The following is a 111,762-nucleotide window of genomic DNA, read 5'->3' as shown; positions in this document are numbered from 1 at the left end:
ATTTTATGTGTCAAGTTGGTTAGGCTGTGATGCCCAGTTGTGTGGTCAAAACCAGTCTAGGTGTCACTGTGAAAGTGCTTTATAGATATGATTAACATTTAAACCAGTAGATTTTTAATAAAAGAGATCACTCTCCATAATGGGGATGAGCCTCATTCAATGAGTTGTAGGCCTAAGAGAAAAGACTGAGCTCCCCAGAATAAAATTTTCTCTCTCTCTCTGGGAATACACATATACACATACATACCCCACTGGTTCTGTCTCTCTGGAGGACTCTTACTAATATATTCATTCTTTCATTCACATGGCAAACAGTTATTGGGTATCTACTGTGGGTTTTGTTAGAGCAAATAAGACAGGGTCGCTGCCCTCAAGTAGGGAGCAGACTAGTGACTTCCCAAGTACAGTTTAGTGTGATCATTACTGTGATTTGGGCGTGCTTTGGGAGCTTTGGGACCACAGTGAAAGAATGCTCAAATGGGTAACCAAGACCTGTGAGGCAGGAGATGCTTCCTGAATGATGCTTGAGTGAGTTTTGAAGGATGAATATGAGTTAGCAAAGAGAGGGACCAGGCATGTCGGGCTCTATAGAGTGTGGAAAAGAGTGACAGCATTTCCACGTGTGAGTCCCTTAGGAGTTCTGGGCGGCTGGAGCAATGGGAGTTGGAGAGAGTTCAGTGATGAAGCCAGAGCAGTGAGCAGGAACCATTTAGGGGAAAGCCTTGATCCTGAAAATCATAGGGAGCCATGCAGGGATTAAAGTAGAGTGACAGGGCTTCTCTGGTGGCGCAGTGGTTGAGAGTCCGCCTGCCGATGCAGGGGACACGGGTTCGTGCCCCGGTCCGGGAAGATCCCACATGCCGCGGAGCGGCTGGGCCCATGAGCCATGGCCGCTAAGCCTGCGCGTCCGGAGCCTGTGCTCCGCAACAGGAGAGGCCACAGCAGTGAGAGGCCCGCGTACCGCAAAAAAAAAAAAAGTAGGGTGACAGAGGTCTGTGTTTTAGAAAGATACCTCTGGCTACTAGGTGGAAGCTGACCAGGAGGGGAAGTTCAGTGAGTAGCCGAGGGAGACCTAAGGCAAGGCGTAGGGATGCAGCCGTGAGATGTGATCATTCACTCAATACATACTTGTTGAGCATCTGTTCCGAGCCAGGTACTTTGTTTGGCGATGGGGATCCATAATGGACACAGACTCTGCTGCTGTGGAGCTTGGTGTGGAACTGAAAGGGTTTGGTACTGACTTACAGGAGAGGAGGGGTCAAAGAGGACTTCAAGGTTTCTAGCCTGAAGTAAGTAACCACTGAGATGGGAGCATTGGAGCAGGAAGAAGTTCACGGGTCAGATGAGTTCAGTTTTGGAGCTTGTAGAGCTTGAGGTGGTATAGCCAGATGAAACTGTCCAGGAGACTACTGATCTGTTATTCTGCAGGGCAAGAGAGCTTTGGGCCTGGGAGAAAGATTGGGAAGAAGCTGGGGGTGGGAATGAAGTCACACAGGAAGAACAGACGTCAGGTTAAGAACCTGGAATTGTATGCAAAAATGCTGTGTGTTTGGATCATGTGGGCTTCCCCGCTCCCTGTGCAGTACATCCATAGCCGTCATCACAGTCTCAAAGGGGAGAAGACGTGTGCTTCCCCCTCACCCTCCCGCCAATTATGAACCACTGAGATAATGCATTTTAATTAAGCAACACATCCCCACCCCTCCCAAGAATCTGATGTGGCAGATCCCAGGACTGTCTTTGAGAAACTGAATGAAGGTGTGGAATGAGGGTAACAAGGATCCTCCAGGTGAAGTGCTCTGTAATTTCAGTGTGCTTTGCAGATGAGAAACTAGTCTCAGAGGTATTGGGGCTTGCTGGGAAAGTCAAAGTGTAATCTCAGATTGACTCTCAGGTTCAGTATTTCCCCACGGTGTTGAGCAGGCTAAATGGAGTTTTGCAGGCCTTAATCTCATTCACTTCCACATTCCCATCTGAAGAGAATAGAATCTGCAGTGAGATACCACTTAACACCACTTGAGTCATTGCCTAAGTCTCCCAACCTTTAAAATGAAATAATGATGGTTGGACTCTGTCTTCTCAGTGAAGGACGTAGAACAAATCTGGACACTCTGGGAAAGTGTCTCCCTCTGCCTTGCTCAAAGGATTCAGAAAGCAGCCACAATGCAGTAATGGGACCAGCTTTGCCTTTCTGCCTGGAACAACCGTAAAACCAGGCAGAATATATGAAGCGTCAGTTTAAAAACACTGGACACCAGGCAATAAAGGACAGTCATCCCCAAGAGACAGGAAACAAAGTGAGCCCTACGACTGCTTCAGCTTACTGCCTAGAGAGAGTTCCCAGGCTGCACCACAAAGACAGGGAGTCCAGGCAGAACCTAACAGAATCCATGCATTGAGGAGTTGGAACTTAGAGTTCAGGGAACGCAAGGCAGCTAGAGTTCACAGGACAGAGTAGTAGAGAGGAGAAAGCTGCAGACACAGAGAACTCTGGAGATATGCAGAGAGCGCCCCTCCAGTATTCAGTAGAGTACTGATCAGCACATGCATGTAAGGAAACTACCTCAGGTCAGGGAAAGAACCACCCAGAGGGATTAGAGAAAACAGTGCTTGATGGCCACACAGGGCTGGGAATACTGGAGAGCCTCATTATCCATGGGTATTGAATTCAGAGAAGTCTTACCTCAGTAGTGGAGAATAATTAGTCATAAATAGTAATTAGCCTAGACTAAACAGCTCTAGTCCTGCCCAGTAAGTCTTAAAAGCAAGACCTTAAAGGATCAAGTGTTACAAGTAACTTAACTGCATCCAAGAGCAGTATCAAGAATATTTATAGGAAATCAAAAATATCTAACAAACACCCAACAAATTAAAATTCACAATGTCTAGTATCTAATAAAAAGTTACCATATATAGTCTAGAAATAAATCCTCAATTTACAGTTGATTTTTGACAAGGGTGCCAAAATAATCCAATGGGGAAAGAATAGTCTTTTCTACCAATGATGTCAGGCACCTGGATAGCCCCAAGCAAAAGAAGAAAGTTAGATCTTTCCTCATACCATATACAAAATTTAACGAAAAATGGATCATAGACCTTAATGTGAGGGCTAAGACTGTAAAACTCTTGGATGAGAATATAGGCATAAATCTTCATGACCTTGGGTTGGGCAAAGTCTTCTTAGGTATGACACCAAAAGCACAGCCGACCAAAAGTAAAAGATAAAGAAGACAGGTTAGACTACATCAAAGCTAAAATCTTTTATGCTTCAATGGGCAGCAGTGAAAAGACAACCTACAGAATGGGAGAAAATATTTGCAAAGCATGTATTTGATAAGGATCTAGTATCCAGAATATATAAAGAATTCTTACAACTCAGCAATAAAAAGTTAAATTACTAAAACAAATGGACAAAATATCTGAATAGGCGTTTCTCCAAGCAAGATATACAGATGGCCAATAAGCACATAAAAAGATGCTCAACATCATTATCAGGGAAATGCAAATCAAAATCACAATCCACAATGAGATACCACTTCACATCCACTAGGATGGTTATAATCAGAAAGAAACAATAGCAAGTGTTGGTGAGGATGTGGAGAAATTGGAACCCTTGTATATACTCTACTGGTGGGAATGTAATATGATGCAGCCACTGTAGAAAACCATCTGGCACTTCCTCAGAAGGTTAAACATAGTTACCATATGACCTAGCAGTCCCACTCCTAGAGAAATTAAAATGTTCATCCATACAAAATCATACATGAATGTTCATAGCAGCATTACTCACAGTAGCCCAAAAGTAGCAACAACCCAAACGTCCAACTGAGGAGCTGATAAACAAAATGTGATATATCCATACAATAGAATATTACTCAACAATAAAAAGGAATAGAGTACTGATACATACTACAACATAGATGAACCTCAAAAATAATTAAGTGAAAGAAATCAGCCACAAAAAGCACATATTGTATGATTTCATTTATACAGGATGCCCCAAACAGGCAAATCTATAGAGACAAAGTAGATTAGTGGTTGCCTAGGGATGGGGGGTCGGGGAGAAATGGGGACTGACTGCTAATGGGTGTGGGGTTTCTTTTTCAGTTGATGAAAATGTTTTTAAGGTGATTATAGTGGTGGTTGCATGATTCTATAAATATACTAAAGACTATTGTACACTTTGAAGGAGTGAATTGAATGGTATATAAATTATACTACAGTATAGCTGTTACAGTATATGAAAATAAAATTACCAGGCATGAAAAGAAGAAAGAAAATATAATCCATAGCGAGGAGAAAAAATCTATCTAAATTTACCCAGAACTGACACAGATATTAGAATCATCAGACAGGGACATTAAAAGTCATAATTGTGTTCCATGTATTGAAAGAGTTAAGTAGAGACATGGAGAATACAGAAAAAACCCAAGTCCAGCTCCCAGGGATGAAAATAACATTGTATAAGATGAAAAACGCATTGTCGGCATTAATGGCAGTTTAAAATTGCAGAAGAAAATATCAGTGAATTTGATGACATAAAAATAGAAACTATCCAAAACAAAATATACATAGGGAAAAATAACTTCAAAAAGATGAGCAAAGCAGCTTCAAGCAGCCAATATGTGTGTAATTGGAAATCCAGAAGAAAAAGAGAAAAGGGGACAGAAAAAATGTTTAAGGAAATAATGGTAAAAATTTTTGCAGATTTGATGAAAGGAGAGCCAAGAAGTCCAATGTCCCGTAAGCACTAGAAACGTGAAGAAAACCACACCAAGCACCGTATCATAATCAAATTGTTCAAAAGTAATGATAAAATCTTGAAGCAGTCAGAGGAAAAAAAGTGCCTCATATACAGAAGAGCAAAAATAAAGATGACAGTAGGTTTCTCATGGGAAACAATGCAAACAGTGGAATGACCTTTTTAAAGTACTGAAAGAGTTTATCACCAGCAGACCTAAAGTACATGAAATGTTGAAGGAAGTCCTTCAAGCAGAAGGAAAATAATGAGGTGGAAATATGAATCTACACACACACACAAATAAGGAGCACATGGAAATAACTACATGCTAAATACATAATGGCTCTTTCTTACTATTTAAATCTCTTTAAAGGCAATTGGCTATTTAAATGAGAATAACAGCAATGTATTATAAAATGTATGACAATAATTGCACACAGAGGTCAGGTGAGGAGAAATGGAATTATACTGTTGGTACAATTAGGTTCTTAAAAGTGAACTGGTGGGCTTCCCTGGTGGCGCAGTGGATGAGAATCTGCCTGCCAATGCAGGGGACACGGGTTCAAGCCCTGGTCTGGGAAGACCCCACATGCCGCAGAGCAACTAGGCCCGTGAGCCACAACTAGTGAGCCTGCGCGTCTGGAGCCTGTGCCCTGCGACAAGAGAGGCCTCGACAGTGAAAGGCCCACGCACTGCGATGAAGAGTGGCCCCTGCTCGCAGCAACTAGAGAAAGCCCTCACACAGAAACAAAGACCCAACACAGCCAAAAAAGAAAAAAAACTATAAAAAAGAAAAAGTGAATTGGTTTAAAATCACTTAAAGGTAGACTGTGCTAAATTAAAGATGTATACTACATACTCTAAAGGAACCACTAATATAACAAAACAGTTTTGTTTATAAACCAACAAAGTAGATAAAATGGAATCATAAAAAGTATTTAATCCAAAAGAAATCAGAAAAAAAGGAAAAAGGGGAGAAAGAACAAATGGGGCAAACAGAAAACAAATAGCAATATAATTTCAACCATATCAATAGTCACAATAAATGTAATGTAAATGGTCTAAATATCCCAATTAAAAGGCAGAGGAGACTGTGAGACTGAATAAAAAAGCAAGACTCAACTATATGTTGACTAAAGGAAACACATTTATATTTAATATTTAATTTAGATATAAATACACTAATAGGCTAAAAGTAAAAGAATGGGAAAATGTACCTTACTGACATTAATTAAAATCAAAACTGGTCAAGAGGGAAGAGATATGGGAACATATGTATATGTATAACTGATTCACTTTGTTATAAAACAGAAACTAACACACCATTGTAAAGCAATTATACCCCAATAAAGATGTAAAAAAAAAGAAAAAGAAAAAGAAAAAAACCAAAACAAAACAAAACTTGTGTGGCTAAATTAATATTAGACAAATAGATTTCAGAGCAAAGAATATACCAGAGATAAAGAAGATCAGTTCATAGTGATAAATAGGTCAGTTCATCAAGAGGATATAACAATCCTAAATGTTTATACACCTGATAACAGAACTTCAACATGCATGAGGCAAGAGCTAATAAACCTGCAAGGAAAATAGACAAACCCACAATTCTGGTTGGCTATTTCATTACCCCTCTCTCAATAAATGGTAGAACAAGTAGACAGAAAATCAGCAAGTTTATAGTAGACTTGAACAACGCTATCCACTGTCGACTGAAAAAAAGAAGCAGAACTTGAGAGTTGTGAGTTAAGTCTTATTGACATTTGGGGCAAAATAAGGACGGCAGCCTAGGAGACAGCGTTACTGATAGCTCTGAGAAACTGCTCCAAAGAGGTGGGGGCGGGGGGAAGTCAGTATATGTGATTTTGGAGAAGGGAATGCAATCAAGCACATATTTTTTTGCAGAAGGTTTCTGCTAGTCTTGTACAGGTTACTGCTAGTCACAAGGAGCAGACGTCACCATGAAGGATTTTAGTGCTTTTCTAGATACGAGGAGATGCAAGAATCGGGCTTATAAAATACTCTCCTAAATATAACTATCTGAAGACCTGTTCTGCCAGTTTTTCCCAGAGCACAGAGTGCCTCATTCCTGATCTCCACCCTAAGCTCCTTTCAGGGGGTGTTGAAGGTCAGCAGCTTCAGCGGCTCATAATTTGATCCTTGTAGAGGTAGATGGCAAGTGCCAATTTGTAAGTGATACCACCAACCTGATTTACAGAATCCCACAGCAGCAGAATACACATTCTTCTCAAGTGCACACAGAATGGTATATTTCCACCAAGATCAACAAAAAAAGAGAGAGAGAAGACATCAGTAAAAGTGATAAGCCTCTAGCCAAACCGATCAGGAAAAAAAGAGTGGAGACACAAATTACAATATCAAGAATGAGAGAGGCAGCATTACTACAGATTGTACAGCTATTAAAAGGATAATAAGGGAGTATTACAACCAACTTTATGCCAATAAATTCAGCAACTTTGAAGAAATAGATAAATTGCTTGAAAGACATTACCAAAGTTCACTCAAAAAGAAATAGCTAATCTGAATATTCCTGTATCTATTAAAGAAGTTGAATTTGTAGTTCAAAACCTCCCCACAAAGAAAATTCCAAGCCCATATGGCTCCACTAATGGATTTTCTCAAACATTTAAGAAAGAAATAATACCAATGCCACACAAACTATTCCAGAACACTGGAGAGGAGGGAACACTCCCTACCTATTCTATGAGGCTAGTGTTACTCTGAAAAAGACATTACAAAAAAAGAAAAATGCAGGCCAATATCCCTCATGAACACAGATGCAAAAATTCTTTTTTAAAAAAATTTTATTTATTTTTTATTGAAGTATAGTTGATTTACAATGTTGTGTTAGTTTCAGGTATATAGCACAATGATTCAGTTATATATATATATATGTATATATATATATATATATAGTTATATATGTATATAACTGAATCTTTTCAGATTCTTTTGCCTTAGAGGTTATTATGAAATATTGAGTATAGTTCCCTCTGCTGTACAGTAGATCCTTGTTGATTATCTACTTTATGTATAAGTAGTATGTATATGTTAATCTCAAACTTCCAATTTATCCCTTCCCGCCCTGCAAAAATTCTTAATAAAATTTTAACAAATTGAATCCAACAATATATATAAAAAGCTTAATACATTGCAACCAAGTGGGGTTTATCCCACAAAAGCAGGATTAATTTAACATTTAAAAATCAATTTATGTAATTCACCACATTAACAAACAAATAAAACATAGGTCATCTCAACTGACACAGAAAGAGCATTTGACAAAATATGACATCAATCCTGGTAGAAACTTTCAGCAAAGTAGGAAAAGAAGGAAAATTTCTTACCTTGATAAAGGTCATTTATGAAAACCTACAGCTAACTTATCCTTAATGGTGAAAGACTGAATGCAAGTCATCCAGATTGGAAAGAAGAAAGAAAACCGTCTTCACTCATAGATGATATGATTATATATACAGAAAATCTGATGAAATCTACAAAAAAGAAAATCTACTAGAATGTAAATCTACTAGAATGTACAAAATTTAGCTGTATTTTTATATACTAGCAATGAAATATGGGAAGTTAAAATTTAAAAATATGACTTGCTGTCAAAAAATATGAAATAGGAATAAATCAGACAAAAGACATACAAAACTGTACACTATAAAACTATAAACATTATAGTTTTGAGAAAACTTATAGTTATGAGAAAAATTAAAGGTGAACTAATAAAGGGAGATATGTAATCACAGGTGAGAAGACTCAACAATGTTAAGATGTCAGTTCTCCCCAAACTTGATCTGTAATTTCAATGCAATCTCAATCAACATTCGAGCAGAACTTTTCTATAGGAATTGGCAAACTGATTCTAAAATTCATATGGAAATGCAAAGGAGCTAGAATAGTCAAAACAGCTTTGTGGGGGTAGGGAAATGGTAGGAGGACTAACACTACCTGATTTCAAGGCTTATTGTAAATCAACGGGAATCATGACAATGTGATATCGGCAACAAGACTGACAAGTCAACGGAACAAATAGACCACAAATATATGAATTACCATTTTTTTCTTAACGTAGATGCAAGAAAAATTCAATAAAGGATCGTCTGGGCTTCCCTGGTGGCACAGTGGTTGAGAGTCCGCCTGCCGATGCAGGGGACACGGGTTCGTGCCCCGGTCCGGGAAGATTCCACATGCCGTGGAGCGGCTGGGCCCGTGAGCCATGGTCGCTGAGCCTGCGCGCCCGGAGCCTGTGCTCCGCAAGGGGAGAGGCCACAACAGTGAGAGGCCCACGTACCACAAAAAAAAAAGGATCGTCTTTTCAACAAATAGTGCTGGAACAATTGGATTCCATGTGCGAAAAGAAAAACAAAAAGAATTTTGATTCATTATTTGCACCACATAAAAAATGAACTCAAAGTTGATCACAGACCTAATTTAAAAACCTAAAACACCAAGGTTGTCTCATAACTGCAGAGAGGTCAGGACAGATGTTCAGCTCTGTGAAAAGACTCTGAAAGCACTCATGGACTTCCCAGAAGCCTCTTCTTCCAGATGTGATATGTATTGGATAGCCATTCCAAATAGGAAATACTGATACTTTAAGCAGTTTGTTTAGGCTATACTTACAGTTCTATCTAGGTCACAGCAGAATACCCTTATTGCAACTACACACCGAGTATCTGATTCCAAAACAGAGTAATTCAACATGGAGGATGAGGCATTGGAAACTTCTGGATTCTTTTTCTAGGCTTTAAAAATGGTTTACTGAACAAGTCTAATTACTCTATTTCTTTGCCAGAATTTCACCACTGGTTAAATGAATTCAGTAGCATTCACTTCAAAGTAATATTTTGAAGTTTAATTAATGAATGTCTTATTTATAAATCCTTACAAAGAATTGTTTGACTTCGAACCTTCAGGATGAAACCAAATTGAACTTGAATATTTTTTTGCCAGTTGCTTTTCAGATAAATGGTCTCTTTTTTCTCCCTGTGGAGAAATCAGCATAAACACTATTGGAATTTATCTAAACAAAAGAATGGAGCATTGTTAACATTCCATGATAAAATGGAATTTTTATTGGAAAGGGAAAAAAAAACCACTAAAACTATAAACCTTCTAGACGAACATATAAAATAAAATCTTTGTGACCTTGGGTTAGGCAATTATTTCTTAAATACAACACCAAAAGCATGATCCATAAAAGAAAAAATTTGATAAATGGGACTTCGTCAAAATGAAAAACTTTTGCTTTTTGAAAGACACTGTCAAAAGAATGAAAAGACAAGCCATAGACTGGAAGAAGTATTTGCAAATCATTATATGATAAAGGGTGTGTGTATTCCGAGTAGATAAAGAGCTCTCAAAACCCAACAATCAAAAAACAAGCAATCTAATAAAATTTTAAAATATTTACACAAACCTTTCACCAAGGAAGATAAGCACATGAAAAGATGCCCAACATCATTAGTCATTGGGGAAATGCAAAGTAAAGTCACAATGAGATGCTACCACACACCTATTAGAATAGCTAAAATTAAAAATACTGATTATACCAAGTGTTGACAAGGATATAGGGCAGCTCAACTCTCCTACTCCAACGATGGGAATGTAAAGTGATACAACCACGTTAGAAAACAAGTCGTTTCATAAAAAGTTAAACATACACCTACCACATCCAGCCATTTACTTCCCAAGATAAATGAAAGCCTATGTCTGTTGCAGGAAGGGAGACCCCTTTCAGGGCCCGAGAGTGGGCTCGAATACTCAGAAATGAATCGTCCAAGGAGACACACATGCTAACAAAGCAAGAGACTTTATTGGGAAGGGGCACCCAGGTGGAGAGCAGGGGGGTTAGGGAACCCAGGAGGACTGCTTTGCCACGTGGCTCACAGTCTCGGGTTTTATAGTGATGAGATTAGTTTCCAGGTTGCCTCTGGCCAATCATTCTGACTCAGGGACCTTCCTGGTGGCACACGCATCGCTCAGCCAAGATGGATTCCAGTGAGGAGGATCTGAGAGGTTGGTAGGACATATGGACTGGCTTCTCCTTTCTCCTTTTGACCTTTTCCGGATTCTTCCGATTGGTGGTGGCTTATTAGTTCCGCATTTCTTACCAGGACCTCCTGTCGCAAGATAACTCAAACGGTTGCTGTGGTGCCTGGCCAGGGTGGGCGAATTCAGTCAGTGGTTCCCCTAACATGACCATGTAAAGACTTGTGTATAAATGTTCAGAGAAGCTTCACTTGTAATAGCCCAAACTTGGAATAACCTAAAATCTATTAACAAATGAATGGATAAGTGAAGAATGCATTTCTTCAGCCTGGAATTCAAAAATCATGGTACATGCACACGATGGAATACTACTCAGCGATGAAAAGGAATGACTATGGGCATGCTACGACATGGATAAATCTTTATATGTTTTTTTTTTGGCTGCATCTCTCAACACGTGGGATCTTAGTTCCCCAACCAGGGATCGAACCCATGCCCCCTGCAGTGGAAGCTCAGAGTCCTAACCACTGGACTGCCAGGGAAGTCCTTGGATAAATCTCATAATAGTTATTCTGAATGAAAGAAGTCAGAGAGGCCAAAAAATAAGAGTATATGCTGTATGATTTCACTTATATAACATTCTAGAAAAGTGAAAACTAATCTATACTGACAGAAAATCAGTGGTTGTCTAAGTATGGGAGTGAGGATCAGGGCGGGGTGAGAGTGAAGGATTACCAAGGGACACAAGAACTCTTGAGGGTGACGCACATGTTCACTATAGACATGAAACTATGTGATAGTTTCATGGGTATTTATCAATACATGTGTCAAAACTTATGAAAGTGTACATTTTAAATATGTGTAGCTTATTGTTTGTCAATTATACTTCAATGAAGCTGTTTTAAAAAAGCTCACTGAACTATATACACTTAAGATCTGTGTATTTCACTAATGTAAATTACAACTCAATAAATGTTTTTTTTAAAAAATGGAATCAAAGAAATCGCTTCTACCTGACCTGGAGTTGCTGGGTTACCCTCAGAATCCCAGTGACAGCTACCAGGCAGTATCAGTTTGGGCTGGTCCCTTCCCTCTCTGCCTCTCTGAGAAGCAATGTCCTCCTATCAAAAGTCTGGCTGGGCTCTGAGCTCCTCGCCAGTTCTCTGATGTCTGTGGTTTCATTAGTCTAAGGATGAATGGAGAGTCCCGGGAAACGGTGATGGCAGAAGGTTAAACCAGACCAGATTTCCAGTCCAAACCCTGCGGTGAAGCCTGAGTCACTTTAAATTCCATTCATCTGTACCTGCATGTTTGCACAGCAAAGAACCTGTTGTACTTAAGGTACTGATCTTGGAGCAAAGACCAGGGAGGCTGGGAGATGGCAAATATTGACGCTCTATACCTAAGTTCTGTCTGCAGGCTGTGGCATTAAATCCCCTGCTTTGCTGATGTGAACCAAGGGAGGGGCCTGGCTGGCTGCCCTGGGCTCTGTGTCTTCCTGGACCTAGCTTATGGAATGCTGTTTGGGAGGTTGCTAGAGCACCTGCTTCTTTGTGAAAGGAAGAACCAATAAAGCAGAAAAGAACAAACACCGTTCTTCTGCCAGCATAAGCCACCTCCTGTTTACAGGCTGCCTCCCCCCGGCCTGGACTCCAGCTTCCTCTTCTAGGGAGTCCTGGCTAAGAAAGAGCGAGCCATCAAGGAGTGGGGATGGTGGGCTCTGGGTTTGATCCTATCAAGCTTTGATCCTGACTCCACCCTTTAAAAACCGTGTGATCTTCGTCAAGCAACTTCATCTCTCTTAGCCCCTGTGAGGTACAAATAACCAAACCAGGTTCCTGGAATGGTTGTGAGGATAAGTGAAAATGGGATACAAGAGCTAAGACATGTACCAAATGCTCACTAAATATTGCCTGATGATATTTGTGAACAGGGACTGTTGCCTGCCAGTGCAGTAAAAAAAGAATGTTGCCCACCATCCCAATCCTATAAAGATCAAGCCATTAGGTACGGCAACCTCCCACCAGTGGTGTACCCTGAGGGGAATTCAGGATGGAGAAAACCAGGAAGCATTCTGTGCTTTGAATTAAGATACATATGTAAAGAATAATTTCAATGAACGCAGATCCTTTCATTTTTCCATACATAGAAAAGTGCCAAAATCTTTCATTTTTGATGTCTGCTCTTTGTGATTAGCAGTAATCTTTTGGTGTTAGACTACATGTTTTTGTTTTTTCAGCAAAAACCTCCTATATATCCTGGTTCCTCCCTTCCCTCTTCAGAGCAGTTCCTAGAACTGTCTGAGAGGCTGTCTCCTAGGCTATAGTCCTCAGTAAGGTCCCTGGATAAAACTTAACTTGCAACTTTTAGTTGTGCATTTTTCTTCTGTTGCCATATTCATTAAAGGCCCTCTCCTTTCTTCTGCTTGAAACTTTACTGTTTCCCAGCGGCATTCACCTTTTGGACATCACTTTTCCCCCTAATGCCTGCAAAGTAGTTTGATCATGACATCCTTATTCCTGCTGTACAGAGGAGAGCCTTCTTTGCAGCCTCTCCTCAGACGGAGGAATCATATGTGTTTCTCCTGCTGAATACCTTGGCCAGAACCCGGAATCCAAGACTCTTCCTCACACTCCAGCCATGGGGGACAACTTCACGTGCCCTTAGGTGCCCCTCTTCCACTGGCCCCTGTGGCTCTTCAGCCTGGTCTGCCCTGTCCCTGGCTCCTTCATCACCCTGCTCAGACATCACCGCCACTGGAAGCTTCCCAGACCTCCTGAGACATAGCATGAAATAGCCAACTGCCGTGGCTAAGTGCCCAGACTCCTGGTGTTCTCAAACCCAAGTCCATGTGCCTGAGGCACAGTGAGGCCAGACAAATGGAAACAGAGTTTGGAGCAGAGAAAGGTTTATTTCAGGGCCAAGCAAGGAGAACAGGCAGCTCACGCTCCAGACCCAAACTCCCCAATGGCTTTCAGGGGAGCATTTTTTTTTTTTTTTTTTTTGCGGTATGTGGGCCTCTCACTGTTTTGGCCTCTCCTGTTGCGGAGCACAGGCTCTGGACGCGCAGGCTCAGCGGCCATGGCTCACGGGCCCAGCCGCTCCGTGGCATGTGGGATCTTCCTGGACCGGGGCACGAACCCATGTCCCCTGCATCGGCAGGCAGACTCCCAACCACTGCGCCACCAGGGAAGCCCCAGGGGAGCATTTTTAAAGGCAACATTTGGGGGTGAAGGCTGCAGGATTCATGACTTTCTTCTCATTGATATGTTGTGAAGTAGCAGTGTGGTGTTTTAGGAATCCTAATCATCAACTTTCTGGCTCCGAACAGTCTGGGGTCTAGTGCTTGTGCTCAGCAGGTAGTCGCCATCCTCCAGCTGAGTGCTCGGGGGCTCTCAGTTCCTGCAGAACAACTTAAAGATACGCAGCAGATTGTTACGTATATTCCTTGAGGAGGAACTAGGACTCTGTTTTCACTAAACTATTATCATTACTTTTCCTGTTTAACTGCTTTTCCTTTGTTTCTATATTCCCACACATCCCTAGTTAGTAACTGCTGGAGTCTGCTCTTTGGAACTCAGGGAAGGCCTAGGAGACTAAGCAAGAAATGAGGGAGCGGGGCATGGAAAGTGTCCCCCCTCCCCTTCCTGGGAGGCCCTGCAGGGTTCTTCTCAGTTTCCCTGGCTCTCCCCTTACCAGCCATACACACTTCCACAAGCTGCCGGGCCTCTCTAAGCCTCATAGAAACACAGTACGACCCTCAGAGCCTTGTTGGAGGATGAGAGGTAAAGCTCCTACGTAGCATAGTGCCCGGCTCACAGTAAGAGCTCAGCAAGTGCCAACCGTGTGCACCTAGAAAGCTGGCTTCTGGTCTTCCCCCTGCTATTGACACGCTGAATGGACTCGGGGAAAGTTGGTCTCAGTTTTTGTTTCTCCATCCTGTAAAACGAAGAATCTTAACCCCATGGGCCTGTTAGGGAACCGTTGACTGAAACCGCCTGCCTTGGCCAGACACGGTGATAACTACTCATGGGTTGTCTCACAACAAGAGGTCCCACCAGGAAGGACCCTGAGTCAGACCAAATATGGGCCAAAAAAGTTGACTGGCCAGAGACAATCCTGAAATTAACCCTATTACCATAAAACCTGAGACCGTGAGCCACGTGGCAGAGCTGTTCTCCTGGGTTCCCTTACTTTCCTGCTCTCCGCCCAGGCGCCCCTTCCCAATAAAGTGTTTTGCTTTGTCAGTATGAAACCGTGCACCTCAGACTGGGACGTGAACCCATGTGCCGGGACTCGAACCCTGCCAAAACCCAGATTGGGACTTGAACCCACACTGCCGGGACTCAAACCCAGCCAAAACCCATAGTATTCCAACTGAGATCACACACCTGGTTTCAGGACTTAATGAAGCTCAGCTTCTTGATGTCTCATCGCAGAAAGAATTCAGTGAGAGACAAAGGAATAGGTAAGAAGTGGATTTATTTAGAGAGAAACACACTCCACAGACAGAGTGTGGGCCATCTCAGAAGGTGAGAAAGGCACCAGGGTATGGGGTTGTCAGCTTTTATAGGGCTGGGCAATTTCATAGGCTAATGAGTGGGAAGAGTATTCCAGCTATTTTGGGAAGGGGCGGGGATTTCCAGGAATTGGGCCACCGCCCACTTTTTGATCCTTATGGTCGGCCTTGGAACTGTCATGGTGCCTGTGGGTGTGTCATTTAGCTTGCTGATGCGTTACAGTGAGCGTACACTAAGGCTCAAGGTCTAGTGGAAGTTGACTGGTCCTCCATCTTGGACCCATTTGGTTCTAATCAGTTTATGTCATGTCCTTGGGCTATGTCGTTCTTTGAAAGGTTGTGCCCTAACCCCTTCCCTCCTATTCCAAGTACACATGTCTCCTCAGACAATTCATTTCCAAGTGTTAGACAAGAGGCCCACCCTCAGGCCCTGGAAGGGGTCCCCTTCCTGCAACAGGCCCATAGATGGGCTTGGTAGGGAGGGGAGGGCAGAATTATGTGCAACCCGTGGTGCCAGTGCCTCTGGGCATTTTTCTGAGAAAGCCACAGCCCAGTGAAGAAGCCCAGGAATGGATGACCACTGAGGTCTCCCTGTCTCTCTTGCGGGGACCAACTGCAGCACCACTAGCCCCTGGCAGGAACTGGGCCTCTCCTACACCTGAACCACTGAGGCTGACTGATCTTGAAACAGCAGGGAAGTGGGCAGGGCACAACCTATAATAGAATGACATAGCCCTTGAGGATACAACAAACACTGGTTAGAACCGTTAGGTCCAAGATGGTGGAAGATTCAACTTCCAGTGGACCTTAAGCCTCATTATACACTCATCGTAATATATTAGCAAATGTTAAATGACACACCCACAGGCGCCATGACAGTTCCAAGGCTAACCATAAAATGTCAAAAAGTGGGCGGTGGCCCAATACCAATCTCTGCCCGTTTCCCAAAATAGTTGGAACAATCCTCTCATTCGTTAGCCTATGAATTTATCCAGCCCATAAAAACTAACCACCCCATATTTCGGGGCCTCTCGCCTTCTGAGATGGCCCACACTCGTCTGTGGAGTGTGCTTCTCCCAGGGCCATTCTCAACTTTTGAGATGGACCACATTCTGTCTATGGAATATGTATCTCTCTAAATAAATCCACTTGTTACCTATCACTTTGTCTCTTACTGAATTCTTTCTGCCAAGAGACATAAAAGAACCTGAGTTTTGTTAAGTCCTGAGACCAGGTATGCGATCCCAATGGAAAGACAGCGGGCTCAAATCCCCATGAGAGTTGTGCAGTTTCAGCATGAGCAAACATAGGCTCCCTCTTCCTTGGCCTCTCCCCAGTGACCTTGTTTTCAACAACTGATGCTCAGGGTGTCAGGAACATGTTGGTATTTGAATGCTGGAATGCGTTTCTGAAACTTTTCTTGTTCCTCAGGGGTCAGTCAGCTCAACTCTCTTGTCCTCTCTCAGGCTTCGGGGCCCCTGCTGTCCTCATTCTCCCTACTTCCCTCCCCACCCCCCCCACACATGTTCCACCAGTAAATAGCCCTTGACCCTCCTCTCTTCTCTGCCCACTTGGTCATGCCCTGGCATGTTCTTCTTGGACTTTTGTAATTAAAGGTCACTAGCTCCAGGTGACTTCCTTGCTTACCATGTTTTGATGACACCCACTGCCCTTAGGACGAAGTGTGACGCACTATGCCCTCCAGGACCATGTCCTTGCCCACCTCCTCACCTCCTACTGTTCTATTGCTTTGGCCATGTGGCCTGCTGGGCATTCCCACGCCTTTCTTCCTGAGGCCCCTCAGCCGGAAATGCCTTCTCCTCCACCTGTACCACCGGAAATTCTCCTGCCCTCCAGAGCCAGCCCAAATGCCCCTCCTCTGGGTAGGATCGGCTGCTCTGGATCAGTCTTCAGAACCAAGGATGCCCTGAGTGTGCCCGTAGTACCTCACTTGTGCTGCACTTGGAGAGAAACTCAGCCGAAGATGCCAGAGCCCATTGCTGAGCCTCCCCCAGGCAGGATCGCTGAGGCATCCCGTTCCGGGAACTGATCTTCAGGTCATCAGAGCCCCAAACGCGATTGTGTCCTGGCTCCCGAAGGCCCCTCCTTGGCGCCTTCAGCCCAGCATTTTCTGCTGTCCCACCCCGCCTCCCAGTGTGAGGTGCCTCCTCCATGGGACCCTGTGCTCCTCCAGTGTTGGACCCAGGCCTGCTCACTCCTGGGTGCCTGGTGCCCGGCTTGGCACAGAGCAGGCGTACAGAGACTGTTTAGTGTGTGAGTGAATGAATTAACGTGGCAGTGAATGAACTAGAGCTCACCCGTCTCTCTTGGTCCCCATATTTATTTCAAAACTCACGTGAGACTGATACACAGAACTGATTTTATTAATTTCCAGTGGGGATATGTCCGTCTCCCTCAACGGGAGTCCCTTATTGGCCAGATTCCAAGTCCATCTTTAAGAATAAGGGTGGGACGCTTTCTGACCCTCAAGCTACCTTTTTATTTGTTTTTTGTTTTATATTGCGGTACGCGGGCCTCTCACTGTTGTGGCCTCTCCCCTTGCGGAGCACAGGCTCCGGACGCGCAGGCTCAGCAGCCATGGCTCATGGGCTCAGCCGCTCCGCGGCATGTGGGATCTTCCCGGACCGGGGCACGAACCCGCGTCCCCTGCATCGGCAGGCAGACTCTCTACTACTGCGCCACCAGGGAAGCCCCAAGCTACCTTTTTAAATACACGACAGAGACTCTGCCTCCACCCTGGCCAAGATAGAGTCACACTGGTAGATGGAAAGACTTTGGGGTTGGGACACCATGGATGGTATTTGAGTCCCAGTTCCAGCCCTTACTCTGCTGTATGATCCTGGTTATTTCTCCCTCTGGGCCACAGTTTCCTCATCTGTTTAATGGGGATATCCATCCTTGCCTGCCTGGGTGCTGTGAAGCTGGAAATGTATGCCGAGAAACAACTCCTTCACTCAGGCTCCAAAACCAAAATACAATCCCTACTTGAAGGAACCTGGGCTGTTTTGTTGGGCAGCTGGTCACGGGGTGAGGGTGGGAGTGGTTGGGAAGAGAAGGGATGGACGGGGGTGGGGGAGGGGCTCCTCAAGCTGTTCTTCCTACAGCTCGGAGCTTCCTGGGGTGGCTTCCTAGGGGCAGGATGACAAGTACCCCGTCTCATGTGCATCTCATGTGATCCATCAGTGGGACCTGCTAGGATTACTGAGCTGAGAAAACACTGAGGCTGCATCCAAGCCCAGGAATATCTGCCTTAGGTACTAAAAGGGCAGGAAGTGGCATATACTTCATATATGTGCCATCCATAAGGGCTAAATTCTCAGCTTGGTGTTTAAGCCCAAGACTTATCTTTTCTCCAAGGGGTGACAAGGTCAGTATCTGCAAGCCTGTCTTGGAGTGGAGGAGCAGATTTCCTCTGTGCGGCACCAGAGGCAGGCCTCCGATCATGGAAGCGTATTCCCTTCGTCTTTGTTAGGAGTTGCCTAACATGGTAGTGAGCTCCCCGTCACTGGAAGAATTCAAGCAGAGGCTGAAAAACTAGAAAGCAGGAGAGGCAATTCCTATTCAGAGACAACTGTGTGTAGATCCCACTACATGATCTCGAAGGCTCCTTCCTGTCCTTGTGTACTTGGATTCATAGCACATGTGACAGGTTATCAGTGCCATTCCAAACCAGCCTCCCACTCTGGCCTGGGTGATCCATTCAGGGTCCAGGACAGGAGTACTCATCAGACCAGTCAGAGCAGTGCTGCACGTGATCACGGCAGAGGCTCCTGGGGATACAGCTGCAATATTTGAAGACGGTCGAGGGACAGTGCCACCAGCCAGGGCCGCAGGGCGGGCACACAGTCACTGGGAAGACAGAAGAGCAGCTGCTCTGTCCTGGAATGCCCCATGCACCAGGGCACTCTTTAGCTCTGAAACCTACCATTGCCTCCACAGCCCTGCCGCACCTGACACGGGTTGACTATATCCCTTATTTCCCTGGAGAAGAGAGAATCTAGACTCCCCAACTCATAGGCTGTGCGACCTCAAGCAAGTCTCTCTGTCTGAACCTCAGTTTCCTCATGTGCTAAAGGTTGTTATCAAGGAAGATAGGCAAAGTGCCAGGCCCACAGTCAGTGTTCAGTTACTAGTGGGCGCATATAGTCTCCCATCCTTCTCTCTCACCTTGATTCGGTCCCACCAGCCCATTTATGATTCCCTGAGGGCACCTCGCAGACCTCCCTCCTTTGCCCTGGACCCTGGGCCTCCAGCATTCTTCCCTGCACACCCAGCCTCTGCCTGTTGAAACCCTGTCCATTTTTTAAGGCCTGGTTGAATACTGCGTCTTCTGAGAAGTCTCCCTTGATGATTACTTCTCCTATCCACCCCCTCCACAAAAAACCTCTCCAGGACCCCAGACTTCCTTTTGGCATCATCATGATGTGAGTCCTGGGGGTGGGACATATGTTTGACTCCTGACTGTGCCCCAGCAGAACCTGGCACCAGGCCAGCCCCCAACAGTGCTCAGAACATGTTTGTGGGTTGAACACAGGGGAAGAAATTGAAAGGAAACTCTGGAGCAGTGAAAGAACTCGTCTTAGAGTCAGGAAACCTGGATTTACACCCAAGCCCCCTTCCCATCACTCATCATATTAAGTCACTTCTCCTCTCTGGTCTCAGTTTACCTACATATAAACTGGGGCCAGCGATTCCTGCCTTCCTTTCCTCACAGGGTTGTTGGGTGGTGCAGAGAAGATGAAGGAAGCCCAGGTTCAAACCCTGGCTGGGCCATGTACATACTCCTTACATGACTGCCCTCTGGGTCCCAGTTTCCTCATCTGCGACCCTGAAAGCAAGTTTCCCACCACAGAAGAATAACTCTCCAGAAGGAGCCCCTTGGAGTGGTAGTGAGCACCCTACCACTTGAGGCATTCAAGGAGGAGTGGAAAACTTCTTCCTAGGATGCAAGAAGGGGATGCAGGGGGAACTTTGGAGATTCTCTCTGTTTAACTTCTGCCCTCTGGCCACTGCCTGGCCACCTGCCCCAGCCAAGCTTGTGCCCAGACCCCTACCTGGGCTCAGTTCATCTGAGCAGTCCCCACAGTTGTTGATCCCATCACACTTTTGGTCTGAGTAGATCCAGGAACCGGGGTCTCCGCAGTGAGCCACGAGGAAGCCCGGGAAGCTCTGGGGCGTGTCTCCTACAGAGGGAGAGATGAGGCAGGAGGAAGTCCACATCTGGCTGCAGCTGCCTCAGGACTATCTGGAGGTGGATCGTCCTGGCCACCCTGGCAGCTGTCAAACTCGGGGTCACCGCCCATCTATCCCGGAAGGGCAAAAGGAGGCTTCTTGGGGAGGAGGTCGTCAAGGAGAGAGGAGGGTTCTTTCCCTGTTCGCCCAATAGAATGCCCAGAGCCACTTCTCCCTTCTCAGCTCTTGCGCCTTCCCACTCCACACCATTGCTTGCTTTATTCCTCCCTCCAGAAAAGTCCTCCTTGACACTTGTCCAAAACCATTCCACCTGCAAGTCCAGGCTCAAGTTCCTTCACCTCCAGGAAGCCTCCTCCGACTGGAACATAACAAGAATAAAGATGAAGCCTTGCACTTGGGTCCCAGAACTCAGGGAATGTGGGATCACATGTTTGTGAAAGAGAGTCAGAGTATCTTTCTTGAAAGTGGGTTCTGTGTTAGACAGCAGTGTGACAGGTATACCAAAAATTAACACAAACTCAGGCCACATCATTAGAGGTATAACCCAGACTTGGGCGGGGAAAAGCCTTTGTTCCTTGGACTCACCAGAGCCAGCCAGAAGTGTCATGGATGCTTCTGGGGCCAGTCCAGGGAGAGGGACATGGGCATTTGGTATGTGTTCTGTAGAGTGCTGGTGGAGTGGGGAAGACCAATCATAAGGGGGTGACTGGGAGTTCAGAGGGTGGCCCGGGTAAGAGGACACTCATGGGGGACAAGAAAACAATCTCCAAATCCATGCAGTGGCATCATCATGGGAGACAGATTGAAATGTGATTCTTGGGGGGCAGGGGTTAATGAGAGGGCAGAGTTGGAACCAACCAAGGATGCTACTGGGAAGCAGCTCTAAACTCCGTACAAGGGAGACGTTCCCATGGAAAAACCAGGCAATGACGGGAGCAGCTGCCTCAAACTGTAGTGAGCTTCCCATCCTGGGAGTGTGCAAGGAGAGGCAGAGGGGATTTGGGCATGAGCTGGGACATGGACTAGATGACCTTTAAGATCTCTTCTGGTCTTGAGGGTCCATGATGCAATGACCCTACCCCCGTAAGCTACCCCATCCCACCACTCCGACTCACCAGGCTCTCTCCCTCCTCTGTGGCAAGTGCCACGCTCCTCTCTTGAGAACTGTCAGGTCTCTAAGGTCTGGGACTAGACCTTCCCATTCATTCACTCATTTCATCATTTATTCAGCAAATCATTCTCGATACCTCTCTGTGCAGTGCCCTGCACCAGGCACTGGGCCCCAATATCAAGCAGATTAGGTTTGCCCCATAGGAGTTCACAGTCTGATGGGGGTGGCAAACATGCCAACTGAGAGTGACAACCAGTGTGACTAGGGCTGGGGTGCAGGGAAGCACAGGAGTTGTGAGAGCCCAAACGAGGGAATGTAATTTAGTTTGGGTGTCAGGGAAGGCTTCCTGGAGGAGGTAGCACTTGAAATCTGCCTTGAGGGTTGTACACAGGTTCTCTGGACACGGAGATGCACAGAGTGGAGGCATCTCCTAGTGTGGGTACATGTGTGTGCGTGTGAGTGGGACAGGGCGGGGGAAGATGTTCCTGGCTGAGGGCAGCATATAAGCAAAGGCCTGAGGATATCAGGGTACCTGGTATGTTCAGGGGTGGTCGAGCTTCAGTATGACTGCAGGGAGAGCTGGAGTTGGGGGAGGCAACTCCCAAGGGCCCCTGGAGTAACTACTCACGGCACAAGGCCTCCTCCTCGTCCTCGCCGTGGGCACAGGTGTGGACGCCATCACAGACCCTTCTGGCTGGGATGCAACTCCTCCGGTCGTGGCATAGGAAGCCCGTCCTGTTCATCTGTGTCACACAGGGCTGGGCCCCTGAGTGGGCAGGGCGAGCCCCGGAAGGGTCAAGGGTGGTGTTTACAAGGGCATCACCAAGTTCTCCCCACTGAGCCCCACCTGAGCTGGGGTGAGAGGCTGGGGCAGTGGGGAGGACACTGGGCTCAGCGTCAGAGATGGGGTCCAAGCCCCAGCTCAACCACTTGCCAGCTGTGTGACCATGGGCAAATGACCCAACCTCTCTGTGCCTCAGGTTCCTTTCTGCAAGATAGGGATCATAGCACACACCCCACAGGACAGTTGGGGAGATTACATAAAAGCCTCTGTGTGTGGGCTTCCCTGGTGGCGCAGTGGTTGAGAGACCGCCTGCCGATGCAGGGGACACGGGTTCGTGCCCCGGTCTGGGAAGATCCCACATGCCACGGAACGGCTGGGCCCGTGAGCCATGGCCGCTGAGCCTGCGTGTCCGGAGCCTGTTGCTCCGCAACGGGAGAGGTCATAACAGTTATAGGCCCGTGTACCGGCCTCTGTTTGAATAACCCTAGAGAGAATGCAGAGAAAGTCATGGTTTATTGAATGACTGTCTCTTGGGAAGTTCCTGAGGACAGTGCTCAAGTCAGTGAAGTGGCTTTCACAGTGGGGCTCCTGGTGCAGGTGAAGGTGTCAGAGGCAACGTCCTGGGGCTGGCTGGGGACCGTTATGCCACAATCCCTTACATCTGGGACAACTTTACGGGCTGCAAAGTGCCTTCACAGTTTTATTCTATTGTTTCCCCAAAAACCTCTGTGAGGTGTCATCATTAGCCCCATTTCCTAGATGAGGAAAGTAAGACTCAGAGAGGTGCGACATGCCCGGCCACACGGCTAATAACCCAGGCTGCTGCCTCTGCTCTTTCCTGAGGCCGGGTCGCCTCCCCAGCGTCCAGGAATGGTGGGGACCATCTGAGTGTCCATCCTTCTGAGAGTCTGCCCTTCCATCCCACTGCGGGGAACACCCAACCCTGGGGCTTCCCCCAAAGAATTAGGGGAGAGAAACCGACAGACGGACTGGGAGGTCCGGCTCCGCAGGCTGTGCATGTGTACACGCATGAGTGCAGGTTGGACGTGGGAGCGGGTTTGTGCCTGTGTGTTTGTGCACATGTGAACCACGGCTCATCTCCTGGAACTGCCTCAGCTAGTGTGAGGGGGCCGACCCTCAGAGACAGTTACATTGTCACACACACACAGCTGCTCACACAGACATACATCAATACACTCGCACATATACAGACGTGTACACACACGGGCACACACACACAGATATGTACCTGCATACACAGACATGTGCATAGATACCTGCACACACACGTACACCACACATAAACACACAGACACACAGGTACATACATGCAGGCAGCTCCTTGCGTGCTCTTATCTATCCCCAGTGCCCACGCTCAGCATGTGGGGTACTGTGGATTTTACCCCCTACTCCACCTGTCCCCTTAGCACCTCCTGCTAGGTGACAGAGCCATCTCTCAGAAAGGTAGGTCTGTTGACACCCTGCCCCCAGCTTAATCCCCGCCCGTGGCTCTCTGGATGGTGACCTCCCTCCCCAGTGCAGCCTTTGAGGCCCTGGACCTCGGCCCCACCCACTGCTCTGTCCTTCGTGTCCACTGACCTTCTCCTCACATTTCCTCCCATCCCAGGGACTCTGCACAGGGTGTTCCCTGTGGTTTTCCTGCCACCCCTTCCACTAACCAATTCCACTTTCCCTTCATGCCTCAGCCCCCTTTCACTGCTCAAGGAGCCCTTCCTGACTCCTGAACTGGGTCAGAGGCCTGCTCCAGACTCTCAGAGCCCCCACTAACCCTGCCTTACTGTACTTATTGGATTAATATCTGCCTCACTCTCCAAACTGTTAGCTGCGTGATGGCAGGGTTGGTGTTGGGGTTCACCACTGAAGTCGGGCCTCAGGGATATGTTGGACAGGTCCCTGTCCTCTGTGGCAAAGGCAGACATGCAGATGGATGGCACCACCCAGGGTGAGCAGACTCGGGGAAGAGGAAGTGTGAGAGTTATGGGAGCTGAGACAAGGCTCCTAAACCAGGCAGGCAGGGAGGTCTTCCTGGAGGAGGTGGCATCAGAGCTGGGTCTTCTCAATAGCTCATGCTTATAGATGTGCAAATGGAAGCTCAGAGATGTGTATATGTCAGTGTCTGTGTGTGTCTGCACATGCACCCTAAGGAACTGTCCAAAAGTCATTTCATGGAGAAGCCAGGCAGGGTCAGTTTTCCCCCATCTCTCTGTGCCCCCCTCCCCTCCCAACAAGTCTGACCCACCCTCTCTTGCCCACCCTGACCTGGCATGCGAGGTGGGGGTCCAAGGATGGCGACCAGGGCAATCAGGGCTGCAAGAGTTGCCAGCAGGAGCATCAGGAAGGCTGAGAGGCAGGCCCCTCGGCACGAGCAGCAGAAAGAGCTCCGGTCTGCTGTGTGGGGTGGGAAACCAGTGATGGAGCAGCCAGTGCTGGGGCCCAGAGATTCCCTGCCCTGACCACTACTAGTGGTCCCTACCCACTGGGGTCCTGGAGGCAGGACAGGCTTCCCTGGAGGAGAGGGCTCCCAAGCCCACCATTATGTTCTCGGCTCTGCCTGTGGGCCACCCCCACCAAACACCTGTCTCTGGCCCAGGTCCAGTTGCTGGTAAGTGGCAGTCAGGATGAGGGTCCCAGGTCTCTGCTCCACCCCCCTCACCCTCCTGTCCTTCCATGAGGCTGTCTCCTCAGGAGGAAGAGAGAGACGTACACCTGCGTATCAAGCCCCTACCATGGGGCAGAGACCAAAGCAGGCCCTTCATAGCCATTATTTGTATTTTTCAAGACAACATTTATTTTATAAATGAGGAGACTGAGGCTCAGAGAAGAAAAGGTTCAGGTCACCTTGTGTGGAGCTGGGATGTGAATCCATACCTATTTGCTGCCCGAACGGGTGCCCTTTCCACATGCCAACTGATTGCTCATTCTGGAGCCCGTCAGGATGCTGATTGGAATCCCAGCTACACCACTTTCCAGTTGGGCCACACTGAAAAGCCACTTTACTTCTCTGTGTCTGTTTCCTCAAGTGGAAAATGGGGGTCATAATGCCTACCTTAGAGTTGTTGAGCGGATTAAACTAGGTATTGTATCAGAACAGTACTTGGGACATAGTAAGTGCTGTAAAGGTTTTAGCTACTATTCATGTTTACTGAGCATCTACTATGTGCCATTCTGTATCTGAAGTACTGTGGAAATAGGTGATGTCCTCCTGCTTTAACTGATTTCGATCCTTTAATATTTGCTTGCTTGTGAAATAATGAAACAAAGTCTTCTTGGGATCCTACTAGATGCCCTGCTCTGTAGAGGACACAAAAGCAGTCACAGCTCTGATCCCCTTGCCCTCCAAAAGCTTGTAGTTGCACTTAGAAGACAAGATGTAGACAGGTAAAAAGAAGAGTGTGGGCACTCCTGCTGTCCTCTGGGGCACAATTATCTCAGAGAGGGGGAAGGAGCAGGTCTGATGCATCTACGTCCCCAGGATCCAGCCTGGGGACATAGTGGGCAGGCACACAGTAGCTGCTTTCTGAATACTCTGATCTAGAGATCCAGGAAACAAGGGAAGGGCCCAATTCAGGTCAGTTCAGGTCATTTCCATATAATCCATTCACATTTCCAGAGCTGCCTACTCTGTACTCAGACTATACCCGTACACCTGCTCACAGAGCCAGGTGGCAAGTGTGGTTAAGAAAGCGTGAACAAAGTGTCATGGTGCTTGAAGGAGGGTGGGATTTCCACAGGCAGGCGAGGGGAAGGTGCGAGGAGAGGGCACTCCAGGCAGAGAGCGCCTGGATGGCATATGGGGGACAGCAAGTGGCCCTGTGTGTCCGGAGCCTGGAGTGGGCATGCATTGGGAAGGGAGACGATAGCCGATCTATGCTGTAGGAGATGCAGCATAAATCTAAAACCCATATTCCCTGCAGCCTTAGTCCGCGGCTCCCTTGTAAACTCAGGTAACCAGGGAGACAGCGGGAAGGCTGGCAAGGAGCAGCATCCTGGTTGGCCAAGCAGCCACTCCTCAAACATTTGTGCAGCACAGGCCGGGTGGGTGGGGTCACGGGAGAGCCTCGGGGCCCACGGGCAGATGAAGGCTGCACTTCAAAGCCTGAAAGCCCTTAGGTGCCGACGCCCCAGGGGACAGATGGGAAAGGAGGCCATTTTCCCACGTCATGCCCGCCGTGAGCCAGGCTTGGAATAAACAAGCGCCAGCGTGGGGCAGCAAAGGCGCCGGGGCTCTGCAACCAGAGGGACCCTGATTCGAATTGGACCTGCCTCCCTCCTCCCATCCGTGTGGGGCCCCAGCTTGGCCGAGCTACCTTCTCCTCCCTTCACCTCAGCTGCCTCATCTGTTATTGCCCCCTAAGAGGAGCCCCTCTCAGAGCTGTCCTGAGGGTTGAAACAGGCCCTGCGATGCCGGGCACATAACAGGGCCTTGATCCTCAATCCTTGATCGTTATTAGTAGTAGCTACCTCTCTGGGGCTGTTTCCTTAAACGATCAAATGAAGGCCAAGATTGGAAACACGTAGCAGGTGCTTACTAAATGTGTTCCTTCCTTCCTTTATTCCACAGAGGTAAAGCAAACTGTCCTGGTCGCAAGGTGAGCCAGTGGCCAAGAGCAGGTGCTAAGTAAGTGCGTAATCCTGCCTATTTTATCCCTCAGAGGTAAAGAGAATCACCAGGCCACCCTCTGAGCCAGGGACTCGACTCCAGAGCTCTTTCCTCTATAGGTTACCGGGGGGTGCGGTATGTGGCTCTGTGCCTGTGAGGTGGGCAGCACACAGTAGGAGCTCCACACATGCTTGTGCGTGGAGAGAATGAACCACCCTGTTAAACAAATGGCTGTCATCATGGTTGGCCAGGATGCTGGGAGCAAGGGGACATCAGCAAGGGGACAGAGGTCTGAGAGAGCGGGAGCCTTAGGGAGCCCCCTTTGTGTCTCTGTAGCAACGGTCCAGCTTCAAGGGAGCCCCACGTTGGGGAGGGACTGGCCCCAGGCCCTCCGTCCTTTACCTTGCCTTCTGGGGAGGGCTTTGCTTCCAGCGGCAGCAGCATTGCCATCCCCCTGCCCAAGAGAACAGAGTGAGGGGTGGGCTGAGGTGAGGCGAGGTCCAGCCTCAGGGAGCCAGACTGAAAAGTCTTTCAGATGTGTCACCAAGAGCCTCGGGGGAAGCCACGGGCCCTCCCACTCCAGCATGCTGAATGCCCCAAACTCATCACGTCCACTTCACGTTCCCACACCCATGCCTGTACTGTGCCCTGGAATGCCTTTTCCTCCATTGTCCACTTGGCAAACATTCATCCTTCAAACCAGCTCAGACGGCTCCCCTTGGAGAGGATCCCCTGATGTCCCCTCCCATAATGTCGATCGTTCTCTCCCTTGGCCTCTTCTCCCCTCCCAGCACTTATCACCTGAACCGTGTACCTGGTTCACCTGTTGGGTCCCCGTAGAGAGTCTCCAGGGTGGTGGAGGACCGGAGTCACCTCAGTGTCTCCCCTCTTTACTGCCCACCCTTAGCCTGAGGTTGGCTCCCCCTGGTCAGGAGCTGTCTCAGGGCAGCTCTTACCTGGGGGAAGATCTTGTTCATGTCACCGGCTCCCGGCTCCAGTCTCCGGGCCCTGGGTGGGTGCAGAGAACTCAGCGCAGGTTCCCTGCCTGTCACCAGGGGCAGCCTGGAGGAGGGATGACAGCAGGCCTCACCTGGCCGCACCCTCCCTGTGGGCAGGCCCCTCCCAGGCTGCCTCCCAGGCTGCGGAAAGGGCAGCAGGGCCCTGCTCCTGCCTGGCCCTTCCCCACTCTGCAGTCTGACAGCGACACTCCAAGGTTGGAGTTCTCATCCCCATGTTACAGGTGGAGAGTCTGAGGTTCATAGAGGGAGAAACTGCCCTCAAGTCACACAGTGTGGGTTTGGTGGGGGCATTAACCCAGGAATTTTTCAGGGTGTGATTTTTCCTCCACATCAATTATGAGACTGGAGGATGTCAGGCCCCGCAACTGCATGAAGATCCAGGCAGAAATACCCAGGATTAACGTTCCAGTGGCTAAAAAGCAGGGGTCATCTTTTTTCATTGATGTTTGTTCAATTAAATATGTAACCTAGGTGGAAAGAATATGCATTTCCCACTAAAATTATAAAGCAAATATAATTTTAAATTATTTTCTTTAAAAAAGTGGCCATGTACTTTACATTTTTCCGGAGATGATGCCTGTGATGGGGGAGGGGTGGGGGCAGGTTGCTTCCCTGAATAATGCCTTCTACCAATTCAGCTCATCCCTCTGCTGAGAAGACCAACAACCTGGGAGCTTAAGGGTCTGGTTGGAAGCCCTGGACTAAGGGAGGAGTGGTGTCCACCTCCAGAAGTGAGCTTGGGGGCTCCAGGGAGGGTCCCTCTGTACGTAGGCTGCCTCTGATGCCCATGGGTTGCCTAACCTGTAACCAGCCTTTTCTTTTTTGTTGGGATATAAACTACCAAGTCCACGGGGATGGGGGTGGAATGGACAGACTCAGCGGCAGCCCTCAGAAGGCGGCAGCGCTGGGAAGGGCTAAGCTATAGGTCAGGGGAACACGATTCTCACGCGGGCCCTGCCACTGGCTCTGCCGTGGGCAAGTCATTTCCTTTCTCTGAGTCTCAGTTCCCTTGTCCAGAAAAAGAAGGAATTGAACTGGATGAAGAGGATGTCTTAGTTTGGGGATCCCCATAATCAGACCTAAGACCAGTTTTGAAGGCAAGCAGATTTAAGAGGGAGCAATCCCAGGAAGCACCGGGGGAGTGAGGGAAGTGAGGCTCCAGTAACAGGAGTGTTATCACACTCATCCCACTGTGGGCAAGAGGAACTTTCTCTTCCTAAGGATTTCGGGAGAAGATGCACATCAGAGTCACCCCACCCGAGGGTAAGGGAACTGAGGTATGCATTTGCCAGTTCTTGCCAGTCACTGGCTGAGAACTGCTGGAGGGTATTTATTCCTGGCACCCCTTGGCCCGCTTTAGGCAAAGAGATGCCAGTGTTGGCAGCTGCAAGCTAGGCTGATGTGCCCTGAAATGGAAAGGGCTGAGGGGTACGGGCAGGACCCTCATGGCATGTGCTGAAGATGCATCGACATTTCACCTTGCCTGCCAACTCCAACTGATTGTTGAGAGTGTCTGGAACATGAGGTTCAGAAGGATTATGAGGTCAGGACTCAGGATTTTGTGATTGCATAGTGATGTCTGCCATGGGTAAAGAATGGAGAGTGGTATCATGCATGATGACCATTTTGCCATTCTGGGACCAACACATGTCCTTCAACTCTGGCTTTCCTTTTTTTTTGATAAATTTATTTTATTTTTATTTATTTCTGGCTGCATTGGGTCTTTTTTGCTGCTTGCGGGCTTTCTCTAGTTGTAACGAGTGGGGGCTACCCTTCGTTGCGGTGCACAGGCTTCTTATTGCAGTGGCTTCTCTTGTAGTGGAGCACGGGCTCTAGGGCACGCGGGCTTCAGTAGTTGTGGCACACGGGCTCAGTAGTTGTGGCTTGCAGGATATACAGCACAGGCTCAGTAGTTGCGGCGCACGGGCTTAGCTGCTGCTCCTCAGCACGTGGGATCTTCCCGGACCAAGTCTCGAACCCGTGTCCCCTGCATTGGCAGGCAGATTCTTAACTACTGTGCCACCAGGGAAGCCCTGGCCTTTCTTGACTGTGATTCTTTAGTGTTCTTTTATGAAAAGACTCTTCAGGGATATGAAATTTCCCTTCCTCTGGACTCCTGCTCCAGTCCAGGTACAGCCACACCTGGCTGTGCTGGCAGCATTGTATCTCTCCAGGGCTCAGGCTGTCACCAAGATCCCTTGAGTGAAGGGCAACAGGGGGTCCTGGAAAGATGGAGGAGAGGCCCTGGTGCCTCAATCCCTGAACTTCCTGGTGTCACAGCCAGGTTATATTGAGGAGAAAAAGGACTTGGGCTGCATTGTACAACTTCCACCTCTACCCTGCTGGGCTCCCTTCCCTGCTTGGGCCATGGCACACCTGGGTAAACTTCTAGCAAGAGTGGGAACTTTGGAGCTGATGGTCCAAATGGTCCCACCACTAGCTGTGTGACCTCTGATACGTCACTTAACCTCTCTGAGCTTCAGCTCTCCCATCTACCTCTCTAAACTTCTTTTCCACTCATTCCTGAAGAAAGGTGGTGCCCCAGTAGATGGACCTCTTCGTCCTCCCCACTCAATACCCAACACTGCACCAGGCCCCCTTGGCCCACCTGCTCCAAACTCTCCCTTCTTCCCCCCTCCCTTTCCCTGGGAAAAAAGTTTCAAAAACTTAATACAGAAAACTTGGAAGAATAATGTATCCACCATCCAGAGATAAAAAACGTTAAAATTTTTGTCATTTTTGCTTCAGACTTCTTTTTCCATCAAGTATAGCAAAAATTGAAGGTCTCTTATTTCCCCAGTTGTATTATTCCTTCCCTCCCTCCCCAGAGTCAACCAGTTTCCTGAATATGCCTTGCATGATTCCAATGGCTGGTTTTTACACACTCTCCAGACACACACATACACATACATCTCGAATCACAGTGCAGGGGCCCCTCAGCTTTACCAGATGTGGCCAAACTGCTCTTCCAGGTGGCTGTACCAGTTTGCGCTCCCATTAGCAGCATGTGAGAGTTTCTGTCTCCCCAGTCTTGAAAGTGTCAGACTTTCCAACATCCATCTCGGTGTTTTTTTTTTTTTTTTTTTGGCTGTGTTGGGTCTTCGTTGCTGTGTGCAGGCTTTCTCTAGTTGCAGCTAGTGGGGGCTACTCTTCACTGCAGTGCGCGGGCTTCTCATTGTCATGGCTTCTCTTGTTGCAGAGTACAGGCTCTAGGCGCGCAGGCTTCAGTAGTTGTGGCATGTGGGCTCAGTAGTTGTGATTTGTGGGCTCTAGAGCTTAGGCTTAGTAGTTGTGGCGCATGGGCTTAGATGCTCTGTGGCATGTGAGATCCTCCTGGGCCAGGGCTCGAACCCAAGTCCCCTGCATTGGCAGGCAGACTCCCAACCACTGTGCCACCAGGGAAGCCCTCGGTGTGGTTTAATTTGCGTTTCTCTAGTAATTCCTATGGCCACCACCAATTGCTAACATTTATTGAACACCTATTTTGCCACATGCTGTACTACATGTGTTATGTATATTAACTCATTCAGTCCTCCCAACCACAGATGATGGGAACTATTATTATCTCCATTTTACAGATGAGGAAATTGAGGCACAGAAACAATAAGTTACTCGCCCAAGGTTCACAGTTGAAAGGAAGCATAGCTGGGATGCAGACTTGGGTGGCTGAAAAGTTCACACTCTACTCCTACCTATCCCCTCACTTCTCAAAAGTGTGGTCTTCGGACCAGCAGCATCCTCATCATCTGTGAGAGATGGGGTCTCACCCCAGAACTACCAAGCCAGAACCTGCATTTTAACAATGTTTTTCCATGTTATGGAAAAAGCCAAACGAACTTTTTGGCCAACCCAGTATATTGGTTATATGGATTTCTTCCCTGGTGAATGGCTTTCTCCTATCTGTTGCCCATTTTTCTATGGGTGGTTTATCTTTTTCTTATTGATTTATGGATTTCTTTATGTTGGATTTGAATCATTTGTTGCATGGCTCATACATCTCTCTCCCAGTCTGCAGCTTGTCACTTGCTTAGAGTGATTTTTGCTGGCTCCCTCCACCTTTCTAAATCCATCTTTCTTGCCCAGAACCAGGCAATAATCTCACTTCATGAAGCCTTCTTCGACTCTCCCCCTTACCCTGGATTTACCTTTCCCTATATTCCTTATGGTCAAGGGCCCCATCTTACCCTGGCTGTGGCTAGCGGAGACCCTCTGCACATGAGATCAGTAAACCTCACCTTGAGTCAGGCAAACCTGAGTTTTTATCCCGATTCTGCCAAATTAATACCTACCTGATTTAAGATGGCAAGTCACAGCCTCTCTGTTTCCTCATCTGAAGAATGGGGATAAGAATACTTACCTCAAAGAGTTGTGGTTAGAACGAAGCGAGTGCACATATGTGAAAGGGTTCTGCACCCTGGGAGGGTGCACTATTGTTTCTGGATGACTTGGTTTGTTTATAATTACAAAGAGATCTGCTTGGGGTCTGGGACTGCTTCATAGTCCAGTGCCCGGCTCTGGGTTGGACAATGCTAAGTGGGCACCACAACTAGATTGAGCCAGGGACCTGAGAGATCAGCTTCCATACCTGCCTAGAGGTGAGGCCAAGTCCCTGCCTCAATATTTACCACTCCTCCCCTGTGCCTTCCATAACTCTGAGAGCCCTGGCTGGCCACCTCTCCTCTCTGGGACTGTTTCCTCAATTCTAAAATGGAGATGTTAAACCCCATCCTGCTTTCCTAGAGGGATGCTGTAAGGACCCATTTAAAATGATAGAGTGCTATAAAGGGCTTTGCAAAAGTTATGGGGAATCAATAGATAAACTTCATCATGAAATATCTAAGTAGACACTTTTACAAGACAGCTTATAATATTGCTTAGTGCAGATGATTCAAATTTTATTGATGCTTACAGACTTAAGTGTTATGAAATAATCAGATGTGGGGCTCCAATAATGACTGCATGATGGTATATCCTGAGGTAACATTATCAAGAGCTTTGGTTGAAACCTCTCATTTCTAATCAGTTGTTGATTTCTTTCCATCCAAGCCTTCAATTATTGCTGCAATGTTGCAAAATAATTCAGGTATGAAAAACATACAAGAAACAGTAAAATGAACCCAAATAATTTAGAACTGAAGAGGCAAACAAAAATATTTTACTCTTAAAACGACAAAGTAAAATTAGACAACCTCTAAACCAGGGGTTCAGTGAACTTGGATGAGAAAAAAATTAAATATTTTCACTAACTTCTAACTGAAATATAGCATTTCCTTCAATTATGAACATAGGCAATAAATGACAGGACTGTTAGCAGTACTGTGACTTTATCATTAATAGAAATCAGATTTAGATATCACAGATGTTGCAGAGATTTCAAACAGTAGTTTGAAATTACTTTGAAATTCCAATAGATTTAGAACCACCAGTAGGCCTTATTTTATGTGCTAATAAAGAAGTACATATATACATAATTGCAAAATTTTGAAAATACCTTAATAACTGTATTTTAATATAGTTTACTTTGCAATCCTGCATACTTAGTTTTATGCATGTGAAAACATTATTCTGAGGAACAGTCCATAGGCTTCACCAGATTATCAAACGGGTTCATGGCATGAAAAAGGGTTAAGAACACCTGCTCTAAACAGATAAGTCATTAACATCACAGGAAGAGAATACTTAATAGTGAAATATGTAAAGCTGGCTTCAACAATTACACATTTCAGAAAAGGTATATAAACTGTACTTCAGAACTTACAGTATTGCAAGGAGTCAGAAAATCCACACTAATTGTACAATCTAGCTTTCCACAGAAGGCTGCATTTCCCACTATCTCAATCTTTTATCTCTGTCACTGTACATACCTCCACCCCCAGACTCTAGTCTAGAACAAGTAGTCAAAGAAAGAAAGATAAAAAAGGTAGCTCATACTGATGATACTCATATGCAAACATAACCTGCTCAGCAACTGGAAATGTGGTGGGAGGGGTTCAGGAGCACCTGGGTTAGTTGAGGCTGGGCCGGCAAACCTAGAATTTGAGGACGGTGATAAGTTGACCAAGTATTGTGGTTTAAAAATTTAGCCCAATGTGAAATCTGGTAAGAAGCTTAGGAATGCATGGGACAGCCTTCCCAGTTTGATTGGCAATACTCAGATTGTGACTGTGACCCAAAGACTAGGCTTACCATCCAAACAATAAGGTGGAGGAACAGACAGCCTTATACATAAAAGCTCAAAAATATACGTGAAACACACTGCAATAGGATTACTGGGCGTTCAAAAACAAAAACAAAACCCTGGGAAGGGAAGGGAATTTCCCATTTCTCTGTGGCTGGATAAGCACAAAATTTAATAGACCCTGGTGGTTACCGTAGAGCTAAGACATTGCTGGCCTCTGGACTTGCCCCTCTGGTCTATCGTGCACGCTGTTGCCACGTGCCTCGTTCTAAAGCACTGCAACTCTTGCTTAAAACCTTTCTATGCTTTCCACCTTGCTCAGGACCAAGTCCAGGTTTAATGAGGTCCTTTATTATGTGATCTGCCAAGCCCTATCTATAGCTATACTTTTGTATGCTCTGTGTCTGCCTGCTAAACAATTATTGTTCCCCACCCTCTTGCCTCTAGGTCTTTGAGCATACTGTCCCCACTGCCTGGAACACTGCTCCTTATATTTTGTTTGGCTTCCCTTTTCCCTCTAGGTTTAAGCTTGGTTATCACTTCCTCCCAGAAGTTAGGGGTCCCCTCACAGTATTCCATGCTTATCTGGTCACAGCACTTACCACATTAATAATAGTCTGTCTCCCTCTTTAAAATCTGAGCGACCAGAGTTGGGCACTGGGTCTTGTTTGTTGTTGCGGTCCCATCTCGCAGCATGGGGCTTGGCACTCAGGCTCTCAAGTGGTTGTTGAATGGTTAAACTGTGGATCTCTAATATGGTATCTCGGCAAAAATCACTACCGTGGTGTGGGGACTCAGCTGAGAATGTTATATAGACTGCACCAAAGGTTGGGGGGCCTGATTTAGCTTTATCGAAAAAGGTCTAGAACCCTCTGATTCTCCACATGTAGTCCTAAGATACTTAAGAGCCCACAAAAATTATATTTAAATATATTTAAATATATTTAAATGTATTTAATATATTTTAAAAATCATAATGGAAATGGCACATTTACCTAAGATAAAGCCACACAGACTAATAATAAGGGATAAAGTTTTTGCTTTTGGCTCAGAGTGAAAGTACCAGGTTTCACACGCTAATGAGCAGCTCAAATTCGCTGATAATACATCATATGAATTTCTGAGATGAGATTGAGACCAGATAATCTGGTAATTTCTGACTTACAAAAAATATATCATATGTAAAAGGTATTCATGAAGTTTTGTGAAAAGATTGGGAATCTTGGGCCTAAATCACTCATTATGGTGATTTCTACTGTGTTTGTAATTGCCTGAATCAGTGTATCTCTTACACCAGGGACCTGAACCAAGCAAGAAGGACCTTAGGAGTCTGGGAGGTTTGAACCAGAGACTCAAGGGTCTTGATAATTTGCCTAGAACCAAGGCAAGCTTCCCAAGAAGATGCTGTGTGGTAGGAAAGAAGGTGATACCTGTCTAATGGAAACAAGTAAAGTTGGGTCCACCCAAAGGGCTGAACTGTTACTTTAGAAGGGGCCAGTTTCTTTGCTTTTGTTGCAATTTTCAAGTCACATATTTTTATGCTGTATACCTTTGGGGGGTGGTGGTGGTAGTCATTTTTCTTTTCTTTTTTTTAAAAGTAAAACTGGGGCTTCCCTGGTGGCACAGTGGTTGAGAGTCCGCCTGCCAATGCAGGGGGCATGGGTTCGTGCCCCGGTCCGGGAAGATCCCACATGCCGCGGAGCGGCTGGGCCCGTGAGCCAAGGCCGCTGAGCCTGCGTGTTCGGAGCCTGTGCTCTGCAGTGGGAGAGGCCACAACAGTGAGAGGCCCGCGTACTGCAAAAAATAAATAAATAAATAAATAAAAATAAAAGTAAAACGTCAGTCTGGTTTAATCATGTGAAAATAAAAAGGCAGGACACAAATATTTGAGTGCCTGATAAATAACAGGAAAGATTGGGTATTTCCTCACACAAGGAATTGTCTCTTACAAACAAGAGGGGAAAGTTTGTCTAAACTTGGATCAATGCTTTCAAGAGGATTGAGGGTATCTCAGGGGTATCTCATTCGGGAAGCAAAGAGAAACAAAACCAAGGGAAGGTGGAAGAGCATAGGACAATTATACAGTTGCTCTTTCTTATCGAGATATTCTTTCGTATTGTTTTGTTTTTATAAGGGAGGCTTTCCTAATAGTGGGCTCTCTGACTCCTATAAATCTGCAGCATTTTGAATATATTCCCCTCAGTTGGCCTCAATGGGTGCATTGCAATTAAATGTGCGTCTGATTAATGAACGTAAGTGTATACCATGGGTGGTAAATAAGACAACTGGGCTTATTTTTTTTAAGGTAAGTCCAATCCATTTCTCATGTTTTATAACTGTTTTCTCACAAAAAACCAGAAAGAGACTGCCTGACATACTTTCTAACCCTCTATCTTCCAAATCTAGACAACCTACTATTTAAAAAAGCAAAACCTATATTTTGTGACCAAAGCCTTACTTGATTAGTTAATTGTATTTTCTTTTGACTCAGAGAAAGCTAATGACTAGGCTGAAGGCAAGTGTGTGACTCACTCTTTATTCAAACAGCACTACTGCAGTTGCCAGTAATGCCCATGTGAGGAAAGTATTGGTTAACAAAGTCATTTAACATTTCACGTCTAATGACACTGAATCACATTAAGACTGTGGTGTACTATGTTACTTGATGTCACTCTTATTTTTGTATCTGTATTATTGACAATAATAATAAAGGAATGATAATAACAGTTTTTGCAAAGTGAATTCTATACTTAATTGTGCAACATGAGAGTCTAATTCTTACTATCAAAATGAAAAGCTTGGGGCTTCCCTGGTGGCGCAGTGGTTGAGAGTCCGCCTGCCGATGCAGGGGACACGGGTTTGTGCCCCGGTCCGGGAAGATCCCACATGCCGCGGAGCGGCTGGGCCCATGAGCCATGGCCGCTGAGCCTGTGCGACTGGAGCCTGTGCTCCGCAGCAGGAGAGGCCACAACAGTGAGAGGCCTGCGTACTGCAAAAAAAAAAAAGAAAAGCTTTCTCTGATAATATCTTTAACTTATACTTGATATGCTTTCTAACAGAGAAAAATAGTTCTTTGGAAAGATCCATCCAACAAAAAAATCTATAGCCTGTGCAAAATAACATAAAATGCATTTGTGAATCATTTTTGCTTTAATTTGCTCTCTGATCATCATATAGCAATAAACAGACATAGAACATTTCCTCATTATTTTCTGGGTTGGGTAGGGGTGAAAGGGAAGATCTGGAAAATTAGTATATTAACTCAAATTTCAGCACATAATTATTCAAATAAAATTTTAATGATTTCAGTTCAATACAACTGAAAATGTAGTGTATTAAAGGGCATTTTCTACTAAATTTCAAATTACAGATTGTGGGCCATTGCTGAGCAGGAGTGTCATATCCTACTGAGTATTCAACTTATTAACTAAGGTGACTGACATGGTAGGAGGTGGGGAAAAACAATGATCAGCTCACAGAATTTGGCTAAGAAAGGAAACAAACAAAAACAATGCAAATAATAATTAAAACAGCACAGATATTAGTAAAATAAAAATACAACCCCAAATATCCATCTCTTAAATTACTAGAAAAAAATTACAGGTAATATTACAGCAAATACAGTCGTCGCAGATTTCGGTAACTTTATTTGCATTTAATAGTGATTTTTAAGTCCTATAGCCAATGAAACCATTTTAAAAAGCACTATGAGGAATGGAAATTTAGATGTCTATACACTTTTCTTAAAAAAAAAAAGCTTATATTTCTGAATGAGCAAGATTCACTTTTGCAGGTAGAGGCCCTGCTTCTTCATGATCTTCACCTTTAGATCTAACAACCACAAGAGAAGAAGCTGGATATCTGTTTAGCTTTTGTTCATTCACGAATTCCAAGTCACCATAGATACTCAGCTTCTGCAAAAAACAATCAATGAACATTAGCAATTTGGATAATTAGGAACCTCTCCAAAAATAGCAATTTAATCTGTGGGTATCTGGTAAAAAAAAAATTTCTATAAACGTCCTCAAGAATGCTTTTACTCAAAGTGTTACAGATATGTGATTCAGTTCCCAGTGGATGGCCAAAGAAAACTTTTCCACATGTACTGACTTAAAATACTTAGAAGTTAACAACTGAGCATCAAGAAAAATTGCTCAGGTTTAAATGGAGTGAGTGTGGTCATACAAGAGCATGGATTCTGGATGTTTGATGCCTTAAGTGATCAATTCCTTTAAGATCTTAGCTCTCCAACCAAGTGGTCAAATGATTTGGGGTTAAGTTTCTCTGCTACTAAATGTTCTAAATTAACATATATGGAAAATGGTATGTACTATTTTAAAAGGCTGTGAGTAGAACAAAGAATGTACATGAAATACTTTAACACTGATAGAAAGGTCTTCATAAACATATAAAAGCTCAAATTATTACTAACATATCCAAGAAGATAGATACTAAAACGAAAGAATGAAAGCACAACACAGAATCAGTGCAAATGTCATAAAATTCACTGAAGTGTAATGGAAATGTCTAATATCTTTTGAGAGTAGGTCTATTTAGATATAGGCCTATCTCCTAAAGGAAAAAATAGAAAAGGAAAAGTTTTTACTAACAAATGGGATAGATTTTGTTGTTAATGCATATGGCAATAAATCTCTGATTCTGTGAAGTGCTGACATTATTGACAGGGCAACTGACTATATTAAAAAGACAGACCGACACAGAAGTACCTGATGTTGGAAAGGTGCTTTTAGAAGATGCTGAATAAAGAGCACCTTCAAAAGTTTAAGTATCTACAATACCAATACATGCTACAACATGGATGAACCTTGAAAACATTATGCTAAGTGAAAGAGGCCAGTCACAAGAGACCACACATATTGGTCGTCTATGGCTGGTGAAGATGCTTGGGAGGAAATGGGGAGTAACTACTAGTATGAGTTTCCTTTTTGGGGTGATAAAAAAGTTCTAAAAGTGATTGTCATGATGGCTGCTTACTTGAACACATTTCAGATGTGGTCTGCTGTCTACTGTTTCAAGGCAGTAACTATCCTGCACCAAGGAGGTGGCCCAGTACCTGACACTTTTCCAGTAAGAGAATATTTTCAAGACAAATTCAGTGGTTGATGGATTGGACATGGATCTGATACACTAAGGCCTCCTTAAAACCCAAATTAACATGTGATAATTTGCTCTGGGGCACAATGAAAGAAAAACTTTCACAACTCTGTTTAACATTTAAAAACCTTGAAACAGTGACCAGGAACTGTTTAAATTATTTCAAACATCTATATGGAAGAAGCTATCTAGAAGATCAGGGAGAAAGAGCAAAATTCGTGCAGGGAAATGGATGGGAGCATATGGATAACCTCTAACCAGTATGTTTAGTGATTCTGTGGCTACTCTGTATTCTCAGATTACTAACCAAATACAAGGGTACAACAGAGGTATTTTCAAAAGTGTTACCTTGGGAAGTTTATTGCTCAAGTATCCTTTATGAAAAAAATTACTTAATGAGGTCCAGCAAAAGTAAAGAGGAAATCAAGAAAGAAAATAACATACAAGAAACAGTAGCAACTGAGATGACTTAGAAAATGGGAAGAAAGCCAGAACAAAACAAAACTGGGTTCCATTAAGCAGAGATATATGGAAGATCCTCCTGGGAACACTTTTAAGTAATTCAGGTTTATATTTGCCAGTGTTTTAATAGAACCAGTGTTCTACTTTGAATATTTATATAATCATAATATTGTAAATGCTGCCTAGTGGATTTTAATTTTTCAGATCAACCTATTAAAGTATATATACAGAAGAATGAGTATATTTTATTGTCAACAATCATAATAATTAATGAAAATTGAGACAGTATAAAAAGGGAGAAGGAAAGGCAGTAATGAGGAATCAACAGAAATTTGTAAAGCACTCACTAAATGTATACAAAATAATAATATACATTATAAAAACCAGCAACTGGGGGCTTCCCTCGTGGCTCAGTGGTTAAGAATCTGCCTGCCAATGCAGAGGACACAGGTTCTGGTCCTCTGGTCCTCTGGTCCAGGAAGATCCCACATGCTGCAGAGCAACTAAGCCCATGCGCCACAACTACTGAGCCTGTGCTCTAGAGCCCGTGAGCCACAACTACTGAGCCCATGTGCCACAACTACTGAAGCCCGTGTGCCTAGAGCCTGTGCTCTGCAACGAGAAGCCACCCCAATGAGAAGCCCGCACACCGCAACGAAGAGTAGCCCCTGCTCACCTCAATGAGAGAAAGTCCGCGCATAGCAATGAAGACCCAACGCAGCCAAAAAATAAATAAATAAAAGAAATAAATTTATATATATATATTAAAAAAAAACCCAAAACCCAGCAACTGAAGAGATGGAAGTGAGACAGTATAAGGGAACTAAACTCATCCTTTAGTAGGAGGACATCAGATAATGTCTAAAATTGATAAAACAAGAAATAAAAGATAAAATTTTTAAATGGCAACTGCTTGGAAAAATTTTTAAAAACTATTGACTGGTTTATCTGAGAAGTGAGGAAGAGGAAGTCAATTTTATGTCACACGTATTACTTCTAAAAGTTAAAAATAAACTCAATTAGTATGTATTTGGGCTTTAGGCCTGCCTTTGCCACTAACCAGTTATGCAATCTTAGATGTACATAAATCTTTTCTAAAAGTCATTTTCTTAACAGAATTTAGATTAAAAAGCTATGGCATTTACATCGTTTTCTGATTGTCTCTCTTGAGACTTAAAGCTTCTAAACAACAAGATTCTTGGTCTTTTTTTTTTTAGACAAATAATGTTTATTATAGTTTAAGACATGTTTCACCTACTATTTAAAAAAATTAACCTAATTTATTTTTGGTTGCATTGGGTCTTCGTTGCTGCACGTGGACTTTAACTAGTTGCGGTGAGCGGGAGCTACTCTTCGTTTCAGTGCACAGGCTTCTCATTGTCATGGCTTCTCTTGTGCAGCACGGACTCTAGGCACGTGAGCTTCAGTAGCTGTGGCTCATGGGCTTTAGAGCGCAGGCTCAGTAGTTGTGGCGCTTGGGCTTAGCTGCTCCACAGCATGTGGGATCTTCCCTGACCAGGGATCGAACCTGTGTCCCCTGCATTGGCAGGCAGATTCTAACTGCTGTGCCATGAGGGAAGCCCCCACCCTACTTCTTGAGTCATTGCAGCCTTTAACATTCAACTTTGTTCCACCTTCATGTTATTCTTCATTGTACCTCTAATCTCTTGAACAGGGCCTAGCACATCATATGTTATCCATAAGTGTCTGTGATTTACTAACATGAATGTTATTTGAAGTCTTCTAAAACCTTTCTTAACTAACCATTTGAAATCAGATGATCATGGTCTTGACAAATAAGAAAAAGGATGCAAACAGATAATGAGATAACACTGAGGCAGCATTTGTATTATTATTTGTGGCTTTGGCAATTTTCTGAGGCTGCCTGGTCTCTAGAAAGGAATATCCAATATTGCTGAACCCTGTTTTTATAAGTCAGGTTTGACCTGCCTGACAAGGACCACTATGAATGACAACTCTTTATTATCTTAAATAGACAGCTCAACAAGAGAAAAGCATTATTTCATGAAGTTTCAAAAAAACATCATAAATGTGAAAGAACAGGGAAAAACAGTGGAGAAAAAAGGATCAAAATCTTTGTAAGTCACTCAAAATGATACTGCTTTAAGATCAACAAATGCCAACTCTTTCTGGCATTACTATCAAATGGTATATGATGAGTACCTACTATATACAAAACAGGCTAAGGATAAATTATTTCAGAACTTTCCTAAATAAAAAAAATAAAGCTGCTCATAAGTTTCCAAGACCACATTCCTGGCCCTTATTAGCACCATTTTAAGCTTTATTTGTAGTGAATGAAAAGGAAGCTTTTTATATTTCATGTTTGAGCTCAAGATACCAGGTCCATACTGAAGAGAAACATTCTCTCAGCAGGTCTATGATTTCCTATAAACACATAGGATTATATATGTAAATAATATAACAAAATATAAATAACATTGCTCATTGCTTGTATTACTTAACATGGAGTCTCATGTTACTATGGAGAGGGGTCAGAAGTAACTTATGTTCCAATAATAAAATCAATGAAGAGGTTTTATGAAAGTAAAGTTTAAAATAGGTGGCTTTTGATTAAGAAAATCTGAATAATTTCCTAATGCTAAATTCTCAGCTACTTTTACAATAAATAAAGGAGAAAATACCAGGGAAGGAGTATTTACACTGCTATATTTTACAATAAGAAACAAAACATTAATACTGAAATAGTTTATACAGCTTGTTTTTTCTCCTTTTTGTTTTGGCTGCGCTGTGAGGCATGCAGGATCTTAGTTCCTCTACGAGGGACTGACCCCACACCCCTGCAATGGAAGCATGGACTCTTAACCACTGGATGGCCAGGGAAGTCCCAGTTAATACAACTTTTTTTTAAAAATATATTTAATTAATTAATTTATTTATTTTTGGCTGTGTTGGGTCTTTCTTGCTGTGCACAGGCTTTCTCTGGTTGCGGCGAGCGGGGGCTACTCTTCATTGTGGTGCACGGGCTTCTCACTGTGGTGGCTTCTCTTGTTGCGGAGCGTGGGCTCTAGGCACGCAGGCTCAGTAGTTGTGGCTCATGGGCTCAGCAGTTGTGGCTCGCGGGCTCTAGAGTGCAGACTCAGCAGTTGTGGCACATGGGCTTAGTTGATCCATAGCCTGTGGGATCTTCCCGAACCAGGGCTTGAACCCATGTTCCCCGCATTGGCAGGCGGATTCTTAACCACTGCGCCGCCAGGCAAGTCCTATATAGTTTTCAATTGTGAAAAGAAATCCACTAAAATGGCAATATGAAATAGTTCTGGATGAGTGATTTTTTTCCTGCTTCTTTATATATAACTTTATAAATTCTACACCAAGTATGTAGAATTTTTATAATTAAAAATACAGTTGAGTGCTTCCCTGGTGGTGCAGTGGTTGAGAGTCTGCCTGTCGATGAAGGGGACACTGGTTCGTGTCCCGGTCTGGGAAGATCCCACATGCCACGGAGCGGCTGGGCCCGTGAGCCATGGCCGCTGAGCCTGCGTGTCCGGAGCCTGTGCTCCACAGCGGGAGAGGCCATAACAGTGAGAGGCCCACATACGGCAAAAAAAAAAAAAAAAAAAAAAAATACAGTTGAAAAAACATTATTACTTAGCTAAAGTGTGGTTTCAGATACAAAGTAAAGCCTAAAAGCAGTGAATTCAAATAAGTGTTTTCGATATATTTTTCTAGAAGATGTATCTTAGGAAAGCATAGGCTCTTTGAGGGTGTCACCATACTTTTGATTGTTAAGGACAGGAAGAAGAGTTCTAGAGAGGGGAAAGAAAGTGACACCCATATGCAGACATCAGGAGGGAATGTAATAGCTGCCAACAGGACTCCACGTGTGGTTCTGATGCTTTAGGCTTTATGATCCAGGGGCCTGGGCATATGTGGGAACAACGAGGTGTTCTACAAACAACTTGGAAATAAGGGGAAAGAACTTCTCACAGAATTAATGCTATACAATCAAGACAAAATTTATCACAGCAGAGACAACATCTAAAAGGAAGAAAAAGACCAAGAGTATTCTGAAAGGGAGGGACAGGTCCCCAGGTCTGTAAGATGTAACCAAAACCACAATGTGAAGCACTGTTATGTCTAAACAACACCAGAAGAGGAGATCAATTCCATAAGTCAAGTAAGGAGATAAGAGAGGAAAAACCATGAAATGTCCATCTAAGAACTGTTTCAGTAAGAGAGTGTGAGCATCCTGACTCAAAAACATGAAACATGTGGTCCCAGGGGTGTTCAACTTCCTAGTGTCAAAAGAGGTTACACAGAAGATGAGCTCCTGATACAAGTAACATAATCAACTTCCCTAGTGATGACTCCAGGTTAACTAAAAAACTTAAGGGTACTGGCTTTGGAGTCAGATGACCTGGGTTTAAATTCTGGTTCTACCACTTACTAGTTATGTGACACTGGGGCAATAATACATTCTCTCTTTCAGTTTTCATATCTGGAAAAGAGGATAATAATAGTAGCCATCTCACAGAGTTACTGAAAGGACTAAATGAGCTAATTCATATAAAATGCTTAGAACGGTGTCCAGCAGAAAATGCTCAACATTAGTCAGTAGTCCTGGGAACCAGAAGCCAGGTAGTGGTGATTTTATCAAGGTAAATTCCACCTGAGGCCAGTAATTCAATCTTTCCAGGAAATAACCACACCAATGTCTACGCGTATCTTTCTTTTACAAGGGGCATCCTAGAAGTAAAGAGAAGGAATTGTGCTAATGGAAGGAATAAAGTACCACAGTGTCAATAAAGATTTACTACTCTGCGTTTGTAGCTTTGTTGTCATGAGGATTTAGAGTGCATGGGGCAGTTCAAAAGCAAGTAATAGGCAAAGGCAATCCTATGTAAGATGTGTAATTTCAACTTTATCAGGGACAATAAAATGATTAAAATATGGATATCAGAACTAAACAAGAACACAAATAGGTAATTAGCAAAAGGATGTTCAGATCATATCATAAACAGATGAGTTCTACAGAAATTTACCCATTGTCTAACACTTCCACAATTCAACGTTCTTCCCAATCCTGTCTAACTTTATTCATTTGGTTTAATTTCCTAATTTAAGTTCTTTTAATCAAGTCAGCTGCTTACAGTCCTTCCCTAATAGTAGCTTATTCTTGTCTGTACCTGGGAATATTGTCCACCCTCCTGTCTCTGCCAATCCATACCATTCTTCAAATTTCCCTCCTTTCTTCTTTTCTCTCTTTTTCTATTGCATTCTGGAGGCATATGAGAACTAAAGTTTATTTCAGTTGGATCTGATGTCAATAGAATTTATTATCTTATGTTTAGTTATATAATTAATTTTCCTTCCTTGAAAGCTAAGTTGAATCAACAAATTAGACTTTTTTTTTTAAGAGCTCAAAAGTCATTGTTTTTATTTATTTCTATTTATTTATTTAAACATCTTTATTGGAGTATAACTGCTTTACAATGGTCTGTTGGTTTCTGCTTTATAACAAAGTGAATCAGCTATACACATACATATATCCCCATAACGCCTCCCTCTTGTGTCTCCCTCCCACCCTCCCTATCCCACCTCTCTAGGTGGTCACAAACCACTGAGCTGATCTCCCCTGTGCCATGCAGCTGCTTCCCACTAGCTATCTATTTTACATTTGGTAGTTTATATATGTCCATGCCACTCTCTCACTTTGTCCCAGCTTACCCTTCCCCCTGCCCGCGTCCTCAAGTCCATTCTCTACATCTGCGTCTTTATTCCTGTCCTGTCCCCAGGTTCTTCATAACCATTTTGTTTTTTTAGATTCCACATACATGTGTTCACATACGGTATTTGTTTTTCTCTTTCTGACTTACTTCACTCTGTATGACAGACTCTAGGTACGTCCACCTCACTACAAATAACTCAATTTCGTTTCTTTTTATGGCTGAGTAATATTCCATTGTATATATGTGCCACATCTTCTTTATCCGTTCATCTGTCGGTGGACACTTAGGTTGCTTCCATTTCCTGGCTATTGTAAATAGAGCTGCAATGAACATTGTGGTACATGACTCTTTTTGAATTATGGTTTTCTCAGTAGTGGGATTGCTGGGTCATATGGTAGTTCTATTTTTAGTTTTTTAAGGAACCTCCATACTGTTCTCCATAGTGGCTGTATCAATTTACATTCCCACCAACAGTGCAGGAGGGTTCCCTTTTCTCCACACCCTCTCCAGAACTTATTGTTTGTAGATTTTTTGATGCTGGCCATTCTGACTGGTGTGAGGTGACCTCATTGTAGTTTTGATCTGCATTTCTCTAATGATTAGTGATGTTGAGCATGCTTTCATGTGTTTGTTGGCAATCTGGATATCTTCTTTGGAGAAATGTCTATTTAGGTCTTCTGCCCATTTTTGGATTGGGTTGTTTGTTGTTTTGATATTGAGCTGCATGAGATGCTTGTAAATTTTGGAGATTAATCCTTTGTCAGTCACTTCATTTGCGAATATTTTCTCCCATTCTGAGGGTTGTCTTTTCGTCTTGTTTATGGTTTCCTTTGCTGTGCAAAAGCTTTTAAGTTTCATTAAGTTCCATTTGTTTATTTTTGTTTTTATTTCCATTTCTCTAGGAGGTGGGTCAAAAAGGATCTTGCTGTGATTTATGTCATAGAGTGTTCTATGTTTTCCTCTAATCCATTTTCTTTAATCCATTTTGAATTTATTTTTGTGTATGTGTTAGGGAGTGTTCTAATTTCATTCTTTTACATGTAGCTATCCAGTTTTCCCAGTACCACTTATTGAAGAGGCTGTCTTTTCTCCATTGTATATTCTTGCCTCCTTTATCAAAAATAAGGTGATCATATGTGCGTGGGTTTATCTCTGGGCTTTCTATACTGTTCCACTGATCTATATTTCTGTTTTTGTGCCATTACCATACTGAAATTAGACCTTTTTTCTGAAACAAAAATCCTTTACCTTAACAGTATGTTTCTTGAGCCAGTTAAATTTTAATTACCAAGAAAGTCAAGACAGTTTTCCATCTCTCTCAGGGTATACCAGAACACATTACTCAAAATCAAAAGCTCTAGCCTTGCTGCTTCTAAAGCAGCAATTATTCCTTAACATTTGTGGCAATGTTAAATTTAAAACTTTAAGTAGTTCTACAAGTTTTCTTTCTTATATATCACCTTAGAAACTGATGTCACTGGGTTTTTTTCAGTCTCAAAGGTCTAAGGAGAAGAGAGACACTGTACTCAAACCAGGCGGCATACACTGGTCATTATGGTAGTTAGCACCACAGAAAATTGGAAAGTGATTCTTGTGCTGAGAACCTGTAATTCTCATGTGTGCCAATCTCGGTGTGTGATTAAAACCACCAAATCTTCTCTCATTCTATTAATAGAAAGGCTTTGCGTTTCTAGCTAAACCAATAAGGCATTAAAAAAAGTAAATCATATGGCTCAGTCTTCAAAAGGCCTAAGAGTTAGAATTAAATTTACCTCAGAGGGAACATACTGCTCCACAGCTGTAGCAACGGTTGCACAACAAATCCAGAGCAATACCATCACGGAGAGGACAAGAGTCATGGTTAAAATCCACCCGGAGTTACTGGGGGGGAAAAAAAATCAACAATTAGTTATGTTAAAATTGCATAATATAAAAAATAGGAGGCTCTTAACAATTACAGGCAATCAGTCTTTTGTACTTATTTAATAATATAATTAAAACTTTATATGTACTACCTTTAAAATTATTTTAAAAAACATACTTAGAGAAGAAAATATTATAATAGCTATTATATTAGGGTGATATGATGTCCTTTCCTCCATTACTCAAGTTTCTATAACATGGGTATGTTACTTTTATAAATTAAAAAATCAGACATACTGGCTTTCTGCTAAATATATGAAATTAAAGCAAATTACTGTTAAGGGTATTTTTAAATTACTAAATGAGATAAGGCAAATCAAAGTGTCCTATAAACTGTACAGTGCTACACAAATGTCATATATTATTTTGCAAGGTATTAAGATAATACTTGCTTTAAGAAAACCCAATATTCCAAAGAATTAAGGTACAGAATAGGTAAATTATGAAATGATCATTTGTTTTATAAATGGATTCACAACAGGCTTCCAGAAGTTAGCTTCTCTACTACATTTCAAATATTTAACTTAGCACAATTTACTAGAATTTCAACTTACAAGAGCATATCTATTATGAAGCATTCTGTATCCATTAGCACATATCTTAAAAAGAGATAGTTATATTTTTCTTATGATTAAAATATCTTAGGGTAGAAGGCCGGTTACAAGAATCAGCAACTGGAGTTTTTTCCATAAGTGCCCTATTGTTTACTAAACTATAGATTAAGATTTAAAGAACAAGTGAAGCTATTTTTAAAATGTTAGATTTAAAAGAATAACATAAAACATGACAAAATGTTAAAAGGCAATAAGGCATCAATAAGATGCCAGGTAATGCAGTATTAAGGATAAACTGTAGGGAATTCCCTGGCAGTCCAGTGTTTAGGACCCAGTGCTCTCACTGCCGGGTCCCCAGGTTCAATCCCTGGTTGGGGAACTAAGATCTGGCAAGCCGCGTGTCATGGCCAAAAAAAAAAAAGAATAAACTGTAACTTAAGATTAGATAATTATTTAGGTTCCATAAAACTTATCAAACTGCAACAAAAATCCAAAATACTGAGAGAGAGAAAAATTGCCTTTTTTTCTGTACAAGGTCAAAAGCAAGTTTAGCAATGAAAGGAAGGGAAAATTTTAATTCTCATTTTCTTACCCAGTCTTTAAAGAGTTTATTCAGTAAAAAGTATTAATTTTTAGGTTCTAATAGAACCCTACTGATATCTGATAAAACCTCTCAAGAAACTATTTCTACTCTAAGAAATTACAGGAAGCATGTAGCGTGGGCTACTGAAGTGTTACACTTGAGACAGAATAGTCCACTAGAGTATATACACACTTGTTCACCTCTCTACTCAAGTGCTTGGTCTGGTATCTGACACAGAGTAGATAATTATCACCAAGTGCTATGGCCTACCGTCTCTTTCTCTCTCTCTTTTTTTTTTGGCTAGGGCTGGGGGGTGGTTGCAGGGAGAAGGCTCTTATCACAACTCCTTGGAGGAGTAGAAGCATGCATACTTTGATAAAACCCTCCTCATCCTCAGAAGGCCTGATATTCCTTCCCAGGAGGGCACAAGGTAACAATTACCCTCGCCTGCCCACTTTCCCTTGCCACCCTTAAGAATCCTTGGCATGGGTACTTCCCTGGTGGTCAAGTGGTTAAGAATCCGCGTTCCAATGCAGGGGACGCGGGGTCAATCCCTGCTCAGGGAACTAAGATCCCACATGCTGAGGGGCAACTAAGCCTGCGTGCTCTAGAGCCCGTGCGCCACAACTAGAGAGAAGCCCACGCCGCAACTAGACCCAACACAGTCAAATAAATAATTAAATTAAAAAAAAAAAAAAAGAATCCTTGGCATGGAGATGACACTCAGTATAGAACACAAAGCCCTCCTTTATCTGTAGCCCTTATCTACCTCCCCTAGCCTCCTGTGTGGCCATATAGATAAAACAAAAATCTAACCCCCAAACCATTTAGACACACAGTCATCCCTTGGTATCCCCAGGGCACTGGTCCCAGGACTGCTGCCCCCTCCCATACCAAAATCTGAGGGTGCTCAATTCCCTTATATAAAGTGGTGTAGTACTTGCGTATAACCTATGCATATCTTCCTGTATACTTTAAATCATCTCTAGATTGCTTATAATATCTAATAAAATGTAAATGCTATGTAAATACCGTTGACCCTTGAACAACACAGATTTGAACTGTGTGGGTCTACTCATATGTGAATTTTTTTCAATAAATATTAAATTAAAGCTTAACTGAGATGCCTGAAGAAGCACATATCGTAACATAAATCAAAGACTCCCAATAAGAACAAGGATGCTTTTGTGCTGTGAAAAAAACTACCCGCTTGGGTTTGATTAAAGTAGTATGAGAATTACCTTTTAAACAAACTAATAAAATATCCAAAAGTACAACTTTGGATTTGGTAGGGAAAAGGTAAAAGGTAAAAAAAAGTTTTCTACTCTTGAGCAGCTAATATAACTTTAAAATAATAAAAAGGACTGCATCTCTCTGATACAAGCCAGATTTTATCTCCTATATGCATAAGTGAAGATGAATACATACAGAGAGAGACATCTTAAAAAACCATCGCGTTCTCCATCTTCAAGATAGTTCCTATGTGCATGTGAACTTCTCATATGAAGATCTGCTGAAATAATAAGGTACAAGTTTATGATATCCTATATTCCAAAAGCTAGTCTCAAATGACTGCTTGTAGATATATACACTGTACAGATATCCAGCTGCTTTTGTAAATGTAATCTGACATATTTTATAATGAATGCAAGTTCCTCTGGCACATTAAAAATCAACTGGATATTATACAACATTATGAATTTCCTATTTTACTTTCAAATTTTTATTGACATTCATGCTTTCTGTTTAATTACATTTCTGAATGTAATAATAGAATTTGGTTTGTTCAAATCTAAAGATGGCCTTGTGTTATGTTCTGTCATTATCCACCCACCAAAATAATTAAAAAGTTAATAAAATCAGTATCTAGGGGCTTCCCTGGTGGCGCAGTGGTTGAGAGTCTGCCTGCCAATGCAGGGGACACGGGTTCGTGCCCCAGTCCGGGAGGATCCCACATGCCGCGGAGCGGCTGGGCCCGTGAGCCATGGCTGCTGAGCCTGCGCGTCCGGAGCCTGTGCTCTGCAGCGGGAGAGGCCACAGCAGTGAGAGGCCCCGCGTATCGCAAAAAAAAAAAAAAAAAAAAAAAAATCAGTATCTAAAATAAGGTATGAGCTAGCACATTTTAAAAGGTAAGCAGTTTTAGCCTGATGTTTTCTATTCCTATAAGTTTAAATTCACTTCTAGCATAGAAATAAAAATAGAATAAAAACATATTTTCAAGGTAGTTTCACTATTTGGTTAGTTTGTTGGGAGATACCAGAATCTCTCATTAGTTCATACTCAAAACATCCTTCAAAGCAAACTAAATGTTTTTAGAATAGTGATTCTAAAGTGTGGTCCCCAGACCAGCTGCAACAGAATCCAGGAATTTGTGAGAAACACAAATTCTCATGTCCTATCCCGGATTTAGTAAATTGGAAACTTTGGAGGTGGGGCTCAGAAATTGCTTTAACAAACTCTACAGATCTTAATGCATATTAAAGTTTGAGAACCACAGTTTTAAAAATTATTTATTCACCTTCCATTAGCGTAAAAACAATCATACAACCAATTCTAACACCACCAGATTTGACTGTTTTTAATCCCAAGCTACTTAAAATAAAACTTACAGGACATTTTGCTTAGTGACGGTTCTTTCAAATTTGTAGGCTCCTGCTCCAACTGTGGTGCATACTGGACCTCTGGCTTAGACTAAAATGATAGTGAAAGCAATTAAGTCATTTGTACTTCTTCTTAAGCTTTTCTCAGTAGGAAGTTCGATAACATATCATCTCTACAAAGATTCAAATTGAGAAAAAGTAACAGAAGTATGGTATAAAAAATAAAACATGTTAACCACAATATATTTTAATTGCACTTGCTAAACATTAGATCCAGTGCCTTGCAAAGAAGCAGACTTATAGCATCATCAAGAATTTAGTCAGTTTAATTGCCTGACAACATAAAATAAATAAATAAATAAAAAAAGAGGGACAAATTACAACATAGTACATTAAGTATCATACCACGCAAAACTGAGTTCTAATTCTGGTTGATCAGGAATAATTTAGCAGACTGCCAAAATTTCTGGTTAAACACATATTATCTCTATTCTTTCTCATCTGAAACATTCCATTCTTCCCTAAGTATGAGTAATTCATAAATTATAGCTCAGTGCTCCATACTTTACATCTCCTATGTAGCACTGATTCTCTGGAGTGGCGTTTTCTCCATCATAGTCACACTTAAGTTGACATAAAGAGAGGAACAGAGCTAATCTCACATCTAGTCAGGAATGAAGGAGGACTCCACTCTGAGAGTCAACTTAAGCTTTAACTTAAGTAGCTTTCAGACACAGAACTTCTTCATGAACTTGAAGAGAGAAAACTCCTTCTGTGTTTTACATATTACCAAATTAAGTACAGGGTACCCAAGACTCAGGACAATGCTAAAAATCACAGACTAGCCTTATAATAAGCCACTCAATTGGCAATAATAATTAAAGGGTTTACTTTAATTATTACCTGAGAGAAAGCATCACAACATAATTTGTTGGCTGGTAAGTTTGAGGAATTTAACAACCAAATTAAAAGGAAGACAGCATGGTAGGGTGGTATATGAGCCTTGGAGCTAAAGTAACCCAGGTTTGAAGCCTAATTCTGTTATACTGGCAGCGTGACCTTAAATAAGTTAGACTCACAGTTTCTTCATCAATAAAATAGTGATAATACAACCTCATGAAGTTGTTTGAAGATTTGAGATAATATATGTAAATGCCTAGTACACATGAACCTTCAAAGACAGCAGCTATTATTATCATATCACATGGTAAATAATGAGGTAGGAGAAAAGTTACCTCTCTAGAAGGCAATATGCTTCTTCAACAAGCTCTCTTATAAGAGTTATGAGAAAAAGCACTATTAACAACTAAAAATTATGTTCTATTGCTTTTCCCTAATATCCATATATGATATAAACACACACCATTATTTATATTCAAACTACATTAATTTTTCTTATGTTTCATATCTAGAGGTTTCATTTTTATCAATTTAACCACTCTAAAATTTAGCAGATTCAGAGTTCTTATAAGATAAGGAACAACAGGCTTTAAATAGGTTTCCAATGGGCAGAGGGAGGGGTAAGTCAAATTGGGTCCTGATGCCCAATGTTTTAATGTAGGTTAGTAAGTAATTATTATTTGATGATAAATATTTGTAAGGGACTAAGTACATGGCCCTATACTAAGACATTCATTTAAGACATATATATTACTACTGTTGGTATTTAAATGAATCTATGAAGCACAGTCATCACCTGGAATATAACTATTTTTCCATCATCAGCTTGAAGATAAAAAGTCCACGAAGAGGTTATGAAGCTCTGTGCAGAGTCCATCATATCACTCCAGAATGACCTTACCAGAGTTAGAGGGAAGAGTAGATGCATTTTTGGCATCAGGGACATGAGCTTAAAAAAAAAATTAAACCATGAGAAATATATTATTTTTTTATATATGTATATTCAAGAGAGCAACATAATCAAATCCTTACTGGGACAGAATATAAACCATTAAGGATTCTACCACAGTCATCAACATTAGAGTAAACTCTTCATTACCTATGCAAATTAACTATGAGAAGCTTAAAATCACAGGATCTTTTAATTTGCGACCAAACACACTTTAAGCTACCTGTCACCTCTATCAAAATAACAGGCTTTTGAATTAGGTCCAAAAATGTGGAGAATCTTAAGATTTGATTAAATAAGGATTAGCAAGTCCTCAAGAGGTAGAAGGGGAAGGGACAAATCATACTATTCTCATCTTTAATGCTTTCATGTAAAATAATCCATGCTATAATGAACACCAATGGAAAAAAAAAGAATATATGCATAAAATGTAAGGTACCTGATAACAGGGCAGAGTGAGGGAAGTATTTATGGGCTGACTATATACAGTAAGCTACTGATGACATTTTTACATTAATTGGTATCACCTCCCCTCCAATTCTGACTTCTTGACTTATTTAGCAGCAGTGGGCCCCTCTAGAGCACAAGTGTGGGATACAACTTGCTGAACTCTAGGGATAGCTTTGGTTCTGCTATATTCCAAAAGAGAGGCAGTATGGGGTATTAAGAGAGAAGAGTTTTTAGAATCAGAAGATCTGTATTCACGATCCAATTTTCCCACTTAATAGCTGTGAAATCATTCATTGATTAGTTCACTAAACAAGCATTCGTTAAGATTATAAATTTTAAGATGTTTAAACCATGTGTGTTTATTTATCACTGTATATCTCTGTTTAATCTGTATAGGACAGAGGTGAAACACAGGGTGAAACATGTGTATGGGGAAAGGCACATAACCCAAACTGGGGTCAGAGGTGGTTAAGAAGGCTTCGAAAAGGACATGACACCTGCCCTGAATCAAGAGGATTCACTGAGCAGATGGGGAGTAGAAGGGACAGAGGCAAGAAATAATGTCATATTACAAACATTAAGGACTGTTCAGTATGTACATAATTAAGAGAAAAGGAAATAAATATGGGTCTTAAAAATTATTTTTAAAGTTACTCATAAGAAAAACACAAATTAAAACTGTAATAAAAGTTGTACATTGCCAAGGACTGGGAGGAGGAGGAAAGGAGAGTGACTGCTAATGGGTATGAGATTTCTTTTTTTGATGATGAAAATGTTCTGGAATTAGGTAGTAATGATGGTTGCACAGTTTGTGAATATACTAAAAACTACTGCACCGAATACTTTAGAAGGGTGAATTTTATAGAATGAATTATATGTCAATTTTAAAATCTGATACAAATTCCATGGAGGGCAATTTTGCTCTATTTCTCAAAATTAAAAATGCATATACCTCTTAACTCAGCAATTCTACTCCTGTGATTTTATTATAGATATAAATGTGAAAAATATGCAACATCATTTATAAATTTAAAAAATTAGAAACAACCTACATGTCCACAAATAAGGGACTGCTTAAATGATACATCCATACAATGAAACATGTATGCAGTGAAAAAAAAGTGAGTAGACATTCTTTATTACTTATATTTTAGAAAAGAAAGAATACATGTATTCTTGTATATATATAAATTACCTCTGCATTGGTAACCCTGGCTACATTAATGGAGCAAAATGGAGTGGCTAAGAGATACAGGAGTAGGAGACTTTTCACTATACAGCTGATCCTGGAACAATGCAGGGGTTGGGGTGCCGAAATCTGTGTATACACACAAATTATTGTTGGCTCCCCATATCCGCGATTCTGCATCTGAGAATTCAACCAACTGCAGATCATGTAGTGCAGTAGTAATATGGGTCAACTTTTTTTTTTTAACCTTTTGAGTTTTGTGCCATGTGGCTGTACTTCTTATGCCAGAGTTAATAAAATTAAAAAACTTTTCCCAGTATGTTTGGAGAGAGTATGAGGGGTGGGGAATTATAAGAGATGATATAGAAGAGGTAATCAGGAGCCAGGCTGTGATAAGTGGTTTGGACTTAAACCTGTATGTCACGGGGAGCTACTGAAGTATATAAGATAGGAGAATGACATGATGAGATTCCCATTTAGAAAATAAATATCTGGACACAGAAAATAAATATCTGGACACAGACTAAAGGATGGACTAGAGGGGGCTGAAGTGGGAAAATAGATCGGAAGTTAATTTAGTAATACAGATGAGAAATAATGATGATTTGAGTTAAGGCAATAGCAGATGGGATGAAAAAAAGGAACTCTCAATTTTTCTGAGCCTCAGTTTTTTCATATGCAAAATGGGGATAATACCGTCACTGGACCTAGAAAAAAACCAAAATGAGATTATAGGTGTGAACATACATCTTAACAGTAAAGCATTATACAAAAGTAATTAATCAATTGACTTTTCTATTTGCAAACATATAATTTGTTTGCTGAAGACTAATTATAAAATATAACACTAAAATAGGATCATGTGGGCAATATACATTTCAATACAAAGTGCGATCTAAGCAGGCATTTCTGAAAGGCAGAATTGTTTCGTACTTGTTCTTGTCTCAATTCAGCAAATGGCAGCTGATTCTGGCAACCAAGGTGACAAGCATATTGCTCATCAGATTGGGAATATGCTTCTGTGCATGCTGGAAGAGAAAAACAGTCAAATTACAAGAAAAAAAAGAGAAGGAGAGAAAAAAAGGGAGAGAACATTGGCATCTTATAAAGAAATTTTATAAAGAAATTTATTATACTTAAAAAGTATTTCATCAATATGAATTTCCATATTTGGTAACGGTAGCAAATGTATTCTTTTAATAAAACCCCATATCTTCTGCCTCCCACAAGTCAGATCTTCCAGGTATAAATCTATTAATTACATACTCAGGCTCTGGCTACATGATGACATTCATATGAGGTGATCCTCACAGCTAAGGTTTGCATAGTGGAAAAAACACTGAACTGGCATCCTGAAATTCTGGCTTCACCACTTGTTGGCAGTGTATGTGACTTAGGTGGAGCTATTTAACCTCTCTATTGATTTCTATAGGTCTAAAACTGAACTACCACCACCTATTTCATGGGGTTGAACAAAATAATATACTTTAGTAATTTACACAAATATATGATATTACTGTTAGGAACTGAATCACTTAGTTGAGAAGCAAGGGTATTCACATGGCAAGGAAAAATAAAACAAAGCAATCAGTCTAACATCCTAAATTCTGAGAAAACTGAACTTAGAAAATGTTCTACAGCAGGATTCTAAAGTTGGAATGAGTCTCTACCATATATACTCTTCATTTAGTTCACTAGAGCCATTTCTTTCTTGTGATATAACACTTTACCACTATAACAATTTTATTTTTCTTTCCACCCAGTCATGCATTTGTAATATACTTCCCAAAGGTGCTAGATAATAAACTGAACCGCATTATGCACATATAAAGATGGCCATTTAGGAGACTGAGCCATAAAAAAAGTTTATGATATCACAGAGGCTAAATGTGAGTACTGGCATAGTGATAGGGAGAAAGGTACCTCCTGCTACACTGAATAAACAGTGTAAGGTAATGAATGGAGAAAATTCCATTACAGTTCTTTAAAAAGCTAAATGTCATTTTTGTCCTGATTACAGGTTTATTTTATTAAACACATCACTTTTGGCAAAAGGTAAGAATAGTGGTTTAAGAGACGACAAAACTCTGGTTACTTCTTCTATTGGCATGACCCACAAAGAATACACTATTAAATACTGAGTCAAAGGCCTGATTCAGTAAAAAACTTGGAGCTAAGTCAGCTAGCCTATGAATGAAATGCTTAGGAAAATTATACCATCCATTGAAAAGGTAGTGATGAATTATAAGAAGGGTAATTACTATTGCAATTGTCTAAACCAAATGCTTACTTAAACAAAGGTGTCCTATCCACAGCATAAAATAAACATTGTCTCAATAAACAGATGAAATTTAAAGCCCATGAAATTTCTAGCAGTATCTACTAGAAGTTTAACTTCATAATAATTAAAGTATGCTGGATGAATAAACAGTATGCCTGTCATTTTCTGAGGAAAACACATAAAAAGCATAACACAACTCAAAGAAAACACCAATGTTATATACTGCTGATGTCATTAGCATAGCATCTTACCAGATTCACATTCCAATTTGGTCCGATTTAAATCAATTCCATCATCCACAAATTGACAAATTGAAAACAGCCTGCAACCTCTCTGACATGCGTACAACTCCTCTTCCTAGGGAGTTCAAGAACAGGGAGGATTACCAAAAACTAGCATTTTTCCTTTGGGGGGAAAATAGGTCAAAAAGAAAGCAAAGTTAATAGGGTTTATTATAATTGTCCAACAAAAGATTTATGACTGAAAGAAAAATGATAGGAGCCAGGTAATACCAAGACCTTTGCCATACAAAGAAGTTTTAGTTCCTTATTTTTTTTATTTTTTTATTTTTTGCGGTATGTAGGCCTCTCACTGTTGTGGCCTCTCCCGTTGCAGGGCACAGGCTCCGGATGCACAGGCTCAGCGTCCATGGCTCACAGGCCCAGCTGCTCTGCGGCATGTGGGATCTTCCCGGACCAGGGCACGAACCCGCGTCCCCTGCACCGGCAGGCAGACTCTCAACCACTGAACCACCAGGGAAGCCCTTAGTTCCTTATTTTAACAGTGACATCCAAAATAAATAAATAAACTAACAAATAAATAATAAAAGTGATATCCAAGAAACAAACCTAGTGGGTTAAAAACATCACCCTTTTCCCATATTCCATAGTCATATTTTGGGGGGAAAAGTTGAAAATAACAGTGACATAATCAGAACTATAATAGAGGTATAAATGAGTAAACAAGTACTTTAGGGACCAATGGTGTACTTCTGCCACATAAATATTTATACGAATCATCAGGCTTATCAGGAAAAGTATCACGACTAGCTTCACATGGCAAATAGTGCCATAAAGGCCCCCATAAAGTGAGGTATACATCTAAAAAAATGCTTAAGTGAAAGGATTTTTTTAAACTTGGTTTACCTGAACTGAGAACACAAACAAGGCCAACATGTGACATATGGGAAAGGCCACTGGAATCAGCCAGACTTGGAATAAAACCTTTTAGGTCAGTGTGTACAAGTTATTTTACCTATCTAAATCTCAAAAAGGAAATAAAAACTATAAATTATCTCCAAACCCCTCAATAATGCCAGAAGACAGCTATTCCTAGTGCAGTGCCTGGGACATTGAAGGTGCTCAATAAATGGTAGTAGTGTCAATCATAATAACTGGTTTTAAAAATAGAAAACAACAGTTATAAGCATCATTGTATATGTGTGAGAGCTCAAGATAGGAAAGACTCATCGCTGGAAAATGTGAACTGCTTAATAAGACTAATGACAACGTCTTCAACAGGCTTTTCTTTGGTTAAATGTATAGTATTTGAAACAAACCAGTACATGTGGGGGAGCCCCCTCACTACTTCCTGGCTATGTGAACTACACTTACTGTGTAGTTCACTGTGTACAAACTGGCAGGCACCTAATAAGGAAGGAAACAGCATGTGCATATACCAGTTAGCAACCAACGGAATACAAAGGTATGCATTTCTTTCCAGCAGGATTAGTAAAATTTATGTAGCAGCAACAATCCATTAAGAGGAGATGGCTGCAGTCTAATATTAAACAAGTTTTATTACACAACTTTGAAGGTAGTGCATTCTTGGACTTCAGTTCTAGCTGCATTTATTGTTACAGTGAAATTGAAAGAGTTAGCAATTAAAATAAATTTCATACCTGAGTAGCTTTTGCAGGCTTTGTAAAACAGTGGAAGAATTCTCTTACGTCTTTGGAGCACCACATATTTCCTTATATTGCACAGGGGAAGCATGAGCTCATTAGTATGAGCTATACTGCATACCATTTCATTTTCAGATATGTTTTCATGTGTTAAACCAATCCAATAAGCCCTCCAGAGCCATTTTCAGAAGAGACTGTAGCATGGTGAAAGAGCCTAGGTTCAGGAATTAGGCCTGGTTAGAAGCTCAGCCTCACCACTTATTCTGTACAACCTTGGGCAAGGGACTTAATCTCTCTCAGCCTCAACTCCTTAGTTGTAAAACAGTGACCAACACTCATATGCCAATCTTGAAATATGATGATTTTATTTTATACTTTATTATTTTATTTATATATCTTATATCTACAACACCATTAATATTATGCTATACTAACTAATAAGTAGACATAACATTAATAATATATTTCATGAGCACCCATAATGTGCCAGGCATGGTGCTAACACTTAATGTATCATAGGATACCTGGCACAGAGCAGGCACTCAATTGGTAGCTATTAAAAAGCATAACCTTATTCCAAGTAAGTGTTTCATGTTCTAGATAATATTTCATGCCCTATGTATCCAAAGTGACTGGCAAGCTTATATAAAATAGACCTTCCCTAATTTAGAGCACAAGGAAATGGTGCTCCCCACCAAACTGAATACCAGCTAAATAATTAGAAGGAAACTTAATGAATCCTCCTTAAAGAAGGAACCCTACTATCTATAGATTTTACATGCATATTCTTATCCTGAGCTAAGTCAGGCTAACTATTCTCCCTCTTATTCAGCATTACTAATATACTGTATGTACCAAATTGGTTTTATGACATTGGGCAAAGGAAATAACTATCTATTGCCATGTGTTAGGCACTGTGCTAAGAGTGCCATGTATACTATCTTTAATCCTCACACTTGCTCTGCAAGGTGTGAGGTGGTTTTTTTGTTTGTTTTTTTTTTTTATAGTTGACAAAATAAAGTCATGGTAAGTTAAGTAATCAGCAAGGACACACAGATAGTAAAAGTGAAGCTGGGGGTCTTCCCTAGTGGCGCAGTGGTTGGGAGTCCACCTGCTAATGCAGGGGACACGGGTTCGAGCCCTGGTCCGGGAAGATCCCACATGCCACGGAGCAACTAAGCCCATGTGCCACAACTACGGAAGCCTGCACGCCTAGACCCCGTGCTCCGCAACAAGAGAAGCCACCGCAATGAGAAGCCCGCGCACCACAGGGAAGTGTGGCCCCTGCTAACTGCAACTGGAGAAGGCCCACGTGCAGCAACAAAGACCCAACTCAGTCAAAAATCAATCAATCAATTTATTTTAAAAAAAGTGAAGCTGGGAATGGAACCCAGGTTTGTATGGTTCCAGAGCCCACACACTGTTAAAAAATGACCAGGCTAGCTCTCCAATTATCTTTGTTATTAACATGACTTATGTCTCCTGCATTTGGACCCAGACAAGTTAAGCAATTATACTTTTGAAGAAAGTTAAAGGGTAAAATATAATAATTTTAAGTATCTACTTACAAACAAGTAAAGTATCCTACTTTCTTGCAACAAATAATTAATTCTGAAAAAGTCATTAAAATGAGAGTTCTATCTGCCAGTCACAAATACCAGACCAAGAGAGGCTACAGGACCTTGTAAATTCATCTAATTTCTTATAACACACACTGCTTTTTCCTGAACTGTAAAGCACAATAATTTGAAGGAGGACTGACAGACATCAGTGAAATAAGTAAATTAAATATTTGTAATAATATAACTTCATTAATAGAAGGCAGCATAATATAGCCAGTTTTAGGACTGAATTCCTATTACTCCACTACTTCCTGGCTATGTGACCTTGGGCAAGTCACTGAACCTTTCAGAGTCTCGATTCCCTCAATTGTAAAACCCAACTTTGCAGGGTGAGAATTGGAGATAATGGAGGTAAATCTCCCATCACACTGGCTAACAGAGAGTAGACAGTTAATCAATTTTAAGGCCAGGACACACAGGGAGCCAGATGATTTAGAGTTCCTGGGGAGAAGAGCTTTACTGAATAAATAAAAAACACTTAGATATCACATCAATTGTTAGAAAGTAGTGGATATTATAAAAATACCTAGAGGTTCCAGAAATGTTTATCCTTTTGAATTGTTTATTCTCGCAGCATATGTATTCAAATAACTACAAATTTGCTAGGAAAATCTCAGAAAAAACAGAACAAAACAACCAACACATCCAAACACTAGAAAGATACAAAATAAGTCTCTGCCCAATTCCAGGACAAATCAATATTAGTTTCCTCATACAATCCTCTTACTTATGAGAGGTTTATAAGAAGAGAAAAAAATAATGTATCCAGGAGCAGTACACATGGATTTGAAAGTCTGGAAGTCAGAATTCCTCATTTCTCTCTCTTGACTGCTATATTTGTCTCTGACTGAAAATTTGATAATCCCCTCTCTCACACTTTTTCTTGAAAACTGATAATTCTCAAGCAATGTAAAATCCAGCAGTAAACAAACATACAGACAGTGACAGCATTTAGAACTTCAGAATTTCAAAAGCCTGAAAGCACTTGCCAATAAGGAATATCCTAAACCTGTCACTTTGTAGTTTGAGAGAGCAAAGAGGGCTAGCCACACGGTTAAGCATACAGCATAGGGAAGATGAAGGAAAAGCAAGGGCAAAAAGACTAGCAAAAGCTCTCATAAAGAAAGGCGGGGGAGGGAGGATGATATACCCAAATTATATATTTGGAAGGGTGGGGGAGTCACCACGCAATTTAGGATGTTGAGTCAACAGTTCTTTAGAAGCTGCAAAACAACTCGATTAGTGGAATGGAATTAAAGGAAAGGCAGCACTTGAGGGTGGACAAGGAGGGGAGGAAGGGTCACTCTGTCCATAAGTTGTGATCCCCCTACTAAGGGCAGTCTCATTTCTTTCCCACTCCACTTATTCCCTCTGTCTTCTGCTGTACTGAATGGTAAGTTCTCTGAATGCAGCAACCTAACTGCTTTTTCTCTAAGCCATTCCAGTCCCAGTGTGAGCGCCTTGTACAGTTACTCAACACAGGCGGAAAGCCCTCCCTAAGCGTCTCCCAACTCCTTGATGTATTTCATACTATGGTGGAATTGTCTACTTGTTTGACTCCAGGAACAGACTGCAGGGTCCCAGCCCAGAGAGGCGCTCAGGGAACAGAGGTTAAGAGTTAACATTTTGTGGGCTGGCGTATCTGCAACTGCCCCCCTCCCCCCGCCGTCCCTGGAAGGTGAGGACCCCGCATTAATCATCTGGATACTCCTCCCCCTCCGAGTGTTCGTCTCCCCTGCTGCCCCGCAAGACCCCAGAGGAAAGGGGTCGTGTCTTGCTTATTTTTGTGTCCCCAGCCTATTACAGGGTAGGTGCGGCACAAACTTCCAGTAATTACAGCAGAAGCGCGGTGCGGGTAAGATTAGGGGAAGAAAACAGGAGTTACACAGATGGGAGACAGCGGTTGAAGGGTGGATTCAACAGTCAGGCTTCCAGAGCCGACAGAGGTACGGGAGAGCGGAGAGATGGGAGGCCACGGAAGGGTTGTAGCCCGGTTTGGACGGGCCCTACCTTGGGGTAGGTGTGCAAGGGGTAGGTCAACTGACAGGCCCGGTGACAAGACGCCGTATCACCCAAGACCGAGTCAAAAGCTTCAGCCGAAGCGGTCCCCGAGCCTCCGGTCAGGGCCATAGTCAGCAGCAGCAGCAGCGGCGAGAGCCCCAGTTGGGCCCTGACCCAGACGCTCCCCTTCGCCGCCGCCATCTTGTTTGCCTCTGTCACAGCACCTCAGCTTGTTGCTGTTTTCTTTTCAGGTTTCCTCCTCCTTCCGGGACCAGCCCCTTCCCAGTCCCGCGGGCCGCTGCTTCCGCCTTTGCCGTCCTCTCAGCTCCGCCCTGACCCGCCCGAAACTGCCGCCTCTCGACCCACCTCTAGGTCTACGAACTTCTAGATTGGCGAGAGGAAGTGGATCCAAACATCGCGAGTACTAGAGCGAAGCGACTCCTTAGCTTCGCGAGGCACGCTGGGGCATGTGGTTCTCCATAGACGGGAGGCGCACGGTGGGTTGGGAAAGTTGGTCTCGGAGAACTACAGCCGCCCTAGGTGCGCCCGAGCCCGCCCCTTCGCGGTGTATTCTGGGGAATGTGGTTTGGTTCACACCCACCCCCTCCACCCTCCTGACGGGCGTCGGTGTTCTCCCGGGTGGCTGAGCCTCTAACGAGAAACTGCGGCAGTGGAAGGAAGCGTCGTTTAGTTCTGACCCCCGAGGTCTAGGCTTGGGCCCTCAGAGGGTGCGTTCTGGAGAGGCCCAGCTGCTGACAGGGCTGCTTTTCCTGGTGGGTCTCATCTCACATGACATCGTTGTTAGGCTTCCCCTTCCTGGGCTCCTGAGTGCTGAGGGCAGAGGAAGGTGGTGGTTCCCTTTGCTCTGGGATCAGAGCAGGACAGTCGTGGTTAGGGTCCTTTGACCACGGAGTAGTTCCTGGAGATGACTGGTTGCTGAGAGGACCATGCTGAGATCTGGAGGAGGTTGTTGGTTATTGGTTACTAGGGGAACCCTTGGGGTTGTGGCTATGGTGCGGTAATTAAGACAGCTTCATTGAACCCGGGGGAACTCTAACCCTGCCACAACCCAACCTAAGTTGGAAGAGGCTTTAGAAGTCACCAGGTTCAACGCCTGGCCCAGTATTGGAAGCCCCTCTACAGTGTGCACTTCTGAAAGCTAGACACCTCCTAATTCAGGAAGTAGACCCATCATTGTATACAGTTTTCAGTTTTTAGGAAGATGTTTCTTTTTCAGGAGGAAATCTTCCTGTGAATTTCACCCAAGAGTCCTAATAATTCAGGAATGCTTCCAGAGTGTGTAGAACCCAATTGTGTCACTTTAGGGAACACACATCACAGAAGCTTTGATGACGTTTTAGAACCTGCCCTCTTTCTTGAGCAGAACACGGTGCAAACACGTGAAGGTAGTTGGAGTCCCCTAGCAATGGATAAATTCGTCCTTCGAACACCCAGAATCCAGAATAGTCCTCAGAAGAAAGCTCCTGGAGGAAAGATTTACAAGCAGGCCACGATTGAATCTCTGAAGGTGAGAGGGGATCTGGGAGTGGAGAAAATGTGCAAAGGACTGTGATAGCAGGAGGTCTGGAGGAATTCTACTATGGAAGACCTATGAATTACCTATTTCTGTGCGTCCTCCCCAGAGTGTTCCTGACCGCTCCAGGTTTGTTTCCATCATACCCTGTTTATCAATTCCTGCACAACGTTAAACTCTTCTAATTACTTTGGCTTTGTGGTATGTTTTGCTAGCTGGTAGCATAAGCCCCCTAAGTTATTCTTTGGCAAAATTTTCTTGTCTATTAAATGGAATGTTAAAGTACCAAATATGATTTTGTGTTCCCTGTACAAACTCAGTAAGATTGGGTGATGACACCATACCCTCATATCCTATTGACCAGAACCGTATCACGTGGCCTTTACAGCGACAGCTGAGATTGGAAGAGAGACTGTTAAAATAGACTCTTTGCAACCTCAAACTGTCTGATTTCTGTTAGCAAGGAAGAAACAAGGAATAGATACAGGATAGACAACCAACACTGAATCAATGGCTATAAGTACCCAATTAGTGGTAATTATTACTTCACTAAAAACAAACAAAAAACCGTTTGTAATTAGTTCCCTTTGTCTTCTTGAACCTCTCCTCCTACATTACTGACTTTTTCTTTTCGGTTCCCTTTATTGCTTCCTATTTTCTCAACTAGACTACTAATGTTTGTGCTCCCAGAGCTTTGTCACATTTTATGTGTTTGGCCAGGGTGATCTTATTCATCTTAAGGCTTCCCATGCTGCTGACTGCCAAACTTGCACCTCTAGACTAGATCTCTGAAGGTGAGAGTGAGATCTGGGGCTAGAGAAAATGTACAAAGGGCTGTGATAACAAGGTGGCCTCCTGAGTACTTGACTGATATACTCAGTTGGATTTCTCTTCTAGATGTGTCACAGGCTTACCGATCCAGATTAGAAAGCAGTAAAGGGGAGTATAAACAAAAGCCCTGGGTTCTAGGCCCTACTGTGCAGCTGTGTGATCTTTAGTAAGTCATTTCCTTCTCTGGGATCTCACTTTGTCCTCATCTAGAAAATGTAGTGTTTGACCTATAACAATGTTTCTTCAAAGGAACACTGTTGTCCTTTGGGGCAAGATAATTGTTTATCATTTGGAACTGTCCTGTGAGTTGCACAAAATTTAACATCCCTGGCACTCAGACAGTAAATGTCAGTAGCAATGTCCCATTGTGATGACCAAAAATGCCCTACATATTTACAAGTACCCCTTGGTTGAGACCTACTGAGCTCTAGATGGTCTTTAAAATCTCTCCTAGTTTTGCAGTTTTGTGACTTCCTGGAACACATTCAAGGTTTTCAACTGTTTGTCAGGGTATCCATGGATAACTGTACACAGTAGTGATTCTCAGTGAGGGATGGTGGTGGGCAGGATTGTGATATCAGACTGTCTGGAAGAAAAAGAGGATGGTAGTAATTGAACTACATGTATACTCACATACAAATACCCAGATTCTAATATACCTTCACCTGACCCTTCTGCCCTTTGTGTCCCCACGTGGGCCCCAGTTGAGAATCACTGTGTGTGATGATGAGAATGAGCCAAGTGAAGATTATGGAATTAGAATAAACAATAGGCATATGGAATAACATTCTCTTTAAATGCAATAGTTTTTCTTCCAAACCTGTTTTTTATTCTCCTGTATTTATTTTATATCCATATACCAAGAAACTGGGACTAGAAACTTAGAAACGATCCTTAATTCTTCTCTCTTATATCTAGTTTTCAATTCTGTCTCCTAAAAATCCTTTTTGCCCTTAACATCTCCCACTTTAAATTCAAAATCTTGTTGAGGGCTTCCCTGGTGGCGCAGTGGTTAAGAATGCGCCTGCCAGTGCAGGGGACATGGGTTCGAGCCCTGGTCCGGGAAGGTCCCTCATGTTGCGGAGCAACTAAGCCTGTGCGCCACAACTACTGAGCCTGCGCTCTAGAGCCTGCGGGCCACAACTACTGAAGCCTGCACACTTAGAGCCTGTGATCCGCAACAAGAGAAACCACAGCAATGAGCAGCCCATGCACCGCAACCAAGAGTAGCCCCCGCTTGCCTCAACTAGAGGAAGCCCTTGTGCAGCAACAAAGACCCAACTCAGCCAAAAATAAATAAGTAAATTTATTTTTTAAAAAAATCTTGTTGAATTTAGACCAGTGCCATGGTCTGTTAACTTGTCTCTGTGCCCTTGGCATCCCCTGTCATTCCAGCCTCCACACTTACGCCAGAGAAATAAGTCTTTAAAAAAAAAAAGAAAATCTACTCAGGTCACCTCCCTGCCTGAGGAAACCACTTCCCTTAGTGGTTTCAAATTACCTTTTGATAAAGACATTTCTTTACGTGGTACCCAAGGCCCTCTTGTGACCTGGTACCTGCTTGCCCTGCTGCTCTTCTTATTTACATTCCATCCAGTGTCAACCACTCACAATTTCCCAAAGATGTTGTGTTCTGTCATACCTCTGTACCTTTGCTTATGCTGTCCTGTTTGCCTTGAACGGCTTTTTTCTCTTGTCTTGGAGGCAATATAGTATAGTAATTAAGAACACAGACTCGAGCCAAACTACCTGTGTTAAAATCCTGGCTCTGCCACTTAAACTACCTGTGTGACCTTGGACAAGTTAACCTCTCTGTGTCTTTCCTCATCTATAAAATGGGATTAATAATAATATCTATTTTATAAGGTAGTTATGAAGTTTGAGTGAGTCGATGTATGTAAAGTGCTTGGAACAGAGCCTGGCACATACTAAATACTATGTAAGTGTTTGCTGTTATCAGCTACTTTATGAAATCCTTTGTTTGCATGACCTAGTCAAGAGTTTCCTCTGCTATAAGGTCTTTGCTAACCACCCTCTGTCCCCCAGATACAGAGCCAATCTAATCTCTCCCTTCTCTAAGCCATCCCTATATCTTAACATGCCTCTACCATCGCACTTACTTGTGCTATATAATAAGTGTTTCTTTACATGCCTGTGTCCCGCTACACTCTCAGCTTCTTGAAAGACTATGTCTTATTGGTTTTGTGGCCCCAGTAGCTGGCATGGGGCTTGGCATATAGAAGACCATGGTTCATTTTTCTGAATGACGAAATGGTTAGTTTTTTGGTTTTGGTTTTTGGCTGCACCCTGCGGCATGCTGAATGACCAAATGAATTAAACTCTAAAAGCCTTGGCATGGCATGTGAGACCCTTTCTATTGTTCTGTCTGAGGTGCCATCTCACCTCATCTCTTACAGCTCCCTGTTCACGGGAATGCATTCCAGCCACACCCCATTTCCTGCTCTTCTCTATCTAAGCTATTCTCTTTCATGTCTCCAGGGCTTTGACTTGATGTTGGTCCCCTTTCCTGCATCTTTTACAGAGTGAATTCCTACCCATTTGTCATCCCGCTCAAGTGAATCTTAGAGTGTTTCATGAGTACAGGGACCTTGGGCATTTCATTTACCTCTCCATCCTTGGACCTGTCACAGTGCTTGGCACATACTAAGTGGTCAATAAATATTTGTTAAATAAGTGAATGATGAAATGCTTCCTGGGTCCTTTGTGGGGAATTAATCTTTCCCTCTTCGATACTCTCTTGGCACTTGGTTCAAATATCTGTTGTAGCACTTACCTTACTGTATTGTAATTATCTGATTACCTGTAGTTTCCCCAATCTATTATGAACTGTTAGGACTGGGACTGCAGTCTCTTATGTTCTGATTCTGCTTTAAGACCTAACACAGTGCCTGCTACATTGTATGTAAAAATTTATTGAATAAACAATAATCATTATTTGGGGATGCCCTTGCTGGGTCTGGATAGTAAGCTACTCCACCAGTGTTACTGTGAAACAGCTTTATGCTCAGTACTGTGCTAGGTACTTTAGGGAACATAAGAGAAATTTAAGATAAAAGTATGAGCCTTAAAAAGAAAAAGAACCCACCTGCCAATACAGGGGACACGGGTTCGAGCCCTGGTCCGGGAAGACCCCACATGCCGCGGAGCAACTAAGCCCGTGCACCACAACTACTGAGCTCTAGGGCCCGCGAGCCACAACTCCCGAGCCTGTGTGCTGCAACTGCTGAAGCCTGCGTGCCTAGAGCCAGTGCTCCGCAACAAGAGAAGCCACCGCAATGAGAAGCCCGCGTACCGCGATAAAAAGTAGCCCCCACTTGCTGCAACTAGAGAAAGCCCACATGCAGCAACAAACACCCAACGCAGACCAAAAAAAGAGTTAAGAGAGGAAAGAGCTCAGCATCTGTTTTAGTGGTCAGAGCACCTTAAAGAGATGGAAAGATTTGGCTAGGTAGAGGGAAGTAGCGACATATAACCATTCAGTAAGTGGTACTTGCTGTTCTCTTTCGTTTATGCATGCAGACATGCTTACTTTCCTGTGTATACAATGGCAAATTAAAAACAAGTTGAGTTAAATATGAATTCTAGAGAGTTAACTAGGTCCATGTTCTGCCAAGTGACTATTCCCACACACCACTATCATGTTTTAATGACAAGAATCTGCTGAATATTCAAGCCTCAATTTCCTCATCAGTAACATCAGAAATAATATTTAACCTGCAGGGTTGTTATGAGGGCTAAATAAATAAATGCATATTGAAAGGGCTAAGCATTGTGCCTGGCACACAATAAAAGCTAATAAATAGTTCCCTCTTTTCTTGTATGGAAAAAAAGAGGCTGTGTAGTAAAACTAGAGCTGAGAATGATGATGATGATGATAGTAATAATGATTCCAGCTTACATTTATTGAGCCCATTTCTGTGGGCCAGGCATTGTGCTAAGTGCTTTACATATATTAACTCTTTAAATTCTAATAATAGCTCTGTGAAATGTATGGTTTTATCATTTATATTTTACAGATGAAGAATCTAAGGCACAGAGAGATTAAGTAGCTTGTCCAAAGTTACGAAGCTTTCAGTGGCAGAACTGGGATTTGAACTAGAAAATCTGGTTCCACAGTCTGTGAACTAAAAAAAAGTGGAGGTTTCTGAATGCCAGAAGAGGAGGTATAAAAATCTTGGAATATTAGGACCATTGTACTTCTGTTATCAGCATATTACAAGTAATTTTGCCATAGCCTTATCACATACAATAAAAGTGACACTCAATAAGCTCATGTGGTGTACATTTGAATAGTAAAGGTTAATTTGGTTAATCTCTTCTTTCTCCCTAAGGGAAAGTGACTTCTTCTGTTGGTTGCACTAGGAGATTTTTTTAAATGCAAAGATTCTGAAAAGATGCTAATTGTTTTAGGTTCTGCACTTAAGAATGCTTTATAAATCTTTATACTCCCTTTGTAGGATTGACTAGCCAATATGTTGTCCCCTGCCCCCACCAGTGGAATGGTGCCCATTTTATTGCTTATGAGCGAAGCATTTTCCTTAATTGGTGTTACCAAACCTGATATTCCAGCTATCCACAACTGTTAAGACCAGATAGTATTTTGGAGAGCACCTTTTCTTTCTGGCAGTAACCATTCCACTACTCATTATAGCTTCCCCATTCATATTTTATTTCCACTTCCCTTTTTCCTCTAAATAATTCAGATAAGAACTTGCAGTATCCATTTTGGGGCCCATATGTGGACAAAAATAGGGAAACATTCTTTGTATGTATATGGAATTCTCTGGAACAGGCTGCTATATTTTTCTATTTTTGCCCTAATATTTCAGATCTGAAGACTGTACTGTACTTAGTCCTTGAGGGTAGATATAACTTTGTTCAATTACACCTACTGCACACTGGGGATAGAGAGACAGGTAAGAAATTGTTCTGGCCCTCAAGTTGTTCATAGTCTAATGGAGAAGACAGCCTTGTAGATAACTATTTGCAGAAAGTACAGATGGGGCAATTGAAGCCTGTGCAGATTACAAACTCAAAAGGGAGTTTGGTCAGATGCGGTTGGAGAGAGGCAAGCAAGGCTTCATACAGGAGGTGACTCTTGAAGAGTCTTTCAAAATAAGTAGGTGTTATCATGTGGTTCAGGCAGAGAAAGAGCATCCCAGGCAGAGGATGTGAAATACTGTGGTTGTTTAGGCAGCTTCAAATAATTTGACGTATGTTGAGCCAACGGTGAGGATGAAAAGGATGTCAGGAGCCAAGTCATGTTTGTTAAGACCTTTTATGCCATACTAAAGAGCTTAGGCTTCTGTAGTTCCATATGCTGGAATGATCGGATATGAAAACCCCAACCTCATTCCAGCCATGTAGAAATGCTCGATAAAAAGTCTCCTGTACGGGGACTTCCCTGGCAGTCCAGCAGTTAAGAGTCTGCTCTTCCGCTACAGAGGGCGTGGGTTCCATCCCTGGTCGGGGAACTAAGATCCTGCTTGCCGCATGGTGTGGCCAAAAATGAAAAAAAAAAAAAAGTCTCCAATACAGAACTGAGCTTGAAAAGAAGAAAGAGAAACACTCAGGTGCCAGGAAGAAAGAGGAAATCCAAACCCAGAGCTGAACGTAACAGGCATACCTTGGAGATATTGTGGGTTCTGTTCTAGACCACTGCAATTATGCGATTTTGTTTTTGGTTCCCAATGTATATAAAAGCTACGTTTCTGCTATACTGTAATCTGTTAAGTGTACAATAGCATTATGTCTAAAAAAATGTACATACCTTAATTAAAAAATTGCTAAATAATTATTGCTAAATAATGCTAACCATTATCTGAGCCTTCAGCGAGTTGGAATCTTTTTGCTGGTGGAGGTCTTGCCTCGATGTTGATGGCTGCTGACTGATGAGGGTGGTGGTTGCTGAAGGTAGGGGTGGCTGTGACATTTTCTTAGACAATGAAGTTTGCCGCATCAATTGACCCTTTCATGAATGATTTCTCTGTAGCGTGCAATGCTGTTTGATAGCATTTTACTCACAGTAGAACTTCTTTCAAAATTGAAGTCAATCCTACCAAACCCTGCTGCTCCTTTATCAACTAAGTTTATGTAATCCTTCATTGTCATTTCAACAATCTTCACAGCATCTTCACCAGCAGTAGATTCCATCTCAAGAAACCTGTTTCTCTGCTCATCCATAAGAAGTAACTCGTTATCTATTAAAGTTTAATCATGAGATTGCAGCAATTCAGTCATATCCTTAGGCTCCACTGCTAATTCTAGTTCTCTTGCACTTTCCACCACATCTACTGTTAATTCCTCCACTGAAGTCTAGAACCCCTCAAAGTCATCCATGAGGTTTGGAATCAGCTTCTTACAAACTCCAGTTAATGTTGATATTTTGACTTCTTGTGAATCATGAATGTTCTTAATTGCATCTAGAATGGTGAATTCTTTCCAGAAGATTTTCAATTTACTTTTCCATCAGAGGACTCAACTATCTATGGCAGCTATAGCCTTACGAAATGTATTTCTAATCTATTTCTAGATACATGTATCCTAGAAATGTGTTTCTAGGACTTGAGAGTCAAAATTACTCCTTGCAGCAGAATGGATGTTGTGTTAACAGGCATGAAAACAACATTAATCTCGTTGTACATCTCCATCAGAGCTCTTGAGTGACCAGGTGTATTGTCAATGAGCAGTGATATTTCGAAAGGAATCTTTTTTCGGAGTAATAGGTCTCAACAGGGGGCTTAAAATATTCAGTAAATCATGTTGTAAACAAATTTGCTGTCATCTAGGCTTTGTTGTTACATTTATAGAGCCCAGGCAGAGTAGATTTCACATAATTATTAAGGGCCCTAGGATTTTCAAAATGGCAAATGAACATTGGCTTGTACTTCAAGTCACCAGCTGCATTAGCTCCTAACAAGATCGTCAGCCAGTCCTTTGAAGCTTTGAAGCCAGGCATTGATTTCTCTCTAGCTATGCAAGTCCGAGATGTCATCTTCTTCCAATATGAGGCTGTTTTGTCTACATTGAAAATCTGTTGTTTAGTGTAGCCAACTTCATTGATTATCTTAGATGGATCTTCTGGATTACTTGCTACAGCTTTTACTTAGGCACTTGCTGCTTCCTTGTACTTGTATGTTATAGAGACGGCTTCTTCCCGTAAACCTTATGAACCAACCCCTGCTAGCTTTAAACTTTTCTTCTGCAGTTTCCTCACCTCTCTCAGCCTTCATAGAATTGAAGAGAGTTAGGGCCTTGCTCTAGATTAGGCTTTGGCTTAAGGGAATGTTGTAGTTAGTTTTTTTGATTTTTTATGATTCTGATTTCTCTCCTCTCTTAACATATCAATTATACTTCTTTATTTTTTTTGAATTTTATTTTATTTATCTTTTTATACAGCAGGTTCTTATTAGTTATCCATTTTATACATATTAGTGTATATATGTCAATCCCAATCTCCCAATTCATCACACCATCACCCCCCCTCCCCGGGAATGTAGTTAGTTTGATCTGTGCAGACCACTAAAACATTCTCATATAAGCAATAAGGCTGTTTTGCTTTCTTATCATTTGTGTGTTCACTGGAGTAGCACTCTTAATTTCCTTCAGGAACTTTTCCTTTGCATTTATGACTTGGCTAACTATTTGATGCAAGATGCCTAGCTTTTGGCCTGTCTCGGCTTTCAACATGCCTTCCTCACTAAGCTTAATTATTTCTAGCTTTTGATTTAAAGTGAGAGACGTGTTTCTCTTCCTTTCACTTAAACATTTAGAGGCCATTGTAGGGCTATTAATTGACTTAATTTCAATATTGTTGTGTCTCAGGGAACAAGGAGGCCCAAGGAGAGGGAGAGAGATGGGGAAATGGCTGGTTGGTGTAACAGTCAGAATATTTATCAGTTAAGTTTGCTGTCTTGTATGGGCATGGTTTGTGGCACCCCAAAACAATTACAATAGTAACATCAAAGGTCACTGATCACAGATCATAACAAATATAATAATAATGGAAAAAGTTTGAAATGTTGCAGGAATGACCAAAATGTGACACAGAGACACAAAGTGAGCAAATGCTGTTGGAAAAACAGCATCTGTAGACTTGCTCGTTGCAGGGTTGCCACAAACCTTCAATTTGTTAAAAAAAAAAAATGCAGTATCTGCAAAGTACAATAAAGTGAAGTGCAATAAAACAGGGTATGCTTGTATATAGTTCCATGCAAACCAGGTACAGTGTTTAGGGGCTGGGGTTTTAGGGCCAGTATGGGGACAGCAGATAAGGCTTCAGGCCACATGAAGCTGGGAGTCAACACAGGGCTACTGTGCTTTTGAAAAATGAACTAGAAAAATTCCATCCACCAGTCCAAGGAATCAGCATAAAGATTGTATCATCTCAGGGTTTGAGTTCAAAAAGAGTTGACCATAATAAATTAGAACCTCACACTTATTACTATGTGTGTATATATATTTTTAACTTCGTGCTATCTGCAAAGCTGAAAAAGTAACATGAAAACTGGCCCAGAACCAGGGAAATCCAAAGGCCTTGGCAAAAGCAAAGGTGAGATTTCCCTGTTAAGACACTTCACAACCTAGAGTACACAGGACTCCTGTGGAAAACAGTCTCCATTAAAGATGAATTCATGGTCAAAAATTACAAAACTCTACAATAAAATAAATTACCAGGAGGGAGGATGAGCAGGCCGATGTAAATAATAGAATTTCTACTCCAAGAAGCAGAGATAACAGTCTGAAAGAGACCTTAAATATGTTTAAAATGTTCACAGGATAATGAAAGTAATAGAAATGATAAGAATAGGATAGTATGAAAAGAAAACAGGCAGATTTAGAGAAAAAAACAGAATTTGTCCAATGAAAAAGCATATTTGTTGACAAAGAAACACATTGAACAGGTTAAAAGTAGGTAAGTCATAGCTATGGAGAGAAATGCTGAATTGAAAGCTAGATCTGAGGAAATCACTTAGAATGCATCCCACAGAAATAGAAATATGACAAGTTAAGAGACTTGAAGGACAGGCAGAGACCATGTATATTTCTAATAAGCGTTTCAGAAGGTAGAGACTTGTGAGGAGGATACTGGTATAGATTTCACTGAGTATCTTAAAACTTGTAAGGGCAAACACTAAAATGATAGAAATAGAATGTATAACTTCCAAGCCATAAAAGAAAAAACAAGATTAAAGAAAACTCAGGCTGTTAAATAAAAGATAAGAAAAGAAGAAAAAAGCAAAGAGAAAGTATGTCCAGTGTATCAGTAATCATAATAAATGCAAATGGATTAAACATGCCTATTAAAAGATAGAAACTCTCAGATTGGATAGGGGAGGAGGAGCAAAGTAAAGCAGCCATAGGCTATTAAAGCATAATGACCCAGAAAAAAGTTGAAAGTAAAGGATGGAAGACATATGAGTGTATAATAGGCAGGAGTTCATTGAAGCAATGTTTATAATAGGGAAAATGTGAGGGGGGAAAAAGTCCCTAAATATCCATTAGGGGACTAGATTTTAAAATTCTAAGACATTGTATATAAAAATAATGGAATAATATTCAATACTATTGAAATAGGTCAACTGGGTTTATACGTATCAGTATGGATAAATCAAGAAATTATACTGAGTGAAAAAAGCAAGCTGCAGAATATTATATTTACACCTTCCTACTGAAAATATCCCTTACCTGGCTTCATCGATTTATTTGTCATACCATTTAACACTAATACTATTTTATATTGTAACAGATCATAAAAAAGGGCTCTGTCTCAATTTTCGCTAGGGCTCCTAAAGGCTGAGAACAAAGGAATAGCTATAAAATGGTGTTCCCAAATGTTATTCTAGACCATCTATACAGAACTTGTGAAGGCAGATAATGAAGACCAGTTTTGGAATCCTGAACCTATCACCTACCGTAGGCAATAAAGAAAGTTGAAGGTAAAAAAAAAAGAAGGTTGAAGGTAAAGAAAGAGAGGAGATAGAATTCCTTTGGATAAAGTGGGAGGGCTATGGTATTTTCACTTGGAGAACGTGACCTCAGTTCCTGGAGTTGGTGGACACAGAGACCAGACCTGTGCCTGGGAAAGTCTAAAAACAGGGTGGCAACTGATGCCACAAGAAGGAGAAGTGGCTGCTGTGGGAAAGCTGTTATGCACAGAGTTTTTCAGGGCAAAGATGTGGGCATAGTGGAGAAAATGCTAACTGGCCTGGAGTTGAATTAAAGGAGCTCAGTTCACAAGGATCCTTGGAAGGGCAGTGGGACCCCTACAGAGAGAGTGGGTGAAGCAGTTGCCAGAAACTGGAGACTTAGGGTGGACCTGTAAGCCGCTGGCTGGAAGAGGCCTTGCTAGTGTTGTGGGAACTGCAGGTGAGATCTCAACCATGGGAGCTCTCCGCGGAACCACAAAAACATCTCCTGAATATCTGCCAAGTCTAGAGAGCACTGAAACCTGATGAGCGTAGCATCACAACCAAAAATAAGGCTTCTGCTTTCCCTTACTGCTGCTTTTTTTCCCAGTTTCGAACCTGGAAGGGCCAAAGACCAAAGCAAACAAGCAGATGGGGGAGGAGGAGAAGCAGAGGTGGGGAAATAGAGAAGTCCCCAGACATCCCCTTCTCCCACCACGGGAAGCTAGGCTAGACCCCAGCCAGGGAGGGAGTTGAGACTTTTTGGGTTGCTTTTTATTGAACTATCACGTGCATGTAGAAAAGTAGACAAATATGTACGTCTTAACAGATTTTCACAAAGAGAACACACCTGTGTCACCAGTATCCAGATCGAGAAACAGGACATTTATCAGAGGCCCCTGTGCCCCTTCCCAGTCCCTACCCGGGCCCACCTCCCCAGGGTAATATTGATAAAGCAAGAAAAAATTTTTTTGTGTGCAATTATAAAAGCGACTTTATTTTTTTGTCTCCCTGTTTACTTAAAAAAAAATTCTTAGTTGAAATAATTTCAAAACTACAGAAAAGTTGCAACACAGTACAAAGACCTTCCTCATCCCTTTCACCCAGATTCCTTAATTGTTAATATTTTACACTTAATGGTAAGATTCGTGTCAACTTTAAGATAGTGGTTTCTTCTAGAAACGGAAGGAAGGGAATGAAGGGCGAAGGGTGTAAGGAGACTTGAACTTTACAGTGTTTTATTATTTTATGTGTAATGACAAAATGTTAACTTTTTTTCATTATAAATAGTGAGTTATTCTCTACCTTTTTATGTGTTTAAAGTTTAAAAAATTCTTCAAACGAGAGGGTTTGAGTTTTACCATCTAGGAGGTAGGGAGCTGTTGAAGTGTGCTTTTTATTGTTGGAATAAATATGTCTTTATGACTTCTCTGCTCTCTGTCCTTGCCTATGAATTAAGATACTTAAGTGAGCTATAAGGTTGATTCACCTCAGCATCGTTTTTCTTTTCTTCCCCTCCTTACTGCCTCTCAGTGCTAAGTGCCCAGTGGTGTCTGACATGGTAAGATTAAAACTTGCACTTTTCCTAATAGATGTAACCCTCTTCCTGATTTGCAGTAAGCAGGAGCTGCTTTTAAGCAATTACCCATCATTTGGGGCCATCACATATATTGTGCTTTGGTTCAGGTCATAATCAATAATTCATATGTCAATAGGAGCCCCATTAGTTCAGGTGAAGGCAGATGTCTTTCTAATGAAAATGTTCCATTTTCCAAATGACTTTTCTTTTTCTCAGAGAGTTGTGGTTATAGAAGACATAAAAAGATGGAAAACTATGTTGGAGCTTCCTGATCAAACCAAAGAGAATCTAGTTGAAGCCTTACGAGAATTAAAGAAGAAAATACCCTCCAAGGAAGTGTTAAAATCAACAAGGATAGGTATGTTCCTTCCGAATTTTATAAGTGCTTATATTTTATCTCCTTCTTTCTCCTTTCCTCCCTCCCTCAGACATTATCTATCATATCAGTGCTTCTCAAACTATCTGTGGTAAGAGATCATTGTTTAAAAAATTCTCCATTGGTTACAGACTAATACTTTTAAAATATAATAAAAATTACCAGAAAAATGAAATTAAAATATACAAAATGTAAGCCCTACTTTTTAAAAAAATTATAACAATTTTTATAGAAGTAGAAGTACTTTGTAGAACAAAGTAGAAGTACTTTGTCAAAGTTTTAAATGCTTGCTTCAGTTTCTGTACTTACTGCATGAACTTGTAACTAGCATGATCTGTGGATAACGTTTTGAGTGTGCTTGATGCTTGGGTGTGCAAAAATGAAGAAGACATGATTTGTGACCTCAAGGAACTTAGGGTTTGGTGGAGAAACAAGCAGGTAGACAAATGGGAGTAGTAAAATAATATAGGTTAAAAATAAAAGCATATAAATACTGTCCATGGTACCATTCTGATCTGTACAAGGTATATGCTGGCACAGAGGACAGAGTAGTCTTACATCTGGGGAATTCAGAAAAGGCTCCATAGAAGAGGCGACATTTCACTTAAATCTTGGCTTTTCTGTCTTGAGTAGAAATAACTTCCAAAGCATGGTTTGTAAAAACAAAATAATAGCAACATTTGCTGCTACATCATTTATTACAGCATTGGAGATATTTTAAGAGGTAAGTCAGGAACTACGTTGAATTACCATTTTAGTACAGTACACAACTGTGAATAATATGCGAGGGAGGGCCAACATGTGTTCCTCAAGCTGCTCCCAAGTCCCCAGGGAGTCCAGGGTAGTCGTTCACAGCTGCTGTTCTTGCCCTCACCAGTGCAGCCATTGCCTTCTCTGCCTCCCCTTGACCTCTTGTTCATGAGAAGCAGGAGAGAAAGCAGCTTCAGACTGGCGCTAACAGCTGGCAAGAGCTGTGTGAAATTCCCCAGAGGTTCCCCCAAGAGTCTTGAGAGTTGCACCCCTGTAATATAAACCAGAATCTGAGAAAATTAGATGCTTAAAGAACATAAAACCCTATCATTATAGCCAAGGAGAGTCTCCCATCTGCTGCTAGATTTTCTCTTTATAGGTTGTGGTCACTAGAGGGCAATAAGACCATTCATATGAGCAGATAAGGTATTTCCACCAGTAGAGGGTACTAGTGGTTAATATTTTATGACATGTATACATGTACATATGTGTATGTATATGTTCATATTTAGGCACACCACAAATACCACTTACAATCAGATCTTAAATATCAACATAATAGTCTGGAATTGTCCTACAAATACAGAACAGATGACAATTTTTAAAAAATCATTTCTATTTGTCCTTTGAGTACCATTGTGAATATGCTTTCAAGAAAGGGTGTGTCTGATGTTCAGAGATTCCAATTCAAGAATCATAATGAAACCACAACAAGGGGGTATAACTTAAGAGGAGCTGGAAACCATCCAACTTTTGAGTCTTGACCCTATCCCAGGCCTTTCCATAACCTGAGGTTGGGTGGAATATATGGGTTCCTTGGTCCGTTGCTAGCCTGAAGATTCATTTGGATCATTGCCTGAGAATGTTTACATTCTTCCACCTTTAGCCTCCTGCCTGTCCCTATCCTGTGGGCTGTAAGGGACAAATATTTACTGAGTACCTTCTTTGTGCTAGGAACTATGCTAGCATAATGATGAAGGAGGCAGATACTGTCCCACCTTTTTGGAGCCTGCAGTCTAATGGAAGGACAGGCAATTTAACAAGACTTTATCATACAATGCAATGAGTGCTCTGATGATGAGGAGAAGTTAGCCCAAGGAGTATATGTGTTGGGAGTAGAAAAGATGTTAAAGAATGTGTCAGGCCTGGGTATATCACGTGAGCTGTACAGAGGGCTGGAGGTGGGAGAGAACACGGTACACTGCAAAAACTAAAAGAAGTTTTGTGTACTTGAAATGTAATAAGCTGGAGACAGAGTCTGGACCAGATGGAGAAGACTCTTTGTAAGCCATTCAAAACTGTTCGGTCTTAGCATGCGTATTAGTTACCTGTCCCTGTGTAAAAATTATGCCCAAATTTAGCAGCTTAAGTGTCTCTTATCTCACACAGGTTTTCTGAGGGTCAGGGATCAAGGAGCTGCTTATCTGGGTGCTTCTGGCTCATGGTCTCTTAAGAGGTTATAGTCAAACTGTTGGCTGGGACTGTAGTCATCTGAAAGCTTGACCAGGGCTTGAAGATCTGCTCCTAACTCCTCACTTATGTGATTGCTGGTAGGAGGCCTCGGTTTCTCATCACCTGGGCCTCCCCATAGGGCTGCTCATGACATGGTGGCTGACTTTCCCCAGAATAAGTGATCCGAGAGAGAATAACCAAGATGGAAACCATAGTGTCTTTTATCTTCTAATCTTGGAAGTAACATACCGTCACTTCTATTATATTCTGTTGATCACACAGACCAACCTGGGTACAGTTGGGAGACAACTACACAGGGGTTATGAATACAAAGAGGTGAGGATCATTGGGGGCTATCTTGTAGACAGGCTATCACAGCATGTATTTCTTTTAATTTAACCTAGATATATTCTACTTCCTGGACCTGCAGATTTATGTTCATTTGTAGAAGTTTTACAACCATTATCTCTTCAAAAGCACGTCTCCTTTATTCTCTCTATTTATTTGTTCTGGCATTCTACAATTAGAAATTTGTTAGATCTTTTATATTCCATGCCCCTTAGCTCATATGTCTCCTTGTCTCTCAAAAAATTCTGGGCAGTTTCTTTAGTGTCCCACTATTGTGGGACATCCAAGAGGAAATGTCCAACAGAATGTTGGATGTACAAGGCTAAAGCTAAGGAGGGACAGTAAATATATACTTGAGAGTCATCATCAGCATATAGTTAGAAACTGAGGCAGTTGCCCGGGGAGAGTATGTAGGAAAAGCAAAGAGCCAAGTCCCAAATCCTGAAGCACATCAATATATGAGGCTCACAGGAAATGGAGAAGGTATGAGCAGGGAAATGGGAGAGAACGCTGTCATGGAATGGGAAGGAGGGCTTCTGAGAGGGGATTCGTCAGCAGTGTCTGTCGTTGTCAAAAGACCAAAGAAGCGAATTCTAAAAATTGCACGTTGGATTTTACAAAGTAAGGTCATTAATGATTTTGGGTAAGGACAGTTTCAAAGGCAAGGTTAAGGGCAGAAGCTTGAGGAGTGAGAAGGAGGTAAGGAAATGAACTGTGAAAACAGACAACTCTTTCAAGAAGTTTGGTATTGAAAGGAAAGAGAGAGGTGGCAATATCAGAAAGGAATGTGGAATTGAAGAAAGTTCTAATTTTTAAAATAGGAAAGAACCTAACCTGTTGAGTGACAGGTTCGTAGGGAGACCTTATCAGGGAGAATGGACCAGACTTGGTAAGGATTGACTGTGGAGATGAGGATGCCATGATGCCTCTCATTTTGTTGTCACCCATACCCCCTTTACTGGCTCTCTCTTTCTACCTTCGGATACACTTAAATCTTCTCCTTTAATTGTCTGCCATCTTTTCCAGATACCTCGTTTCACTTCTTCCTTTTATAGCCAAATTCCTTTAAATATGATTAATAATCACAACTCCCATTTCTGCCCCTTCCCCTCCTTCATTAAATTATTTCCATGCTGGCTTCTCCCACAAACACTCTTCGTCTCTCTAAGGACACAAGAGATTTCATTCTATCCAAATCCAGTAGTCTTATCTCAGTTCTCATCTTCCCAGAACCGTGAACTTGAGACCATTGATTACTCTCTTTTCTGTCAATATGAATGATACTGAACTTGTTGCCAGTTCTTTATCTATTTTTTAAATGTTTATTTCCTTCAAGCCCTTATCTGAGTTTGTAATTACTTATTTAATTATTTACTGAGTTATTTTTTGTTTACTGTACAGTAACTCTGTGCCAGCAAGACCATGCAATATATTTTATTCACCAATGCATTTCAAGCATTAGTGTGGCATATAACAGATGCTCAGGATATGTTCATCAAATTAATGAAAATGACAGGGTCAAACAAGATTTTCTCCATGGCGCTTTGTTTCTCGCCTTTCTCTGTTTCTTCCGTCTTTGTCCCCCGTCCTCTCACAGGAGGTACTTTTCCAGAAAGCTCAGACCTCAGTCTTTGGCTGCTACTTTAGAGCACTTAGCCAGAGGCCGTCCACTTCTCCAGCTTAACTGAGGCCTTAATTCAGAAAACTCCTGGGTATGCATCTCCTGTCCTGATCCATTTCTGAATCTTAGATTTTTAGAAATACTGTTCCAATTTACATTGCTACAGTTTTCTTAAAATCTTACTAATTTACTGGGTAAAAATAGCATCTTGTTTTCATTTGCTGTATAGAATGGATTGTTTTCTGTTTGTTTATTGGCACTTTGTCCTTTTTTTTGTGAATTGTTTGTGTTCTTTGTCCATTTACTGTTGAGATCTTATAGTTTTTGTTTTCGGTTTCTGAACTTTATAAATGTCAATGTCATAAACGTTTAAATCCATTTAGCTACCTCAGTTTATAAACAAGGAAATTCAGACTCAGAGAGATGAAGTGACTTATCCAGGGCCATATAGTGAGTTAGCACCAGAGATGTAATGAGAATCCAGGTCTCTTGGGGCAGTGTTCTTTCTTGGTTAGCAGACTGCCATTGTGCCCTGAATCCCAGCCATATGTGCCTTAATTTTACTGGACCATCTCTATGGGTTCTGCCATCTGCTCAAGCTCACCTCTTTTAAATCAGAATTTAGTGCCTTTTCTTGTGTACTTCAAATGGGAGTTTTCTCCTAGTATTTTCATTTTAGTCAGTGTTTGCTCTGACATAAACTCTTTAGGTGCAAATGTCCAGCAGGCAGTTGGAGATGTAGGACTGAAACTCAGATGAGAGACTAGACTAAAAATATGTATTTGGAAGACGTTCGCCTGGAAGCATTTGCTTAAAATCACTTAAGTGGATGAATTCTCTGAGTAAAAGAAAAGATTAAAGGGCTGAAGGATTGAGCTGGGGAGAATATCCGTGGCAGGGAAATGGGAAGAGGAAGAGGAGCCGGTGAAGAGGCAAGAGTGTAATTAGAGAGAGGAAGAGAACCAGGGCTGTGCAGTGACACGTGGGCTAAGGAGGAGAGTGGTTTGGGTTTTTTTTGTTTTTTTTTTTTTTTGCGGTACGTGGGCCTCTTACTGCCATGGCCTCTCCCGTTGCGGAGCACAGGCTCTGGACGGGCAAGCTCAGCGGCCATGGCTCACGGGCCCAGCCGCTCCGTGGCATGTGGAATCTTCCCGGACCGGGGCACGAACCCGTGTCCCCTGCATCAGCAGGCTGGCCCTCAACCACTGCACCACCAGGGAAGCCCAAGGAGAGTGTTTTGAGAGGCAGGGGAAGTGAGTAACCTCACTGTTCTCAAGTGGTCTGGGAAGTTGAGGGCCAGCTGGGCAAAAGCCTTTGGATCTAGCACCTAATGGGGCCTCTGTGTCTGAATACCTTTATTATAAAGGAAACCAGTGGGCGGGGATATTAAGTAAATGGCTGATGAGGCAGTGGAGTTAGACCTTGCACTCAACCTGGTAGGCAGGCATGCCCCACTTCTGCAATACTGTAGGTATAAATATTCTGGGAGAAGTTTTAAGTCCATCATATTGATCTGATTTTCATTTATAATTGATTAACAACAAAAAACCTTGTACTTACAAAGTACTTTCACATCTACGACTTCATTTGATCCATATAACAATTCTATAAGGTAAATATTATTATTTCTTCATTTTACAAATGAGAACACTGATTTCCTCATTTTACAAATGAGAACACTGAGGCTTAGAGAGTTTAAAGTAACTTGCCCCAGGTCAGGAAACCAAATAATAAGCGACAAAGCTAAGGTGGACTTATGCCATGTCATGCCACCTCCTGAAACCCAAAGATGCACCTTTGTCCACGGCAAGCTCTTACTTGTCCTTTAAGACCCAGCTGAAACATAATCGTCTTGGTGAAGCAAAAAATGTTTGTTGAATGAATAAATGAGTTAGTGAGTGAGTGAATGAATGGGTATGTGATTTGACTTGCCCAAGTTCATGGGATAAGTTAGTGGCAAGGAACTTTCAAATGGCCTTCTGTTCTTAAGTTGTCCCATAGATTCAGCAGTCCTGAACTGCTGATAAGCTCCTGTGTTCATTATCTATGAATAGTGCCATAACAAATCGCCAGAAAATTAGTGGTTTAAAAAGCACAGATTTATTATCTTACATTTCTATAGGTTAGAAGTTCAGTACAGGTCTCAGTGAGCCAAAATCAAGGTGCTGGCAGGGCTACAGTCCTTCTGGAGACTCTAGGGGAGAATCTGTTTCCTTGCCTTTTCCAGTTTCTAGAAGCCACCTGCATTCTGTGGCTTGTGATTCTCTTCCTCCATCTCCAGAGCTGGCAATGGTGGGTCGAATTCTTTTCACACCTCATCTCTCTGACCCACTCTTCTGTCTCTTCTGCCTTTAAGGACTCATGTGATTAGATTGGGCTCTCCTAGGTAATCCAGGCTCATCTCTCCATCTCGGTGTCCTTAACCTGAATCACATCTGCAAAGTCCCTTTTTCCATGTAAGGTAACATATTCAGAGGTTCTGAGGATTAGGGCATGGATGTTTTTGGGGACTATTATTTTGCCTACCACAGCCCTCCAACTACTCTGTGCTCTTTCAGGTTCTATGCTCTTATTCACTCTACTGCTTGTCAAGACTCTGGACGAGAATTGCCTCTTTCATGATATTCCCTGGCCCGTTTGCCAGCCAAATTGACTCCTCTGTCCTTTTGGCCCTTGGTTTCCCCCTTCAATACTATCTTAGGACCTGTAACACTTTGGTGCACTGTTTTTGTTTAGGTGTCTTCTCCTGTGCTTAGACCTACCTGGAGCTCCTTGAGTAAAGGGCTGTGTCTTGTTCAACATTCTATCCCAAAGTCTAGCACAGGGCCTGGTACTTACTAAGTATTTGATAATGTTTGTTAAATGAGCAAAAGACCGCTTCCTGCAGGGAATTTGTCTTAATGTGCTGGGATGCAGAAGCCCCGAACTCTTAAACCCAAGGGACTTGACCTAGATCATAAGACCAGCCAGTGGCACTGCTTGCTTTAACATAAACTTCATGGAGCAAATAATGACTTTTTGCAGATCATTAACTTCCTCGATGTAGCTACTGACCAACTTGTGACCTTGGGGAAAGGTCATGGAGCCTCATTTTTTCCATCTGGATCAGGAGGAGGTAGGACTGTATGATCACTGGAGGCAACAGTATAGGGTTAATACTTGAGCTCTGCAGCCAAACTGCCTGCATTTGAAACTTGTCCCTGCTTCTTACTTGCCATGTCCTGCACAAGTTTCTTAACCTCTTAGTTCCTTAGTTCTTTACCTGTTAAAACGGGGAATCATTATAGCACCTCATAGGGTTGTTCTGAGAATTCATTGACTTAAATGTAAAGCATTCAGTGCAGTGGCTAACTGTCATTATTGTTATCATGAAATTCCCTTTTTCATTTAAAGTTTGTCATTCTGTCTTGTTTTTTATAGAAGAGGGTTCCCTAGGCCTCCTCTCTCCTCTTTTCCTGCCCCAGACTCAGTGCCTTCCCTGCTGTTACTCTTCCTTCTGTCACCTTCTTGCTTGCAAAGCTTGCATCTCCCAGGTCTCCTCATAGCCCCTGCCCTTCTTGGAGTGGTTTCCCTGGTGCTCTGAGAGCCTCCTGACCAGTCCAGGTGGGGCTCCTGTGGGAGTATCTGTGAGGTGTACTGCCCCCTGCAGGCCAAGAGCAGTGATTCCTTTGCCCTGGCCTGAGAGTCGAAGACTTCTGCCCTTTGGCTCTTCTGATTTAGGAATATCAAGAAGGTGAACAACATTATCTTAACAGAACTTTATTGGACACTCTCTGTGTGCCAGTCCCTAATAACAGAGAAGGACAGGGTGTTGGGGCATTAAGTGTGCAGGCTCTGGGGTCAGGCTGCTGTGCTCAGGTCCTGGCTTCCATGCTCACTAGCCATGAAGCCCTGGGCAAGTTGCTTGGCTGAGCTTCTTTGTAAAAAGAGATATAATAGTGTTTACTTCATTGTGTAATTATAAAAAATTAAATGATATAATTCCCATAAAATCTGGAGTAGTAAGCAGGAAGGGTTCTTAGCAATGGGTAAGAATTAGAAACTTTTCATTCAGTTCTTTACAGTATAGTTCCATTATTTTGTTTGCAATTGTGTGATTTTCCCAATCCACTGCATCCATATTGAAATGTTAGTACAAAGCCAATTTGAAAGCCAAATGTAAACTTTTTTTTCTTTGTAATATAACTGTTTGATTCAGTTCAGCAAACATTTCTTGATTGTTTTGTGGTAAGGCACTATGCTGGGAGCTGGGAATATATCTTGGAGTAAGGAGTAAGGTATGGGGCTCTGCACCCAAGATGTTTACATCAAGTTTAGAGGGAAAAGTGGGCATTTAAACCTTCTAGGCAGAGGGAGCAGTGTGAGCTAAGTACAGAAATGTAAGAAGGCCAGACAGCCTGACCCTATCAAGGACATGCAAACTGCTTTCTATGGCTAGAACTTAGCACCTGGAGGCCAAAGGGGTAGGAGGGCTGGGACTGAGGAGAGGAAGGAAAGAGAGAGATATGGTGAGAGGTATGGCCAAAGAGGTTCCAGGTCATCGAGGGCTTGAATCTATACTTAGAAATTAACTTGAGGACAGAGGAGAGAACCATTGAAGGGCTTCTGGTAAGGGAATGATGTGATTAAATTGTGTTTTTAAAAGGTTAATTTGACTTTAATATAGAGGATGAATTGGAGAAGGCCACTCTGGGGACAAAGATTGATTAGTAAGTCATTGCAGTAGACCTGTGGAGAGGTGATGAGGACCTGAATCAGGGCAGCAGGGAGAATAAAGAGGGACGTGAGGAAAAGGAAAAGATGCAAGAAATGTTAAGGAGCCTAGGGACTTCCCTGGTGGTCCAGTGGTTAAGGCTTCATCTTCCAATGCAGGGGGTGCATTAGCTCCCCCACCTCTTTGATCCCTGGTGGGGGAGCTAAGATCCCACATGACTTGGGACCAAAAAACCAAAACATGAAACAGAAGCAATATTGTAACAAAGTCAATAAAGACTAAAAATGGTCCACATCAAAAAAAAAAATCTTAAAAACAAAATGTTAAGGAGCCTAAAATAATGGGTGAATGCTAGTGCCATGTGTGACAAGAAATACAGGAGGAGGGACTGAGGGGGATAATAATGAGTTCCATTTTCCATTTTAGAAATGTTGAGCTAGAGGTGCTTGCAAAATAAGCAGGTAGAGATGTCCAGTAGGGGACTGGATATTTGGGTATTGTGCTCAGTGAGAGCCTTTAGGCTAGAGATATGTATTTGGGAGTCATCTGCTTGCAGATGGTAGTTGGACCACAGGAGTGGGTAAGATTACTCAGGGAAAACAGGTAAAGAAAGAAGAGAAGAGGCCAAGGACAATGTCCCAGCTGGGGTTCACAGGTAATTAAAGGTTGGGCAAGGCATGTACAGCCAGCAGAAGAGATGGAGAAGGAAGAGGAGAATCAGTAACAGGTGATATCTCAAAAAGCAATGGAAGAGAATATTTCAGAAGGAAAAAGGCAGCAGTGACAGATGCCACAGAGGTATCAAGTAATGTCACGATGGAAAAGGTCCATTGGATTTGACAAGAAGAAGGACTGTCTGTGGGACTTGTGCATCTTCATTTCTTGTATATAAAGGTGGATCAATGGTGCCTGTCTTGGGGAGAGAAAAGGGTAAGGTGGGGAACACATGAAGGGAAGGATCTCTATTCCAAAGAAACCTGAATGCACTTCTAGTATAGCATATCCCGTGCTGTTAGGATTGCTTACAGGTTGAGCCAGCCCATGAGATTGTGAGCTGAACTGCATAGATACATACAGTCCCACTGCTCAGAGGAGACCCTTGTTAATAATTTCATTATAAATTCTTTTAGACTCTTTATCTCTGTGTATAAACAAATATATGTGTTTGTTTATATATATATATACACAAATGTAATTTTAAAAATAAATATTGGCTTATACTGTGCATGCTCTTCTGAGAACCTGAGTAAAGTAATCATCTTTCCATGTTACTACACATAGAGCTATTGCAGTCTTTTTTTCCTGTATTTTTTTTTTTTTTTTTTGCGGTATGTGGGCCTCTCACCGCTGTGGCCTCTCCCGTTGCGGAGCAGAGGCTCCGGACGCGCAGGCTCAGCAGCCATGGTTCACAGGCCCAGCCGCTCTGTGGCATGTGGGATCTTCCCGGACCAGGGCACGAACCCGTGTACCCTGCAGCGGCAGGCGGACTCTCAACCACTGCGCCACCAGGGAAGCCCGCTATTGTAGTCTTTAATGGCTGCCAAGTATTCATTGTTTGAATGGACTATAATTCATTTAACAGATTGGACCCTTAATGGTGAGCTTGTAGGTTGTTTTTAACTTTTTGCTGCTGTACACAGTACTGTAATGAATATTTTTATACATAAATCTTCTTTGCACACTTTGGCAGGGTGAGTGTAGGTTAAATTCCAGGGACTGTGTCTCATTCATGTCTGTATCCTCAGCACCAGGCATTAAGTAGGTGCTCTGTAAAAGTATTAAAATGCCCTGAATTTAGGTCTTTGAGGTCCTGCAGTGTCTCATTTACCTTTGTGTTTTTACCATCCACAACAGTGACCAACAGCACAAAATATTGTTTTCTGAGTGAATAATCTCTAGGATATGGAGAACTCCAGCCAGAAAAGGAAAGTGTTGAGTAGTGACTTCAGCTTTAAGTGGCATGTGTTTCAGAAGCACCTCACTAAGCATCGCTAACTAGGAAGCACCTTGAGATATTTCTAATGAGGGCTCTGCATTCCTCCCTTTCACCTTCTTCCTTGTGATGAGTATTGATGTACTTCTTTCCCTGGTCAGCAGAAAGACTAGATAAAAATTCCTGGGAGATAATGGGATAGAGAGAGAAGTTAAAGACTCTTGTCTTCCCTTCAAAGTTACTTCCAGGATGCTCTTCACAGAAGCTTTAAAGCAGGGACAGTTTCTTGTTCAGCCCTGCATGACTAGTACCTAGCGTACCTAGTACAAAGAGTAGGCCTTCAGTCGACATGTGAGGAGTAAATAAATCAAGCAAGTGTTGAGCTATGCAGTTGGTGTGATCTGAGAAATTTTCTAAATGTTTTGACCATTTTCCCAAAATTGAATTCTTTTCCATTTCCTTTTGTTCATTGATGCCTCTTTTGTTATATATTAATTTTTATATACAATAGGGTTTGTTCCTGAGCTTAATTAATTAATTATGGCCGCGTTGGGTCTTCGTTGCTGCGCACGGGCTTTCTCTAGTTGTGGCAATCAGGGACTGCTCTTTGTTGCAGTGCGCAGGCTTCTCATTGCGGTGGCTTCTCTTGTTGGTAGAGCACGGGCTCTAGGCGTGCAGGCTTCAGTAGTTGTGGCACATTGGCTCAGTAGTTGTGGTGCACGAGCTTGGTTGCTCTGCAGCATGTGGGATCTTCCTGGACCAGGGCTTGAACCTGTGTCCCCTGCATTGGCAGGTGGATTCTTAATCACTGCACCACCAGGGAAGTCCCCTGAGCTTCACTTTTTATTCCACAGATCTATCCATCCGTTGTTTTGGTGCCAGTCCATATAATTTTAGTTGCTTTATAATATGTTCCAATAGCATATAAGGCTAGTTATACCTCATAATACATAAGAGTATTTTATGCTATTACTCATTTGTTTTTCTAAAATAAATCTAAAGCTATTTGGATGTATTCTAATAAAAGCAGCCTACTAAGATTTTTTATTGTAATTACATTAAATCTACAAATTAATTTCTATATTGACATCTCTGTACTGGTCTTTCCATCATATAATATGGTATATTTTCCCCTTTCATTCAAATTTTCTATTATATATTTTAGTAAAAACATATGTATTTCCTCATCTGGGTTTCTCATTCCCCAACATTTACCAAACACCCACTCTCCCGACCCCCTCTCCTGCCCCTGTTTTCTGCTGGAGAGCCAAAGATAAACGTGTCACAGCTCTTGACCTCAAGGAACTCTCTTTGGTGGGCAAGAAAGATAACTGATCAGATAATTACAACTAATTATAATAGTTATTGTGATGAACAGGAGTGTGAGGTGTTAAGGAATCACAGAGGAGAGGTACCAGCCAAGACTGGGGGTTATTATATTAAGGAAGACTTCCTGGAGAAGGGGACTCCTGAACTGAGTCTTAAAGGCAGAATGTAAGTTAACCAGATGAAGAGAGAAGAAGGAATATTCCAGGCAGACAAAATGCTCATTGGAGTATATGTTCAAAAGTAAAGAGGTGAGAAAAATATTGAAGTGTCTTAGGAGCTGCAAGTAGCTAGAGTATCAATGACAGTGGGGTAATAGCTGGAAATGAAGCTAGAAGGTAGATGGGAAGTTGGCAGATAGTGAAGGTACTTGTGTGACTAGATAAGAATTTGGATATAGGATTGAAAGATTTAAGTGGTGGAGTGTAATGGTCAGATTAATGTTTCAAAAAATATCCCTGAAAGAGAAACGAATAAAGTTAAATAAAGACCACTCTGGCTGCAGTGTGGAAGGTGGCATTAAGAGGCCAGTCAGGCTGCTGGAGTCATCTGGAGGCGACATGCCCTAAGGCAAGGTCAGTGGTGACGGGATGGAGTTTAAGAGTGGTTCCAGAGCTATTAAGGAGATAGTCACATACACAAACAGCACATGGGCATGCAACCCCCTCTTGTTAATGAGTTGCTAAGTGGTTTATGGTTTTTACTAGTTTAAGCATGATTTTCCCCCTATTATACTGACTGTTTATTGCTGACATAAAAAAGCTATCGATTGTTTTTAAAAGTATACCTACCTTATATTCTAATACTTTTTGAACTTTAATTCTAAATGTTTACTTGATTTCTTTGGCTTTTCTATGTGTTTATTTTTATCTAAGTACTTTTGCATATGATATTTTTTGACCCTTTCCTCTTTTTCCATTTTTATTATGAAAATCTCAAACATTCACAAAAATAAAGAGAATAGTGCAAACCCCCATAGGCCTTTCACCTACATTCAGTAACTATTAAGGTTTGGTCGCATTCACTTTATCTTTCCCTTTTTTGTGTTTTTGTGCTGTTACTGAAGTATTTTAAAGCAGAATCTCAGACCTTTTGTCATTTCAGCTCTACATACTTCAGTATGCATCTCTAAAACATATGGATCTTTTCTTACATGGCTACAATGCGATCATCGTGCTCAACAAAATCAACAATAATTCTTTGATATAATTTAATAACCAGTGTATATTTATATTTCTTGTTTATATCAAAATATATTTTAATTGGTTTATTCCAGTCAGAATTTGGATCACACATCACATTTGATAGTTTGGACTCAAAAGACTCTTTTAATCTTTAGCAATCCATAACCTTACTCCCTTTTTTTAAAAGTGCCATTGATGATTGAATGTTGTCCTGTAGAATGTCCCACATTCTGGATTTGTTTCTTACGCTGTAATTTAACTTATTCCTCTGTCTCTCATATTTTCTATAAACTGGAGGTTAGCTTTGAATGACTAGTTACTAGGGTTATGGTTCATCTTTTCCTTGGGAGGAGGGTGTAAGACTACTTCATAGGTAGGGCTGTGAAGTGCTACGTCTATCTGATAGTGCCACTCTTAGGGATGCTAAGATTGATCAGTGGAGATGATGACACCTCATCTTTCCATTGTACATTTCCCCATCAACTTTTCATTGACTGATTTCATCCACTGTTGATTGTCACCTGAATGAATTATTTCATCATGGGCCACAAAATTTTTTTTAATTCTGTCAATTTTATCACATTTATTAGCTGAATAAAGAATATTCTGTCAATAACTTAGGACTGTTTGGTTGTCCTGAAATATAATATGTACTGAAAAGACAAGATAAATGCTTGATTCATTTTCTTTTATTGCAATTTTTGGATTAAGGAGTTGGTACCTTAGGTGTTCCATTTTAAGTATCTATTGATCGTGCTTCTGTTTTATGACTTATTTCATTGGCTAGCCCAGTGATTCTCCCCCAGTGATTATCTTGTTATCTCAGCCTTTGAGAAACAGGTCTTCATTTGCACAAGAACCTTTACATCCTTAGGTGTGTGAATGACTTGCTAAGTGCCACACATTAGTCCTTCCAGTTCTGTACCTTTCAGAAGAATACAGAACAACCTTTTCTTTGGTTTCTGTTCTCTTGTTCCAGGTCACACTGTGAACAAGATGCGTCAACACTCAGATTCAGAAGTGGCTTGTCTTGCCAGAGAAGTTTACACTGAATGGAGAACTTTCATTGAAAAACACAAGGATAGACCTTCTATAGAAGTCCGAAGTGATTCCAAAACTGAGACATTTAGGAAAAACGCCCAGAAATTACTCTCAGAAGCCTTGGAATTGGAGGTAATGTCCTGGTTGGAATGTGATGACTAGGTACTCTGGGTTAAATGACCTTCATATTTTCATAATGAACTTTCATAGTCTTAAGTGCTATGGCTTTATTCTAACTTTTTTTTTTTTTAAAGATTCTGGATTTGTAAACGTTCTGGGGGACAGTATTGTATAAAGAGTACAGGCTTTGGAATTAGCAAGACATGAATTAAAACCCTGGCTCTAGTATGTGCTGGTTGTGACACCTTAGGCAAATCTCTTAACATTTCAGAGACTTGATTTTTTATCTGTGAAATGAAGATTATAATTCCTACTACCTAAGATTATTGGAAAGATTAAATGAACCATATATACAAAAGAATAGGACAGTGCCTGGTGGTTAGAAGTCACTTAATGAATGTTGGTTCCTTCCCATTTAAAATTCTTACCCTAACAAATACCATATGATATCACTTATATATGGAATCAAAATATGACACAAATGAACTTATTTACAAAACAGAAACAGACCCACAGACACAGAAAACAAACTTATGGTTACCAAAGGGGAAAGGGGTTAGGGGAGGGATAATTAGAAGTTTGGGATTAGCAGATTAAAACTACTATATACAAAATAAATAAACAACAAGGTCCTACCGTATAGCACAGGGAACTATATTCAATATCTCGTAATAAACCATAATGGAAAAGAATATATAAAATTGAATCCGTTTTCTGTACACCAGAAACTAACACAGCATTGTAAATCAACTCTACTTCAATAAAAATAAATAAATAAAATTCTTTCCCTTTCCACTGAAGCAAAAATTCTGAGATGGACTCTGTTACAGAATATCAATGGCAAAATACATAGCTGTCTTTTGCAAAGACTGTACTCCATTTTCGGTCAGCACTCATACCTTTAGTTCTAATGTATATAGTCAATTGCACAATCCCTATCATCTTCATGACCAACAGTTAGAATGGTGTTAGTGGTTTGAGGTACACATGCTGGAAGAATTTTTGCTCATTAGCAATAGTATTAATCATCATCAAATAAATCTTATAGGTCAATTAATATTCTGTAAAAATCAGACATATAACATCCATATTTTTTCCTCTTCTCAGGGTATCCCTAATAATGTATCCTTAAAGAATAACTTAATATTATTAACAAAAGAAGCAATTCAGAAGTCTGATTTAAATACCTGATCTGTCACTGAATTCTCTGAAAAAATATTTTAACCTTTCTATCTGTTATGTATCCACAAAAGAAAGGCAAATCGGCTTGTGGTATATTATTTACTTTTAAAAAATAAAGTTTGGGGTTTTTTAATACAAACTTATGATAGAAAATGAAAAAATATGGAAAGGAAAAATAAGATCACCATTGAACCTACCATCCAGACATAGTCTTGTTAACTTGTTAATTTTGGTGCATTTCCTGTTTGGTAAATTATTGTAGCTCTTTCTTTTTTTTTTTAAATAAATTTATTTATTTATTTATATTTTTGGCTGTGCACGGGCTTTCTCTAGTTGCAGTGAGCAGGAGCTACTCTTCGTTTCGGTGCGTGGGCTTCTCATTGTGGTGGCTTCTCTTGTTGCGGAGCATGGGCTCTAGGCACGCAGGCTTCAGTAGTTGTGGCACGTGGGCTCAGTAGTTGTGGCTCGCAGGCTTTAGAGCGCCGGCTCAGTAGTTGTGGCACACGGGCTTAGTTGCTCCGTGGCATGTGGGATCTTCCCGGACCAGGGCTCGAACCCGTGTCCCCTGCATCGGCAGGCGGATTCTTAACCACTGTGCCACCAGGGAAGTCCCTGTAGCTCTTTCAATGAATACTGGGCAAGTTATGATTATCCCAGACTTATTAAGAGCCAATTATGTACCAACTGTTCCATAAGATATTTTTATTGATTATTTAAATAACGTTGCAGAAAATTGACAATTATCCACATTTATGTTGTATTTTTAATCTTGATCAATATCAGCTAGTGTCATTTTGTATATACTTTTCTATATATTTCTGTTCTTATATTTATAATTTTTAATGTCTATTTGATGGTTCAGTGAATTAATATACTGTGTTTGCTTAACTTTTCCCAAGGAAATATTAATATGAATATTAAGCCCTTGGAAGAGAGAAAAAAAATATGAAGGTTGTAAGTCTAATTTTCTGGAGTATCAATTAGCCAACAAGACTCGCTATTTGATGTTTTAAAAGAAGTTTATTTTTAAAATAAACCAAAATTATTGCAGAAACATAGAGTGTGGGTATATAATATGTAGTTAATGTGGTGGTAAATACCAGTTCCCTGTGGTATCTTTTTAAGTAAATGATAATAATGAAGCTATGCTTGTAAGGATTAATGAGCAGTTTGCCTGCTATATTAAACTCAATAATAATTATCCTTTTAGTTTATCCATTAATTATCCTTTAACTGGCACATCAAGTGGTAAGCACTCAAGTGTTACAAAGCAAAGTTTAAAAAGTGATACATTCGTTAGTGCTTTCCAGTGTAATTGGAAAAAATATCAGATTAAGCATAGTTGAATGGTTTTGTTCCCAAAGAGTAAATTTTAAAAATTAAAAGTGTGCATCTTAGCCATCTTCCTTGGCCGAAGAAAATCAATCTGTTTTCCCTGCATAAACAACATTTTATAGTATTTTTTTATCAGTTTGGTATGTCAGAAAATACAAATACAAACACTTTTTACATAAAGTTAACTCTTAGCACCCATCATCATCTGAAACATTTTCATATTAGGGCAAATCAGTGAACCATCTAATCCAGTATCTGGTCTTTGACAGTAACCAATGTTGAGTGCATTCAAATCAGACATCAGATCTCCATAAATGTCCTATATCAGGCAGTAGTAAACCATTGGATAAGTTATTGGCCCAATAACTAAAAAGCTTTTGCAATTTGATCTTAGCATGTGTGTTTTCAAATCCACTCATTACATTTTTATAGAAAATAATGTTTCTATGTTATTTGTTTGGTCTTATCCTTTAGTAGTGAAAGCCACAGATAAAGAATATACACACACAGCCCAAAAGTGCATCTCTTTATTACTCTACACATCTTGCTTTCCAGATTCATGGATTGTTTCCTTGTTCTTGGAATAAAGGAATAGATGAATAAAATCTCCATTGTTGAGACCCACACTCCATTCCCCTTTACTTTCTCCCTTCCAGATCTTCTTTGTTCTTCCCTGTCTTTTAGATCTTTCCTCATATGAACGTCCCCTGTGGTGTCATTCTCTTACTTCCCCTTCCTCATTATCCACTCTCCTTCCTACCTCACGGCCTGTGATCATTTTCCTATTATGTCATTTTAAAAAAATGAATCTGATTCTCAAAGTGAGCCTGTTATCGTTAAGAGTTATGAAACACTGGCTGGTTGGCCCAGTTGGTTGTCAGATGGTGCTAATGAGATCCAGGTCAGGGGTACATCCCCATATGGGACTGTTAGTTTTTTCTTTGTTTAATGGCCTCAGACTGTACCTCTGGCTTTGACCAGCTCTTTAATAAATGTATTCAAGTGGTCAAAAAGGAGTGTGGGTATATATGTACAAATCCAATCATGCTATTGGAACACTCATACAAAGTTTGCTTCTAGTGGGTATTCAGTTCACCAAATGTTTAGTTCTACTACTACTAGTGCCAGAGGAGAATGAAAACATGAATGAGTTGCAGTCCTTATCCTAAGAAAGCTTACTGTTTCCTGACTAAGAGCCTGTAAATGACTGACTAAATACGAGGCAGGATGAAATATGTCTGAAATAGTGTTACTAGCAAGTGGTATAAACACACAAAGGACAGAACAATGAAATCTGATGGGGAAATCTGGGAAGCTTTCATGAAAAAGACAGCACTTGAACTGGCCTTTGTAAGAGTGGTTGGATTTTGCTAACTAGAAAATACATATAAAATAGAAACATATTTCATATGCTATGTATAGGATGTTACTAAAAGAGCAGAAAAGGAGGGAGGTATACATGGGGAAAGAGGAAATTCATTTCCCAGATATTTACTGAGCACTTAATATGTGCCAGTACCTATGCTACTAGGCATGGGGAATTTAGAAGTGGATCCAAAATGGTACCAGCCCTGGAGGGGCTCACAGTCTCTGAGGGAAGTAGGCAAATGAATAGTCACAATACAGTGTGGGAAGTTCTGCACTTAAGGTATACACATGAAGAAGAGCTTCTTCCCTTGTTTTTAAAGAGCTTAACAGATGTGGCAGACATCACTAATTGATTATGGCAGCATTTCTTCTGAGTCCAGAATCCTTGACAAAAGACAGCTCTGGGTGGATGTGTTTTATATCTTCACCCAGCAATTGCCAGTTTGTCCAGGATTGGACAACTGAATAACACATACTCAACGCACAGGTACAAATAGATAAGGAAGGCAAATCAGATTCTCTGTCTCTGGGAAACTGAACTGGGAAATACCAAGAAGCAATAGTGGGAGTTTTGAAACAGAAGAGATACTGGAGGAGTTATGAGGAAGCAGAAGCTATGGGTAGAGATGTGTAGAATAGGGGGAGAGAATAAGGCAGTTAGAATTGATAGTAAGGCAAATGGAGAGGAGGAAAAACATTTGAAAAAGAGACCAGGCAAATCATGAGAGACACAGAGAAAGGATATGGTCTGTAAATAAATCCCTAGGTTTCTTACAGCATTCTTGTTCCCATTCATACACATGTATCTCATAGTAAAACCCCTTTTTCTCAAAGTCTCAGTAAGACTCTGGTCCTTTCACCCAAAAGGGCTTACCTAAATTACCAGATTAGGACCCATTGGGAAGGACTCTCAACTTGGGTAGGTTTGGATTTTCCAAAGGCAGTTATAAGTTAGGCATTCTTCACTTTGTTCAATGAACGTGTTATACACAAGGATGCATGATGAATCATTTTCCCTTATGATTTACATTTTAATATTACAAATGTTTTTCTTCATTTCTTCATTCCAATTGGCCTTCATTTAACAAGAAGCATGCATGAGAATTGCTAGCTACTTGCTTCTTATTCCCATCACATTGCTGGTATAGCACCTATCCTGCTGCCCCTTGGTTTTCTGTGTACATGCCTCTCCTTTCTAGGCTGTGACTTCTTAGAGGGTAGGGGGTCAGGTGTTTTCTGCTTGGGTATCTCTAATACCTAGATCAGACCGTACTCAGAGTAGTGACTCAATAACTATTTGCTGAATGAAGTATGAATAAGTATCCAGTTCTGTGAATTTCAAGGCACTCTCAAGGTTCTTTTTTATATATACTACAGTTTGATGGAATGGCCATGGCTTATTTTTGCAAATGTACACATACCCTTCTTCCCCTAACAACCACTCCCCTCAAAAAAAGAAAAAATTTTTTTAAAAAACCTTTTTTCTTGCCTGTCGTATTAAGTGAATCTCTAAACAGTCAGTGACTAACCATCCTCACACTGGGACGAGGAACCCTCATTGGGGTGAGGAGCCTCTTTTGCAAATGTTGCTGGACAAATGCTGGGCAGACGGCCAGCCACCCTTATAGCGTTGTAAAGTAGTCTGGTACCCGGGCTGCCTCAGGCTGGGGGCTAGTTCAGTGCCCACCCAGGAGGCCATGAAAAGCTCAAGGAGTCTGGGTTCTGGAGAGCCATGGCACCACGTCCACTCACTCCAGCACCAGCCTTGGAGATAATCAGTCAGTCACCAGGACCCCAAACTTCCCTGAACACCTTTTGTCTGTTACACCTAGGCAGATGTCTGGACCTGGATATTCATTCTCTCTCTCCCTTTCTCTTTCTCTCTCTCTCTCAGTCCTGTTCTGTTCCCTGCGTGGTCCTCATTTCTTCCAGGTTTCTTTATTATATTCATTTTGGTCTGCTGGTCTCTCTCTTTTGTTAGGACACTTATCAAATGTCCGGTGATCCTTTTTTTATTTTGGTGCATTTTTTCCTTAAACTTTTCCTTTTTAAAATATATGTATAGGGCTTCCCTGGTGGCGCAGTGGTTGAGTCTGCCTGCCGATGCAGGGGACACGGGTTCGTGCCCCGGTCCAGGAGGATCCCACCTGTCGCGGAGCGGCTGGGCCCGTGAGCCATGGCCGCTGAGCCTGCACGTCCGGAGCCTGTGCTCTGCAACGGGAGAGGCCACAACAGTGAGAGGCCCGCGTACCGCAAAAAATAAAAATAAATAAAAATAATAAAATAAAATATAAGTATAGTACATATATGGAAAAGCACACAAAAGCTATATGTACAGCTCACTGAATTCATCACCAAGGAAGTGCCCACCTCACCTGGCCTGATCCTTCTCATTCTCCAGCTCTCACGTCAAATGCCATTCCCTCCTGAGGCCAGGAGCTGCCCTCCAGGGTCGGGTCCCTTTGCTGTAGCTCTGTGCCCCAGACTCGCTCATATCCTCTTTCCCAGCCCTCGGTACACTTGCAGTCGCTGCTTCTATCTGTCTCCAGCCAACCCGTGCTCTCTGTGGAGTCAAGAGCCGTGTTGACCTTGTTCACTGCTCCTTCCTCAGCCCAGGCACATAGTGCTGAGTAAGTATTTGAATGTGTGGTAGGGTGGGGAGGGAGAGAGTTGAAGGGAAAAAAGCAAGTGAGAGACATTTGTTTCCTGTTTTCAAGGAACTCACTCTCAGGGAAGACAAACTCAAAAAAATAGATCATTATAATATGTTATGAAAATGACTAAGGGAAGCTCGGGACACTGTGGCAGCCCCAAGGGGAACTTTCAGTCCTTTAAACTAGGATTTGCTTTTTTGCTTTTTGTTTTTTAGCTAAGCTTTGACATACAAATAGGAATGAGTTTCCTAGGGAAATTGCACCTTGCTGAGGAAACGTTACCTGCGCAGAGGCGTAGAGGTGTGTAAAAGCAGCTGAGGTGGTTCAGGCTGGGCCGGGATCAGGACCAGGGAGGCGAATAGTGAGCCACGCACCTGGAAAGGAACGAAGTGAGGGGGTCTCTGACCAGCAACGCGGTCTGGCCTGGATCCAGATCGTGTGGGCAAAAGTCTCAGACCTGTCCTGCTTTCATTAGGCCTGTGACTTCAGGAGGGCTTGGGCCTGAGCCAGACCACCCCAGAATTGCCACAGGTCCTATCCTCTAGGCCCCTTTCTGCTTAGCTGACCCTGCAGAGGTCTCTCCAGACTCAGCTGGTCTCTCTGAAGGTTAAGGGGGCAGTGAGTATGGTGAAAGGGAAGAAACATGGGTGTTGGAGTCGGGGGCTCCGAGTTAGAGTCCCAACTCTGCCTCTTAATAGTTGTAAGATCTGGAGCATTCCTTTACCTGTGAACCTGTTTCCTCATCCATAAAATGAGATAGTAGGAGTTGTGAGCAGTAAATGTGAAAAGTGATTTATAAACTGCTTTACACACATATTAGGATCCAGACCCATTGTTTTTAAAATGCTGTAAGGGGTTAAAAGTCACTTAAAAAACAAACAAAAAAGTATAAACTGTTATACTGATTTATTATCCTTGGTCTTCGTTTCCTGGTTGGTAAAGTACAGGGCCCAGGGCCCAGAACCCATTGCTTGGCTCAAGCCAGTTTCCTGTTATAATGGCAAATATTACCACCCGGCAGGGGTTGTGAATGAGGTCCCTGTCACAAAGCACATGGCCTTGTTCCTTAATTGCCAGGGTGGAATTAATTTGCTCTTCCTGTTTCTTTTGTGACAGGAAGTAGATGTCTTTGAATTTCAGTTGATTAATGGAGGCCTCTGAGCAAAGTGCTCCAGCCTCCCTTGCTTTTAATCCTTATGCAATGCAAGGCCCTAATTTGATAATTTTGCTGTTTTTTCAGATGGATCACCTACTGGTTGAAAATATTGAACGGGAAACGTTTCATCTCTGCTCCCGCCTCATTAATGGGCCATACCGGCGGACAGTGAGAGCCCTGGTCTTCACATTAAAGCATCGAGCTGAAATCCGGGCTCAGGTGAGGAACGGCACGCTGCCAGTCGGCACGTTTGTACAGACCCACAAAAAATGACCTGAGCATGGTTCCAACCCTGGGCTGGGCAGAAAGGAAAATGGGCCTTTCTCTGCCATTCAAAGACTCTTTTGAGTTTGGGCGATGGCTGATGCTGGCGGTGCTGAATTTTCCCATGGTGCCATTCCTTCAGACAGAGGATACAGAGAGCCCTGGGAGACAGACCTGCAGGAAATGCTTCATTAGCTGGAGTGCGCTGGTGCTGCCTAACAGGATGTGCGCTTGCTGTCGCTAGGAAGCGCAGTACGGTTGCCATCACCCAACACAGCGAAAGGGTGACGGATTCCACTGTGAATATGCCAGGGACACCTCTAAACTTCCTCCGTGTCAGGCAGATGAAGTTACTACTTTATTTTGCCACCCTGCAGGTAACTGAAACTCAATTACCACAGCTGCTCACTCAGTTCCATCCCCCTGAGTTTAAATAGCTCCAGTGCCTCTCAGAACTCCCCTGTCTGTACTCTTTGCTCTACCCCAGGGGTGAGCCTGCCGGAGCCCGCCAACTACCCCTTCTTTCCAGAACTCACTTATCTGAACGTTTCAGCTCTCCCTGGAAGACCTGCGCTGGTCTCCAGAGCCCCCATGCTGAGGCTTCTAATGAGGAACTGTCCTGAAGCATCCCCACACCTTGGGGTTATTTGAATATGTTGGCTCTCTCGGTTTAGGGCTCTGTAGAAGATACATAATGAAATTGCTCTTGAAATGAATTACTGTAGGAGAAAAATTATATACATACGTATTTTCAAATGAAATACCCGTATATAGACTTGCTTGAACAATTTTGTAAGTGATACTTGCTTTTTTTAAAAAGTAATAATAAACTGGGGCTTTTTTGTCCCTAAAACCAAAGGTATGGCTTGTTCACTGAAAAGTGTTTTGGGTTGAGAAAGAGTATAGTTGGTGAAAATAAAGAATGATTGGACAGGAATCTGAGGGAGATAGCAAGACCCAAAGAAGGTTTTTTAGGTTAGGGGAGACTGGAGCATGTTTGTAATCTGAAAAGAAGGAGCCAGTAGAAAGGGAGAGATTTAGGGAATTCCCTGGCAGTCCAGTGGTTAGGACTCTGTGCTTCCACTGCTGGGGGCCCGGGTTCGATCCCTGGTCGGGGAACTAAGATCCTGCAAGCCTCGCAGCGTGGCAAAAAAAAAAAAAAAAAGGGAGAGATTTAAAATCCAGAAAAAGAAGAGATGGATTAAAAAGGAAGGACACCCTCTCTCTCACACTCACACACACAATTCAGCTTTTTTCTGACACTCTTTTGACAGTAAGTTGCATACATCACAGATCTTTACCCCAAATGACCAATAAACAAGAAATGATGCCTAGGGAGTTCTCTGGTGGCGCAGTGGATAAGACTCCGCTCTCCCAATGCAGGGGGCCTGGGTTTAAGCCCTGGTCAGGGAACTAGGTCCCACATGCATGCTGCAACTAAGAGTTCACATGCCACAACTAAGGAGCCAGTGAGCCGCAACTAAGGAGCCTGCCTGCCGCAACTAAGACCCGGTGCAACCAAATAAATATTAAAAAAAAAAAAAGAAATGATGCTTAACCTCAAAAATATTCAAGAAAATGCAAAATAAAGCAATAATACAATGCCATTTTTCACCGATAAAACTGGAAAACATTTTAAATTAGGACACAGGGAGGGGGAAGGGTAAGCTGGGACGAAGTGAGAGAGTAGCACTGACATAGTATATATGTCATAGTATATATACTACCAAATGTAAAATGGATAGCTAGTGGGAAGCAGCTGCATAGCACAGGGAGATCAGCTCGGTGCTTTGTGGCCACCTAGAGGGGTGGGATAGGGAGGGTGGGAAGGAGATGCAAGAGGGAGGGGATATGGGGATATATGTATACATATAGCTGATTCACTTTATTATACAGCAAAAACTAACACAACATTGTAAAGCAATTATACTCCAATAAAGATGTTAAAAAATAAAATGCCAACTTCTGGTGAAGATGTGGGGAAATGGTCACTTTTATACACTGATGGTGGGAATATGAGTTACCACACCCTTCTTGGAAAATAATCTGCCGATATTTACAAATATTTAAACATATATGTACATTGACCCAGCAGAAAGTTTTCCTAAAGTAATACATACAAGGATGTTTTGTGCAGCATTATTTGTGTGTGGGGAAGACTGACAATGACTAGTCATTAAAAAGAATGGGACTTCCCTGGTGGCGCAGTGGATAAGAATCCACCTGCCAATGTAGGGGACACGGGTTCGATCCCTGGTCCAAGGAAAATCCCACACGCCGCGGAGCAACTGGGCCCATGTGCCACAACTACTGAAGCCCACGCGCCTAGAGCCCATGCTCTGCAACAAGAGAAGCCACTGCAATAAGCCCGCGCACTGCAACAAAGAGTAGCCCCTGCTCGCCACAACTAGAGAAAGACTGCGCACAGCAACGAAGACCCAACGCAGCCAAAAATTAATTAATTTTAAAAAAAGAATGAATGCTGTATCCATTGACCTGAAGGGTTGACCAATATGTATTGTTAAGTGAAAAAAAAAGAAATTTATAGAGAAATGTCTTTAATAAGAACCCAGTTTTATAAAAAGGAAACAAAAAAATCCTATATATGAATGTATGTCTTTGTACAGGATTATATAAACACAGAGAAATGTATGAAACGATATAAGGTCATTTCCATTGGCTGCCTTAGGGAGGAGAGGGGAGTCAGAAGATGGCATGAAAGGAGATAGGAGTTGGGGAAGAAAAAAGTGTATCAAGATGAAATCTGCCAATGTAATGATGTTGAATATACTTGTATGATTTTGTGTGTATTTATGTTTATATTTTTGTTCTTTTAATGGACTGAGCTTATCAGAGATTTATTTTAGAGAAATTTAAAAAAAGAAGCAAGGACAGAAAGAAAGGAACTAACATTGTCTACCTTCTAGGTGCTAGATACTTTTTCTAAGATAATTTGTTAGCATTTACATTGATCTTTATATAGTTTTTAAAAAATCCTGTTGAATCATCTTGTTGTATTAGTAGGTATTGTTTCAGTTTTTTAGATTTCTTCTTTTATTCAGCAACCATTTGCTGAGTACCCATTCCATGAGGCCTTGTGGATACCTGGCAGGAGCTACAGATGAGACCCTGAGGCTCACCAAGCAGAAGTATCTTGTTCAGTTTCCCACTGCTAGTGACTACGGGAGCTGGAATAATGATTGCTCAGCACTGTGCTAGACATTTTTAAAAATACCCAATTAAAGGTGAGAAAATTGAGGCTCAACAGTGGTTTAGTAACTTACTCAAGGTCACACGGATAGTGAATAGAAGATCTAAGATTCAAAACCCAGGTCTATGCTCAACATCACTAATCATTAGAGAAATGCAAATCAAAAATGCAAATCAAAACTACAATGAGGTTTCACTAGGTCCTATTTGTTTATTTTTGTTTTTATTTCCATTTCTCTAGGAGGTGGGTCAAAAAGGATCTTGCTGTGATTTATGTCATAGAATGTTCTGCCTATGTTTTCCTCTAAGAGTTTGATGGTGTCTGGCCTTACATTTAGGTCTTTAATCCATTTCTTTTTGTAGTGAGGTGGATGGACCTAGAGACTGTCATACAGAGTGAAGTAAGTCAGAAAGAGAAAAACAAATACCGTATGCTAACACATGTATATGGAATCTAAAAAAAATGGTCAGAAGAACCTAAGGGCAAGACAGGAATAAAGATGCAGACCTATTAGAGAATGGACTTGAGGATACGGGGAGGGGGAAGGGTAAGCTGGGACAAAGTGAGAGTGGCATGGACATATATACACTACCAAACGTAAAATAGAAAAGCTAGTGGGAAGCAGCTGTATAGCACAGGGAGATCAGCTCTGTGCTTTGTGACCACCTAGAGGGGTGGGATAGGGAGGGTGGGAGGGAGGAAGACGCGAGAGGGAGGAGATATGGAGATATATGTACATATATAGCTGATTCACTTTGTTATAAAGCAGAAACTAACACACCATTGTAAAGCAGTTATACTCCAATAAAGATGTTAAAAAAAAAAAAACTGCATTGAGGTATCACCTCACGCCAGTCAGAATAACCATTATCAAAAAAGCTAGAAACAATAAATGCTGGAAAGGGTGTGGTGAAAAGGGAACCCTCCTACACTGTTGGTGGGAATGTACATTGATACAACCACTGTGGAAAACAGTATGGAGGTTCCTTAAAAAATTAAAGATAGAACTACCATATGACCCAGCAATCCCACTACTGGGCATATACACTGAGAAAACCATAATTCAAAAAGAGTCATGTACCACAATGTTCATTGCAGCTCTACTTACAATAGCCAGGACATGGAAGCAACCTAAGTGTCCATCGACAGATGAATGGATAAAGAAGATGTGGCTCATATATACAATGGAATATTACTCAGCCATAAAAGAAATGAAATTGAGTTATTTGTAGTGAGGTGGATGGACCTAGAGTCTGTCATACGGAGTGAAGTAAGTCAGAAAGAGAAAAACAAATACCGTATGCTAACACATATATATGGAATCTAAAAAAAAAGGTTCTGAAGAACCTAGGGGCAGGACAGGAATAAAGAGGACATGGGGAGGGGGAAGAGTAAGCTGGGACGAAGTGAGAAAGTGGCATGGACATATATAAACTGCCAAATGTAAAATAGATAGCTAGTGGGAAGCAACTGCATGGCACAGGGAGATCAGCTCAGTGCTTTGTGACCACCTAGAGGGGTGGGATAGGGAGGGTGGGAGGGAGATGCAAGAGGGAGGGGATATGGGGATTTACATATACATATAGCAGCCAAAAATTAATTAATTGTTTGTTATACAAACAATTTGTTATACTTTGTTATACAGCAGAAACTAACACAACATTGTAAAGCAATTATACTCCAATAAAGATGTTAGAAAAAAAAAAAAAAGGTCTATTTGCCTGTATATAGCCTCCCAGGTTGATTTCATCCACTCTCATGGTTTCAGGCATCTTTTACATGCTGATGACAACTCCAGTTTGTATCTTCAGCCCATCCCTGTCCCCCAAGTTTCAGACCCTGGATGACCAGGATCAAATTTGAAGGGCCTTTTGAGCACTAGGTGAAGGCGTTTGGACTGATTCCATGCAGGAACTATGCAGTTAGTTTTCTGGATAAGGGGCTGTGTAGAAGAGAAGCTGGAGCAGGGAGAGAGACCGGAAGTGGGAAGCTTCATTTTTAAACAACCAAAAGGTTCTGTTAACTTAGGAACCCGGAGTAAGTTGAAGACAAATTGCTCTCTGGCTGAAAGCCTTCAGTGGTGATAGTTGGAAACTACAATGATTACAGAGATGTGCTTTGGAGATTTGGAAAGCAGACTATGTTATTTGTGGCTGTTTTCTCCTTGATGCATGTGCAGAATTTCCATGAACACTAATGGAGCTATTCTGAGTGCTTGCTGAAGGGAAGGAGGCTTGCAGACATCCATGCAAGCTTGCCCACCCACTAAGAAGCACCTCTGAGTTCCAGCCTCTTAAAAATGAAAGGGTCAGCTCGTGAAATGAGGTGAGAGAAGTTCCCGGGACCTCTGAGTTGCCTGTAAGCCTAGGCATGAATACGGTTTCTAAATGTGTTCAGTTGCTAGGGGAAATTTGGGAGACTAAATACCATTAGAACCTGCTCCAGCAGCTTATTGATCCTTTTCTTGTGGTCGTTAAATTGGAGGTCCTGGTCTTTGGAGTAGGGAGCTTGTCTATTTTCATTCACTCAACAAAAAAATGTTGCCCAGCTCCTGTGTTCCAGGGACTAGACTGGCCCTGGGGAAACTGCAGTAAATGAGATACAATTTCTACCCTTCAGGAACTCTTAGTTTGGTGGGGAGACAGACAGGTAGGAAAATAATTACAGTATAGCATATTAAGTGTTTACTGTAGATATTTAAAATGTTGAGGAAGTGGAGAAAGCAGTGATTAACACCATTCTAAGGGAAGGAAAGTCTTCACACAGTTAACGTTTGAACCACGTCTCGAAGGGCAGTTATGAGATCTTAGCACAGGGGTCAGTATGTGTGCAAAAGCACAGAGGTGTGAAGCGCATGCCTTGTTTCAGTAAAGGCAAATAAAATGGGTGGTCGAAGCATAAGGGTCTTAGGAATGGAGAGAAATGGGATGAAAAAAAGCCTGGAGGGCTTGTGAAAGAGTTTGGACTTTGGCCTTCAGATCATGGGAAGCCATGAGAAGTTTCTGAGGAGGTGAGGGACCTAATAAGATGTGTGTTTTAAAACGATAAAAATGTTCCTGTATAAACAGATATTTAAGAAAAATATTTAATGAAAAAAAACACAACTATTTAAGGCAAAGGAAAGAAACACTTGAGATTCAGTAAATGAGAGATCTTTTCTTTTGACAAATGAAGTTTAGAGTTGACCAAACAGATATCATTAGAGAGTCCCAAGTTTGAAAAATGGCAGAAAAATGAAAAAGCTGAGATAATGCATTTACTGTGTTCAGTGGTGAAGGAACAGGCAGCTGGCCTTCGTTCATTTATAGAATATCAGGTTTTTAAACTTGTGCTTGTCAACCTTGGTTTTCTTTTGCTACAGCCTTAGGCCTCAGAGCCTCACTCTGAGATTTATAATGTGTTTTGGATGCGTTTATCACAGCCAGATGGGCCAAGGGCTTAGTTTGTTACTGCCCATTATTGCTATCGAAGGGAGTCCATCCAGAAAACAAGACTTTGGAGCTTCGATTAGTTTAGCGACAGTGCCTTGGTTTCAGAAGAGAGATGATTTGATTGCATGACTTTGTATTTTCTTTTAAATCAACCAAAATGATACAATTGCTGCCAGGAATAGGCTTACCCATAAGCTAAGGAGGTTGGTCTCAAGATCCAAGAAGACCAGGATGTCCAATCAAATGCTACTTTTTCATCTTGTTAAAATCTTTGATTTAGGGAATTCCCTGGTGGTCCAGTGGTTAGGACTCGGTGCTTTCATTGCCGAGGGCACGGGTTCAATCCCTGGTCGGGAAACTAAGATTCCACGAGCCACACAGCATGGCCAAAAAAAAAAATAAGAAAAAAATATTGGATTCAGGGCATATTTACTGAGTTCTCATGTGCCAAGCCCAAGGGTCAAAGGGATAAATAAAACAGTCTCTGACCCCAGGAAGCTCACAGTCTAGTGAAGGAGACAGATAAACCATTTTTTAAAAGGCAGACAATTATGAATTATGAATTCAAAAAGAGGAAATAAGCCAATTAACATATTAGAAGATGCTCAACCTCACTGGTAATCAGGGAATGGCAAAGATTAATGCCATCTTTAAAGACCTAAAGGATGCAGGGATAGTGTTCCCTTTAACTCTCTATTTAATTCACTGGTCTGGCCCCTACAAAAATCAGATGGATCCTGAAAGACGACAGTGGACCACAGCAAGATCAACCAAGTGGTAGTTCTAATTGCGGTTGTGGCATCTTTCCTAGAGTACGTTAACATGTTCTCAGGTACATAGTATGTAGCCAATGACGTAGTGAATGTTTTTCTTTTCCTTCCCTATCAGAAAGGAAGATCAGAGTTCGTATTCACTTGGAACAGACAAAAGTATACATTTAGTCTTGCTCCAAGACTGTTAACTCTCCCGCTGTCTCACAACCTTGTCTGGAAAGACCTGCACTGCCTAGGTATCTTGCAGAACATCACACATATCTACTGTGTAAAGACATCAGCTAATTGGACCAGACGAGAAAAAAACAGCGAGTATATCAGAAGCCTTAGTGAGACACATGCATTGCAGACAGTGGGAAAAAACCCTATGAAGTTTCAGGGGCCTGACATATCAGTGAAATTTTTAGGGACCTGTCATCTGGGATAGGCCAGGCACATTCCTTCCAAAGTAAAAGACAGTATTGCATCTACTCCCCCATTATGAAGGAAGCACAATGCCTGGTAGGCCTCTTTGGGTTTTGGAGGCAGCATATTCCTTTCATACCTGGGAATACTGCTTCATCCCATATACTGGATAACACAGAGGTTGCCCATTTTGATGGGGACCCAGAGTGGGAAAGGTCTCAGCAGCAGGTCTAGGCTATAAGACAAGTAGCCCTGCTGTGTGGACCATATGATCTGGCAGAACCCATGGTATCTGAGGTATCTGTAGTGGGAAAAGATGCCTATGGAGTTTATGACAAGGCCTAGTAGGAGAGTCACAGTCTAGACCCCTGGGGTTCTGCAGCAGGGCCATGTCATCTGTAGCCAAGAATGACACACTTTTCAAAACACAGCTCCCAGGGACTTCCCTGGTGGTCCAGTGGTTAAGAGTCCGCCTTCCAATGCAGAGGACACGGGTTCAATCCCTGGTCGGGGAACTAAGGTCCCACATGCCGCGGGGCCTGGTTCGCTGCAGGGTTTTGGTAGAGACAGGTTGTCTGACCACGTGTCATCAAGTTGACCACGCAGCCGAAGCTGCTCATCGTGAGCTGGATTCCTTCAGATCCACCAATTCATAAGGTCAGACAAGGCCGGCAGCAATTCGTCATGAGGTAGACCTGGCACAAGTGGGATTGGGCACAGCAGGGCCACAGGGCAGAAGGTAGCTGCATGAAAATGTGGCCCAGACACCTATGTCACCCACCACATTTGCACCAGTGTGTCTTCCTCAGCTCACCTGTGATTGCCTGGGGAGCTCCTTATATCCAGCTGGAGGAGAAAAAAAGCCAAAATTTGTTCATGAGTGAGTCGGCTCAGTACATGTGAGCAAGCCAAAAATAGACCGTTGCTGCACTGCAGGCCCCACACAGGGGTGTCCTTGAAAGACAGGGGAGGAGAAAATAGTTTCAGTGGGCAGAGCTTTGAATAGAACGTGTAGTCGTCCACTTTTTGGAGAAAGAAAAGGGACCCAAGGTTAGACTATTACTGGATCTCATGGGCAGCAGTGAATGGTTTGGCTGTTTGGTTAGGGATCTGGAAGGATAAGACTGGAAAACCGGGGACAAGGAGACCTGGGGTAGAGCATGTGGATGGACCTATGGAAATGGGCACCAAGCGTGAAGGTCATTCTATTCCATGTTAACACCCACCAGAGAGTGTATACCATGGAAGAAGCATTAAACAACCACGTATGTGCAGTCGATATCAGCCAGCCTCTAAGACCACCCCAGTGCTGGCAAAAGAGGTGCCTATAAACAGAGTAACCATGATGGCATGGAGAAAGGGCAAGTATGGGCCCATTAGCATGGGTTCCCTCTCACCAAGACTCATGGAGCTATTGCCGATGCTAAGTGTTCAACCTGCCAGTTACAAAACCCAACTCTGAATCTCAGATATGTTTCCTTCCCTTGAGGAAAACAAGCAGCCACTTGACAAGTTGATTATATTAAACACCTTCTACCCTGGGAAGAGCTGTGATTCATCTTCACTGAAATAGACATATATCCTCGGTATTGCTTTGCTTGTAGGGCTTCATCCTGTGTAACTCTCCAAGGGTTACAGAGTGTTTAATCTACTGGCATAGGATCCCGCATGACTCTGCAGCAGTGGGCACACGGCCATGGAGGCAACTCATCCCTTCACATACTGCACTATCCTTAAGCTGCCAGCTTGGAACTATCTGTAGAAGGCACAGCTGAGGTACCAGCTCAGAAACAATACTCTGTGAGGACAGGATGTCGTCCACCTAGAAGCAGCATATATTCTAAATCAAAGACCATTACACAGTGCTTTGTCTCCAATAGGTATTATAGAATACATGGGTCCAGGAACTAAGGGATGAAAGCAGGAGTGGTCTCTTGCTTACCATCACTCCCAGGAAGCATCTATGCTTCCTGTCCCCGCAGCTCTGGGTTCTGCAGGTTTAGAGGCCCTGGTTTCCAAAGAGGCAACTCTTCAGCCAGGGGAAACATCAAGATGACTCTTGAACTTTTCGCCGTGTCTGACACCTGGGCATTTTGAGCTCCTGGTGTCAAGGGACCAGCAGGCAAAAAGTAGAGTCACCATTCTTTCAGGCATAATTAACCCTGATAATCCAGAGGAGGTAAGGCTGTTGTTAAGCACTGGAGAGCAGGGAGGTATATCTTTGGTACTCAGTCGATCCATTTGGAATCTCTTTGGTACTCCCTTGCCCAATACTTACAGGAAATAGACAAGTGCAGGGTCCATGGCCTGAGACGGATAAGGTGACCACAGGCTCAGACGTCTCAGGATGGAGGGTCTATATCATGCCACCATGTAGGTCACTGAGACCAGAAGAGGTGCTAACCAAGGGTAAGGGGAATCTAGAATGGATAACAGAAGTGGAAGATGATGAGTGTCAATTGCGGTCTCAAGACCAGTCACAGTGGTGAGGGTTGCAGTTTGTTCCACTAACTTTCCTCTGTAAGTTTCCCCCAGGAAAAAAGGCCCACCAGAATCCTGGAAGAGATGCTCCCAGAACTTAAATGAAGAAGTGGGGCTGGATGCACAGGTGTGGGCTCTAGAAGATGCTGTTCTATGCTGCCCAGACCCCCAACCCTATGACCGATGCACCCATTCCCCTTCAGCTAGCAGCTAGCGGGGGATTCCCTCAGCTGAAGAGAGTTACCTCACCCCAGGTCAGACCCCTCCCCCAGGGCAGGTTGATTAAGGGTTATAAAGGCCTATTTCTGCTGCCCCAACTCAGCACAGCTCTGAAGGACCAGGGCTTCACAGCTCTGTGGCACCAGCTGAGGTCTTACTACTGCGGTGGCAAAACTACTGCACCAGGTCTTACTACTACTGGTCTTACTATTGGTCTCTGCCTAATCTTGCTCCTTTCCCTTCCACCACCCAGAGCAACCCCTAATAACTTCCTGTATGCTAATCTCCATCTCAGAGACTCCCCCCTAGGGAACTGGGCCTGCAACATGTCTCTTCTAGTTGTTGGTAACAACTCTTAGAGCAGGCGTCGCAGACTTTTTTAAAAAAGGACAGATAATAAAGATTTTAGACTCTGTGGGCCATATGGTCCTTGTCACAACTACTCAACTCTGCCCTTGTTGTGTTAAAGCAGCCATAGACAGTATGTAAATGAATGGGAATGGCTGTATTCCAATAAAACTTTATTTGCAAAAGCAGGCAGTGGGCTGCATTTGGTCCATGGGCCTTAGCTTGCCAGCCCCTGCTCTAGAGAAATAGTTTTACATGTGCACAGAGTAGGCAAGTACAAAGATTTTAATTGCAACATGGTTTGTGATAACAAAATTTTTGGAGCAAGCTAAATATACATTAGAAAAAGAAAGGTTAGAACTAACTGCTGAACAATCATCAACAGGAAGACACTGGAACTTACCAGAAAAGACACCCCACATCCAAAGACAAAGGAGAAGCCACAATGAGACGGTAGGAGGGGTGCAATCACAATAAAATCAAATCCCATAACTGCTGGATGGGTGACACAAACTGGAGAACACTGATACCAAAGAAGTCCACCCACTGGAGTGAAGGTTTTGAGCCCCACATCAGGCTTCCCAACCTGGGGGTCCGGCAACGGGAAGAGAAATTCCTAGAGAATCAGACTTTGAAGCCTAGCAGGATTTGATTGCAGGACTTCGACAGGACTGGGGGAAACAGAGATTCCACTCTTGGAGGGCACACACAAAGTAGGTGTACATTGGGACCCAAAGGAAGGAGCAGTGACCCCATAGAGACTGAACCAGACCTACCTGCTAGTGTTGGAGGGTCTCCTGCAGAGTTGGGGGGTGGCTCTGTCTCACAGTGACGAAAAGGACACTGACAGCAGAAGTTCTGGGAAGTACTTCTTGGCGTGAGCCCTCCCAGAGTCCGTCATTAGCCCCACCAAAGAGCCTGGGTAGGCTCCAGTGTTGGGTCACCTCAGGCCAAACAACAAACAGGGAGGAGACCGAGCCTGCCCCATCAGCAGACAAGCGGATTAAAGTTTTACTGAGCTCTGCCCACCAGAGCAACAGCCAGCTCTACCCACCACCAACCCCTCCCATCAGGAAACTTGCACAAGCCTCTTAGATAGCCTCATCCACCAGAGGGCAGACAACAGAAGCAAGAAGAACTACAATCCTGCAGCCTGTGGAACAAAAACCACATTCACAGAAAGATAGACAAGATGAAAAGGCAGAGGGCTATGTACCAGATGAAGGAACAAGACAAAACCCCAGAAAAACAACTAAATGAAGTGGAGATAGGCAACCTTCCAGAAAAAGAATTCAGAATAATGTTAGTGAAGATGATCCAGGACCTCGGAAAAAGAATGGAGGCAAAGAGCGAGAAGATGCAAAAAATGTTTAACAAAGATCTAGAAGAATTAAAAAAACAAACACCTAGAAGAATTAAAGAACAAACAAACAGAGACGAACAATACAATAACTGAAATGAAAAATACACTAGAAGGAATCAATAACAGAATAACTGAGGCAGAAGAACGGATAAGTGACCTGGAAGACAGAATGGTAGAATTCACTGCTGCAGAACAGAATAAAGAAAAAAGAATTGAAAGAAATGAAGACGCCCTAAGAGACCTCTGGGACAACATTAAATGCAACAACATTCACATTATAGGGATCCCAGAAGGAGAAGAGAGAGAGAAAGGACCCAAGAAAATATTTGAAGAGATTATAGTCGAAAACATCACTAACATGGAAAAGGAAATAGCCACCCAAG

The 111,762-nt window shown here is 42.2% G+C and overlaps 3 protein-coding genes across 5 annotated transcripts; 1 reads left to right on the top strand and 2 right to left on the bottom strand.

Annotated features, from left to right (window-relative positions):
- Window positions 1-18,999: 18,999 nt before the first annotated feature.
- Window positions 19,000-27,985, bottom strand: LDLRAD1 (low density lipoprotein receptor class A domain containing 1; the record flags this gene model as incomplete). The annotated part of the gene is made up of 6 exons (XM_082859346.1): window positions 19,000-19,148; window positions 20,354-20,482; window positions 22,232-22,369; window positions 24,668-24,796; window positions 27,411-27,462; window positions 27,965-27,985. The coding sequence occupies 6 exons, from the start codon at window positions 27,983-27,985 to the stop codon at window positions 19,000-19,002; spliced, it is 618 nt and encodes a 205-aa protein (XP_082715472.1).
- Window positions 27,986-37,824: 9,839 nt separating this feature from the next.
- TMEM59 (transmembrane protein 59) lies at window positions 37,825-62,758 on the bottom strand. 2 transcript variants are annotated; one of them, XM_082857819.1, is made up of 8 exons: window positions 62,461-62,758; window positions 57,177-57,282; window positions 55,578-55,672; window positions 52,853-53,005; window positions 51,166-51,247; window positions 49,985-50,069; window positions 47,269-47,377; window positions 37,825-38,119 (listed from the first exon to the last, which is right to left on the bottom strand). In XM_082857819.1, the coding sequence occupies exons 1-8, from the start codon at window positions 62,650-62,652 to the stop codon at window positions 37,964-37,966; spliced, it is 978 nt and encodes a 325-aa protein (XP_082713945.1). In that variant the 5' UTR covers window positions 62,653-62,758; the 3' UTR covers window positions 37,825-37,963. The 2 variants fall into 2 exon arrangements, with proteins under 2 accessions (XP_082713945.1, XP_082713946.1); XM_082857820.1 differs by having other exon boundaries at window positions 49,985-50,066.
- Window positions 62,759-62,891: 133 nt separating this feature from the next.
- TCEANC2 (transcription elongation factor A N-terminal and central domain containing 2) lies at window positions 62,892-99,776 on the top strand. Of its 2 annotated transcripts, none has more exons than XM_082834528.1 (5): window positions 62,892-62,991; window positions 63,836-63,979; window positions 76,541-76,682; window positions 91,008-91,201; window positions 98,969-99,776. In XM_082834528.1, the coding sequence occupies exons 2-5, from the start codon at window positions 63,878-63,880 to the stop codon at window positions 99,155-99,157; spliced, it is 627 nt and encodes a 208-aa protein (XP_082690654.1). In that variant the 5' UTR covers window positions 62,892-62,991; window positions 63,836-63,877; the 3' UTR covers window positions 99,158-99,776. The 2 variants fall into 2 exon arrangements, with proteins under 2 accessions (XP_082690654.1, XP_082690653.1); XM_082834527.1 differs by lacking the exon at window positions 62,892-62,991 and adding an exon at window positions 63,139-63,224.
- The last annotated feature ends 11,986 nt before the right edge of the window (window positions 99,777-111,762 follow it).

Source organism: Leucopleurus acutus (genome assembly GCF_964270905.1).
Source record: "Leucopleurus acutus genome assembly, chromosome: 2".
Lineage (NCBI taxonomy): Eukaryota > Metazoa > Chordata > Mammalia > Artiodactyla > Delphinidae > Leucopleurus > Leucopleurus acutus.
The sequence above is the reverse complement of the archived record's forward strand: the minus strand, read 5'-3'. Positions and strand labels throughout refer to the sequence as shown.

Coding starts and splice junctions, on each gene's coding strand:
- TMEM59 (XM_082857819.1), bottom strand. CDS start 62,652: ATGGCGGCGGCGAAGGGGAGCGTCTGGGTCAGGGCCCAACTGGGGCTC. Junction 57,283..62,460: donor CCTTGCACACCTACCCCAAG/GTAGGGCCCGTC, acceptor TGAACTCCCTAG/GAAGAGGAGTTGTACGCATG. Junction 38,120..47,268: donor AGCAGTATGTTCCCTCTGAG/GTAAATTTAATT, acceptor TGTTTTTTGCAG/AAGCTGAGTATCTATGGTGA.
- TCEANC2 (XM_082834528.1), top strand. CDS start 63,878: ATGGATAAATTCGTCCTTCGAACACCCAGAATCCAGAATAGTCCTCAG. Junction 63,980..76,540: donor CCACGATTGAATCTCTGAAG/GTGAGAGGGGAT, acceptor TCTTTTTCTCAG/AGAGTTGTGGTTATAGAAGA. Junction 76,683..91,007: donor GTTAAAATCAACAAGGATAG/GTATGTTCCTTC, acceptor CTCTTGTTCCAG/GTCACACTGTGAACAAGATG.